The sequence below is a fragment of the Schistocerca americana genome, chromosome 2 (assembly GCF_021461395.2).
Source record: "Schistocerca americana isolate TAMUIC-IGC-003095 chromosome 2, iqSchAmer2.1, whole genome shotgun sequence".
Taxonomy (NCBI): domain Eukaryota; kingdom Metazoa; phylum Arthropoda; class Insecta; order Orthoptera; family Acrididae; genus Schistocerca; species Schistocerca americana.
Genome location: NC_060120.1, coordinates 37,969,437 through 38,113,615, shown reverse-complemented (window position 1 = coordinate 38,113,615; position 144,179 = coordinate 37,969,437). Strand labels below are relative to the sequence as shown.

At 44.1% G+C, this 144,179-nt stretch overlaps 1 protein-coding gene and 1 pseudogene across 1 annotated transcript; one reads left to right on the top strand and one right to left on the bottom strand.

The window, feature by feature from the left end:
* The first annotated feature begins 38,629 nt into the window (after positions 1 to 38,629).
* LOC124590259 (proline-rich protein 2-like) lies at positions 38,630 to 119,937 on the top strand. Its single transcript, XM_047131636.1, has 3 exons — positions 38,630 to 38,768; positions 118,207 to 118,628; positions 119,923 to 119,937. Exons 1-3 carry the CDS (start codon positions 38,630 to 38,632, stop codon positions 119,935 to 119,937), a joined length of 576 nt encoding a protein of 191 aa, XP_046987592.1.
* Positions 106,116 to 106,233, bottom strand: LOC124596869 (annotated as a pseudogene).
* Positions 119,938 to 144,179: the final 24,242 nt, after the last annotated feature.

The window sequence follows — 144,179 nt, the reverse complement described above, 5'->3', positions numbered from 1 at the left end:
GATTCTGGAACATACGTTGTGTTCGAACATTATGAATTACCTCTAAGTTAACGGCCGATGACACATAGTCACCAGAGGTTCAGAAACTATCGTTCTTGTGAAACACATCAAGCTCATTATTCGCACGCAGTAATGAGTGCTATCTACAGGGGATCTCAAATTGATTCCATTTTTCGAGGTTTCCAGAAGGTTTTTGACACGTTCCTCAGAAGAGACTTCTAAACGCATTGCGTGCCTATGGTTGTATCGGTTCAGTTGTGCGACTGGATTCGTGATCTCTTGTCAGAAAAGTCTCATTACGGTATTTAGTAATTGACGAAATGTCACCGAGTGAATCAGAAGTGATGTATGGCGTTCCTCTGCTGTTCCTAATCTGCGTCAACGATATAGAAGGCAACGATATGAAACTTCCTGGCAGATTAAAACTGTGTGCCCGACCGAGACTCGAACTCGAGACCTTTGCCTTTCGCGGGCAAGTGCTCCACCATCTGAGCTACCGAAGCACGACTCACGCCCGGTACTCACAGCCTTATTTCTGCCAGTATCTCGTCTCCTACCTTCCAAACATTACAGAAGCTCTCCTGCGAACCTTGCAGAACTAGCACTCCTGAAAGAAAGGATATAGCGGAGACATGGCTTAGCCACAGCCTGGGGGATGTTTGCAGAATGTAAAGTTTGGAATGTAAAGTTTGGAAGGTAGGAGACGAGATACTGGCAGAAGTAAGGCTGTGAGTACCGGGCGTGAGTCGTGCTTCGGTAGCTCAGATGGTAGAGCACTTGAACGCGAAAGGCAAAGGTCCCGAGTTCGAGTCTCTGTCGGGCACACAGTTTTAATCTGCCAGGAAGTTTCATATCAGCGCACACTCCGCTGCAGAGTGAAAATCTCATTCTGGAAACATCCCCCAGGCTGTGGCTAAGCCATGTCTCTGCTATATCCTTTCTTTCAGGAGTGCTAGTTCTGCAAGGTTCGCAGGAGAGCTTCTGTAAAGTTTGGAAGGTAGGAGACGAGATACTGGCAGAAGTAAGGATGTGAGTACCGGGCGTGAGTCGTGATTCGGTAGCTCAGATTGTAGGGCACTTGCCCGCGAAAGGCAAAGGTCCCGAGTTCGAGTCTTGGTCGGGCACACAGTTTTAATCTGCCAGGAAGTTTCATATCAGCGCACACTCCGCTGCCGAGTGAAAATCTCATTCTGGATATAGAAGGCAATCTGAGAAGCCCTCTTAGACTGTCTGCAGTTGATGCTCTCATTTAGAGTCTAGTAAAGTCATCTGAAGTTCACAGAAATTGCAAAATGTCTTAGGCACGCTATCTGCTTTGTGCGAAATGTGCCACGATAAATAACACAAATTTAAAGGCTGTCCGATTAAAAACCTGGGAACTGTAGTTACCATCAGCTTAATTTGGGATGATAACGTTCGTAATGTTGTGGGGAGGCAAAACAAAGGCGGCGTTTCATTGACAGAACACTCAGAAAATGCAACACAAAAATGTTCAAACGTGTGTGAAATCTTATGGGACTTAACTGCTAAGGTCATCAGTCCCTAAGCTTACACACTACTTAACCTAAATTATCATAAGGACAAACACACACTCCCATGCCCGAGGGAGGATTCGAACCTCCTCCTGGACCAGCAGCAGAAGATACAACAGTTCTATTAAAGAGACTGCCTACAATACGGTTGTCCTTGCTCTAATAGGCTGTTATTGTATGGTATGGTATTCTTACCAGATAGGACTGACAGAGCTCATCGAAACGGTCCAAAGCAGGGCAGGTACTTTTGTATTATGGGGAATTAGGATAGAGAATGTCACGGACATGATAGGCGAGTTGGTGTGACAATCACTAAAACAGAGGTGGTTTTCGTTGTGGCGAGACCTTTTCACGAAATTTCAGCCATCGGCTTTACACTCTGGACTTGAAAATATTTTATTGTCCCCAATCTACAAAGGGAGAAATGATCATGGTAATAAAATAAGAGAAATCAGAGCTCGTACAAAAAGATTTAAACCGAGTGAAGTGGCGCAGTGGTTAGCACACTGGACTCGTATTCGGGGAGGCGACGGTTCAAACCCGCGTCCGGCCATTCTGCTATGGTTTTCCGTAAATTTACCTAAATCCCTCCAGGCAAATTTGGGATGGTTTCTTTGAAAGAGCTCGGCCCATTTCCTTACCTGTCCTTGACGCAATACGTGCATGCACTCCGTCTCTAACGAACTCGATGTCGACGAGACGTTGAACTCAACCTTCCTTCCTTCCTTCTAGAAGGAGATAAGTGTTCACTTTCCCCACGCGCTGTTAGAAAGTGAACTGTAGAGAAATAGACAGGAGGTGGTTCAGAGAACACCCTGCCAGGCATTTAAATGTGAATTGCAGTGTAGTCATGTACACATAAATATGCCACTCTTTATAGGCTTCGGGTGTTGCTGGCATACTGGACGAATTAACTTTTTTGTTGCCATCAGAGTCTTTTGTAACGTTCCCATTTACATTTCTGGGCATTCACTAGGCCTATTATGACATCTATAGTTCTGTTAACACATTACTCAAAAGGAGATCTGTCACTAGAAAATTTGACTTAAAAATTGTTTCTACTAAATAATGTATTCGGTAACGGCCTTGCCGCGGTGATTACACCGCCTCCCGTGAGATCACCGAAGTTAAGCGCTGTCGGGCATGGTTGGCACTTGGATGGGTGACCTTCCAGGCCGCCATGCGCTGTTGCCATTTTTCGGGTTGCACTCAGCCTCGTGATGCCAATTGAGGAGCTACTCGACCAAATAGTAGCGGCTTCGGTCAAGAATACCATCTTACGACCGGGATAGTAGTGTGCTGACCCCACGACCCTCCTATCCGCATCCTCCACCGAGGATGACACGGCGGTCGGATGGTCCCGGTAGGTCACTCGTGGCCTGAAGACAGAGTGCTTTTAAGGGGGGGTAGGACGTCAAACAGGCCGCCTTGGAGCAGGAGAGGCACCACACGAGATTTTAATTTCCATTGCCTATACTTTTACAAATAAATTCATAAAACTTTGTCAGCATGACCAGGAAGGATTCAGGATTCACAGTCGTAGCAGTGTAAGTTCAAAAACATAACAAAATAATTTTTTTACATGTGAAATTTCATCATTTTTCACTTACTATTGGCTGCATTTGTTGCTGTAGGTACATTTTTCTTCACAAGTAAGTGAGATTCTTTGATGAATTTTGCACAGCATACAAACCGTACTTGCAGGTGTATGAAACTCTAGAATTTTCCAAATCTATTAAAAACTATGGTAAAAATAGAGATAATTAACTACAAAATTTGATTTTTTCTACACATAAAGCACAAAACGTAACAGCTCGTTCATTTTTTCATAAATTAAATAGTTTCTAGAGTTTCAGTCACCTGTAAGTATGGTTAGTATGCTGTGCAGAATGTATCGAACAGTCTCTCTTACTTATGAAGAAAAGTGTACCTATAGCAACAAATGCAGCCAATAGTAAGTGAAAAAATGATAAAATTTCACATGTAAAAAAATTTATTTTGTTATGTTTTTGAACTTCCGCTGCTATGAGTGTGAATCCTGATTCCTTCCTGCTCATGCTGACAAAGTTTTATGAATTTATTTGTAAAAGTATGGGTACTGGAAATTAAAATGTCCTGCGGTACTTCTCCTGCTCCAAGTCGGCCCGTTTGACGTCCTACCCCCCTTAAATATTCTGTTCACTTTAGGAGCTTGCAACGTTTCTATAGCCCGGAATTATATACTGGACGTTTTGCCTAGAGACCACTGCTGGCGTGCCTGTTACGTAACACCGCAGCGACAGTCGGATGTCCCGTGGAAGTCCACCAGGCCGTGTCGTGTTTCCAGGGCGCGGCTGTGTGCTCGCAGCACGCTTTCTCCTCCGGGTCCCCGTGCTGTCGCTACACGTAGTGCATTCGCTGCTCTTGAGAACACCACACTTTGGCATATACCAATAATCTGCGTCTCCGTGACTTCGTGCTAATGTATGATACGGACCACTGCAGATAATGGAAACGTTACCTCCCTCTCCTTTTTTTCCAGTTTCTTCAAACATATTCTTATTGTATCAAGTGAAACTTCGTACCAGCGGCTCCGCATTCCCATCCGGTATCCCCTTCACCTTGTCCCACAATTACTGATTGCCGATAACATTAAATGTAGAGAAAACGACTGGCTGCCAGTCACCTACGCCTGATCTCACTGTAAGACAGCAATTTTGTTGATAGAAGTCGTCAAGTTGCACCACGTCAGCTATCTGCTGTAATAATCAGTCGTTGCTACTTGCGCTTTTCGCGAAAAGAAGCTTATGTCTCCATCTATGCAGTTCGGAAACATCTACAATGATAGCTAGACAACAATATAATGAAGAAATGATCGCATGTGAATGAAGCTACTTCAACAGATGTGTTATCACACAAATAAACTTTTTTAGATTCATACCCAAACAGTGCAAATGCTTCAGCATCTAAATACATTGAAGCGCCAGAGAAACTGGTATAGGCATGCATACTCAAATGCAGAGGTAGGTAAACAGCAGAATTCGGCGCAGCGGTCGGCAACGCTATATAAGCCACAAGTGTCTGGCGTAGTAGTTAGATCGCCTACTGCTGCTACAATGGCAGGTTACAAATATTTAGGGGAGTTTGAACGTGGTATTCTAATCGGTGCACGAGAGATGGGACACGACATCTCCGCGTTAGTGATGAAATGGGGATTTTCCCGTACTACCATTTCACAAGTGTACAGTGAATGTCAGGAATCAAACAAAACATCAAATCTCCGACATCGCTGTGGCCGGAGAAAGATCCTGCAAGAACGGAACCAACGACGACTGAACAGAATTGTTGGTTGTGACAGAACTGCAACCCTTCCGCAAATTGCTGCAGATTTCAATGCTGGGTCATCAATAAGTGTCAGTATGCGAACCATTCAACGAAACATCATCGATATGGGTTTTCGGAGCCGAAGGCCCACTCGTGTACCCTTGATGATAGCAGAACACAAGCCTTTATGTCGTGCCTGGGCCCGTCAACATCGACATTGAACTGTTGATGACTGGAAACATGTTGCCTGGTCGAACGAGTCTCGTTTCAAATTGTATCGAGCGGATAGACGTGTACGGATACGGAGACAACCTCATAAATCCATGGACCCCGCATGTCAGCAGGGGACTGTTGAAGCTGGTGGAGGCTCTGTGATGGTGTGGTTCAAATGGCTCTGAGCACTATGGGACTTAACATCTGTGGTCATCAGTCCCCTAGAACTTAGAACTACTTAAACCTAACTAACCTAAGGACATCACACACATCCTTGCCCGAGGCGGGATTCGAACCTGCGACCGCAGCGGTCACGCGGTTCCAGACTGAAGCGCCTAGAACCGCACGGCCACACCGGCCGGCATAATGGTGTGGGGCGTGTGCAGTTGGAGTGATGCAGGACCCCTGATATGTCTAGATACGACTCTCACAGGTGACACGTACGTAAGCATCCTGTCTGATCACCTGCATCCATTCATGTCCCTTGTGCATTCCGACGGACTTGGACAATTTCAATAGTACAATGCTATTCTTCAAACGTCTAGATTTGCTACAGAGTGGCTCCAGAAACACTCTTCCGAGTTTAAACACTTCCGTGGGCCACCAAACTCCCCAGACACGAATATCATTGAGGATATCTGGGATGCCTTGCAACGTGATATTCAAAAGAGATCTCAACCCCCTCGTACTATTACGGATTTGCGGACAACTCTGCAGGATTCATGGTGTCAATTGCCTCCAGGACTATTACTTCAGACATTAGTCGAGTCCATGCCCCGTCGTGTTGCGACACTTCTTCATGCTCCTGGGGGCCCTACACGATATTAGGCAGGTGTACCAGTTTCTTTGGCTCTTCAGCGTATAAGACTGTTTTTTAATTCAAGTTTCCATTTTCTTGGCACTTACGATATACACGTTTGCTAATGTCTGGCGCGGTTGTTAGTTATTTGCAGACTTAAAGAAGAAGCGATAGAAAATAGGTACAGTTAGTATTAGTAGGGTTTACTGTCAAGTCGACGTCGAGGTCAGCAGAGACAGAGCATAGCGGGAGTTGCAGAAGAATGAGTCAAGAAATTGGCAAAGCAGAGCATCACAGGATTAAAAAAAACGAATTTTAGAAAACCACAGAAAGTTAAATCTGTATGGCTGAACGGGGACTTCAACCCTGCCCCTCCTGATTACGACTATCCTGCCTTAACAACTGCAACATCCACACTTGCTAGAAGCAATTTTGAGCAGAAATGTTCGATACGTGTTTGCCCTGTGACATTAATCTACAGAACTGAAACGAAGTAAACGCTTTCAAAGTATGGTAAAGGAAGATAAAAAAATCTCGTTAACACTTACTGTCATTAATATGAAATTTTATTTTTAAAAGTAAAAGAATTCCAAGATGATATATATATGCATATGAAACTGTTTGAAACAGGTCATAATTTTATATTGCATTATCTTCTTGACTATGGGAATTGAAGAGAGGATATGAAAGAGATCTAAGAATCACTTTCTTCAAAAATAAAAAAGGCGTTTTCAGTGCGTTTTGTTCTCGGTGCTCTGTTCCACGTCTCAAACTTGACCCAGGTGTCAGGTCATAGCCAAAAGTCTCATGCATGGTCTTTGTGCGAAGCTGTGCTTCCTTCTGGAGTTTCAAAATTTAAAAGGTGTGACAAGTGATTTTTGTTGACTACAGTTTTTGAGCCGTGTTGGGCTCATGTATGCGTTGGTTTATACCTTGGTTCCTATTCTGTGTTTGATTTTCCCGCGGTTATTGAGATTATGCTGTTGTTCGCTCTCTCTGTGAGAGGCAGCAGTGGTGTGTATCGATATTTGCACCTTGTACTATCTTTGGGCTGGTGCTAATAGTTTCCAGCTGTGCCGTGTGCGAGCGGTCGGCCGGTTGGCTTGGAGCAGCGAGGTAATCTCCGCAGGCCGTAGTTTGGCCGGGCCTGCTGGTGGTCTCTACGCAGTGACAGAGTGTGTGGGGCTGTCCCCATTGCTACGAGGTCTGCGGCTCACCGACCCTGGACACGAAAGTCGAATCTGGATTTAATTTACCAGCAAGTCAAGATTGTTCACACTGTGCCGTTTGGTTCTTGTTGTTGGCTGTTGGGACATTCCCACAAGCAGCAGCGTGTGTGTTCGAGTTGGCGAAGGTTTAGCCACCGTCCGGTGGAGTGTAACTGCATTTGGTTATTTGCAATTGAAGTGCTCCAGTGGAATTTTCTGCCTTGTGGCCGTTATCGTCCCAGTTACCTGCCCTGGCCGTTGACGTAAATTTAGGGAGTGTCCTTTCCTCACCGTGTTGTCGCTGTCCAGCACGTTGGGTAGTTCGACAGCTTAACGTATGCTTGGTTGTGGGCGTCTATGCCCTTTACGTTTGCATTGAACTCCCGGTTGTGTGCTGGTAGAGTAGAGCGCAAGTTAGTTTGTCGGTGGGTCCGTTGACTCTCTGTTGGTTGGGTTGTCGTCGGATCGAGAATGGTTGGGTTCAAAAATGGTTCAAATGGCTCTGAGCACTATGGGACTTAACATCTGTGGTCATCAGTCCCCTAGAACTTAGAACTACTTAAACCTAACTAACCTAAGAACATCACACACATCCATGCCCGAGGCAGGATTCGAACCTGCGACCGTAGCAGTTCCGGACTGATACCTTTTGTGCGGTGGCCGAGAGAGAATGGTTGGGCCGACTGCCTGTCTCACCTAAGTGAACGTTAGTATTTCAAGTGCTGGCCGACCCCCGAAACTTCTGAGCGCCCTTAGCTGCACTGCCATTTCTTATATTCTGTAGTGTGAATTTGTATGGCTCATAGCCGATGGTTTCGAATTAAAGTTGAATTGTTTTTAGTGGTGTTTTAAGTCATGGGCCGTCAGCCACTTTAAAATTAAGGTTCCTTGCTTTTCAAGTGTTATATTGTTTGGGCCTTCAGCCTGATTAATATATTGTTTAAAGATAAAGCCTTGGGCCTTCTGCCTAATAAAAATTATTTTAGTTGTGTTTTAAGTCATGGGCCTTCAACCATTTTAAAATTGAAGTTCCTTGCTTGTCAAGTGTCAGATTTTTTGGGGCCTACAGCCTAATTTAAGATAAGGCTTTGTTGTTTAAATTTATTTTACCTGGAGTTTTAAGTGATGGGGCCTTCAGCCGTTTTTAAATTAAGGATCTTTGTCTTTCGAGCATCAGTCTGTTTGGGGCCTTCAGCCTAATTGAAGATAAGGCCTTCTGCATTCTGTTTTTTTATTTAATTTTACCTTGAGTCTTAAATCATCAGCCTTCGGCCGTCTTTAAATTAAGGTTTTTGTTTTTCAAGTGTTAGATTTTTGGGCCTTCAGCTAAATTATATAACTTACTTAACATGAGGTCTTCTGCCTTCTAAATATGCTTTTTGGCGTCTGAATTTTGAGTTAATAGCTTTAAGCGTATTCTGCCGATAATTAAATCCAAGAATTTGTACTGTAATGTTCGGTCAAATTCATAAAGTTATGTGTGTTCGAGAGTAACTGACAGCCGCTCATTTTCGCCCCTTTCCACAGTTCCAACTACCTGTCCTGTCCTGCGGGTTGAGCGGGGCATTTCAGTTTTACTACTTCAAAACTTAATGCTGTTTTTCTGTACCTGTATCATCGCAACTAAAACGTAGTGCCTCAGTATTAATGGCACTTGAAACAAAAACTTTCTTCCCGCTACTTTGTCGAAAACTGACATTTTTGGGAGTATGGCTGCGTACGAAAATACAAGTTGATTCTTTCAAGAAGAAAATAACAACCAGCTACCGTTAACAACGTTATTTATTTACACAAATAGCGCCGCTGCCGGTTTAGAACTAACAGGTTCATCTCGAGCCGGCCGTTCACGTGTATATTACATTTATTTTCGTTTACATTAGGTATTGGAAAAAAACACTTTTTTCCAGGAATCAGCTTGTAAAAACTTTATTGGCACGTAGTAATAGTCGGTTTCCTGGTATGACACTTATCAAATTCTGAATAAAGTATATATTTTACGATTCGTCTAATTTTTTTGCGGTGATTCGGTGAGCAGCATAATAAATCTGTGGCCCCAGAATGCACTCTTAATAACTTGGATACAAATCAGATATGTGCAAAGAGAGGTAGATCGTTTTTTCGTTCTCCTGGTTTGGCACTTAGAAACTTTTCAGTTCCACTCTTCAGTCGGATTACTTCTATTTCTGCAGTAAACATCAACAAACCCCTGAAGAGCCAAATAACAAATAATAAATAAAAAGTATTCGTTTTTTATTGTAATCTTTTACGCCATTTGCTCTCATTGCTTCTCGTATCAGTCTTATTTTACTCGTCATCGGGAGTTCCTTACTGCTTGCGTATGAAAATTAGTTATTGAAATGATTTAAAAACTATTCGTTAATTTGCAACTATCTGTAATTTAATCTTGGCGCAGTTGCTGATCGTGAGAAAATGGGGGACGCGGGGGGCCGGGGGGAGGGGGGAGGGGGTAAGGGGTGAGAAACGGACGGCCGCAGTTCTTGTGTACTGATGTTGCGTGTTGGGTTGCATCCTGTTGATTGTGAAACTGCAATTTCGGTTTTAAATAATTGATACGACTGGTAATAATGAAAAAGAAGTACATTACTCATGATAGTCACGGTATCAACTCTTAGTCGGTTAATACCGATCAATAAATTTCACTGTCCGCATCTCGTGGTCGTGCGGTGGCGTTCTCGCTTCCCGCGCCCGGGTTCCCGGGTTCGATTCCCGGCGGGGTCAGGGATTTTCTCTGCCTCGTGATGACTGGGTGTTGTGTGATGTCCTTCGGTTAGTTAGGTTTAAGTGGTTCTAAGTTCTAGGGGACTGATGACCATAGATGTTAAGTCCCATAGTGCTCAGAGCCATTTGAACCATTTAGAGCCAATAAATTTCACTGTCACAATAAGCGCTCATGTTTCAGATCGCAGGCGGACTCTTAATGCGAAAACCATTTCAAAAACTGATGGCTGCTCAATGAGCAGATATACCTTTTGGGTACACTACGAAAAAGAGTAAAATAAACAAATTGTAACGAAGACGTTATTATGACTCTAATGAAAATGTAGACGAGCAGGAAATGTAGCCAGCGAAATGACTGAATGAAAGATAGTCCAAGAAAGTTCTTTTCTGGATGACAAGAAATAAAAAAAATCGACACGACGACTCAGCTGAAGATAACAGTGGAAAAGATGTTGAAGCAAAAAGACTGCGTACAGCTCTGGCGAACGTAATTAGCGGGAAAGTCTCTAAGATTACGGTACTTTATCTCGCAGTAGATGTCAATTGGTTGAGGATGGTGATCATGGTAATGGCCATAATAAATAACACGTATCAGACACTTATTGACAGATTAAGACTGTGCGGAGCCGGAACTAGGACCCTGAACCTAGACGTTTACTGACAGTGTGTATGTTGGGTTGTTGTGGGGGAGGAGACCAGACAGCGAGGTCATCGGTCTCATCGGATTAGGGAAGGACGGAGAAGGAAGTCGGCCATGCCCTTTCAAAGGAACCATCCCGGCATTTGCCTGGATCGATTTAGGGAAATCACGGAAAACCTAAATCAGGATGGCCAGACCCGGGATTGAACCGTCGCCCTCCTGAATTATTACCTGTAGTCTTACCGACTGAGCTACACCGCCCCTCACAGTTTCTATTCGACCAATATTTCTCTCGCAGTTGCATACGGAGCTAGTACTACTGGAAGAAAGAATGTCGAGGAGAAATAGCTTATCCATAAGCTATGGTTTGTTGGCAGAATGAATCTATTGCTTCTCTGACAGATTAAAGTTGCTGTGAAGTTTGGAAAATAAGAGAGAGGTACTAACCGATAGAATTGAGGCAGTTCAGTCGGTAGTAGTGTTACCAGTGGAAGGAAAGATTCTGCATCGAGTTTTAGAGGGCAGACAATTTTCATAATTCCGTAAGGTACAAAACAGCGTACAATCCGTTGCAGAAAGAAATATTCTCTCTAGTAACTTTTATCAGATTTTAGAAATCAAAAGAGGTAACATTTACACGAGAAGAGTAGTGTGATGTAGTACTGCACACAGCTAATACAAAAAACTTTTTAAACATTCTCATTATTATTATTATTATTATTATGACTTTCCGATGCTTTTATGTTTCCAGATTTACTAAAGAAAAGTTGACAACGACGGCGTCAAATTTTTCGCTTCGACTGTGATCTCCAAGTCCATGACCGGATGAGTAGCTAGGATTTTACAGTTCGGAACTTCAGACAACTGGGAGACCAGACGGCGCAATGTGCGTGTGAAACCGCTACTAGATTTTGTTACTACACCACAAAATTTCTTTAGGACGACTTGGAAGCTGTAGAGAAGAAAAAAGGCATATTTTCTTTTCAGTGTTATCGGGTCTGCATTACAACACGACAACGCCCAGTAACTGATTTCCCAGAATATCAAGAAGTTGTTTACAGCACGACAGACACACTTCTTCTCCAGCACACCTGCTGGTTCAACTCATTAAAAGTGATGGATTTGGGAAACGTAAACTTGGAAACAGAAATTAATGTTCTTACAAAACTATTCCGTTTGTTATTAAGTGTCGAAAGCGTGTGCACAAGTAATATTTTAGTTTCCTGCTATCTGATGTACAAAATGTGAAATGATGGTTCAAATGGATCTGAGCACTATGGGACTTAATATCTGAGGTCATCAGTCCCCTAGAACTTAGAACTACGTAAACTTAACTAACCTAAGGACATCACACACATCCATGCCCGAGGCAGGATTCGAACCTGCGACCGTAGCAGTCGCGCGGTTCCAGACTGAAGCGCCTAGAACCGATCAGCCACATGCCGGCTGTGAAATGATGTCCTTATGAAGAAATTTGGGAACCCTTGGAATCCCTAAATCTTGTTAACGGTTGGGGCTTTGCACTCTGCCCTTTCCAAGTGTGGATTTACAGTCACAACCACAACAAGCCGCGCGGCACACTCTCACAGCAGTTCCGTAATGCAAGTGAACGTAACCCTTTCTAGTGACGCATCTCCAGTCCCGCGACTGCTCGGCAGAGAATTTGCTTTCCGCTATGCTGGCGCGACTACAGACACGCCATTGAAAACAGCAGTTGCCGGCCGCGGTGGCCGAGCGATTCTAGGCGCTTCAGTCTAAAGCCGGCCGACCGCTACGGTCGCATGTTCGAATGCTGCCTCGGACATGGAAGTGTGTGATGTCCTTAGGTTAGTTAGGTTTAAGTAGTTCTAAGTTCTAGGGGACTGATGACCTCAGTTGTTACGTCCCATAGTGCTCAGAGCCATTTGAATGGTTTTTTGAAAACAGTTGCACTCGGTTGCATTAAACAACTGCTACGAGACAGGCGGACGACTGCGCCTCACGGCTTGCGTTGCCACAGTTGGCGGAATGTAGTCGCCCTTTTAGAGGTAGACGTCTCGTCGACTACGTGATTATTAGAGAAAGAGTACTGCAAGGCTAAGTCACATTAAGGCGCGCACCTCCTATGTTCCTCGCCAACGTGCGATGACCAGTCACAGACGGTATGTGGCAGCATTAGCAGTGGAGGGAATATAAAGAGTGTCGTGGAGATGCAGAAAACAGCGCAGTTGTTGTCGTAATGTGGAAACGGAGTCATTTATCTGACGTCCAAAAGGGCTTCATCATCGGCTTCTGAGCCAAGGGTGAAAGCATTTCAGAAACGGCTAAGTTTGTAAGCTGTACACATGCCGCCGTGGTCAATATATGTAGTGTGCGCCTAAATGGCGCCGAGGCAACTTTGTGACACCATGGGCCATAGACGTTGGGGATGAACGACGGCTTCGAAAATGTGTACAGGCGAGTAGATGTGCCGCTGTCGAGGAACTGGTCGCCCAGATGAACCAAGGTGCTACCAACAGTGTCTCGTTAATGACAGTTAACCGAACGTAGCTGCATATGGGACTCTGCAGCAGGCGCGTCTGGTTCATGCATCTGTACTGACTGCTGTTCACAGGCGACGAAGGCTGGAATTTTCACGCCAGTAGCGCAACTGGATGTCCACTGAGTGGCGAATTGCGGCTTTTTCAAATGAATGGCGATCGGAATGATGGCTGTAGGCGTCTACGGCGTCGGAAGATTCCAGGCCGGCGGAGGGAGCGTTATGATCTGGATAATGCTTTCATGGCATTCCCTGGGTGATCTCGACATTCTTGAAGGCACACTGGATCGACAGAAGTATCCATGTATCCTTGGGGACTGTATCCACCCTTAGATGAAATTGGTTTTTCCTCGGCACGATGGTATCTACCAGCAGGACAATGCAATGTGCCACACAGCTTGCAGTGCAGCCGCGCGGGATTAGCCGAGCGGTCTGAGGCGCTGCAGTCATGGACCGTGCGGCTGGTCCCGGCGGAGGCTCGAGTCCTCCCTCGGGCATGGGTGTGTGTGTTTGTCCTTCGGATAATTTAGGTTAAATAGTGTGTACGCTTAGGGACTGATGACCCTAGCAGTTAAGTCCCGTAAGATTTCACACACACACAGCTTGCAGTGCACGTGCTTGGTTCGCCGGATGTAAACGCAGTCTAGGGAACCAATTCGATCGAGCAGTTCGTGCCACGGATCCTCAACCGAGAAACCTGACGCAGCTGGACGCGGCGCCGCAGTCGGCATGCCTCCACACCAGTACCTTCCAGAGCCTCGCTGACTCTTTTCCTGCAAGTTCGCTCTGCAAAAGGTGGCCGTTCCGCCCTTACACAGGTGTTGATTTTAGTGTGAGTGGACAGTGTATTTCTGTACAATAAGGTTCAAATGGCTCTAACCCCTATGGGACTTAACATCTGAGGTCATCAGTCCTCTAGACTTAAAACTACTTAAGTCTAACTAAGCTAAGGACATCACACACATCCATGTAGCAGCAGTGCGGTTCCGGACTGAACCTCCTAGAACCGCTCGGTCATAGCGGCCGGCTTACAACAAGGAAGGAAGGAAGGAAGAAAGGTTGCTGTTTGATCTTCGAGGTTCAGTTGGAACACAAAACAGGTTTCGACAAATATTCGCCTGCAATTCGAGAGCAGTCTTTTCAAGAGAAATATGTTAGCAGTCACTATAATGGAATTAGGGGTTGACGAGATTGGGGGACTTGGACCTTTCTTCTTCGTAAGGAATCCGTAATCCGCTGGTTGTAGTCACATAGGTACAGGAGATGGAAACCGATATGTAAGACCAAAAAACACAATACCTCGTCATGCCTAATACTGTGTAGGGCCACTGTTGACATCAAAAACAGCTTCCAGTCATCATGGAATGCTCGAATACAGATCTTGTATACTCTTTAAGGGCATCTTATGCCGTTATTCCTGCGAAATATCGTAGTATCAAGTTAGTGTAACGACGATGGAGGCGGTTAGCGATCCCGCATCCTTCCCTCCAAAGTAGACCAGAAATTCGCAATAAAATTGAGATCTGGTGAGTATGGTGGCCATGGCAGATGTGACAATCCATCCTCGCGCTCACAAAACCTGACCTGGACGATGCGAGCCAACCTGTACTTTTGGAACACAGCATCACGATTGAGGAATTACCATTGTACTTATGGGATGGTCCTGATGAGACAAAATGGTCACGTAATCTTTGGCAGTTATGCAACCTTCCAGACCAATCGTGAGGCCCGTGGCATGCTACAATGCGGCTAACCAAATCATCACCAAACATCTGCTGTGTTTCACTCTGCCAGAAGTTGGAGATAGAGCGAAACAAAAGTCATCCGTCTAAATCACTTTTTCCACTGCTCCAAGGTCCAGGTTTTGGAGTGCCGTTACCACCTTTTTCTATTTGGACATTTGCAAACTTATGACTCGTTGCTGAATTCCAATTCTCCCTGCAATTCGTAGCTTAAAGAGCTCCCTTCGTGCTATTTTGCTGCTGAAACTGTTCGCGAACGCGACATTTAGTTCTGCAGTGACTTTTTCAGCTGTTCTCCTCTCATTTCGTAGCAATACTCTTTAATGACCGTCCGTCACAGCTGTTCAATACACACTTTCGTCCGCGTTGTGACACAGCGAATGATGTTTGTTTCCTATTTCCCTGCATGTTCTAATTCATTTAGATCTACTTTAATTTACTCACAGCTACACAAAACGCTGTTCTAAACCCAACTAAGATTTGCAACTTATTGAGGACATAGCATACGTGCAGGCCGGCCGGAGTGGCCGAGCGGTTGTAGGCGCTAAAGTCTGAAACCGCGCGACCGCTACGGTCGCAGGTTCGAATCCTGCCTCAGGCATTGATGTGTGTGATGTCCTTACGTTAGTTAGGCTTAAGTAGTTCTAAGTTCTAGGGGACTGATGACCTCAGCAGTGAAGTCCTATAGTGCTCAGAGCCATTTGAACCATTTTTAGCATACATGCAGCTCGTGGTCAAATACAACACCCCAACATGCAGGCTTTGCTAGTATGTGCATTTCTGTTCAAGCATGCGTTTCTAGCTGCGTTTCCGTATTTGTGACCGACCCCATTAGCCGTCAAATGCTGGCTGTGTGAATACTGCTGCTTTCTGTTGGCGCATGTGGCAGCTTATTTTTAGTGAAAGAAGTCAACATATTATCGTTGGTTTTGTTTCACATTCAGGATGCTTTCGTCATCCTCCATCGTATCTGCATGTCTGGCTTTTCCAATTTATTTATTTTCTATATCAGTAAACTCTTCCGGGCTAAGTTGCCGTGGTCGATCTGTAGAATTTCTTCTCCCTGACGTTTCGTTCTCAACTACGGAGAACATCTTCGGAGGTGAGTCGACTCACCTCCGAAGATGTTCTCCGTAGTTGAGAACGAAACGTCAGGGAGAAGAAATTCTACAGATCGACCACGGCAACTTAGCCCGGAAGAGTTTACTGATAAAGACGCCGGCCGTGAAAGCCTACATGGTATTTATTTTCTGTTTACTAGTAGTTCGCTACTCACATTCTTAATTTGAAACCCTCAAGACAAATTCGTTGTCTTTGTGGTATTATTTTTGTTTCTTCAGAATAAAATACATTTCCTCCTCATGAATTACTTTGGCGCCGTGATTCTTCTTTCTGTGGTCGTGCACCTCAACTTTGATTATTTACTTTCATATAAACACAGTATTGTTTGCGTTTTTCATTGGTTATATTTCAGTCAGTAGTCAATGTCTCTAGAATAATTTTTTTTTCATTAAATTTAACTGGTCCTTGCCAGAATGATATGTTAAATATCTTTGAAATTTGTGACAAATCAATTTCAGACCATGCCAAGGGTAAAATATCATCAGGAAGTTTAATGCAATGAAGTTTAATGTAATGCGCTCAATGAGTATTAATTTCCATAGTATGACTAACACTCGGAAATGTTAAACTCATTCGAATCTGACATTCCTGAAAGCTACAACCGGCCTTGCACACATCGTCCACAGATGAGAACGAAACTATGGGTTTCTCCAAAAAAATTCATTCGACCACAGTAAAATTGACAGCAATATTTTAATTGTGTGGTATCATTAAAAGATAGCAGTGCCATACCAAAGACGGCAACTCGCATCGATACCATAGAAGCTTACAATGTCTCACTGCAATCCGCACTGCCGAATGGGAGGCGCTGGCGGACCCACACCTTCACTGCCAACGCTGCAGCGCCACAACAGGGAGGCCGATGTAGAGCTGGGCAGAGGAGCAGTCCGTGACCTCCGATCAGGAACACAACATCCAACTAGTTAAGACACAAGGGTGACTCATGTCGTAGATGGATTGGTACTATTAAGACACTGAGAACTTTGATATTGTGGTCGTCAAGTGTTGCTCTATTATTCAAAGACAGTTGTAAATGTTCAGCATATTCCTGCGGCAATTGATTGTATAATTATGCAGATAATTTTACCATTCTGGTAATAAAGTTAACTAATATTCCATAATATCGTTCCGATCAACCATCTACTAGAGCAATCGAAGAACCCGCACTTATAAGCAGACGACTGTAGTTTCGTCAGGTCATAACAAATAGGCATCATTTTTTTCTGTTACGCAGCATTATCTGATACATGTACCTGTAGTGTTGTTTTTGCTCTGGTTTTGCTTTTATTCATTCATATTAAAATTGGGATCAAGCTACGGAACGACTTTTTAAAATGGAAGAACAATCCGTTTAGCAGCTAACAAGTTAGTTATAAGTAACTTTCTGGGAGATTAGAGCTGTGTGCTGGACCGAGACTCGAACTCGGGATCTGTGCCTTCCACGGACAAGTGCTCGACCAACTGATCTACTCTAGCACGACGCACGACGCGACCTCACAGCTGTATTTCCGCCAGTACCTCGTCTCCTACCTTCTAAACTTCACAGAAGCTCTCCTGCGAAACCTGCAGAACTAGCATCCTGGAAGAAAGGATATTGCGGAGGCATGGCTTTACCACGGCGTGGGGGATGTTTCCGTCCGGCATATAGCTTTAATCTGCCGGGAAGTTTCATATCAGCGCACATTCCGCTGCAGAGTGAAAGTATCATTCTAGTTATAAGTATTTAATACATTTTAAAGTAGAAGCTATGTGTATGAGACCACAAGGATAGAAGTTACATCTAACATAAATCTCGATTTTTTATTTTTTTGGAACACGCTTCTGATGTTATGTTTGAGGAGAATTCTGCTGATACTGGCAGATATCGGCCCAACATACGGCAAACGTCTAAACTTTTGCGGGTTTTCTTGTATCTCTTCAGGAACCGCGGGTGGGGAAACAGGGCGCCATATGTTGGGCCGATATCTGCCAGAATCAGCAGAATTCTCCTCAAACATAACATTGAAAGCGTGTTCCATCCGCCCGCCAAGATACCATTTGCTTGGCTAGGGAGTGTGACGTATGACCTGCGTCTACAGAAACAGGGCGTTTACCACGTACCATGTGAATGTGGTATGGCATACAACGGCCATACGACCAGGACCGTTGACACCACACTGAGACAGACAACCAAGTCAGCGATTGCCGCGTATTGTTTAGAACTCAATCATTCTGTGAAGTATTATGGTGCCAAGGTTTTTACACAAACATCGAGATACTAGGACAGCGTCATCAAAGAATCTATTGACATTAAGGTCGCGGAGAATCTCGTTAACCGGGACACCGGTTTCCAGCTGAGCTCGGCTTGGAACCCAGCACTCGATCTTCTCAAGACGCAACGTAGGTAACATCCAGACCCCCAAGGGACACAAGTATAAAGACGGAATTATAGATAACAGCCCAATACATGTAACAAAGGACGTACGTGAAGTGGTACATCAGACAACAGACACAATACCTGAGGACGTTCTTCCGAGTCTCGAGCGACAATTTGAACACAATCAGCCTGGAAATAACACTGCAGCCGCTCCTGGGGGCAAGAACGTCGGATGGAACGCCTAACACGGCAAACCACAGTAACAGAACGTCCTAATTCACAGGACACAAATGACGACACTCGGAAGATAAAACGTCTAGCACATTTGGATGCCGTTCAGAACTTAATTCAGCTGATTGGCAACGGATAATAACCACAAGCCAACAGCGGCGGCAAGAAGAAAACGCTACAGCGTTTGCTATTGGTCGACGCACACCGCGGACAGAGAACCAGAAACGGTGCGGACCGCAGAGGGAACGCTTAGCACAACGTAGGCATAAATACCGGACTCGTTCCACCATAGAATCACTTTCGGATAGCACCTGGAGAAAACTGCGTGCTAGTCACGCAGTTGAAATATCGTGCAGCAAAGACGCCAATAACCGGCAGAAACACGATTAATCAACATGACATCCCATATATGTTTCACACTTCGCAGTGATTGTATTTTGAATGATCTTGAGAAATATCTTTAGGGTATGGCTGATTAGGCTAACAGGTCTGCAATCTCCGTATTTTGTTGCATTGCTCTTCTTAGGCAAAGGGTGAAGTGCAACATCAGCCATTTGTTAGGAAATTTACATGCATTAAAAATCTGATTAAGTCTTTTCTTGGGAGAACTAAGGTACTGTTATCTTCTAATAGTCTTATCGTTTCAACTGGTGTTTGATCTGGACCGACTACTTTCCTATCTTTTGCGTTCCTATTGCTCTTCTGATTTCGGCAGCTGTGATGACAGGTACTGACAGACCCTCGTCAATTTTATTTTCTGTTTTATGTCTTTCATCTGCAAAATGATAGGTAATATAGTCCTCCTGCTGATCGTCCTGTGCTATTTACACTTCGTCATTTTCTATATTTGAGAAGGTTTTTTTTACGATATATACCAACTGTTTCCTTGATCTTCTTATGTACGCTGAGGTATTGGCTGCAATCGCTCCAACTCTTCACATTGTTGTTTCAGACAGTTATTTTTTGCTGTTCTTATCTCCTTTCTTATGACTTTCTGGGTGTCCCTATATTTGTCCGGGTTTCTTTCGTTTTTACATTTTCTTCTTTTTTCAGATAACGCCAAAATTTCGTCCGCCATGCAATTTCGCTCTCGTGTCTTCCCACTTCCTCCCCTACGCCGTGCATGCCTGTACACTCTCCCAGCTGTGGCTTGATTGTATCTGTAATTCTTTCCTTGACTCGTGATTACCTTCATCTTTAAGTCTATCGTATTCTATTTTCCGCTGTTGTGTATATCTCTTGTCATTTGTAATTTTTATTTTTATTTCTTTTACTGGTAGGACATGGTATGTGGAAACGTCGGCTCTCGGATAGGTGCGTACCCTCGTTACCGAAGTTCCAGAGCGCTCGTTAATCAGAGTGTAATCTATTCGATTCCGTACTGTACTGTCAGGGAGATCAGCTGGCGCTCTCCGTGCGTACAGACATCTAGATGGTAATTTCAGCCTAGTGTTTGCTACCTTCATCTTTTCCTCTTGACAAAATTGATAGCGCCGTTCGCCCCAATTATTTCGCATTCCTAGTCCATATGGACCGGCTAGTTCTTCGAATCTTCCTTCTCCAATTTTAGAATCGCCCGTTATTAAGTTTATGTCATGTTCTTTTACCAACCTCAACAGCTGTTTCAGTTCCTTATAGAACACCTAAATTTCATCTTCAGTTAAATCTGATGTGGGCGCGTATATTTGGATGATGTTGACATTAATTGGAATGACATCAAGTTTAAGTAAAGCCATCCGGTCTGAATGCGGGATGAAATTTATTACAGATCTGCACAATTTTTCTCTTGATTGCCTGAATAATACATTGTTCCTCAATGAACTTCACACATTGCAGCATATGGCCACCATGTCTCTGCTACTCTTACAAAGTCTACCTTCAGTCTCTCCATATCCTGTATAAGGTTAGCTAATTTCCCAGCCCCGTACAAACTCTCCACGTTCCAGGTACCAATTATTACTTTTTTGGAGATTCATCTTCCTTCTCTTAGCATCATTTAACGCAGTTCCCACGGAGACCCGGTAGGGCAACCATTTATACCTCCGGAAAATGTTGAGTTAAACGTGCTTATCATTTGGACTATGTGATTCTCTCGAGAATAAATGTGGTAGGTGGTTTCCCGCTGCCTTCCACCTCGTATGGTAAACAGCCGCTCTTAGCATAGACAGCAGACACTGTCGGGAAGCCGCTCTTCTGGAATCAGACGCTTCTCTTTGCGTTGGATTTGGTCCGCCCCGGGTGTTTCATTTCCTCCATACCACACATATCTGGGAGGCAGTCCCCGAGCTGCCACCTGCGGAGGCACCCGATGGAAGACTAGCAAGCCCCAAACGGGCTGTTATCTACACGCGCCATATTTCGACGTTTTAAAATGGAAAAATAATATAGGCCGTATGAATAAACTGAGTCTGCTGTCAAGTGAACAACCGATACAAGCACTGTCTTAAGTCATGAATCATCTGCATCCAGCGGCCCACGTTGTCTTCTGTGACCTGTCGATACATATCAGTGCACCGGAGGAATGGAAAGAAAATTAGGGTTTTACGTCGCGTTAGTATCAAGGTCGATAGGGACGGAGAACAAGCTCAAATCGTCTCAAAGATGGGAAAGGAAAAAAGTTGACAGCACTCTTTCAAAGGAAACATCCCGGCATTTGCCTGGAGCGGCTTAGAGAAATCACAGAAAACGTAAATGGTGGACACTAATTTGAACCGTCGTCCTCCCGAATGCGAATCCAGTGTGCTGACCGCTGTATGACCTCGTTCGGTAGCCGACCAGAAACAGGCTCGAATGTATTACTCACTGAACATTGAGTTGACGCATGAAGATTCCGTAACTCTTTATCTTGGTTGTCGGTCTACAGAGGGTGGAAAATATTTGTGTTTGTGCGTATTCTCATGAATCCAGGCTGCTGAACGTACGCTTTTGGCGGTTTTACACTAGGTAACAAAGGCGTTCTGAGTTTCTACTCAGATGTTTACAGAATATGGTTTACTTACTTTAGGCTTATCAGAACCCATGGTGAGCTACAACACTGTCTCTGCAAGCAGCAACATTGAAACAAACTACTAGTTTGATAGAACTTCCCGTCAGATTAAAACTGTGTGCCGAACCGACACTCGAACTCGGGACCTTTGCCTTTCTTGGGCAAGCGCTCTACCAACTGAGCTACCCAAGCACGACTCACGCCCCGTCTTCACAGCCTCGCTTCCGCAAGTTCCTCGTCTCCTGCCGTCCAAACTTCACAGAAGCTCTCCTGCGAAACTTGCAGAACTAGCACTCCTGGAAGAAAGGATAATGCGGAGACGTGGCTTTGCTACAGCCAGGGAATGCTTCCATACTGAAATATTCACTCTGCAGCGGAGTGTGCGCTGTTATGAAATTTTCCGGTACATTGAAACTGTGTTCCGGACCGAGACTCTAACTCTGGACCTTTTACCTTTCGCGGGCAATTGCTCTACCGAAAGGCAAAGGTCGCGAGTCCAAGTCTCAGTCCGGCACACAGTTTTAACCTGCCAGGAAGTCTGATATCAGCGCACACTCCGCTGCAGGGTGAAAATTTCATTCTACTAATTTGATGCTTCAATGTTAATATTAATCCGAAACACAATGATTTAATTTCGCGGGTGCACCTTAGTAATCATCTTGCATACAGACCCTGAATCGCCTTACAGGATGAATCACCCATGGACTCGAAACAAGAGAAATCGCACTTCTTACTAGATAAGAAATCTGGTTTGATACTGTGTCTGGTAGCAGTGAAGGGAAACCGTTTGTCATGAAACATAACAGCGACCACGCAGCTCGCTGGCTGTTGCTGTCACAGGAGAACGATAATTCTAGGTCACGTATCGACATTTGAACAAAGAGCGTGCGCAGTCGGCGTTTGTTGGCCTATAAGCACGCAATTACAATCGTGCGTTTTTCTTTGTTTTATTTTCTGCCATAGGCGTGATAAACAGTTTTTGCTATGGCATTCTGGCGGTTTTATTAGACAGTTATCGTTTTTCAGAGTGACAACCGCTCGTGTGTCAGGCAGATAACCTGTTGCGGAAGCCGAGTGATAGTTGTTTGACAGTCCTTTGCCTCCGGCTAAACAACTAGTCGCTGTCCGTTAGCGCTCTCAAAGCTCCCAACGACGAAGCGTTCTCACTCGTGGTGAGCTTCTGCCAGGGAGATGGTGAAAGCTCTTTGTTCTCCGTAGACTGCTGGCCTATAGGAACTCATGATTTACACGAACACACCGCGTCACTCTAAGTTAAGATCTCAACGAAACTGAGCTCCTTATTGACAACATTTTCAGGCCATTGGGAAAACTATACGATTGTGGAAACATTACTGCTGCTTTTGTATCGCTAGACAGAAAAAATTGTCATTATGATCCCATACTGTTGTATTTAAGCCAGTTTTTGGAATGGTAGATTTACCTAACGAGTTGTTATTAGTAATATTTTAATTACTACGAGAGATATACGCGTCCACGATCAGAGGCGATGTTATCAATATGTCCTACCTATTAAAGATGCAACTCTGCCTCTATGGAGCCTCTGTAACTATAAAACTTTGCTACAATGACAGCACTGTTCCACTACTCCATTATGAAGGACGTCTCAATGAGGATCTGCCGATGGCTGACAACTGACACTGTCAAAAGCCTGCATACATTACAGCTTCCTGCACCACCCTGTGTAATGTGAGCTGATTTGCAACCTTAAGATTAGGTGTTCTCGACATAAGACTAACAATCGTTATTGATAATCCCTAACTTTAAGCTCACGGGAGAGGTCGGTGGTGGCGAATGTAGAGTATACCTACAGCTGCAGCATGTTTGCGACGTGTTACTGTTGTCGAGAACAGACAAAATGGCGCAGATGGCTCATTAAAATTTGTGATAGGTTTGTGTAACAAGTGTTTGGTAAAGTAATGGCTTCAACGTAGGTATTCCTTTTAGACTTCATTTTGTATCAAAATGGCTTGTGATTTTTTTTAGTTTCTCTGAATACGTAAATTGTAAGGGTCGGCAGAGAAAAGTGATAACCCCCAAGAGCATGTTGTAAGTTTATTTAAATTCAAAGGTAGGAACATGCATACATTGAGACAAAGCAATTTGTATGTTTGACACTGTTTCATAGGGGAACATTAGGGAACTAATTCTTACCAGCATGTGATGCATACGAAAACAACAGATTACATGATCCCTTTGTCGACCTTAGCCAGAGCACGTTTGTTGTTACAGTGTATGACTTCATCTTCATTGTTTAACGTACATTCGAATACAGCACAATTCCTTCGTTTGTCAATGAACGCATTGCTCTTTGTTGTCAGAAGCATGTCTTTTATGGGTTGTCCCGAGATATACACAGATACACGTGGTAGATTCCTAACCACGAACGGAGAAACTCAGTGTTCCTAGAGAGACAGAGGTGTCAAGTGAGCGCAACTTCTTCCTCTGTACGTTAGTCTCTACTTTCGGCAACACTTCAACATTAGTTGTCAAGGCTTGACAGTTGGTAATAGGTATGTCATATGTAGAGTGTGAGACAAAAAGAAGTACGGCAGCCAGGTGATGTAAGGGCACGCACGTACACATAATAGACGAGTACGCAAACGATTGCAGTTGCAGTTGTCTGTGAGAGTTAGAGAGGTCACCAGAGTGCATTGTTGTTGTTGTTCAAATAAAATGGTTCAAATGGCTCTGAGCACTATGGGACTCAACATCTTAGGTCATAAGTCCCCTAGAACTTAGAACTACTTAAACCTCACTACCCTAAGGACATCACACAACACCCATGCCCGAGGCAGGATTCGAACCTGCGACCGTAGCAGTCCTGCGGTTCCGGACTGCAGCGCCAGAACCGCTAGACCACCGCGGCCGGCTGTTGTTGTTCGCGTTTTGTGTTGTTACCAGGTACGATGTGCACTGAACAGCCAAAACATTCTGACCTCTGTCCATCGCGACATTGGATTACATCTGGTGGCGTTCCAGCCATGTCACGCGATAGCCAAAGTATCACCCAAGATCTAACAAGTGTGAGACTCGTTCTGATCTGTCTTCTTACCACAGTTGCGCAAGGAAGCTCTGTGAGAGTTTTAGGAATTTGGTGTCGAACCTACATCCTGCAAAGGTAGGAAGATTTCATCTCACACATGGAGAGTTCAGAAGAGTGCAGCAGTACAGACAGTGATGTAACCAGACAATGAACTCAGTGTCGGTTCCACTACACTCCCTGTAAAGTAAACATTATCATTAAGAGAAATTAGCGTATGGGTTCAGGCGTAACTATATGTTAGTAAAAATTGAGAATCTTAGATTTTCCTTTTTAAGGTTTGTTTTTACTCTAAGTATGACTTCATGACATAGCAATGTCAGAAAAATTACGTACATGTTCGTAAAACATTGATACTGGGTTTTTCACAACTGAAGCGAAATTCCTAACTATTCTAAGCTTCTTTAATGGTAAAATGGTTGATGGCCATATCTGGGGGGCGATAAAAATACCAACAAATGAAATACAATTGGGGCCAGAGACATCAATCACGCTAAAATGCACAATGAAAATACTTAAAAGAGGAAGGGGGAGGAATTACACAAATAAAACAATTCATAACTACACAGTGTCTGATCAATCCTTTTCGTTGGATATGACATCTCGCATTTCTGCTTCAATTGGGCCCGACGATCATGAATATGTGTAACTACAGGTCATGGTTGAATATACAAAAAAAAGAAAAGATGGAGATGACCGCAATTCTGATTGTCAATTGAATAACACTTGCTGGCGTGGCGCAAGCACGCATGTTTTTACTTTTGTTGGTAGCGCCAGTGGCGCCTGCCGGCGTGAGCTATGAACCTGAGAATCTATTCTAAATCTCTCTCGAGTCTTAACCATCAGTTGGATACATTTCCTACGTTTTTAGTGAAGCCGAATCTCTTAGTTACTCCCTAGCTAAGTTAACTGGCATGGTACAAGCTATTTGGCTCCAATAGTGCATACATCATCACCCTGAAATCACTCGAAAGCACTAACTGTCTCCTAATAGGATGCTTTGTTAAGACGAGCCTGTGAACAGGTGTTCATATAATGATTCTCACAATCACCTCAGTGCAGCACTCTGTCTGCAACTTGCCTCATCAATGCTGGTGGCCAGACATTTTCTTTCTGGCCAATGAGGGTGTTCATACTTGTTACAACTCCACCCACTAGAGTTTTTGTAGGGTATCACAGGAGTTTTTTCGTAGGGCAGAATTTAACTTCTGCTACTTAATACTGAGATAAACAGCTTTTTATTTCATGTGATTTTTAACACAGGCGGCTACAATGAGTCACCAATGTATTCAGTTGGGTTTCTGCGGACGTTTCATCTGGGCTCTTCCGCCGTGTTCCTGTAGAAAGGCTTTCTGGAGGGTCATCGTTAAAACTGGGGACAACGGCTGTTTTGCTGATGACGGACAAAGTGGTGGCAGCATCTCATTGTGTCCGCTAGGTATCCCATGGCGAGAGATTTTTAGCTGAGTGCGATGATATGCCATCGTAAAATCATCCTTTTCCTTTTTGTCTCATAACTGAGGTCAGCGAAATTACTTGCGTGCAGTTACTAGTGTGAGTTTTTTATATTATTACTTGAAAATACAGCTCTTCGGTTGCACAGGTAAAAAAATTTAAACTTTACCTAGGTTTCAACTGCTCTAAGGCAGCCTTCATCAGAAGCAAAAAATTTTTACATTACCTATAACAGAGTTTTGGAATAATATAAAAATTATTAAAGTAAACATATGTAATAAAATTACATCATAGCTAACTGCTACGGTACAGTAGACAAAGAAAGCATACTTACATAGAGTAAATAGTTATGAAATGGTTTAGAGCAACAGTGCTTACGTTAAAGATAAAAATATATTTGTACATTATAAAATTTTCCTAGGAATGCATAACTTGATTAAGGGTCGCGTGTGCGGCCGGCACTGTAAGCAGCATCAGACTGACAGGCGCTCGCGCCGTCGATGTTAGCAAGTCGGCACCTTGTATCGCGCCATCCAGTATTGAATGCTTGTAATTTACAGTGACAACAGCTGTCAGAAGCATTGGAACATGAGTGCACGTAATGTGCTGATTACATTATTTCAGATAGTATGTAACAGATCGAAAGTTGAACAAAATATTATACTGTAAAACAGGGAGAGAGAGAACAATATTTAAGTCTACAGTACGGGAAGCATAATAGCAATATTCCGCGTTAAGTGATTTTAAGCAAGGGCTTTATACCATCAAAGAAATTTTTATCACATAATTGAAATTGCTCATTGAGGATTAAATGGTCGTTACGGGAAAAATGTTTGAAAATTTCCAACTGTTCAAGAATATCAAGTCTGAAGCCTTTCTTTTCCGTATGTATGATACTAATATCATGAACATCTTTTGGTTTGTGTCCTGTGATAAGAAGGTGGTCAGCGAATGACCAATTATGTACGTTCGTACCTTTTTTCCCTAATAGATGCTCTTTATATCTAATCGAAAAAGCTCGTCCAGCCTGTCCTATATAATAAGCTGAGCAAGTGTCACAGGTGATTTTATAAATGCCTGAGTTTTGCAGAGGCGACCGTCTTGGTTTTAAATTATGGATAAGATTATTTTTGAGAGAGTTGTTGGTAGAGAAAACTATGTTGCAGCCATATTTGAGTGTTAGTGGTTTATATTCACGAGATGCTGGCTTATTTATTGTGTCTGCATAGTAATAAAATTCGTTCTATTTCACATAACTATGACGGAATTGTTTCACGAATACAGTGTAAGGAGTGTTATTTGTTTGACACCTTACAAAGAGAAGATATGGGTCGCAAATGGGGAAATCCATTGAGATAAGCGACTTTGACGAAAGGCAGATTTTTATTACCCAAAGCCTGTGGACGAGTATCGCGAAAATGGCGAAGCTGGTCGAGTGTTCACATGCTACTGTCCTGAACATCTACAGGAGGAGGGAGAAGGAAAGTGAAACTACCACTCAGCACTAAATGGTTGGACATCCATGACTCTTCACAGAACATGGGGTTTGGGGGCTTGTCTGCTCTGTAAATTTGGACAGATGGTGATCTGTGGCAACTCTGCCATAAGAGCAAAGTGCTGGTGTATGCACAACTGTTTTGGAACACACCGTTTGTTGTACAGCGTTGGACATGGAGCTCTGCAGCAGACCACCTAATAACGTCGTCAGTTACGATAGCAGTGGACTCGGGACCATCGGGATTCGACCGTTGAGGAATGGAAACATGTTGGCTCTTTGAGTGAATCACATTTTTGCTACACGAGGTAGATGTTCGTCTCCACAAACGCCGTCATCAAGGTGAACAGCTGCTCGAAACGTACAGTGTGCCATGGATGCTCGCCAGTGGGAGCTGTATTATGCTATGGGGGACATTCTCCTATGCTTGCAAGGAACCTGTGGTAGTAATGAAGGACAAGCTGACAGCTGCAAACCATCTGCATCCCTTCATGCTTGATGCCTTTCCCGAAGGCGGTGTCGTCTTTCAGCGGTATAACTGTCCGTGCCTCGAAACCAGAACCGTCTTAACAGTGGTTTCAGGAGCATTGTAGTGTCTCAGCAACCCAATTCGCCGTCTGAGTGGCTAATCGGCTCTATCACTGCCTACGGAATTGAGCGGCTCGTTATTTGGGCGAATTACATGACCTATAGGTAGACATCTAATGCCACATACCTCTATATACTTATAAGAAACTATCGGATCCCTGACACGCAGAGTCAGTGATGTATCTCATTCCAGTCACAGACAAACAAGCTGTTAAGCAGGTAGTCATAATGTTTTGGCTCATCAGTGAATAAGGGCAATGAACAGCGTCAGATTTTGATTGGTGAATGGCGAAGTACGCAGGCACACCACAAACTCGTGTGTGAGAGTCTTATAAGCATCTGACAGAGTTCGAATGTGGCGTCATTGTGGGTCTCCATTTGGTGGGCTGGTCGAATCATCCAATATCCAGATCTGTGGGGCACTTGGATACGAGATTGTCCTCATATTCGACTACATGTGAACGTAATTGCGGTCATACTCGTCATAAAGGTTCCGGTCGAACACGCGTGACCAGCCCAGTGCAACAAGAGCACTGTAGCTCTTTCACATCTATGCCTGCCATCTGAGAACAACTTACGAACTCACTGAAACATTTTGTGTCATCCCGCAGCATTGGTTGGTGCTTTTTCTTAACTGCTGCTACATTTTTATGTACGACTGCCTAAGTTCTTAATGCCTGTAGTTTACATATCTTACCCGCTGTGCTTGACACCGAGGACTGACGTTACTAATAGTGTAACCTCCCCGCATGTAATTTGAAAGTCCCCGCAAGAAATTAGAAAGTCGATGATAATAAAAGAATCTGCCTGATGTTGTCTTCCCACAAAAGTGAATAATAAAAATGAGCCAAGCGTAACCTCCTTACAAAATTAAAGAATAATAATGGCCCAAGTGTAACCTCCCCACAGGACTTTGATAAATGCAAATTGACCAAAAAACCCACACAATAATATTAATTAAATAATGAACCGTGAACTGAATGTAACATCTCAACACAAATAATTAAACCTGATAAACTTTATAAGGGCAGCTGCGCTGACCTTCGGCCCTGTGAAATAATTAAATCTGATAAATTCTTACCTCAGTAACACTGCGTCTATATCTGCTCTTATTTTTCGGCACAGCTCCGTGCAATGCTGGCGTATATTTAATTTTGATTCTTGGAGGAAATGCATAGGAAATATTCTTTAAATTGAAATGAATGCTTTTTCTTCAACAGAGTGAAAAAATTCTTTAAATTGAAATGATTACTTTTATTTAAAAGATTTACTTTATAAAAAAATTATTATTGGGGCATTTTTTGAATAAATTAATTACAATTAACATACGTTATTAGCTGAGCGCAATGTGCTTCATTACCTTCTACAATAATATACATATCGTCCACCACATTCCTGACCAGACTCGTGGGCAGAGCACACCGCGGACGCATGCCGACTCGCCACACACGATTGTATCCGACTTCTACTACAGACAGAGTGCAACTCGCAACTGATCTTGCCGACTCGCTACACACAACTCCCGACTGACTACTACTGCAGACAGAGTGCAACACGCAACTGAACACTCGCGCGGTCAAGCGCAGACTAGCAACGATAAATAACTCACTGGTCAGAGAGTCTGTCATGCCTCGCCATCGCTGGTAATGAATACATATGAAACGTACGCGTTTCAATAGGTTATTCCCGTCCTAAACTGCCGTGCACATCATTGTTCATCCCTGGTATTTGAGGTCTGACCTTTTTGTCAATCATATTCTGCAGCATTTATAATTTTCAGTAACAAAACATAAACGAATTGAGAAATAGGAAATTATAATAACTGTTTTTTAGGAAGAGAAATAATGAAGGATGCGATGGAATACAGAATAAAGATTAGGCACCGGCGTCCAGAGGTGAAAGCCTCGGAATGTTCAGTCCGCATTTAATTTTCACATGTTACTTGGTGTATCCCATATGTTCAAATGGTTCAAATGGCTCTGAGCACTATGGGACTTAACATCTATGGTCATCAGTCCCCTAGAACTTAGAACTACTTAAACCTAACTAACCTAAGGACATCACACAACACCCAGCCATCACGAGGCAGAGAAAACCCCTGACCCCGCTGGGAATCGAACCCGGGAACCCGTGCGTGGTATCCCATATGTTGCGAGCTAACTGTGTTGGTGTGTTTAGTTGCAATTGTGCAATGTTAATCGAATTGTTTTTCTAGTTATCAGTATCTAAATTTAATATATACCTCTACGTACAACGAAACATCTTTCTAGTTTGGTGACTGCATCCCTGAAACCACTCGGGATGAGAGCAACATAACATGATGCATGTACCTGCGATGAACAGTGGGTGGCAGGCAGGCACCCCAAAAGAACAGACGTTGACAAATACAAAATTTAAGTGGGAGTGAGACAAATATACAAACATGCAGGCTAAAGCTACCATACAACTGATTTCGTAGTCTGGGAAACCTCCCGGGAGGTTAAAACTGTGTTCCGGACCGAGACTTGTTATTAGACTTTCATATCAGCGCACACTCCGCTGCAGAGTGAAAATCTGATTCTGGAAATATCCCCCAGGCTGTGGCTAAATGTCTCCACAATATCCTTTCTTCCAGGAGTGCTGGTTCTGCAAGGTTCGCAGAAAAGCATTTGTGAAGATTGGAAGGTAGGAAACGAAGTGCTGGTAGAATTGAAGTTGTGAGGAGGATAGGTTGTGAGTCGTGTTTGAGTAGCTCAGATGGTTGAGTACTTGCCTACGAAAGTCAAAGGTCCGAGGTTCGAGTCTCCGTCTGCCACACAGTTTCAATCTCCGAGGAAGTTTGATGCCCGAGTATGTTTGCTACCAAAATTTTGGGGAACTATTTAAAGCTGCTGAGGAAGGCAGCTGATAACCTACTTTTGAGTCGAAGTCTTTTAAATGAAGAAGAAGATATTCACATTTTTCGTGCTCCCATGCGAGCATTTTTTCCGCAGGTATGTTTACTGAGGTGTCTCATTTCGGTGTGCGTGGCTCTCTCTTGCTGTGCGTCCACGGCATGCTGCGGGCTGGGCACTTATATGGTGAGCTAATTTTGGCGTTCACAAATAGGCATTCTACGTCATTTGTGCCTTCATTTCGATTTATTAAGCCTGCGCTGCATGCCTGGCCCATCGCAGTTGGTTTGTATGCTACGTTAATTTGGCAGTAAGTGTTTACTTGTTGAATGGTTCAAATGGCTCTGAGCACTATGGGACTTAACATCTGTGGTCATCAGTCCCCTAGAACTTAGAACTACTTAAACCTAACTAACCTAAGGACATCACACACATCCATGCCCGAGGCAGGATTCGAACCTGCGACCGTAACGGTCACGCGGTTCCAGACGGTAGCGCCTAGAACCGCACGGCCACACAGGCCGGCTTACTTGTTGATACAGCCATACTTTTCCGTTACGTCCAGCTTACCCAGTGTGTTGCTGATTGGCTCAAAGAGACTTTTCACGCCTCACCCACACGGGAACTCGCATGCTGCTTCATAAATTTGTAGGATTTTTTACGTGAATGGTTCGATTACTTGTACTCAGTCAAGGATTGAGATGATATACACGTTTACATTGACCCTTCCTTGTTATTTAAATTTATGCAATATCTTTCTTAGTTCCCCCTTTTTTTTGTAGTGTCTGGAGAGGAGATTTACAACCAGAAAACCAGGTTACGTGTACGATTTCATCCAAAGAAAGAATTTGTCAAGTACAACTGGAGCGGATGTATTCATTATGAAAAACACGTATCTATATGAATGGTTGGCATGACGTCAAGGTCATCAGATGTGTCCCCGATAGCTCATGTGTGCGACCAGCTCGGACGTCAATTCCGTTGCAGTGCCAGTATCCACGATATCAAGAAGTAGTTACAACAGTTGTACGCTAGCTTGCAACACAATAACAAAGTGCCTAATTATTTTTCCGCATAGTACATTCTGTAACCATAATGTCACTGTGATGTAATATCTGTTGTGTACACCTTTTATTAATTTATTAATGTAGTCATATAATTACCTGTCAAATAATTAATTCAAATGAACTGTTTAAAAAGGTAATACTGTAATTAGATGTAAAACGCTGGTCTAACCAGGGACGTTTGCTACTTCATAATCACAGGACACGGTTAAAGTGAGGAGTACTGTCTCTGGGCGTGTAAGTGCGTTGGCGGGGAAAAGTAGGGGGCGGAGAATGTTGCTAACGATTAGTCGTCAAGTCCAGACGCGGCGCGCTGGATCTGCAAGGTTTTTAATATACGACCAAGCATATTATGTAGTTGCAATGGGCACAGTACATTGACATCACGAGGAATTACCATTCGAGAAGGATACTGTGGGGCTCAAACTTGTCATATGGAGCAACGGTAAAGAAGAGCCTGTTGCGAAACATTGTTGACGAATAAATGATTTATTCTTCGATAAACGAAATATTATGAAATTTCCAGATGTAACTCGCTATAATAAATAAGTATTTATGAATATTTGCATTTCTAAAATTGGTAACAGTTAACATTACAGTGAGTAATGCAAAGCTATTCATTACGCGAACTGTTTTGCAAACAATTAACTTTTACATGCATGTGTTCAGTACAAATTATTTTGCTGGTTTCCTGATTAACTTTGAATTGTGGTATTAACTGTGTTTTCACATCTGAGCTCGAGTCAATGTTTTTGGTTCCGTTCTCACCTGATTACAATTCAATCATTAGTTCGTAATTACAGTTTATAAACAATTAATATCAAACAGTAATTTTTGCTCCCTCAGTGAGCTGGCGATTGTTCGTAAGTAGTTTGAAATCTAAAATTATAACAGCTTCAGTTTATTTACTCGTAATTTCACTAACTATTTCTTACTTTTTTCCTTCTTTTGTCAAAATTTCTTTCTACCATTATCGCGCAATAGGAATCGCTTAATAACGATTTGGTCATAACGGTATCAGTACTTATCAGGATTTTCATTATTCTGCGGAATAAATGCCTTTCCAAAACGACGGGGAGCATTAGGTGCACGTGTCATATAAAAAAACTTAACTAAACGGAAGAGTGGGTCCGTTATAAGCGTACTTCAGGAGAGTACATAAAACCGAGTGAGTGCATGCATCCAGACCAAAGGGGGTGCAGCGTCATCATAGTGGTTAGTGAGATTATACTGGCAAGTTTTCTGTAAATCTAATTCGAACCTGTAATCACTGAAATAACATCACATACCTTCTGGGAGCTTCACTTTTTCTGAAAGGCAGCGTTTCCAAAAAGTGAAGCTATCAGACTGTCATTCCCAGAAAAATATCTGTCTATCGCATAGCATGGTGTGTCCCGCTGAAGATAGGGTTCAGCAGTATTGAGACTGGATCATGATTGAATATAAGAACTCGATTTTCAAAGATGAATTGTTTTTAGGTTTGTAGATAATCCTCGAACCACGTTATTCTGGAGCTACGACAGTAGCCTTTACAAACATACGAGTCATGGAAAGAACTGAGTGGTGAAGAGATACTGATGTAAGGAGGCAGACTGGACGCATGTAGAAGTTTCACATTTTCATTAGAAGGAAAAATCAGAAGCATGACTGCATGACAGTTCAGATGCTGTTCGTGGTCGATAATACCAGGCTACATCGAGCTGCACTAGCAGGTGAGTGTGTCGTCGGCGAAGACATTTACTGCAACAGTGAGCTTAGATGTTTCCAGATTTTCCCGTAGGGCACTTCTGAGAAGCCCTTGGGAAGCGAACTGAAGCCCAGTCGTGGTGCAGATCTGTGGGTGTACAACTCTCTCACAACGACTGCCAGTGAAATTCTTGAACCACCTCACAGAGAACGTGCTACGCCGAAGTCACTCATATCCCCCATCAATTTTGTTGTTGTTATTGTTGTGAAAAGACTGTCTAGATTTATTTTGTCTTATTTGGGAACTTTTCTAATTACATTATTTGGCTGCTATTCTGTGCTTAACATCTGCAGATAGTTTTATTTTGTTCTGTAATAATTCCCACTTCTTTTCCATAAAAGATTATGTCGTATATTGATTATTCTCGACTTTTGAACTTCAGTGTACGTATTCGCCCAAGCTAAGACGAAAGCTCGTGACTGTAAGGTCACTAGTGTGTTTAAGACTGGTCTACTAACTTACGTAGTTAGAATAAGCCCTGATTTACTGAAGAGTTTTATTTGAATGTTTATGATTTAGTAATCAATTTTGTATCGCTATCTGATTTCGAAATTAAGCAAGAAGTAGGCCACACTTACAACGAACCACCCAGCAAATAATTATCAGGCATAGCTTGTATGACTGAACCTCAAACACTATGAAAATCACTAGCAAAATTCTTACAGAGTGTAGACGTGGGCAGCTTGTAGCCAAATACAGTCACTGGGATGGTTCCCGTTTAAAGTAATAACAGTATCTTAATCCGTAAATAGTGTAGCGCTGAAAATACCTCACCAAAGCAACTGAATGTAGTTCAGCGACAAAATCTATATGTACTATTCCAGAGAGCTGAAGGTTCCACTATCAAGTTCTGCAGATATTATTGCGTGGATATACAAATCTACAGACCATAAAATCTGCAGTAACAAATCTACATTCTGGCACCAGCGACTAAACCTTTGACAGCATGAAAATTATGAATGCAAAAGGACGGCATATTTATTACTAATAATATGGGAGAGTCGTATGTAAGTGAGCTCTTTCATTATTTATGACATAGATAATCACTGAATAGACAAAGGGGGATGTTGTGTTCAGGATGGCGTCACACAAAATGTGCATCAAGGTAACGTATGAAAGTAAAAAAAAAAACACAATTAAGGACATTAAAACTGAGTAACAGCACTACCGCACTGATTGTATTAACTTCTAATTAATGAAACGATACTGAGAATCCAGAATGAGATTTTCACTCTGCAGCGGAGTGTGCGCTGATATGAAACTTCCTGGAAGATTAAAACTGTGTGTCAGACCGAGACTTGAACTCGGGACCTTCGCCTTTCGCGGGCAAGTGATCTACCAACTGAGCTACCCACGCCCCCTCCTCACAGATTTACTTCTGCCAGTACCTCTTCTCCTACCTTCCAAACTTTACAGAAGCTCTCCTGCGAACCTTGCAGAACTAGCACTTCTGAAAGAAAGGATATTGCAGAAACATGGCTTAGCCACGCCCGCGAAACGCAAAGGTCCCGAGTCCGAGTCTCGGTCTCGCACACTGTTTTAGTCTGCCAGGAAGTTTCATATCAGAGCACACTCCGCTGCAGTGAAAATCTCAATCTGGAAACATCCCCCCGACTGTGCCTAGGCCATGCCTCCGCAATATCCTTTCTTTCAGGAGTGCTAGTTCTGCAAGGTTCGCAGGAGAGCTTCTGTAAAGTTTGGAAGTTTGGAAGGTAGGAGAAGAGGTGCCGGCCGGAGCGGCCGAGCGGTTCTAGGCGCTTCAGTCTGGAGCCGCGCTTTCTCTACAGTCGCACGTTCGAATCCTGCCTCGGGCATGGATGTGTGTGATGTCCTTAGGTTAGTTAGGTTTAAGTAGTTCTAAGTTCTAGGGAATTGATGATCTCAGAAGTTAAGTCCCATAGTGCTCAGAGCCATTTGAACCATTTTTTAGGAGAAGATCTACTGGCAGAAGTAAAGCTGTGAGGACGGGGCGTGAATGGTGCTTGGGTAGCTCAGACGGTAGAGCACTTGCCTGCGAAAGGCAAAGGTCCCGAGTTCGAGTCTCGGTCTGGCATACAGGTTTAATGGGCTAGGAAGTTTCAATGCTGAGAATGTCACGCACCTGTTGTCAAATGCGCAATGTACTTACAACGGGACTAAATTATGCTATAATCAAGTGCTTAAAGCTTCTGTGCTGTATTGTGGTAAATATATCATACATTTGCCTACTGGTGCGCAACGTTCTCAGTACTATTTCATGAGACAGTGAAATGTTGATCAATGATTCCACAACAGATAACCAAACTGTAAATATAAACCAAGTGGAACCCACAATACACGTGAAACATGGGAGGAAGGAAGCCTGGGTTTAACATCCCGTCGACGTCGAGGTCATTAGAGACGGAGCACAAGCTCTGACTGTGTTAAGGATGAGGAAGGAAATCGGTTGTGCCCTTTGAAAGGAACTATCCCGGGATTGCCTGGAGCCACGAAACATGAATCCAATTTCTAGCAACTACGGAGACACATTTTTTCTACACAGGGGCCAAAAGTGCATGAGAAAACTATAAAATTAAGAGCTCACTGCAGCGGACTGGGTAACTACGTCACCATTCTGTGATCAGCTTCCACATTGCGAAAGGTAAACGTTGTCTGAATCTCTGTAATATCTCGCTCCTACTATCATCAGAGAAAATGGTATCGTCAGGAGTGCCCCAGGGAAGTATGATAGAGCAGATGTTATTCTCGACACACATAAATTGTCTGAAGGTCAGGGTGAGCAGCAATCAGTGGCTCTGTGCTGATGATGCTGTATTGTAGGTTAAGGTATCGTCGTTGAGTGACTGTAGGAGGATGCAACACGACTTAAAACAAAATTCCTGGATTATGTGATGAATGGTAGTTGTTTCTAAATGAAGAAAAATGAAAGTCAATGTGGATGAGTAGGAAATTAGGAAAAACAATCCAGTCATGTTAGATTACAGTATTAGTAGCATGCTGCTTGCTATAGTCAGGTCGATTGAATACTCGTATTTAGGCGTAACGTTGCAAAGCGATACGAGATGGAACGAGCACGTCAGGAGTGTAGCAGAGAAGGTGAATGACCGAGTTCGGTTTATTGGGAGAGTTTTAGAAATATGTGATTCATCTGCAACGGAAACGCGTATAGAACCTTTGTGCGACTCATTCTAGAAAATTGTTCGCGTGTTTGGGGCTCCCAGCAGGTCGTGTTGAAGGAAGACATCGAAGCAGTTCAGAGGTCAGCTGCTAGATTTATTACCGTTAGGTTCTATCAATACGCACGTGGATGCAACGAGAAGTCACGTGGGGTCCGCAGCTCGTGGTCTTGTGGCACCGGCACGATAGCTCAGCGTGTTCGGTCAGAGGGTATCTTGGCAGAACACTTACAAGATGCGACAAACCCACTAAACAGACAGCCTATATTACACTTGTCCGTCCTCTGCTGGAATATTGCTGCGCGGTGTGGGATCCTTACCAGGTAGGATTGACGGAGGACATCGTAAAAGTGCAAATAAGGGCAGCCCGTTTCGTGTTATTGTGCAATAGGGGTGAGAGTGTCATTGATATGATACGCGAGTTGGGGTGGCAGTCACTGAAACAAAGGCGGTTTTCTTTGCGGCGAGATCTGTTTACGAAATTTCAGTCACCAACTTTCTCTTCCGAATGCGAAGATATTTCGTTGACACCCACCTAGGTGGGGAGAAATGATTATCATAATAAAATGATGACCACGCAGTTGAGTGCCCCACGAACCAAACATCATCATCACAATTGATGTGGGAAACTCTCGCAGGAAGGTACGTTGTTTTCGAGGAACATTATTGACTAAATGCAGAGAACCGGCATTTGCTGAACGATTCTGCAGCTAGCAAGGTACATTTCAAGTAAAGCCAACGAACGTAAGAGAAGTTAGGGCTCGTACAGAGGCATGTAAGCAGCTATTTTTCCCTTGCTCTGTTTGCAAGTGGAACAGGAAAGCAAATGACTATTAGTGGACAAGGTACCCTCCACCACACTCCATACCGTGGCTTGTGGAATATGCATGTAGACGTAGAAATATCAGATTCCGTTCGCAGTTCACCACCGGTTCAGCACGCGGAATTACAGCAATGTAATAAATGCGCGAAATCGAATGTCATACGAGTGAAATGTGCTAAACGTTGCCTATGAACAACCACTGCAGCTGCCGTCTTGAAACTATTTCAAACTCATCGCCTCGACGTCTAGAACAAATGTGTGATTTTTAAAGTCTCTCTGCTGCACCGCCCGGCTTAACCGCCTACTGCTGTCATCGGCTGAAACCGTGCGGAACTCGCCAGAGTTGAAGCACGCTACCACAGCACTGCCTCACAGAGAGATAACTCGACGATTGGCATCACCTATCGACACAGATTACAGAAATCTTCTCGAAAAAAATTTTCAAATACTATCTCACGATCCAAAGGAAGCAAACTGTGCCTCATCTGCAGGCTTTCGTGGCCGTTGTCATTGAAGTTAAAATCTTCCGGGTTATTAGGCCACGTCATGTTTCTTCTAAAATGTTCGACGTTTCGCCCCCTCTGCTGGGATCTTCCTGAGGATCTTTTGGTGTCCACTACTAGTAGAATACTGTCAGAGACGCTCTGCATCAGAGCGGGAATATTAGCCAAAGACTATGGCTCACCAATGGTAGCCATATGAATTTTAACCACTACTATCACTAACTCCATCACGAACGCCAGAAAACTCCCCCTTTATAAGTGGACGCGACACTCGTCTCTCACAGTGTTGTAGCAGTAGTGGACACTACAAGATCCTGAGGAAGATCCCAGCAGAGGGGTCGAACATTTTAGAAGAAACATGACGCGGCCTAATAACCCAGAAGATTTTAACTTCTGTGAATAAAATTGATAGCACCATTTAATATGTGTCTCTGAAGACGAGGGATTAATTCGACCGCACTCATTTTCGTCTCCAGATGGTTAGCCCACGAGCCCAGGTTTCTCGGCGAGCACGAAGAGTGAGTCAGCAGCGTTACCTGCTTAAAGAGCCGCCCGTTACCGGGCCGAGCCCGCGCACACTGGCTGCTGTCGGCAGCGGCCATCAGCTGGTGGCAGGTGCGGCAGGTGCCTGCTGGCCTACTTTCGCGTGGGCAGCCCCTGTCGACGCTTCAGCACAGGTCGAGTACTGGCGACAGTGGCTACCTCACATCGCGAGAAAGGAGGCAAGGCAGACTTAGGGTCGTTGCACACTTAGGCCGGTATTACACTATCAAATTTCTTTGTCAAATATCTTTGTCATAAAACTTTGTCAAAGATATTTAATAGTGTAATAGGAACTTTGTCAAATTTCGTCCAATATTTGATTGGAACATTATGGAGTAAGGGGAGTAGCTTACAATTGGTTCGCCTCCTACTTTAAGAACAGAAAGCAGAAGGTAATCCTCCGCAATATTGAGAGTGGTAATGATGTTCAGTCCCAATGGGGCACTGTTAAATGGGGCGTTCCCCAAGGGTCGGTGCTGGGGCCACTGCTGTTTCTTATTTATGTAAATGATATGCCTTCTAGTGTTACAGGTGATTCAAAAATATTTCTGTTTGCTGATGACACCACCTTGGTAGTGAAGGATCTTGTGTGTAATATTGAAACATTATCAAATAATGTAGTTCATGATATAAGTTCGTGGCTTGTGGAAAATAATTTGATGCTAAATTACAGTAAGACTCAGTTTTTACAGTTTCTAACCCACAATTCAACAAGAACTGACATTTTAATCAGACAGAATGGGCATGTTATAAGCGAGACGGAACAGTTCAAGTTCCTAGGCGTACGGATAGATAGTAAGCTGTTGTGGAAAGCCCATGTTCAGGATCTTGTTCAGAAACTAAATGCCACTTTATTTACCATTAGAACAGTATCTGAAATAAGTGACATTTCAACACGAAAAGTAGTATACTTCGCATATTTTCATACGCTTATGTCATATGGTATTATTTTTTGGGGTAATTCTTCTGATTCAAAAAGGGTATTTTTGGCTCAAAAACGGGCTGTTCGAGCTATGTATGGTGTAAGTTCGAAAACCTCTTGTCGACCCCTATTCAATAGTCTGGGAATTTTGACATTGCCCTCACAGTATGTATTTTCTTTAATGTCGTTTGTTGTTAGCAATATTAGCTTATTCCCAAGAGTTAGCAGCTTTCACTCAGTTAATACTAGGCAGAAATCAAATCTGCATGTGGAATGCACTTCCTTGACTCTTGTGCAGAAAGCAGTGCAGTATTCTGCTGCATCCATTTTCAATAAGCTACCACAAGAACTCAAAAATCTTAGCAGTAGCCCAAACACTTTTAAGTCTAAACTGAAGAGTTTCCTCATGGCTCACTCCTATTCTGTCGAGGAGCTCCTGGAAGAGCTAAAAAATTAAGCAAATTCCAGTGTTACATTCTTGATTTTCTTTATTTAAACTAACGACTTGTCGCCTGAATATGTTTCTTATTTTTCATTTTATCTGTTTCTACAATCGTGTTATAATTTCATGTATTGACTCGTTCCATGACCATGGAGACTTCTCCTAAATGTGGTCCCACGGAACAATAAATAAATAAATAAAAAAATAAAAAATCAAATCTAGGGCCTCGCTGTCGATTTGATGAAATAAATCGCTTGTCTTCTGCTCACTGCAATGTGACATGTTACCACATGGAGCGCTAGCATCGCTGCAGCGTTCTGTCGTCTGTAGTGTTTTTATAAACATCGCCGCTAAATACAATTGGTGTGTGCCGACAACTGCAAAATTAATAGAGATGTATGAAGCTGATGAGGTGCTTTACAACGTGAGGCACCCTGAATACAAAAACAGATTAAGAAGATTGGAGACCTGACATGACCTAACCTAACCTAACCTAACCCTCTTCTGTAGCAAGGAATCGGAGTGTTACAGTGAGCCTGTCTTATGAAGATGTAGCAGTTATTAAGTGAATATTGTGCTATGTGATATGAGGATACACTTCACTGAGCACATACAGAAGTTTAAGCTCATCCATTCTTAAGTAATTGATGTACGACTTGACGTCTTCCACTGTAAGCTCACGTAACAAGTTTTGTTGAATGCTTTTATCGTGTCGTCGTAAAACCCACGGCTTCACCCATATTAGATTGGTTTTTCGTTCCATAGATCCGTGCTGAGGAGATCCTCGTGGATGTGGAACATGTCAAATTTTTGTAAGCTGAAATAACAATACTTATAATATGAATAAATACAATACAACATTTGTTTCTATTAAAAATTTCGTCAATGGAGTAGAAGGAGTTGGCCACCAGTAAGTCTTTCAGGCTCCTTTTAAACTGATCTTCATTTGTAACTAAATTTTTTATGTTTGCTGGCAAATTATTGAACATGAGTGCTCCTGAGTAGTGGACCCCTTTTTGAACTAAGATAAGTCCTTGTGCAGATCATTTTTGTACCTGGTATTGTATGTATGAACTGAGTTGTTTGTTGGAAAAAGAGATATATTACTTAGGACAAATTTCATTAAGGATTAAATATACTGAGAGGCAGTAGTTAGTATACCCAGTTCTTTGAAGAGGTTTCTGCAGGACGTCCGTGAATTTACTCCACAAATAAAACGTATTACACGCTTTTGGACTCTGAAAACTTTTGTTTGACTGGAAGATTTACCCCAAAATATTATACCATATGACGTTATGGACTGAAAGTAGGCAAAGTATGCTAGCTTTTTCATTTCTATGTTGCCTGTGTCTGCTAACACTCGCATTGCAAAAACAGATTTGTTAAGGCGTTTCTGAAGTTCTGTGGTGTGCTCCTCCCAACTGGATTTATTATCAAGTTGTAACCCCAGGAATTTAAGACTGTCAACCTCATATGTATGGCTCCTTTTTCTCCCCCACTCCTTTTCCGCATGCGCACACAATTCAATTGCGGTACGTGCAACTGCTGCGGTTAATAACAAGCTGTTGTCAGCCATCTTGAACTTTGACGAAAAATTTGATGACAGTGTAATACCCCTTCTAGCGCTACGTCAAAGATCTTTGTCAAATATATTTGACGGAATACTTGATCACATCTCTGATCAAATCCTTGACAAAGAAATTTGATAGTGGAATACCGGCCTTATGCTGATGATCCGCGCTCCGCGTTCCGCGCGCGTCGTGGTTCACACAGTCGGGCGGCTGCGCGCGGTTGTGTGCAGTCGAGTGGACGCGGTCTTCCCTGCACTGTGCTGGATCTCATCTGTGGTGTAACACATCGTTCTGCTTGATCGCATGTATAGAGATGAGCTCGCTGCAAGTAACAGTCACTTCAGCCTATATGATATACAAAAAGAGAAATTCCACGTTGCATCCTATGGTGGAACAAAGATGTACGAAAGGAGCGTTCGTCACACTGTATTCCGAATTGCGCAAAGACGAAGGCAAATTTAATAATATTTTCGCATGTCTATTCGTTGCTTTGACGAGCTTCTTGGTAGAATACAAGACAACCTAACACTTGAAAATCTCAAAAAGATACTTATTATCCCGACAGAACGAGTAGCAGTAACCTTAAGGTAAGAATATGAATATGTATACGGATGACGATTAACTTTAATAATATATTTAATCATTCAAAGCTTTGCTACAACTATGTATTACATTCGTTTGGCAACAGACATTATTACATATGTAGTGTATTACTACTGAATTCCTATAATTTTTGTAACATATTCCAAGATGACGATGACGTTGATTGGGCTGGAGAGGGGTCGAGAGTCGCAACTTGTGTCTGTACGGACGGATGCTCGTGGTACTGCATCGATTGGTTAGGATGCTGTTGGGATATTGAAGGTGGGGCGCAGGTAAAAGAGGTCGGTGGATAGTGGAAAGAGCTGATGGGAGCTGGGGAGTGTATGTTTAAATTAGCCTGATTTGTTTGCTTAATCGACATAAGCAGTTGAAGTACCCGAGTACGAAATAATAGCTTCTGATCAACATTTAATGTCTTCGCAGAGGGCAACAGCGAAACAAAGAATGCTCGGTCGTCGTCTTCCTCCTTTTCCTTACCATCTTTTAATAATGTAAGTAAATTATCTTCAAGTGTTGTGTTCTTGATAGGCCTCTTCCTCTGGAAGGATTGTTTTTCGGTGTTGACATTCAGTTCATCTACATCTACTTCTACATCTACATTTATACTCCGCAAGCCACCCAACGGTGTGTGGCGGAGGGCACTTTATGTGCCACTGTCATTAGATCCCTTTCCTGTTCCAGTCGCGTATGGTTCGCGAGAAGAACGACTGTCTGAAAGCCTCCGTGCGTGCTCGAATCTCTCTAATTTTACATTCCTGGCGAGCAAGCTACAACGCGATGCAGAGCGCCTCTCTTGCAGAGTCTGCCACTTGAGTTTATTAAACATCTCCGTAACGCTATCACGGTTACCAAATAACCCTGTGACGAAACGCGCCGCTCTTCTTTGGATCTTCTCTATCTCCTCCGTCAAACCGATCTGGTACGGATCCCACACTGATGAGCAATACTCAAGTATAGGTCGAACGAGTGTTTTGTAAGCCACCTCCTTTGTTGATGGACTACATTTTCTAAGCACTCTCCCAATGAATCTCAACCTGGTACCCACCCCACCAACAATTAATTTTGTATGATCATTCCACTTCAAATCGTTCCGCACGCATACTCCCAGATATTTTACAGAAGTAACTGCTACCAGTGTTTGTTCCGCTATCATATAATCATACAATAAAGGATCCTTCTTTCTATGTATTCGCAATACATTACATTTGTCTATGTTAAGGGTCAGTTGCCACTCCCTGCACCAAGTGCCTATCCGCTGCAGATCTTCCTGCATTTCGCTACAATTTTCTAATGCTGAAACTTCTCTGTATACTACAGCATCATCCGCGAAAAGCCGCATGGAACTTCCGACACTATCTACTAGGTCATTTATATATATTGTGAAAAGCAATGGTCCCATAACACTCCCCTGTGGCACGCCAGAGGTTACTTTAACGTCTGTAGACGTCACTCCATTGATAACAACATGCTGTGTTCTGTTTGCTAAAAACTCTTCAATCCAGCCACACAGCTGGTCTGATATTCCGTAGGCTCTTACTTTGTTTATCAGGCGACAGTGCGGAACTGTATCGAACGCCTTCCGGAAGTCAAGAAAAATAGCATCTACCTGGGAACCTGTATCTAATATTTTCTGGGTCTCATGAACAAATAAAGCGAGTTGGGTCTCACACGATCGCTGTTTCCGGAATCCATGTTGATTCCTACATAGTAGATTCTGGGTTTCCAAAAACGACATGATACTCGAGCAAAAAACATGTTCTAAAATTCTACAACAGATCGACGTCAGAGATATAGGTCTATAGTTTTGCGCATCTGCTCGACGACCCTTCTTGAAGACTGGGACTATTTGTGCTCTTTTCCAATTATTTGGAACCCTCCGTTCCTCTAGAGACTTGCGGTACACGGCTGTTAGAAGGGGGGCAAGTTCTTTCGCGTACTCTGTGTAGAATCGAATTGGTATCCCGTCAGGTCCAGTGGACTTTCCTCTATTGAGTGATTTGAGTTGCTTTTCTATTCCTTGGACACTTATTTCGATGTCAGCCATTTTTTCGTTTGTGCGAGGATTTAGAGAAGGAACTGCAGTGCGGTCTTCCTCTGTGAAACAGCTTTGGAAAAAGGTGTTTAATATTTCAGCTTTACGCGTGTCATCCTCTGTTTCAATGCCATCATCATCCCGTAGTGTCTGGATATGCTGTTTCGAGCCACTTACTGATTTAACGTAAGACCAGAACTTCCTAGGATTTTCTGTCAAGTCGGTACATAGAATTTTACTTTCGAATTCACTGAACGCTTCACGCATAGCCCTCCTTACGCTAACTTTGACATCGTTTAACTTCTGTTTGTCTGAGAGGTTTTGGCTGCGTTTAAACTTGGAGGGGGCTCTCTTTGCTTTCGCAGTAGTTTCCTAACTTTGTTGTTGTACCACGGTGGGTTTTTCCCGTCCCTCACAGTTTTACTCGGCACGTACCTGTCTAAAACGCGTTTTACGATTGCCTTGAACTTTTTCCATAAACACTCAACATTGTCAGTGTCGGAACAGAAATTTTCGTTTTGATCTGTTAGGTAGTCTGAAATCTGCCTTCTATTACTCTTGCTAAACAGATAAACCTTCCTCCCTTTTTTTATATTCCTATTAACTTCCATATTCAGGGATGCTGCAACGGCCTTATGATCACTGATTCCCTGTTCTGTACATACAGAGTCGAAATGTTCGGGTCTGTTTGTTATCAGTAGGTCCACGATGTTATCTCCACGAGTCGGTTCTCTGTTTAATTGCTCGAGGTAATTTTCGGATAGTGCACTCAGTATAATGTCACTCGATGCTCTGTCCCTATCACCCGTCCTATACATCTGGGTGTCCCAGTCTATATCTGGTAAATTGAAATCTCCACCTAATACTATAACATGCTGAGAAAATTTATGTGAAATGTATTCCAAATTTTCTCTCAGTTTTTCTGCCACTAATGCTGCTGAGTCGGGAGGTCGGTAAAAGGAGCCAATTATTAACCTAGTTCGGTTGTTGAGTGTAACCTCCACCCATAATAATTCACAGGAACTATCCACTTCTACTTCACTACAGGATAAACTACTACTAACAGCGACGAACACTCCACCATCGGTTGCATGCAATCTATCCTTTCTAAACACCGTCTGTACCTCTGTAAAAATTTCGGCAGAATTTATCTCTGGCTTAAGCCAGCTTTCTGTACCTATAACGATTTCAGATTCGGTGCTTTCTATCAGCGCTTGAAGTTCTGGTACTTTACCAACGCAGTTGGAGATCATCGGTTTGTTCTTCAGAGGGTTCGTCTCGACTGTTTTCTACGAGTGCATTGTTGTTACACAGATTATCTTGCACGACCGATACTGAGTCAACGTTACTCTCTGTTGGTGCATCTCGGAGTCGGTCAAGAAAGTGTAACTGCTCATGGTAGATGTTATTTTGGTCTCTCAGTTGCTGCTAATCCATACCTCGTTTGATTTATTCTAGTGAGGCTTTTAGAATAGGGATCCTGTGCGGTTTTCCATCTCGTCTGGACCTTGTCAACTGAAATAACAAGGCCGATAAGTCTTTCATTACTGAGGACGCGTACATATATTAGTTTAAGAAGAAATACATCTAAGGTTTTATGTCAGCGAAGCCGACATAATATCTAGAATTAAGTCTACTTTCCTCTGTGAATGGACATAAGTATCAAATATATGCTTTACACGTTACAGGTATCTTGGAAGCGGAAACACGTTTACAGGTCTGCATTACTCTTATTTAATGGGTGCATCAACAATTGGACAGATTACGAGGCAGGTGAGCGCCACTATTTGAACTACGTTAAGAGAAGAATGCATGCCTGAGCCCTCAACAGACGAATGAAACGAAATTAGCTATGGTTTCCAAAATGTCGCCAATTTTCCTCATTGCATCGGAGCCCTGGATGGAAAACATATTCGTCTAGTAAAGCCTATTAAAAGTGGATCACTTTTCTTCAATTACAAGAACTATGTCTCCATTATTCTTATGGCCATCTGCGACACTAACTATTGTTTCACGTTCATTGATGTCGGAGGATACGGAAGGAACTGTGATTCAAATATATTTAAAAACAGCGTCTTTTGAGGGAAAATGGAAAATTAAAATTAGCGTGACCCCCACCAAAGCCACAGACAGGTAGACACGACTCTTCAGTGCCATATGTTCTTGTGGCAGACGAAGGCATGTGTTAAGGCCGTATGCGCGAAAAAACATGACTCACAAAAAGATTTTCAATTACCGACTTACCGGAGCCCCAAGGTTTATTGAATATACTTTCGGAATATTAAGCCACAAGTGGACGGTTTTTCTTTATCTAGCAGTATCTATTGTCAAAACGTGCTGCATTTTGCATAATTTTGTTAGAGTAAGCGGCTTCGAAGATGTGGCAGGAACTACACCTGTCAGTAAATCGGGTAATACTGTACGAGATAAATTTGCGGAATATTTTGTCGGTAGAGGAGCTGTGGCCTCGCTGGAATCAAAAATTCACTGAACACAGGCCACTTATCTCAATGACAGAAATTTGCGGTTGTGTACAATTTTTCTACATAATCAGTGCTTGCACTGTGCATAAATTGAACTTGTGAATTTCTATAATTCTATAATTGTAAATCATTGTATTTTGTATAGAACTACAATAAAAACGCAAGAGAAATATGCGTCAACTTACCACACTTTTTCTGATCTGCCTCGATCAAACCTTGAAAGCCGAGTATTATATTTGCACAGACGTCTAAACTGTGTGGTGCCCCATTCGAATACGTGAGTACCAGCCGCGCGCGGAACGCGGAGCGCGGACCATCCGCGTAAGTCTGCAACAGGCCGTCAGTAGTCGCACGCTGTGGAAATAATTTACTTACAAGGGAACCTCCCCATCGCACCCCCCTCAGATTTAGTTATAAGTTGGCACAGTGGATAGGCCTTGAAAAACTGAACACAGATCAATTGAGAAAACAGGAAGAAGGTGTGTGGAACTGTGAAAAAATAAGCAAAATATACAAACTGAGTAGTTCATGGGAAGATATGCAACATCAAGGACACTTGGGATGCAGGAGCGCTGTGGTTTCGTGGTAACGTGAGCAGCTGCGGAACGAAAGGTCTTTGGTTCAAATCTACCATCGAGTGAGAAGTTTAATTTTTTATTTTCAGTTCATGTGACAAATTCTTATGTTTTCATCACTTTTTTGGGAGTGATTATCACATCCACAAGGAAACCTAAATCGGGCAAGGTAGAAGAATCTTTCTACCCATTCGCCAAGTGTACAAGTTAGGTGGATCGACAACATATTCCTATCATGTGACGCACATGCCGTCACCAGTGTCGTATAGAATATATCAGACGTGTTTTCCTGTGGAGGAATCGGTTGACCTATGACCTTGCGATCAAATGTTTTCGGTTCCCATTGGAGAGGCACGTCTTTTCGTCTATTAATAGCACGGTTTTGCGATACGGTCGCAAAACACAGACTCTAAACTTATTACTGTGAACAGAGACGTCAATGAACGAACGGACAGATAATAACTATGCAAAAATAAAGAAAGTAAAATTTTCACTCGAGGGAAGACTTGAACCGAAAACCTCTAGTTCTGCAGCTGCTCACGCTACCACGGGACCACGGCACTCCTGCGCTGAGGTTGTCATGATGTTGCTTATCTTGCACATGGACTACTCAGTTTGTACATTTTGCTTATTTTTTCACAGTTCCACACAACTTCTTCCTGTTTTCTCAATTGATCTGTGTTCAGTTTATCAAGGCCTATCCACTGTGCCAACTTATAACTAAATCTGAGGGGGGTGCGATGGGGAGGTTCCCTTGTTAGCATATCACAGTTTGGATTCCAGAAACGTTGCTCGGCTGAGAATATTATTTGCACAATCGCTCATCAAATAGCACAAGCTTCTTTTGGTATTTTTTGTGATGTCTTCAATGTCTTCGGAGGTGCAGATGATGACACACCCTTAGAAAAACTCAAGTTTTTATGGAACTGATAGCTTTACACACAATCATACTTGACAAAGAGAGTGAAAAAGGTTGTGTTGAATAATTCAGAGAACGTCGAAACAGTAGAAATTTTTAGCGACTGGGGTAAAATCGCAAAGGGTGTCCCACACGTTTCAGTCTGTGTCCACTCCTATTCCTTATATCTTTGAATGAGCTTGCACGTTACATTCCACAAGCATAACTAGTACCTTTTCCAGACGATAAATGAATCCAAGTAGATGGAAACCAGCAGAAGAGCTAGTAAATGATATTTTCCAAAGAATTATTAAGTGGTTCTCTGAAAATCGAGCCTCCGTTAATTTTCAAGAAACACACTGCATTCAGTTCTGTGAAACAAATAGCGTCATACCAACAGTTGGCGTAGGACATGAGCAGGATTCAGTGATATGGTTATAATGTTCCAAATCTTTAGGTTTACATACTGATGAAAACTTGAACTGTAAAAAGCACATTAGTGAGCTTGCCAAACAACTAAGTTCAGCTACTTTTGCTCTTCGTATAGTTGCTGATCTTGGAAACAAGCGTATCCGCCACCTGAGACATTCTACTTATTTCGCCTAAACAATGTTGCGCGGAGTAATTTTGGTTGCCCAAAAGCGGGGACTAAAATTGTTGTGTCGGTTACTATTGTGGGAATAAGCACAGAGACAAACAAGGAAGGAGAGAAGCTGAGCCGGCCCGGGTGGCCGAGCGGTTCTAGGCGCTACAGTCTGGAACCGCACTACCACTACGGTCGCAGGTTTGAATCCTGGTCCTCAGGTTAGTTAGGTTTAAGTATTTCTAAGTTCTAGGGGACTCATGATCTCAGAAGTTAAGTCCCATAGTGTTCAGAGCCATTTGAACCATTTTTTTGAGAAAAGCTGCGATGGCCAGTGGCAAGAATCCAAAATGATGTGTACATGAAACTTTAAGATTAACTGATCACTTTATTTCTAAAAAGAAAAGAAACTTAACTTGGTTCTTACGCTTCATGTGCCTCCTATGTACAAGTACTTTACTCTCTATTACTACTCGCACAACGCAGGCTAAGTAACGTGCTTCTATTACTACTGATGCTCTCGAATACTGCGACCGAACTCGGGCCAACCACCGATGGGCGGCTGGTTAAATCAGCATTGACCATAGACTTACGAAATAAAAACTAGTCCGCGCATTGGCGCTAGTGTCGCGTCCCCACATTGAACGTGATAGAAGCCGCCATTTGCAGGGAAACAGTGCGTAAACAGGATTCGTTCGTGTGCTGCTTTTAATTGTAACAGTATAATGGAAGCAAAGACGAAGACGGAAACAATGTTACATTTCACAGGTCAGTCATTTCTGGTTGTTTGTTACTTTCTATTACGTGTATAAAGTATTTTCATGGAGATATAATACATAACGAGCGTTTGTTTTTGTTTAGGTATCACCTTACAAACTATTTTCTAAATCGGAAATGGATAGTTGCTACTCGGAGAGAGAACTTCCAACCGACAGCAAATCATTTGCTGTGCTCTCTTCATTTTGAAGAGAATTGTTACATGGAAAATTATGTAAATAGACGTCAACTGAAGGACGATGCTATACCGACAGTATTTGGATTTGCAACTCATTTGAGAAAGGTATAGTGTTCTGGAAATCGTGCATTATAGGGCTAGGTTAAATAGTGTGGAAATACTGTCAGTGTGTATAATTTTGAACGTTCCTTTTCCAGATTACCAAGGCAATCAAATATATATTAAGTATGAATCAGAGGCAGGTCGAATCATTGCGTTTATATACTTAACATGTGTTGTCAGGTGGTGATTACACTTCCCAAATGGTCAAATATTTGATCAAATGTTGCAAACTCAACCACTTTTAGAGGTGCTATCAGTATTAAAAACTAATGTGCGAATGAAATTCCTACCGTATTTAAAGTGATATGGGTTATTACAATTAATCATACCAAAATTCGAGTGTAGACAATACTGTGATAAACAAAAGTAAGCGTGCAAAATGTACACAGTAGTTGGCAAAAAGCAAAGAAGACCTGACAGGAAAATTACGTGAATTAAATAATAATCGTACTGTCTGCTACTTTAAAAGTTTCATGTGATTATGTAATGCACAGTGGAATGTCAGGTCTTAAATGGCTACACAGGATAATTGAAATGGCCTGGGAGTCGGGACAGGTTCCATCAGACTGGACAAAAGCAGTAATCACACCAATCTTTAAACATGGAAACAGAAAAGATTGTAACAACTACAGAGGTATCTCTTTAATCAGCGTTGTGGGTAAAATCTTCTCAGGTATTGTTGAAAGGAAAGTGCGATTATTAGTTCAGGAGCAATTGGATGAAAATCAGTGTGGGTTTAGGCCTCTTAGAGGTTGTCAGGACCAGATCTTTAGCTTACGACAAATAATGGAGAAGTGTTATGAGTGGAACAGGGAATTGTATCTATGCTTTATAGATCTAGAAAAGGCATATGACCGGGTTCCTAGGAGGAAGTTATTGTCTGTTCTACGAGATTATGGAGTATGAGGCAAACTTTTGCAAGCAATTAAAGGTCTTTACATGGATAGTCAGGCAGCAGTTAGAGTTGACGGTAAACTAAGTTCATGGTTCAGAGTAGTTTCAGGGGTAAGACAAGGCTGCAACCTGTCTCCACTGTTGTTCATATTATTTATGGATCATATGTTGAAAACAATAGACTGGCGGGGTGAGATTAAGATATGTGAACACAAAATAAGCAGTCTTGCATATGCGGATGGCTTAGTTGTGATGGCAGATTCGATTGAAAGTTTGCAGAGTAATATTTCAGAGCTAGATCAGAAATGTAAGGACTATGGTATGAAGATTAGCATCTCCAAAACGAAAGTAATGTCAGTGGGAAAGAAATATAAATGGATTGAGTGCCAAATAGGAGGAACAAAGTTAGAACTGGTGGACGGTTTCAAGTACTTAGGATACATATTCTCACAGGATGGCAACATAGTGAAAGAACTGGAAGCGAGGTGTAGCAAGGCTAATGCAGTGAGCGCTCAGCTACGATCTACTCTCTTCTGCAAGAAGGAAGTCAGTACCAAGACTAAGTTATCTGTGCACCGTTCAGTCTTTCGACCAACTTTGTTGTATGGGAGCGAAAGCTGGGTGGATTCAGGTTACCTTATCAATAAGGTTGAGGTTACGGATATGAAAGTAGCTAGGATGATTGCAGGTACTAGTAGATGGGAACAATGGCAGGAGGGTGTCCACAATGAGGAAATCAAAGAAAAACTGGGAATCAACTCTGTAGATGTAGCAGTCAGGGCGAACAGGCTTAGATGGTGGGGTCATGTTACACGCATGGGAGAAGCAAGGTTACCCAAGAGACTCATGGGTTCAGCAGTAGAGGGTAGGAGGAGTCGGGGCAGACCAAGGAGAAGGTACCTGGATTCGGTTAAGAATGATTTTGAAGTAATAGGTTTAACATCAGAAGAGGCACCAATGTTAGCACTGAATAGGGGACCATGGAGGAACCTTATAAGGGGGGCTATGCTCCAGACTGAACGCTGAAAGGCATAATCAGTCTTAAATGATGATGATGATGATGTAATGCAAATAACTCGATGTAAACTCCCTCCACCTTGTCAGGAAAGAGCCTTACATTCTTAAATTTCGCGTCTCTATGCACACGTATTTCGCAAATTAGGAAACTTCATTCATTTAAGTATGCTTATAAAATAGACTCGAATACTCAGTACTTTTTTAAACAAACATGTGTTTAATTTGTGCTTCAATTTGCTCTTGTTGCGTCCCATATACGTCAAATCACAACCCCGGTACTAGGATTCATCTCTGCAAATGGCGGCGATCAGCTGCTTCAATTGGGGGACAGTTGCCTCGCTTCTCCGCTACGGCGTGGTAGGGGCTTGGCATTGACAGGGGGAGCTGAACTCTGCCTTGCTGGAGGTGGGGCGCAGCCCGCTTCTTCCATTGGCGCGCCTATTTGACGCGGTTTCGCCGCGCTGCTCTGGTGGTGTGCAGTCGATGCTTTAGGACTGCACAGAAATACTGTGTGATGTTCAGCCACGGACGTCACGTGGGCACCACTTCAAGGAGAGAGGCATTTTAACTGCACCGTCGCAATACATATTTTCGCTAGTGAAATTCGTCATAAATAATCCATCACAATTTGAGGAGCAGAGTGATGGACATATCTACAACACTAGAGGGAAAAGTGACCTTTATTACCCACTGTAAACCTGTCAGCGGCTCAGAGAGGAGTTCCGTATGAAGCATAACATTTTTTGATCATCATATAAGATAAATAAGATAAAATGTCTGACAGACAGCGAAGCAAATTTTAAACCTAATTTATAATTATTTCTCTTGGGTAACTAATTATATTCCATTGACGAATTTCTTCTAAAAATCTGGTAGCCAGAGAAAACTTATTATTAAGTGTAGTTGCATGACTACCAATTTACCGACAATGTTATCACTAACCATGTATACATAGTCAGTAAGCTGACTCGATAAAAGAATCGTTCAATGATCTATGGAACATGTAAGTAACCAACTAACCTACCTGAAACAGACTTATTGTTTCTTGATTTTCTTTTCTTTTCTCCACTTTTCTCGCTCACCGTTATGGGTGAGCTGTAACTTGGCGGTCCTATGGATTTTAAGTACCCTCCAAAAATGAAAATACAACATAGGCTTTCACGGCTGGTGCTTACTTCCGTTAAATCTTAGAAAATTGGAGGCAGTGGTCGATATATAAAACTATTCATAAGGTTTAGTTGCCATTTGCGGGAGATGTCTTGCTGATTCATCTTTGAAGATCAAAATGGCTCTGAGCACTATGGGACTCAACTGCTGAGGTCATTAGTCCCCTAGAACTTAGAACTAGTTAAACCTAACTAACCTAAGGACATCACAAACATCCATGCCCGAGGCAGGATTCGAACCTGCGACCGCAGCGGTCTTGCGGTTCCAGACTGCAGCGCCTTTAACCGCACGGCCACTTCGGCCGGCTCATCTTTGAAGATGTCCCGTACTTATGGGAACGAAATGTCAGTGAATAGTTTTATATGTCCACCATGATGTCAGAGCTCGTAAATTTTAACTGAAGTGTCTAATGCATTATGTGATCACAGCCTATAATGGATGTCCCACGCCCTGTTTATGCGGCGTATTTACAAATTATGTTCTGAATGAAAAACTGCAGTGTGACTGTAGGAAAGTAGGAAGTAATGTCGCAAATGTCGACGGAGTGCACCATGTATCTTGTTTACGTTCGATCACGGTACCTCCTGTTGATAACAGTAATGTCCTTTTTAACTCGTTGGGTCAAGTTTGCATTCACTACTTCTCAGCCCCTTCTAGCGTTTTGTATTCCAGCAGCGTTCGCTGTGCGTTAACAGTAACACACAGCAGTACTATGGACAGTGCTACTGACGAAGAGTTGGCCGACAAGCAACTCGTATATGGGTTCACTGAATGACATGGAAGAGCGACACAACGACACCATGATGAGCTGCCCCTGCACTGACGGCAACCACGTCGCAGTACTTTGACCCCTAAAAGATTTTGTGCCTTGTAGGTACGTTCTGGTTATTGTATATTAGAGGCTACTTCACAGCCATGATAGTATTTTCACAGAAGACAGTGTGAATGCAGTCAGAAGCCAAAAAATAAAAACCATTATCACATTATTATTTTGTAAAGAGCAGCCGGAGACTGTGGAGCCCATATACCAAAGTACTCGGACGGCGCTCCTGGGCAAGTCAGGCAGATCAGGTTGTTCGACAAACCATCCACTTTACACTCATGGACTTTTCGGCCAGGTATAAGGTGAGCTGGTATTTCAGCAGAGGGAATCCCAGTTGGGAAAATTAGGGGTAGGGTATCCAGTTCCGCCATTCGCCTTGCAATGAACCAAAACCTACGAGAACGAAGGGAATGGGAGCTGGTACAACGTGTCTGAAAGAAATACACACATCTAAAAAAGTTTTGCATCACCTCGGTTCCAAGAGTTCCGGGACCTGTACAGAAAATTGGAATAGAGGTGACCATAAACATCACTTCCGCCCTTTTTATTGCTCGTGAAATCCATACATTGCATGCTGTACCACCATGTAGCGAGGTGGTGGTCCAGATTGCTGTACACACCGGTACCTCTAATACCCAGTAGAGCGTCCTCTTGCGCGGCTGCATGCTTGTGTTCGTCGTGGCAAACTATTCACAAGTTCATCAAGGCACTGTTGGTCCAGATTGTCCCACTCCTCAAAGGCGATTCGGCGTAGATCCCTCAAAGTGGTTGGTGGGTCACGTCATTCATAAGCAGCCTTTTCAATCTAACCCAGGCATGTTCGACAGGGTTCATGTCCAGAGAACAGGCTGACCACTCTAGTCGAGCGATGTTATCCTGAAGGAAGCCATTCACAAGTTGTGCACGATGGGGGCGCGAATTGTCGTCCATGAAGATGAATGCCTCGCCAATATGCTGTCGCTTTGGTTGCACTATCGGTCAGAGGATGACATTCATGTATCGTACAGCTCTTACGGCGCCCTCCATGACCACCAGCGGCGTACGTCGGCCCCGCATAATGTCACCCCAAAACAGCAGGGAACCTCCATCTTGCTGCACTCGCTGAGCAGTGTGTCTAAGGCGTTCAGCCTGACTGGGTTGCCCTCGAAACACGTCGCCGACGATTGTTTGGTTGAAGGCAAATGCAACATTCATCGGTGAAGAGAACGTGATGCCAACTCTGAGCGGTCCATTCGGCATGTTATTTGTCCCATCTGTACCACGCTGCATGGTCTTGTGGTTGCAAAAAAGGACCTCGCCATGGACATCGGGAGTGAAGTCGTGCACCATGCAGCCTATTGTGCACAGTTTGAGTCGTAACTCGACGTCCTGTGGCTGCATGAAAAGCATTATTCAACAACGTGGTGTTGCTGTCAGGATTCCTCCGAGCCATAATCCGTGGGTAGCGGTCATCCATTGCAGTAGTAGCCCTTGTGCGGCCTGAGCGAGGCATGTCATCGACAGTTCCTGTCTCTCTGTATCTCCTCCATGTCTGAACAACATCGTTTTGGTTCACTCCGAGACGCCTGGACACTTTCCTTTTTGAGAGCACTTCCTGGCACAAAGTAACAATGTGGACGCGTCGAAAAAAAAAAAAATGGTCCAAATGGCTCTGAGCACTATGGGACTTAACATCTGAGGTCATCAGTCCCCTAGAACTTAGAAATACTTAAACCTAACTAACCTAAGGACATCACACACAACCATGCACGAGGCAGGATTCGAACCTGCGACCGTAGTGGTCGCGCGGTTCCAGACTGAAGCGCCTAAACCGCTCGACCACACCGGCCGGCGGATGCGATCGAACTGAGGTATTGACCGTCTAGGCATGGCTGAACTACAGACAACGCGAGCCGCACACCTCTTTCCTGGTGGAAGGAGTGGAACTGATCGGCTGTCGGACCCCCTCCGTCTATTGAGGGCTGCTCATGCATGGTTTGTTTACATCTTTGGGCAGATTTTGTGACGTCTCCTAACAGTCGAAGCGACTGTGTCTGTAATACAATATCCACAGTCAACGTCTATCTTCAGGAGTTCTGGGAACCGGGGTGATTCAAAACTTCTTTTGATTTGTGTATTTATAGCCAACTCGCGAATGATGAAACGAGCAGGAGGAGTCAGCTGCGAGATTTCACTACACTACCCTAGCACATTATTCAGTCTACACAGTGAAGTACATGAGAAACAGATTAAAACAAAAAAGCATGATGCCTCAGAGGAACGCACAATAATTCGAAGTAAATGTGGAATTTTGAGAACATTCTAAATACTTTCTCATACACTTGCTGGTAATACTTGGGCAAGCGTATTACATGGTGTATGAAAAAGGACTTTACAACTTTGAAAATTGGAACAAATTATTTATACTAGTTACAGACTTGGCGTCATCTTGAAGGAAAATAGATCATGTTTTGACTACAAGGTAAGTTAGTACAGAATTGCGCCATCACAAACGCTAGCTGCAGTTGCAGCAAAGATGGGTGTCCTTGCCGATCCCGAGCGTTCTCGCTGTTTGTTTTGATTTGAAAAGTCAAAATCTGATGCAACTGTGCAACCTAATTTCCGTACGGAGTGTAGTAAAGATGCCCCAGTAGGCCTACTGTTTATGATTGGCGTAGGCCTACGTGTTTATGGAAAGTGGATGTTTGATACGACGCAACAAATGCTCATTTCGTCCCCTGGCGTATGAGGTTGTCGTACAGTACGTGACACAGACCTTTTTGAACAATCCTACGACATCGACCCAACTTGCTTTTAGAGAGCTAGGTGTCCAACAACTGACTGTCTGGCGCGGGTTAAGAGTACTGTTGCATCTCAGACATCTCGATTTCCTAAACGTTCGGTTTCGAGGTAAGTGGGTGGGCCGAGTTCCACAACTGCATGGACCCACATTCACCGGACTTGACACCTCTTGAATTTTTCGTTTGGGTTCATCAAGATTACCGTGCTTGTTTCACCATTGCATGGCTTTCTACCAGACCTCAGAGCTATTGTCTACCTCACAACTCAACAAGTCGCTCCTGACATGCTGCACCGAGTTTGGCAAGATCGCATGCATGTCGCATAACCTGCGGAAAGCACACTGAACCTGTTTAGGTATAAGGTAAAAAGGTGTGATGTATTTTGCTATAAAATGACTCCAAAACTATGTCTCTAAGTTAAATTAATAAATCAGGATATGTTTCCAGTGTTGCAAAGTACTTTCTGATACACACCACACTCATATAAACATAACAAATATCAACGCACTTTCTTAGTGCAGATAGTATAGAATGTGATTTACAACACGAAACCTGCTGTGGAATGAATTAATGACTCACTCGCTCCTATTATTGACAACAGCTACACACATGTAGCCGCACATTTCATACACGTACTAATGCTTCGGCAGTGCAGTGAACTGTACTCTTATTTAGTACAGACTTGAAAGCACCGTACTACTTCAGTTTGTGAGTAACGTCCTTCACTCTAATACTGCTCGTTGTTACTTGAAAGGAATTACGTGACCTTGATTTTAAATACTGTCAGTTACAACATGTAAAATTATATTACTGGTAAGTGGTAGCATTCAACCACTTTAATCGCACTTGACGCAATGCAGCACCGTGTTTCGATAGAAAAGGCTCTCAGAATGTTAATACGTAGTACTTATGGTTAAAACTCTGACATATGTGTCGTGTGTTAACAACCTGATGATTACAACTGCAACCTCACCTTCAGACAGTGTACAATATTAAATAAAAATTATTAACAATAACAACTGTTATCAGTAATCTCAAAGCACGGCAGCAACAGATGCATTAATGATACTAGTCAAATAATGTAGCCGAGTACTGAATTCGACAGCAATGAAATAACAAGTAATGCGAACATGGACAGCTTGTTTCTACTTGAAGAACTGCGGCATTTCGTCGAATCGAGCAGCTATTCCTGCATACCACACTACTGGCCATTAAAATTGCTACACCAAGAAGAAATGCAGACGATAAACGGGTATTCATTGGACAAATATATTATACTAGAACTGACATGTGATTACATTTTCACGCAGTTTGGGTGCATAGATCCTGAGAAATCAGTACCCAGAACAACCACCTCTGGCCGTAATAACGGCCTTGATACACCTGGGCATTGAGTCAAACAGAGCTTGGATGGCGTGTACAGGTACAGCTACCCATGCAGCTTCAACACGATACCACAGTTCATCAAGAGTAGTGACTGGCGTATTGTAGTTGCTCGGCCACCATTGACCAGACGTTTTCAGCTGGTGAGGGATCTTGATAATGTGCTGTCCAGGGCACTCTCACCTGAAATATCGTCAATCTAACACATCTGAGGTGTGGGTATTGGGCTGTTTGTTTTTCACTATCCGACAGTGGCCTCTCGGATACCTCTTGGTTTCGTATACAAACCTTATGGATGTTTGTTTTCCAGGAACTTACTCAGGCCCTCTTTCATATCTAGTCAAGAAGTTTAGAAGCGCTGATCGCGGTACTCGATTCTCAGGGACCCTGTACCGCTCTTCAGTATTAATTACTTAAACTAAAGTTCACTTCAGTTTTGTTTACCCTCCTTCATACTACAGATCCACAGACAGTAGTGTTTTTGGAAAAATAGTTGTAGGTACCAAAAACATTTGCCTTTGATAAATTTTTATTTCACCTAGTAGTGTAATATAAATTGATGGAATGATAACAACAAATCAGATGCGTAGTTCATATCATTGCTTCCCTCCTTGAACCATGGATCTTACCGAAATGGGGTGGCCTGCGTGTCTCAATGATACACATAGCCCCACTGTAGCGAAGACATACACCCACAAGTTTAAATTGCAATTGTTTATACTTGGTGAAGAGACTGAAAGAATGTATGGTAAGATAAAGGAAGCTATTCAGATAGTTAAGGGAGGCGAATTGTGAAGGGTGACTGGAATTCTGTAGTATGAGAATGATGGGATGGGAAAGTAGCAGAATGAAAGAGAAATTCACCTGGTAAACTTTCACACAGAACAGAGTTTAATCATCGCTAGCGCTTGGTTTAGGAAGAATGAAAGAAGGTTGTATACGTGGAAGAGACATTCAGATACCGGAAGTTTCAAATTGACTGTATAATGGTAACATGGGGATTTCTACACCAGATTTTAAACTGTAAGACTTATCAGAAGCAAATGTGGGCTCTGCCGATTATTTCCTGGCTATGAACTGGAGAGTAAAACTGAAGAAATTACATAACGGTAGGATACTAAGGAGATGTGACCTGCATAAACAGGATGACAAAAAATGAAAATACAATACACAGGAACACCACGACGAATCTTCTGCCATGTACAATGAGCCATCGGTGATCACTGGATCCCCACTACTAGAATACTCAGAATATAACCCTAAACAACCTCCGAAACTTTATTTATAGAGTTGGGGTTCTCGTTATATACGAATTTTGACACCTGAGTGGGAGCAGTATTACAGTTCCTGTATTCATGCGCTGCCAAGGGCCTTGCCGCAGTGGTAACACCTGTTCCAATCAGATCTCCGCAGTTAAGCGCTGTCGGGGTTGGTTAGCAGTTGGTTGGGTCACCGTCCAGGTCTGCCGACTGTTGTTGGAAAGCGGGAAGCACTTGGCCCCTGTGACACCAACTGAGGAGCTACTTGACTGCGAAGTAGCGGCACTGGTCACGAAAACTGACAACGGCCGCGAGAACGGTGTGATGGCCACGCGCCCTTCCCTATCCGCATCCGGCGACGCTTATGGGCTGAGGATGACACGGCGTTTGGTCGGTACCGTTCGGCCTTCAAGGCCTGTTCAGACTACTTGTTTCTCAAATCGTTGCCCATAGCTAAGACCATTCTCAGATATTATGTTAATCCAGTTCATAAATCTCATTTTTCGTTGTACTGTCAAAGAGAACACTATGCGTTCATAAACGTGACTAGACACAGCAGCTACCCGACGTATTCTTTGCCATTGCGACTCTATGCTACACAGTGGCAGCTAGCTTTCTTGCTTTCAGCAGGCGTAGTCGTATTTCTGTTGTATATCATGTATGAAATACCCGCTATTTGAATATGCGAGGCACTTCCAGTATAGTTGTTTTCTTGTTGGAGTGCGGTTGACCAGAAATCCGGGGCTATGAAACATGTCAGCTCGTTCCACGAGGTTATGCTGCTCAATCTAGTCGGCTGTGTGATGCCAGCAATCGTAATTCCTACCGTTCGCACCGGACATGAAACTGCTTTGCAGCTGTGATTTAGTAATAATGATGTTAAGAATTTCTGATATACAAAGCAAATACATACATAAAATATTTATGAAACACTGCGAATTCGTGCCAAATTGATCTACATTATATACATTTGTTATATTTCCAGATAATCACACCATCGTCCACAGCGTTCGTCTGAAACAATATTGTGTTGCCATGACTGTAAATGTTCCCACATGTTCTCTGAATAACATCGTCTGAAAACGTTTATCCGCGAAAGAAACGTTTTCAATCTGAACACAAGTGAGGACCGTCTTATATGAGATATGATTTGTACGATGCTTGCAGAAAAATCTGGATAATGTTTCACGTGATCTGTTTAGCCTAAAGAGACGAGCTGGTGGGATCATTTTCTTCGATGTTTTGGACGATTTCATCAGCGACTACGGATGGCCTACTCACTACTTATTATTTTTCATTTTGAGTACCAGATCTTTCATCTTGAATTCCACATAACAAATCATTCTACATCTACATATAAATATATACTCCGCTAGCTACCAAGCGGTGTGTGGCGGAGGGCACAATTAGCGCCAAAGTCATGTTAACCCGGCTCTGTTCCACCCGCGGATCGCACGAGGGAAAAACGACTGTCTGAACGCCTCAGTACAAGCTGTAATTGTCCTTATCTTTGAGTGGTAATCGTTGCGCGGTTTTAAAGTTGGTGGTAATAATATATGCTCTACATCCTCTGCGAAGATCGGATTTCGGAATTTAGTGAGCAGCCCCTTCCGCTTAGCGCGTCGTCTATCTGCAAGTGTATCCCATTTCAAACTTTCAATGAGATTATTGCATAATCTTAATGTCTCCAGTAGCAACGAAACATATCTGGCGGTTGATTGCCCCTCAGCTTACAGGAATCTCATCACAACATTAATTCGCATTATCGAGATTTCGAATTAACATTACCGTTCTGAACTTACTTGAGGGTTACTTATCTCTGAACATTGTATTATTGCGGGAGGACCACAGTGTACAGATAGATAATATGATGTTTCTATGGCTTTACTCGTCTCTGGAGAGGTTGCTGGCGGTAAATGTGGGCTCCTCTGGACAGCCTGCGTCGCGTATCTCTCTGTTGCCACAGTCAGGGGACGGCTCTGCTCTGTTTCAGTTGCTGCCATCTCCCGACAGCTTCACTTTCTTGTTAAGCGGAACAATAAGAGATCGTGGCAAGGAATCCCCACCCAATTAAATCGTTCCGCTAGCCGTCTACTGGTCTGTGTGGTAGAAACTTGAACAGTCCTTAGTCGATCTAAATGCTGGTTCAGAAGAAACCGATCACCCATCGACAACCTGATCCTTGTGAAGATGGCGACGGAAAGCCATCAGGATTTCGTACAGGTTGCCTATACTAAATGAGCTGAAGAAGAGGTGTCTTCAGACAAAACACAGAGAAATCTCCAGAAAACGGCGCAGCATTTCACCAAGATTGCTATTACTGCTTAGCTGCATAAAATCTCCGTTGTCACCGTATAGTCACAGAACTGGTGGTTTGGACATCAAGCGTAATACCGTTGAATCCTATCATTGCCCTTTCTCCACGTGGGAGCAAGGTTGGGCAATATACGAGACTCTGAAACAGTACCCTGTTACGATCCAATCAATTACAGCATGGTGTGGAAATTTGGGGAGAAATCATGGGAAATAGTTCTAGATACTTTTAATTTTTTTTCTTTAGTCGGAAGTATTGTGGCTGGTTTGATACAGCCCATCACGAATATCTCTCCTGTGTCAAACTTTTTATCTCAGTCTAGCTCTTGCAACTTACGTCCTCAGTTATTTCCTGGGTATATCTCTTCCAATAGAGTTTTTACTCTCTACAGCTCCCTCTATTGCCATGGAAGTCATTCACTCATGTGTTAACAGATGTCCTACCACCCTGTCCCTTCTTCTTGTCAGTGTTTACTACATATTCCTTTCTTCCCCGATTCTCCGGAGAACCACCTGATTCCTTACCTTATCAGCCCACCATATTTTCAATACTCTTCTGTAGCACCACATTTCAAATGCTCCGATTATCTCCCATTCCTGTTTTCCAGCAGTCCGTGTTTCACTATCATACAATTCTGAACTCCGAATTTTCATTCTCAGGAAGTTATTCGTCAAATTAAGGCCTATGTTTGATGATAGTAGACTTCTTTTGGCCAGGAATACCCTTTTTGCCAGTTCTAGTCTGCTTTTAATGTCCTCCTTCTTCCATCTGTCATGGGTTATTTTGCTGCCTAGGTAGCAGAATCCCTTAACTTCGTCTACTTCGTGATCCCAAGTCTCTCTCGCTGTTTCCATTTCTGCTACTTCCCTTTAGTTTATTACTTCATCAATTTTCCCTCAATCTTTTTACGGTACTCATTAGACTGTTCATTCCAGTCAGCAAATCCTGTATTTTTTCTTCGATTTCATGAAGGATATCAACGTCTTCAGCGAATCTGACGTTGATATTCTTTCGCCTCGAATTTCAAGCCCACTCATTACCTTTCTTTTATTTCCGTCATTGCTTCTTCGATATGTAGATTGAACAGTATCGACGAAAGATTACAGCCCTGTCTTTCACCCTTTTTAGTCCGAGCACTTATTTCTTGGTCTTCCTGTCTTATTGTTTGCTCTTGGTCCTTGCACATATTGCATTTTAACCATCTATTTCCGTAGCTTACACCAATTTTTCTCAGAATTTCGAACATTTTGCACAATTTTACATAGTCGAACGCTTTTTCCAGTACGACAAATCCTATGAAAGTGTTTGGTTTTTGGTCAGTCTCGCTTCCATTATCAGTTACAACGTCATAAATATCTGTATGATGCCTTTACCTTTCCTAAAGTCAAACTGATGTACATTCTACACACCAACGTGAACTGTCGTTTTGTTGCCACTTCCATCAATGATTTTAGGAATCCCTATGGAATGCTATCTTTCCCTTCTACTTCATTTGATCCACTGCTTTATTTGATCGACAGATTTTTTAAATTCTGATTCTAATATTGGATCCCCTATCTCTTACCTATCGACTCCCGTTTCTTCTTCTAACACGTCGTCAGACAAGTCCTCATCCCGTTCACAGAGGCCTTCAGTTTACTCTTTCCGCCCGTCTGATCTCTTCTCTGCATTTAACAATAAAATTCCCATTGCACTATTAATGTTAGCACCCTTGCTTTTAATTTCACTGAAGTATTTGGACTTTTCTATATGCTGAATCACTTATTTCGGTAGTCATTTCTCTTTAGATTTCTTCACGTTTCCCTGAGGCATGTCACCTTGTCTTCCCTGCACTATTTGTTTATTTCGTTCTTAAGTGACTTGTATTTCTGTATTCCCATGAATTTTTTTATGCCGTACCTGATTTCGGAATCTATGCTTCACCATGATATGCTCTACATGGAATCTTCCTGCATCTACATCTACATGGATACTCTGCAAATCACATTGAAGTGCATGCAGAGGCTTCATCGAACCACCTTCACAATAATTCTCTATCTGCCGGCGTTTTCCAAGTATACCTCCTCCTCTTGTGACTCTTGAACTGTTAGTTATTACTAGCTGAAATTTGTTGTACAACTTAGTCTTTCGCCTTTCCCATTCCTACTACCAAGCCGATATTCTACTTCAACCTTTTCTTCCACTCCTTCCGCTACAACCGGCTTCCAGTAACGCATAACTATTAGATTTTCATTTCGCTTCAATACATTTTCTCCTTCTCTTCATATTCTCCTTGCGTCGTCGGCATGTATACCTGAACTACTACTGTCGGTGTTCGTTTGCTGTATGTTCTGATGAGAACAACGCCATCTCTCTAATTTTCACAGTAACAGGCTCTCTGCCATAACTGCCTATTCATAACGGGTCTTACCCCCGTCATGCCATTTCTGTTCCGGCGTAAAGTCAAGTGCTGGCAAGCCAGGTGTGAACGTTAGAGCAGAGGGGGCCGTGAGACGACGTCAGCCAATTAGACACTGACCGACCGCTCTCCAGGACGACAATACAACGGCAGCGCACTTTACACGAAGGAGAGATAAGCACTGTGCCCCCTAGTCATGGCCCAGTTCTGCGAGTTCTGCCTGTATAGCAGCAAGTTCAAGAATAGCACCAAGACTAGTTCAAATGGTTCAGATGGCTCTGAGCACTATGGGACTCAACATCTTAGGTCATAAGTCCCCTAGAACTTAGAACTACTTAAACCTAACTAACCTAAGAACATCACACACACCCATGCCCGAGGCAGGATTCGAACCTGTGACCGTAGCAGTCCCGCGGTTCCGGACTGCAGCGCCTAGAACCGCAAGACCACCGCGGCAGGCACCAAGACTAGTCATTACGCTTCTACTATGTAGCATTGTCTATACTGACGAGCTTTCTTGTTTAGTCTGTCGCCCTTTGCCTGCGACACATATGTATTTCACGAAGTATTATAGTCAATTCCTTTTGTAATAAACTTCATTAACACGATTTGCTCGAATTGTTGTCTAGCGATCCGAGAAGCAGGTTTCTTAGGCACCCCATATTTGACGAGTAGGTAGGATAGCTGCTGTTGATGTTACTCTATACTCACCCGACCAGAAATCAATGTCTTCTTTCCATTTCACTTCCCTGACCTCCACTACATCTACACTCCTGGAAACTGAAATAAGAACACCGTGAATTCATTGTCCCAGGAAGGGGAAACTTTATTGACACATTCCTGGGGTCAGATACATCACATGATCACACTGACAGAACCACAGGCACATAGACACAGGCAACAGAGCATGCACAATGTCGGCACTAGTACAGTGTATATCCACCTTTCGCAGCAATGCAGGCTGCTATTCTCCCATGGAGACGATCGTAGAGATGCTGGATGTAGTCCTGTGGAACGGCTTGCCATGCCATTTCCACCTGGCGCCTCAATTGGACGAGCGTTCGTGCTGGACGTGCAGACCGCGTGAGACGACGCTTCATCCAGTCCCAAACATGCTCAATGGGGGACAGATCCGGAGATCTTGTTGGCCAGGGTAGTTGACTTACACCTTCTAGAGCACGTTGGGTGGCACGGGATACATGCGGACGTGCATTGTCCTGTTGGAACAGCAAGTTCCCTTGCCGGTCTAGGAATGGTAGAACGATGGGTTCGATGACGGTTTGGATGTACCGTGCACTATTCAGTGTCCCCTCGACGATCACCAGTGGTGTACGGCCAGTGTAGGAGATCGCTCCCCACACCATGATGCCGGGTGTTGGCCCTGTGTGCCTCGGTCGTATGCAGTCCTGATTGTGGCGCTCACCTGCACGGCGCCAAACACGCATACGACCATCATTGGCACCAAGGCAGAAGCGACTCTCATCGCTGAAGACGACACGTCTCCATTCGTCCCTCCATTCACGCCTGTCGCGACACCACTGGCGGCGGGCTGCACGATGTTGGGGCGTGAGCGGAAAACGGCCTAACGGTGTGCGGGACCGTAGCCCAGCTTCATGGAGACGGTTGCGAACGGTCCTCGCCGATACCCCAGGAGCAACAGTGTCCCTAATTTGCTGGGAAGTGGCGGTGCGGTCCCCTACGGCACTGCGTAGGATCCTACGGTCTTGGCGTGCATCCGTGCGTCGCTGCGGTCCGGTCCCAGGTCGACGGGCACGTGCACCTTCCGCCGACCACTGGCGACAACATCGATGTACTGTGGAGACCTCACGCCCCACGTGTTGAGCAATTCGGCGGTACATCCACCCGGCCTCCCGCATGCCCACTATACGCCCTCGCTTAAAGTCCGTCAACTGCACATACGGTTCACGTCCACGCTGTCGCGGCATGCTACCAGTGTTAAAGACTGTGATGGAGCTCCGTATGCCACGGCAAACTGGCTGACACTGACGGCGGCGGTGCACAAATGCTGCGCAGCTAGCGCCATTCGACGGCCAACATCGCGGTTCCTGGTGTGTCCGCTGTGCCGTGCGTGTGATCATTGCTTGTACAGCCCTCTCGCAGTGTCCGGAGCAAGTATGGTGGGTCTGACACACTGGTGTCAATGTGTTCTTTTTTCCATTTCCAGGAGTGTAGATTGAGACTTAGCGTTTCCTGTTTCAGATCGACATGCTCATGGCGTAGGGAGAGTGGAGGAAGAACGCAGTTTGTTCTTGTACGGTGGATGCGGCAAGATATCCCAGTAGGCACCAACCATCTTGGCAGTTATTTATCAACCTCCTCAACAAATTACATGAAAAGGGCGGTACAACACCTAGTCAAAATAACAGAAGGAAACAACTGACGACAGAAGAGGGGGAAATTAATGTTATTGCTGCTGATACAGTTCATCAGCGCGTTAGCTCCCGTGCAATCGCATGAGTCAGGCGAGTGTCGTACGCATTCTCCCTCGACATAGCTCCCATCCCTATCACATCTCTCTCCATCAATGGCTGCAAGGGACCGATTACGAGAATTGTTTTTACCTTCTGTACATGGGCATTAAGACAGAATATTCCAGGTATATCATGTATGTTGTTCAGTGATGAAGCCACAATAATCATGGTCAAGCAAACATGCACTAATAGTCTGTTTACAATGCCCGTTTGGTTCGTAAGGCGGAGCGTCAGCGTCCATGGAGTGTAAACGCGTGGTATGGGGTAGTGAACCATCAACTCATAGGCCCGTTTTTTATTGACGGAACACTGAATGCGCTCAAGTATCGCTGCCACCTAATAGACCATCTTCCACGGATGCTAAAAGACGTTCCTCTGCAAATTAGGAGGGACCTGTAGTACCAACGTGATAGCTGTCCAGCTCATACTGCGCGAAGCACTGCAGCATGTCTTCACGATTTGTTTCCACATGGTTGCATTGAACGCAGAGGAACTATATCTTGGTCAGTCCGTACCCCGGATTTGACGCCTGTAAACTTTTTTCTTTGGAGAAAGCTGAAAGACGCTGTCTACAAAAAGGTGTTCAAATGTGTGTGACATCTTATGGGACTTAACTGCTAAGGTCATCAGTCCCTAAGCTTACACACTGCTTAACCTAAATTATCCTAAGGACAAACACACACACCCATGCCCGAGGGAGGACTCGGACCTCCGCCGGGACCAGCGCTGTCTACAAGGATATACCAACTACACCCAATAATTTGCAACGGCGTATTACTGCAGGCTGCTCTGGCATCTCCGCTGAAGTGCAGCAGTCGTTCCATACCAGACTGGAAGCTTGTGTTGCCGCTGCCTATGGTTATTTTGAACACAACCTGTGATGGCCAATTGCCTCGTTACTGGTCAGAATTCGCATAACTAGCGTATGTATTTCTGTTGTTCTTTAGTGCGTGCTACCATAGATATTGTACAAGTGTCGGCGTGGGAACTCTTCAGCATACCATCTCTCGTAAGCGATTCACACTTGAATCCTGCAACAAACACCAGTGACATTGTAATTTATTCTACTTCCATTTTGTTAGTATCAATTGGCATTGTCCGGTTTAAAAAAGCGTATGTCTGCACAAAAAGTACATTTCCTAAGTATTTTTGCAATGTGTTGATTGGCTAACAATATGAGCCCCTGACTGCCAATACATTTTGTGAAAATCCCACATCAGTAACACTTCCTTTCCCACGATATTTGCGGTGCAAGTTTTAGGTGATTGAAAAGAAACAAGGGAAGCTCTATGCCACGACTATTCTGTGAAACTATCCCAGGCTGTTGCGTTTACGTATCTGGAAAATGTATGATTAACGTTGATTACATTTTCTTGATGGAAATTAACTATTGCTGGCGGTTCAAATAAAATAATTAACTGAAGTGAAATGATTTAGTCTCATTAAATAGTGCCCGCTCAACCGGTTCGAACGGAGTGTCTCGGGACAGTTTACACGTATTATTGCAGGTGCTATTAATTCTCGCGAATTTACTGCTCTTATATTAACTAAATTAAGTATCCTCGTGGTGTGGTGCTGGTAGTTTCCTATTTCGTCTGATTCGGCATAAAACTCTGCGTCTGAAAGTGGTTTTGTATATTACAACAGACAGCTGATGCGTCCCCAGTATTAGTGACAGTATTTCCGATTTTATGAGTGATGATGATGTTTGGTTTGTGGGGCGCTCAACTGGGCGGTCATCAGCGCCCGTACAAAGTCCCAATTTTTACACAGTCCATTTTATTTTCACAATCCAAACTAGTCACTCTCACAAATGATGATGATGATGACGAAATGATGAGGACAACACAAACACCCAGGCTCCGGGCAGAGAAAATCCCCAACCCGAATGGGAATCGAACCCGGGACCCCGTTATCCAGAGGCAGCAACGCTATACCCTAGACCACGAGCTGCGGACGATTTTAAGACTGACCACCATTTCGGCGGTGTGGTCGGTGGCAGTGACTGATGTTTCACGCTATGGCAGTGGCTGTGTCTTACCTACTGCTCAAAAAATGGTTCAAATGGCTCTGAGCACTATGGGAGTCAACTTCTGAGGTCATTAGTCCCCTAGAACTTAGATATAGTTAAACCTAACTAACCTTAAGGACATGACACACATCAATGCCCGAGGCAGGATTCGAACCTGCGACTGTAGCGACCTACTGCTCACCGCGAGTTGTGTATGCCTCCTGTAGGGCGTCCCTCGCTAACACCTGACAGTCTCGTGTGTTTACCTCGCCTCTGCCGTCTCCCAGCCCGCCACGTCTCTCTGGCTGCAACTTGGCAGTGTTTCCGCGTCACGCAAAGACTTCATGTTTCCATAGCCCTGGACTCTTTTTTTGTGTGGAATGCCCTTGTCTCAGAAGTAGCTAGGCTTGGCTAGCGGATGCTGTGTTAATTGCTACGTGTTAAACTCACAGTACAGATGGTGTGCTGTTGCAATATAATGCAGAGGACTGGACGTTGTGGACACCTGAACCACTTTGCCACTTACTCCCAGAACCAAGCCCACTTCACCTTCACCCGCCTCGACACCCAAGTTTAAGCCTCTTCCCTTCCATGTTTCCCCCCCCCCCCCCCCCCCTCTCTTCACGCCATGTAGCGGCACGAGTATCGCATCCTCTTCCAGAACATTCGCTCCTTCCGCTTCAACAAATACCTACTCATGCACACCCTCTCCCACCACCAGGTCGACACCTTCCTCTTGAGTGAAACCTTTCTCCAGCCCCAACATTCTACCCGCACCTCCCCCTATATCCTCCACCGCACTGACGCTCCTGGTCCTCATGCGCAGGGTGGAGTTGCGATTGGCCACCTTAAGCATATCCCCGTCTGGCCACAACCTCTCCTCAGTGACCCCACAGAACACCTTATCCTCAGCGTCTTCTTCCCCTCCCTCACCATTACCTGTGCCACCATCTATGTCCACTCCACTGCTACTCTTCCCTATGACTTCATCTCGCACATTGACCGCACCTTTTCCACCTATGTGATTGCCGACCTCAACATCCATAGCCGCTCTCCTGCCGCCCTTTGGTGGTGGCATCAGTTCCTCTCTACAATCCAAGGCGACCTTATTCCTCTTCCCCAGCACACTCGACCCGAAAGTGACACCACCCCCAATGTTGTCATTGCCTCCGCCAACCTCTTTGGGCGTATCGCCGTTGCTGTCCTTGACACCACAGGTAGCCATCACCTCCTTGTCCTTCTCACCATAACATCTGCTCACTGCCCCCCTCCAGTTCCCCACCCTGCACCCCCTCCCAAGGTCGTCCATGACTACCACCGTGCCAACTGGGATGCCTACCAAGAATCCATCACCACCCTGGTCGAAAGCCACCCTCTTACCTATCGCCATCCTGACGACATCATCCATGCCTCATTCTTCCTTCAGAAGGTAATTACTGACACTGTGGAGGCCCATGACCCTACTGAAACCATTCACCCTCACCGTCCCACTCTCCCTCCATAGGCTGGCCTCCTCCTCCGTGAATCCCACCGCCTCTATCGCTCCTTTCTGCACACTCATGACAGCTACGCCCTGCCTATCAATTTTGTCCATCTGGTCGCTTCCTTCCTCATGCGCCGCCCTTTATATGTCACTCTCCTCAGCACCAACTCCCATATCTTTTATCCCACTGCTGGCGTCCCACAGGGCTCTCCCCTCTCCTCTATCTCTTGTATGCAGCTGATACATCTAAGCCACCCCCACCTGTCCGCCTTCTCCAGTTATGCTGATGACACTGCCTTCCTGTCTCTCTATCCTACCCTTCAAAGGTCCCAACACACCCTCCAAACCCACCTTAAACAGTTTACCACTTGGTGTAACCAGTGGTTCCTCTGTCTCAACCCCTCCAAAACCCAGGCAATCATCATAGGCTGGACCACCCGCTCCTTCCATGATTTCTACCTCATCCTTTATGGTCGTCACATCCAACTCACCCCCACCCTGAGATACCTTGGCCTCACCCTCAACTGTCACCTCACCTGGACCCCTCACCTCCAGATCATTCAGCAGAAAGCCCATTCCCACCTCTGCCTTCTGAAACTCCTGTTTGGTTGGACATGGGGATTGCATCCTTCCATCATCCTCCACATCTACAAATCCCTCATCTGTCCTATCCACTGTTATGACAGTGTTACCTGGATCTCCCTACCCACCCGCTTTTACAAGGCCCTCCAAAATCCTTGATCGCCATGTGCTCTGCCTTGCCTTCTGTATCTGCCTTCCTTCCCCCCACGGCTCCTGTATGAACTCATCCCCTTCCCCCACCTCCTCCTGTTCCTCCGCATCCTTTACGTTGTCCACAGGCTTGATCCCCCCCACCCCCTGGTTTCCTCCTTCCTCTCCACCGCCTGCCCATTGCTGCGCCTCTATCACTGTTTCCCTCCCTCCACTTCCACACCCTCCATCTTCTTCATCAGGGCAATTTACAGCACCTCCCCCTCCGAGATGATTAACTTTGCCGTGACATAGACCTTTCCTTCCAACTATAGTCTGTCCTTGTTCCCCAGCTCCCCAGGGCCACCTTTTTTCCTCTCCTCTCCTTCTCCCTAGAGCGGATTTTCCTCCTCCTCCCCCCTCCCCCTCAGCCCCTGCCCCCATACATGCCTCTTTCCCAACCACGTCCCTCCCTACCTGGCCCTCTCTGGCGTGCCCCCTGCCCATTTCCCCCCTGTCTTCCCCTCCCTCCTTTCTTCCCTTCTCCCTCATCTCGTTGCGCCTCGCAGATCCTCTGTTTTTATCATCGTCAGTGTGCCACGTCAGTGTTGCGTTTAGTGCTGTTTCTCCTGTGTGTCAAGAAGTGTGATTTTAATTGTGTGCTGGTTGTGTACTTAGTGTTACTGTCAGTGTTCGTAATGTTCTACGCCATCCATAGATAGTTTTATGCTCCGGTCATACTGCGCCTTGTGTTCTTTTAACTGTCCCAGTGTGTGGTTTTTTGTGTGTGCTACTTTTTTACGGTTTTTATCTCCATTTTACAGTCGCCCCTTTTTTGTCTATTGTCTTCCAAGATGTTCCCTCGTTTCTGTATCTATGTTCACCATGTTTTCTCCTTTGTTATTTTTAAATGTCTTCTATTGTTTGTTCTATATCTTTCGGCTGAAGAGCAGCGCATATGCTGCTGCCAGCCCACCCCGATGGGGAAATGAAATACAAGAAAGAAAAAAAAACGCTGTGGCACTGCCGCCTTGTACTCCACCGTGGAGACTGGCCAGTGGTTTGCTAAAACTACTGATTAATGACTAGTGCCAAAAGGTGCTCCTCCTTCGAAGACCTCTTTTTTTCTTTTTTTCTCTTGCTCTTGCGCTAAGAAGGACATTATCGTTTCTGCAATGGTTGTTCAGCTCGAATAAACATTTTTTTTAAACCTGTAGTGCCGAACGGTACACTGTAAAATTCTTACAGCAAATCCTCGATAAAAATAGTCATAACTGGTTAACTTCTGTTTTCGACGCGCATATTATATACAGATTTTATAATTAATGTGCACTTGACACAAGGGCAAGTTCAGGAACCGATCGGTAGCGTAGAACAAAATAAAATTATGTATTCCAAGCGAATATCGTATCTTAAACAACGTTGTCCTTCTTGGAATTCACTGGTCTTTGCTTTCCAAATGGAAATCGGTAAGCGATCTTTTAAAATGAATGTTTCTCTGAGTCACGTGCTTGTGGTTTGTTAGTGCTCCGACCACCGTTGCCTGCACGAGAACTTCTTGGACACAGGCATAAAATGTCGCTTTTCTATTGCAGCAGCACATTAATGGATGATCAATGAATTCTGATTCCACGTGGAGGCAATAGAGGAAATCTCACCAACTGTGGAAATTAGTTTTTCTGTAACGTTACTTTATCCGTGATGGATGTTGTTGAACTCCGTGGCTGTTTTTCAAGATTCTTGAGAGACTGCATCAGCTGTAACGCTGCACTCTTAGTGTGATATCAATATTATACTTCATATAAACGATAAATAGTTTAGACAAGAAGAGAATAGAAGCTTTCGAAATGTGGTGCTACAGAAGAATGCTGAAGATTAGATGGGTAGATCACATAACTAATGAGGAAGCATTGAATAGAATTGGAGAGAAGAGAAATTTGTGGCACAACTTGACTAGAAGAAGGGATTGGATGGTAGGGCATATTCTGAGGCATCAAGGGATCACCTATTTAGTTTTGGAGGGCAGTGTGCAGGGTAAAAATCGTAGAGGGAGACCAAGAGATGAATATACTAAACAGAATCAGAAGGATGTAGGTTGCAGTAGGTACTGGGAGATGAAGCAGCTTGTACAGGATAGAGTAGCATGGAGAGCTGCATCAAACCAGTCTCTGGACTGAAGACCACAACAACAACAACAACATCAATCAGACAGAATTAACTAAGCCAAGCCACTTAAGCCAAAATTAAGGAAAATCGGAATACTTATAGCATGTGTGTATCGAAAGTGAATTGGGGATGATAGTAATACATTAATAGTATAGTGATGTTTTTCCCTGTTTTCTGCTGGTTGATACCAAACGGTATTAATAAATTGCAAATTTCAATCAAAATTAAATATTTGTGGGAAGAATATATATCTTCCTCATTCCAGAGTGGTCCTCTAAGATGTTGCTATCAAAATCCACTTAGAATGTTTCTATCGGGTATAGAGTTTTCAAATACGGCCCAAGAAGAGCAGTCGCTCATTGTTTACCTGGTCTCCCAACAACACTTGCTTCTGCAGTTCGCAGTCAGCCAATGAGCCACATGGAGACGTCTGTATACTTTAGGCACTGTGGCTGTCGAACTTTACATTAGCGTTGAAACCTGAGAAGCTTAAGGCTAGGCACCGTTTTTCGAGGAGCAATCATTTCAAGCTTCTTACTGCTCGCTATTCGTGATATCTCGTTTCGATAGAATAGCCATGACAGCGCGAAAGTATGGTTGGCACTCAGCCACGAGGTCATTCACGTCACCGCTCAGGTAGCGCCAATTGTTCTACTGCCGTTGTATCACTGACGATATCTCTGTTGATCACCTCATTATCGTGTGACCTTTTTTTTCTTGTGATTTGTATTTTATGATTAGCTGATTAATGACTGCCATATTTCCTCTGTGATCACAATGAACAACAATTCATTGCAATTTCATTTGTCAAGTAGGTTCTTTGTGTTTGTAATTGGAGACTAGAATATATCTGAGTGCAATTCTTATTTGAGTATTGTTGTAATCCCCATACCTGCCGTTCAATTCTGGTAGTTACAGTAATCGAGTGAACCGTGATTAAGCGAAGTGTAGAGTTATTCACGCCAAATGAAAGCTAATGCGCTGGTTACTATCAGAACAGGAATACCATCCATCAGGGAGGTTCCCACTTTGCAGGACCTGATAGCAACTACAGCAGGTTTAGGATCTTCATACAGCCACAAATACTTTAATAAAGGTTTTATTTTATCGTCATTGCTTGTTTCTGGCAACCACACCCATCTCCAGATGGTTGCAATTGTGTCTGACTTAGCCAGTGTCCTCAACAACATGTCATATGCTCCTGCAGTACATGAGAAGGTTTGGTAGTTAGTGCCATTATCTACGATGAATTGATAAGTTACGAGTGTTACAAACAACCATTGTACCAGTGCATACAGTTTGAAAACACGGAAAGTGGATCAAGTATGTCCGCACCCATGGGCTCCACTGACGGTGTAATAACTACAACTGTAGCCAACTGAAGATAAAGTGTCGTCATTTGAAGATAAACTATTGTCTGAAACCGGTAATAGCGATGAAATAAAAGCCTTCTAAAAATTTTGTGTCTGGTTTCTGTGTCGTCTAGCATGGTCAGTTTTTACCAGACATGTATCTATACTGTCTGGAGAGGATTCCTGCATTTTGATCTCTGTTGTAAACTGTGCGGGGTGAGCAAAATAAACTTTCCCAGAATGTATTTGCAACAAGACTGACACGAGATTGAGCCTTTTAACGAACATTACAGAATATGTTGAATTCGATGCAGTGTTGAGCTCGATTTACCAGACTGTGAGACACGCGTAGCAGCTCTGCCTGACGGATAGCAGCGGAAACGTTTTCAGAGTTCTACTGCAGAATTATCTGAGTACATGTGACCCTTCAATTTGCCTCACAGATAAAAATCGCAAGGCGATAGACGAGGTGCTCGAGTTGCTCAATAGATCGCACTGCCTCTGCTGATTGTCCTCTTTCGAACACTTCATGCACTAGTGATAAAGTTGTCAGGGCAGTGTGTGCTGTTGCCATGTCTTGGTGAAAATATCCATACAGCTGTTCACGTTCTGTGAACTGGTCCACATACAGATTAAACAGTTTCTACATATAGAAAATATAAACATAAATATTTTATTGACTGCTTTTGTTTTGCCCACACTTCATTACACTTGAAACATCTGAACAAAATATTCCCAGTATGCAATCACAACTTTTATTATTCTGCATCCGTATGTATAATTCGCAAGCCACTGTAAAGTGCATGGTGCAGAGTACGCCGTACCAACATTATCGATTTTCTTTACTATTGCATTCACATACTGAGCGAAGGAAGGATGGCTAAACACCAGGGCGGGCCAGAAATTCTGCACGCGTGCGGTGCTCCTGCACATGTGCAACTTCCGGGACACAGCGTGCACGCCGCAGCCGTCAAGTGTTCATGTAGTGCATGTTTCTACCCACAGATGTCGCTTTATCCACTTGCTGGGATACTCTGTACCGGCGCATTCTAGTGCTCTTTCCACAGCTTGCAAGCCAACCATGGGAAGGTATTTTGCATATTAAACATTTAAAATACTGTCACAGCCTACTCATTGAGACGTCTACTTTTATGTTAACAGTTTAACCCAGTAGGACAAGTAATACAGTTAACAACCGTGGGTTTTTATTAAGGCAGCTTGACTGACGGCACGTAAATACGCGTAATGTTCTTGATCTAGTATTTAAGAGGAGGAGGAGGATATTAGTGTTTAACGTCCCGTCGACAACGAGGTCATTAGAGACGGAGCGCAAGCTCGGGTGAGTGAAGGATGGGGAAGGAAATCGGCCGTGCCAAGGAACCATCCCGGCATTTGCCTGAAGCGATTAGGGAAATCACGGAAAACCTAAATCAGGATGGCCGGAGACGGGATTGAACCGTCGTCCTCCCGAATGCGAGTCCAGTGTGCTAACCACTGCGCCACCTCGCTCGGTGTATTTAAGAAAGAGAGCATTTAGCGACTTGCAACGAACCTTGTTCATGATTTCAAACAACATTAAACTAATGCAAGATTTCCTATAACAAATTCTCGGTGCCCTCAGTTACACCCACATAATTTCTGTCTCACTGACCTCTGAACAGAATGATAACCGCAGACCTCTCGCTGATCATCTGTTATTTCAATATCATTACTGCTATATCTTTCATCAGTTCCGTCTGAAATCTACATAATAACCGACAATTAGATGAATGTAATGTTTTGTCGACTTCAGCTAAGCGTAGCCCTTCACACATTAAAAAAAAACCCTAAATGTAAGTATACATTGGAGGAATCGGTATAATGACCAATTTACCTGATAATAATGTAACATGGAGCAGAATGAGGCAATAATGCACAATTAGTAAACAATAATTTTTAATTATGAAAGGAATAGATCGAAACACGTTTGTCGCTGGTTATGAGAAACAATATAGTTAATATCGGGCACAAAAGCACGGCTCATTGACAAACGCAAGCAGTTGCGAAGATTTTCATCACTTATGCTTGATCTAATTTGCATGACGTTTGCTAACGTTACTGATTTTGCACAAAGCGCCTCTCGATGCAGAATGCAGTGAATTCCATACAACGTCTCATCTGCGAGCCCTAGCTTTTTGCGCATCCGTTCTATGAGTCCTCTCTGATGGCCTTGCATTGATGGTGCTCCATCTGTGGTCACTGAGACTAACCGATTCCAGTCCATACCGACACCATCAATCACTTGCTCGACAGCTTGGAGTAAGTCCGCACTTGTAGTAGTCCCTTTCGAAGGTACTAAGTCCAAAACGTCCTCTGTTACACAAAGTGCGTTATCGACACCTCGTATGTATATCACAAACTTGGCTGTATCTGTAAAATCTGTTGCTTCATCGAGCGCAACAGAGAAAGCAACAAAGTATTTAGCCTTATTTATTAGCTGCCTGTGCACATCGCCGGCCATAGCACTGATACGTCTTGTCACTGTTTGTTTGGATAAACTGATTTTTTGAAACCTGCTAACGTTCGTGGGACACACAAGTTCTGCAGCATCAATCAGACACCCTTTCACAAACTCCCCTTCGGAAAAGGGTTTTACAGATTGTGCAGTTCTTAATGCGATTTTAAAACTTGCTCGCATTGAAGATTTAGTGTGGTTGTCGTTCTGGAAAATTGAAAACAATACATTGTACAGCGTACAGTAAAATAGACATAAATGTAACACAAAAAACTAAGAGTTCAAGAAGTATCAGTTACTTTGACGTACAGTAAAATCGAGTTGATGTGTCTCACCCATTCTCTTAAAGACATTTAATTTTGCTTGCCGTTCTTCACTGTTGAATACACTACACTCGTCTTTGTGATATGTATTGCAGTGTCTTTCAATTGGAATCTTATGCTGGCCGCCTATTATTCGGTGGCACAGCAAACACTGTGAGTTTTCGCCAGTGGCTACAAAAAAGAATTGCAGTTCCCAGTCATTTTTAAACGACTGACAACATACGAGGTGCATTCAAGTTCTAAGGCCTCCGACTTTTTTTTTAATTAACTACTCACCCGAAATCGATGAAACTGGCGTTACTTCTTGGTGTAACCGCCCTGCAGACGTACACATTTTTCACAACGCTGACACCATGATACCATGGGAGCGGCGAAGGCTTCTTTAGGAGTCTGTTTTGACCACTGGAAAATCGCTGAGGCAAGAGCAGCACGGCTGGTGAATGTGCGACCACGGAGTCTTTCATTGTTGGAAAAAGCCAAAAGTCACTAGGAGCCAGGTCAGGTGAGTAGGGAACATGAGGAATCACTTCAAAGTGGTTATCACGAAGAAACTGTTGCGTAACGTTAGCTCGATGTGCGGGTGCGTTGTCTTGGTGAAACGGCACACGTGCAGCCCTTCCCGGACGTTTTTGTTGCAGTGCAGGAAGGAATTTGTTCTTCAAAACATTTTCGTAGGATGCACCTGTTACCGTAGTGCCCTTTGGAACGCAATGGATAAGGATTACGCCCTCGCTGTCCCAGAACATCGACACCATCATTTTTTCAGCACTGGCGGCTACCCGAAATTTTTTTGGTGGCGGTGAATCTGTGTGCTTCCATTGAGCTGACTGGCGCTTTGTTTCTGGATTGAAAACTGGCATCCACGTCTCATCCATTGTCACAACCAACGAAAAGAAAGTCCCATTCATGCTGTCGTTGTGCGTCAACATTGCTTGGCAACATGCAACACGGGCAGCCATGTGGTCGTCCGTCAGCATTCGTGGCACCCACCTGGATGACACTTTTCGCATTTTCAGGTCGTCATGCAGGATTGTGTGCACAGAACCCACAGAAATGCCAACTCTGGAGGCGATCTGTTCAACAGTCATTCGGCGATCCCCCAAAACAATTCTCTCCACTTTCTCGATCATGTCGTCAGACCGGCTTGTGCGAGCCCGAGGTTGTTTCGGTTTGTTGTCACACGATGTTCTGCCTTCATTAAACTGTCGCACCCACGAACACACTTTCGACACATCCATAACTCCATCACCACATGTCTCCTTCAACTGTCGATGAATTTCAATTGGTTTCACACCACGCAAGTTCAGAAAACAAATGATTGTACGCTGTTCAAGTAAGGAAAACGTCGCCATTTTAAGTATTTAAAACAGTTCTCATTCTCGCCGCTGGAGGTAAAATTCCATCTGCCGTACGGTGCTTCCATCTCTGGGACGTATTGACAATGAACGCGGCCTCATTTTAAAACAATGCGCATGTTTCTATCTCTTTCCAGTCCGGAGAAAAAAAAATCGGAGGCCTTAGAACTTGAATGCACCCCGTAGATCTCCCGTCCTTTGCTTCTTCACAGTACCTGCCATTCCTCAGTACTTCTCCGTTAAAGTAACGGTCACCAGGGGTAAACGAGACTGGGTATGATGCGCTCTTGCTTGTACCACATAAACAGGGAAGTGGAGTCGCCGCCGTTCATTTAGGACACATGTCTAATAACAGATGTCGCTGTCGCACACGGGCGCACATGTTCAGCACTTCCGCACGTCTGCACACTATGCAGCGTTTGGCGGCCCTGCTATACTCTGTACGCCATATAATTTCTCTTACTCTTATTATCTCTACATGGGATGTTCGCTGGTACGCTGGTGGCACAAGTACTTGGTTCAAATGACTCTAAGCACTATCGGACTTAACATCTGAGGTCATCAGTCCCCTAGACTTAGAAACTACTTAAACCTAACTAACCTAAGGACACCACACACATCCATGCCCGAGGCAGTATTCGAACCTGCGACCGTAGCAGCAGCGCGATTCCGGACTGAAGCGCCTAGAACCGCTCAGCCACAGCCGCCGCCGGCAGCACAGTACTCTCAGTCTTCTTCGAATACAGGTTCTCTAAACTTTCCTAACAAGTTTTCACAAGAACTACCTCGTCTTTCTTCCAGATATTCCCATATACGTGCCCCGAGCAATTGCGTTACACTTTCGTATACGCTATACCGACCTTTTACCATATCCGCAGCGTTTCTGTTCGACGCCTGTTGTCACATCGACGTGATAAGGGCTGTACTGTGTTCCATTAGTCAAATATTCCTCGAGCCACTGGCATAGCTGCGAAGGTACTCCGTGCAATAATATCTTGTTACAGAATCGAATGCCTCGCGAAAATCTAAGACGTCTGAGCGTCCCTGCTCACTTGTACCTATTTTTATCAACGTGTCGTAAATCAGTAAAGCAAGTTGGATTGCGGAGCGACGAATTCCGAAGGTGGAGCTACTTAATCTCAGACGTGCAATCTGGGATGCGTTCCGGCTGGTTTTGTCTAGATACTTGCCTTTTGGACTGAAAACTGATGTGCTTGCAGAATGTTAGCTTTTTGGGATTCCTAGCAATAAAGTGCTAGGAATCCCAACGTTTCCATTACACAGGTTTTTCAATACTTACTTCGAATACTGAACAGCACTATACAACATAACTGAACAGCACTATATAACATACGACTGGAGGAAGAATACATTTTTAATACACTCCTGGAAATGGAAAAAAGAACACATTGACACCCGTGTGTCAGACCCACCATACTTGCTCCGAACACTGCGAGAGGGCTGTACAAGCAATGATCACACGCACGGCACAGCGGACACACCAGGAACCGCGGTGTTGGCCGTCGAATAGCGCTAGCTGCGCAGCATTTGTGCACCGCCGCCGTCAGTGTCAGCCAGTTTGCCGTGGCATACGGAGCTCCATCGCAGTCTTTAACACTGGTAGCATGCCGCGAAAGTGGACGTGAACCGTATGTGCAGTTGACGGACTTTGAGCGAGGGCGTATAGTGGGCATGCGGGAGGCCGGGTGGACGTACCGCCGAATTGCTCAACACGTGGGGCGTGAGCCGGCCGAAGTGGCCGTGCGGTTAAAGGCGCTGCAGTCTGGAACCGCAAGACCGCTACGGTCGCAGGTTCGAATCCTGCCTCGGGCATGGATGTTTGTGATGTCCTTAGGTTAGTTAGGTTTAACTAGTTCTAAGTTCTAGGGGACTAATGACCTCAGCAGTTGAGTCCCATAGTGCTCAGAGCCATTTGAACCATTTGGGGCGTGAGGTCTCCACAGTACATCGATGTTGTCGCCAGTGGTCGGCGGAAGGTGCACGTGCCCGTCGACCTGGGACCGGACCGCAGCGACGCACGGATGCACGCCAAGACCGTAGGATCCTACGCAGTGCCGTAGGGGACCGCACCGCCACTTCCCAGCAAATTAGGGACACTGTTGCTCCTGGGGTATCGGCGAGGACCATTCGCAACCGTCTCCATGAAGCTGGACTACGGTCCCGCACACCGTTAGGCCGTCTTCCGCTCACGCCCCAACATCGTGCAGCCCGCCTCCAGTGGTGTCGCGACAGGCGTGAATGGAGGGACGAATGAAGACGTGTCGTCTTCAGGGATGAGAGTCGCTTCTGCCTTGGTGCCAATGATGGTCGTATGCGTGTTTGGCGCCGTGCAGGTGAGCGCCACAATCAGGACTGCATACGACCGAGGCACACAGGGCCAACACCCGGCATCATGGTGTGGGGAGCGATCTCCTACACTGGCCGTACACCACTGCTGATCGTCGAGGGGACACTGAATAGTGCACGGCACATCCAAACCGTCATCGAACCCATCGTTCTACCAATCCTAGACCGGCAAGGGAACTTGCTGTTCCAACAGGAGAATGCACGTCCGCATGTATCCCGTGCCACCCAACGTGCTCTAGAAGGTGTAAGTCAACTACCCTGGCCAGCAAGATCTCCGGATCTGTCCCCCATTGAGCATGTTTGGGACTGGATGAAGCGTCGTCTCACGCGGTCTGCACGTCCAGCACGAACGCTGGTCCAACTGAGGCGCCAGGTGGAAATGGCATGGCAAGCCGTTCCACAGGACTACATCCAGCATCTCTACGATCGTCTCCATGGGAGAATAGCAGCCTGCATTGCTGCGAAAGGTGTATATACACTGTACTAGTGCCGACATTGTGCATGCTCTGTTGCCTGTGTCTATGTGCCTGTGGTTCTGTCAGTGTGATCATGTGATGTATCTGACCCCAGGAATGTGTCAATAAAGTTTCCCCTTCCTGGGACAATGAATTCACGGTGTTATTATTTCAATTTCCAGGAGTGTACATTGTTCATTTTATGTCCGCTACAAGGCGCATTATTTCAACGGTTAACTTTCGAATAATTTGAGATACATATTCGATTTCGAGTTACGAGCTATTAAGACTTAAAATTACAATACTAGGGCTAATATAATGTCAAGATTGTTACATCAGAAACACACCTCCAGCAGCAAACATCGCTTCTCTTTAGCCTGAAGTGAAAAGCCGTACGCGACACTATCTGCTATTTGTTCCGGTACCACCACACAGCCGGCCGGTGTGGCCGTGCGGTTAAAGGCGCTTCAGTCTGGAACCGCGTGACCGCTACGGTCGCAGGTTCGAATCCTGCCTCGGGCATGGATGTGTGTGTTGTCCTTAGGTTAGTTAGGTTTAATTAGTTCTAAGTTCTAGGCGACTGATGACCTCAGAAGTTAAGTCGCATAGTGCTCAGAGCCATTTGAACCATTTGAACCACCACACAGCGGGCCTCCATCACAGGTTCAAAAATGGTTCAAATGGCTCTGAGCACTATGGGACTTAACTGCTGAGGTCATTAGTCCCCTAGAACTTAGAACTAGTTAAACCTAACTAACCTAAGGACATCACAAACATCCATGCCCGAGGCAGGATTCGAACCTGCGACCGTAGCGGTCTTGCGGTTCGAGACTGCAGCGCCTTTAACCGCACGGCCACTTCGGCCGGCCCCTCCATCACAGGGTTTATATCATCAAAGATACTGCCGACCACATCTGCATTTATGCAAATGTGCACCATACTTGCTCGGAAGTTTTTTGCCACTTGAGGTCCGGGTGAAAGCAATGACAAGTAGATCAAAATCGGTAAACCTGTTACTCTTTGTTTCTTTCCGCTTCAGCGACAGTGAAGGTCGCTTCACAGGAGTTTTTATTCCGCTGTTCTGCCATACGCTCACGCTACAGCTTTGTGTTTAGAAATAAGCTCCGCAATAGAGATTGAAATAGTATCTCGTATTAGTTTCTAATATTTGTAACAGCAAGAATTTACGAGCGGCATTTCGAATGCTGAGGCAATGTGGTGATATCGTAAAATATAACTTCCTTCTGGCTCACGTTGTTCTTGAATGTTCAGTTTACGACTCCATTCCGAGTAATATGCCACAATGTTTTACTTGTACAGTGATGATGCGTTTGGCGTACGCCGAAGACTTTCAGTGAGGAACATTAAAATAGTGGAAAGTGTGTGCTGAAGCACAAACCGTGTTGCGTACGATTTCTTAGACACTGAGGTGGCCAGTATTAAAACAGTTAGTTACATCCTTGTGTATAAGTAATCCTTTATTGTGTTTGGGGACCAATCTCGGCTGTAGCCATGAAACTGCACGCATGAACTTGTGGTTCAGAACACACTAAATGAACCACGATTACTGAGAGGCAAATTGATACAAGTTCAGAGTGGCCGTACTGTGGATTCGCTACAGTCAGTGGAAACCAAAAGTTCGTAGAGAGTTGTTGACGCCATTCAGATAGCGATGGTGCTTAGGCGCCGTTCACAGAAGACGGGAGAGTCTCTTTTAACTCCCCGGCGGTTGACACTGGCTGTGTAGCGGCTAGTAGGCAGCGCAACGGCGTTACTCCGGCAGGAACTTCCTGGATGAGGACAGCATCCGACATCGAACAAAGCTGCCCTCCCGGCATCTGTCAATGCTATTTCGGGTCAGTGCGGGCCGTTGGTGCGTCGGAACTACAAGAGACACGTCTTCTTCCTACAGGGTGTCCAGAAAAGGACTCCCTGATTTCAAAATTTAATATCTCGAAAACAAAGATCGATAGAGGAATGCAGTAAACGGTATGTTTATTGTGAAAGCTGTAAGAAGTTTATACAGCAGTTTGAAATAATAGTTACAAAAGCTGCTAACAGATGGCGCTGTACGCTGTACAGCATACATAAGTGAAATAATCGTATGAAAACAATCTTTACAAACAATCACAACACAATGTTTTCAAAATGTTCACCATTGGCACTACAGAGGTGGCGCAAACGAAGAATGAAATTTGCCATCACATTTCGTAGTGTCTCAACCGAAATGGATTCACATGCCACAGAGACCGCCGATTCAAGCTCGTCCAGCGTGGCGGGATGCTTCGGGTAGACCATGTCTTTCACTGTGCCCCACAAAAAAAAGTCACAGGGAGTCAAATCCGGCGAATATGGAGGCCAATCCATGCCTGCACCAGTAAATTTGGGATATTCCAAAGCAATGACTCGATTCCTGAAGTATTCCTCAAGAAAGCGAAACACTTGTTCGGTCCGATGTGGTCGGGCTCCATCTTTCATAGGTCGATCCTCTAACGCTTGCTGTGTGGCGACAAATTGTTCCAAAATTGCAACGTAACGTGCACCTGTGACCGTTTCTCGAATGAAAAAAGGACCAATAATGCCTCTGCTGCATACTGCAGCCCACACAGTAGCTTTAGGAGAATACACGGGTTTCGCTTCACACCAATATGGCTTTTCGGAACCCCAAAATCGCCAGTTCTGCTTATTCACGTATCCATTCAGGTGGAAGTGTGCTTCATCTGTAAACCAGATGCAGCCAACATCAAATCCTTCACTATCAATCATTGTGAGCATCTGATTAGCAAAGGCAACCCTTTCTTACACAGCTCGTACCGGTATGGCCTGATGCGTTTGAATTTTGAATGGAAACAGTATTTTCTGCGTGCTAGAACGCTTCAAACCAGTCTCAGATGCAATTTTACGGATGGATATCATTGGATTTCGCTGAATAATTCCAGAAACTGTGGCGATATTTTCAGGCGTAACTGCGGTTTGCTTGTTGCCAACATGCCCCACTAGATCATCGGTTACGCTGCCTGTTCGTTGAAATTTTGCGAAGAGCGTACGAATGGTTTTCGCATCGGGTCCTTTTGGAACATTAAATCGTGCTTGGAAACTTCACCTTGTTGCCGTAGGACTCTCTTCTAACCTGTGGTACTCCAGCACCAGAAAAACGCGTTGTTCAATGGAGTACAAGGTTTTAATCTCTTCCTTCGGTACGCTAACCTCCTTTCACGTTTCAGTAGTGAAACTGATCGCTCTGGGCTTCAGATCACTATTTATACTAGGCATTACGTATGGCGATTACAGCGCCATCTGTTAGCAGCTTTTGTAACTATTATTTCAAACTGCTGTATAAACTTCTTACAGCTTTCACAATAAACATACCGTTTACTGCATTCCTCTATCGGTCTTTGTTTTCGAGATATTTAATTTTGAAATCAGGGAGTCCTTTTCTGGACACCCTGTAGCAACTCATTGCTCATTGGCGCCTCGTCATACTTCTTTGCTGTGCAGCATCTCTGCGGTGGTCGATACTTCTAGCTAATCACTGAGGTCCAGTGTGGGCTGTAATTATCGTATGGCAGCGGAAGTTGGTAGATATTCTAATACGGTGCTGTTGTACAGATTTACACTGGTAGTTCTAACAACCCCACCACGTCAAAGGTCAAAAATTAATTATGATTGTAGTGTTGCTCTCGCTGCTAAATATTGCATTTTCGGGCAACAACAAAGTTATATCATGTCGCAGGTGTCATTAGAGCACAGTTAATAAAGTCATTTCTTGAAATAATGGATAAACTAGGCACTCATCTTTTCGTGTTTCCCACGCTGGTCTCGTTGTGAACTCATGGCTCAATCGTCGAAAATCTAGGTAGTGATGATTCCCAATTTCGGATGCAAAGAGGCCTTGGTTTCTGCGATATTCCAAAGTACTATAGATGTGTTTCATAAACCATTCTTGAAGATTAAACTTTTGCACGTTAGGACAATGATGATGTAAAAAAGTAATCGGCACTCCGAATTTAAGTTACACTTCTTTTTTTATTGCTTTTGTTGCAGTATCACGTAACTCGTTCCAAAACATCACTTCACAATATAAAACATACTTGAAAATATCTTCGCCGGCCGAAGTGGCCGTGCGGTTAAAGGCGCTGCAGTCTGGAACCGCAAGACCGCTACGGTCGCAGGTTCGAATCCTGCCTCGGGCATGGATGTTTGTGATGTCCTTAGGTTAGTTAGGTTTAACTAGTTCTAGGTTCTAGGGGACTAATGACCTCAGCAGTTGAGTCCCATAGTGCTCAGAGCCATTTGAACCATGTTTTGAAAATACCTTCCTCCCTGTTAAAGTTCACATTTCATAAACTGACTACAATTTGCGCCTTTTTAACATGACGACCAAAGCTTGATTCTCTAATAACCGCTTACGCGCCCAAAAATCAGAGTTACAAGTACGTCAATGATCACAGTGACAAAAGAAAGAATACACATAAGAATAATATCATTGCAATATATACATATCGATGTATCGAAGTACCTCTACATTAATGAAATCAGATCTGAATGTTGTCACAGAAATATGTCAACTATTTTACAGAAACACAGTAGAATATTGTTGGTATCGAGAGGTTGAGGTGAGGTCCCGTATTGGTTACGTAATTCAAGTACCATTGAAACGTCCCCTTAGAAAAATTATAAATGTCTCTGCTTAAACTGACACAATATTTTTAGCGCAACGCAATCTGACTTTCAAAAATCCCTACAAAAGAATGGCCCTCACTAACAATAACCTATACCTTTCATGAATTACTTACCTCACAAAAATCTTCGTTACTCGAACTACTGCAATACAGCGAGCGCCAATACTGCCAGCTAAATAAAAGATTCTAACTACTGAAGGCACTAACTACTGATAGGCATAGTTAGAAAATGAAAGATTTTGATAGAGAACAAACAATGTATTTACCTTAATAGTGTTCAAAAGCCATTATATATATCAGTTCATGATATCCAGTATTACAAATTTACTGTCTCTGATGGACATAAGTCCAGATCATCCGCTCTCAAAACTCCGCTATCTCTCTCCCAACATCCACCACTGCTGGCGGCTCACCTCCAACTGCGCAACGCTACGCGCTGTTAACAGCCAACTGCCCACTACAGTAGAGAATATTTCAACAATGCCAACCAGCCACAGACTGCACACAGCACAGCTAGTGGTTTTCATACAGAGTGCTACGTGGCGTTACCAATATAAAAACCTAAACAGCCTACTTACACCATTACATAGTCCACATGCGACCGTACTAGGCCACGATAAACGTTCATGTACGTGTAGAAGTCCGCACCCGAAGTTACACCTGCGGCTGCTCTTAGACTTTAATGTTTTTCTCACCTTTTACTACTAATTGATTTGTATGTGCTGTCTATAGTAGTGGTGTACAGACCTAGATATTTCGTAATAGGCTTCATCTAATAACTATGCTCCCAGCCTCATAGGCGGTGTCAGTGCATCCGATGTAGGGCTGCACCTTGCGCGATTCCCTTACTCGTCGTCCTCGGGTCCATGCTGTTACTACCTCTTTTCATACAAAGTTCTCTGTGAATAAGGGGACAAATGAGGTTTTCAGTGAAATTAAGAGAGATATTGTGTCACTCCGAAAGTCATCTTAGCTAGTAACGAAAGCCCTACTGCATCACATGTATCGTCAATATCAGTATAAACCGCCATCAGGACACTCTTTCCTGAGACAAAGCTTGATATCTGTAAAAAGTTAGTAATTCATAGGTGCCGTTGCCCCTGCGAAAGCCCAGTTGTCGTGTCTGTAACAGGCTGTTATGATACTACCACCATTCTGTCCTATGTTTTGTCATCCTCTCTCACATCTTCAAGGAAAATGACTGTAGTGTGATAGAGCTCTATGACGTCAACTCATTTCGGAATCTTCCAGGCTTAAAAGTCTGAACAACTTCCGCTATCTTCAGTTCAGGAACGTAAGACCTACTTGAGCACGAATTGTTTAAAATATTGCTCTAGTCAGTTTCTCCTCGTACCGTCAAATTATACTGCACACAGCACGGCGTAATTGACGTTGTCAGGACCAGATGCCATACTTATGCGAACTGACAATACCCGATTTACTCCCACTATTGTTACAGTTGCGTCCAAGAAATGGTGTACGCCTCCAGCAGTTAAATTGACAGAAAGGTCCACAGAGTCAGTTGTAAGACGCGTAAAAACAATTTTAACTGAGTAATAGGAAAAGTCAAGCGGCTGGACATCTGCAACTGAATCCTTCTTATACGTGCACATGTGAGATTGTCATATATTGGTGATGTCATGACTTGTACGTTGTTACGCGAAAGGTTGTTGGGAGCCATCAAGGGCACCACAAGATAGGAACCGAGAGACACAGTGCAGAAGTCAGGCAAAAGTGGTAGCGTTTAGGTTACCGGAGCTAAATAGTAACGCTAGAGGCCTGCAGATTGCAGACACTGTGCAGCTGTCCCAGAGGAGAAGTTTCACATCAGAGGATTAACTGGTAACTCCATCCACAGCCTAGACGCTGTTGTAAACGTCACAGTGGAAGATGGCCACGAAAAGGCACGTCTTAGCAGAGGTAGCAAGCTTGACACTTGCTCCTGACAACTGCAACGTCAGTGGGTTTACACTGATTAGAGAACTACTCGTACTACAGTAGTCCCCACTAACGAATAGGACTGACAGTGAGGCAAAGTGATGTAAAACACTATTGTTGCTGACCGTAATAGGAGTGGCAGTGACGTTAGCTTTCAGCTGAACGCTATTGCTACCAAACTTGGAGTTTATTAATGCAAAGTCCAGACGCATCCCTACCCACCGACTACGAAAAGGGGAGAAAACTAAATACAGTTGTCTAGAGGTACCCTGGACATGCACAGTGACTCCTCGCTCTAGCCGAAGCTTGTTAAGTGCCGGCGTAGTGTTGGGTCGACCATAGGAAGGAGGAAATAGTGCGCCGCCAGGATTCTTTGAAAACTCATGTTTTTGTATTCAGGGGAATTCTCAGTCAGATCTTTTGAGCGGCGACCCGTGTCTCTCGTGGCCAACCTTGTCTGTTTTTTGTCACTTAGAGTGCTACTCGCAAATTTGTACTTAACATGCTGCTAGTGTTCGCTGCTTCTGTTAGTTCTCACCCCGTGTATTCAGACACTGACTTCTGTTGTGCAGCCAATTGCCTCATTTGCTGCTTCTGATATTTAGAATTATCCTTCAGCTTAGTAGTTAGTCTGACCGCTAATAAATAGCGTTAAACATACCCTTGAATTCAGTTATTTTTATGTATGGTCCAAGTTTCATCGAGCTATGTTACTTGGCAATGACACATCATGAGGAAGTTGTGGTGTCACCGCCAGACACCACACTTGCTGGGTGGTAGCCTTTAAATCGGCCGCGGTCCGTTAGTATACGTCGGACCCGCGTGTCGCCACTGTCAGTGATTGCAGACCGAGCGCCGCCACACGGCAGGTCTAGAGAGACTTCCTAGCACTCGCCCCAGTTGTACAGCCGACTTTGCTAGCGATGGTTCACTGACAAATTACGCTCTCATTTGCCGAGACGATAGTTAGCATAGCCTTCAGCTACGTCATTTGCTACGACCTAGCAAGGCGCCATTATCATTTGCTATTTATCTTGTGATGCATGTACCGTCAGACCGATGTTCACCAATTATGGATTAAAGTTAAGTATTCCAGCAGCTACGTACCTTTTTTGCTAGTATAATTACTTTACCTGTTCCAGACCTCACGCCAGCCTGCGTGAGCTTAAACGCGTGCCTTTCGGCTACCCGTCATTGTGGATTGGCTGTCTTGCCAATCCACAACAAAAGATATTTTCGTCCTTAAATTTTGCTCACCAGTGTACTTTATGCAGTTGCACTAAATTGCTTAATGTGTTTATTTCCAAGCTTGTGATACATATTTTAATGTGAACTTTCTGTAGTATACATAGTTCCGCGTAGTCAGCGCGTACACAACTTTCCCACTAGAGCGCGCCCCGCTAAGCACAACAGCGCAGGCGCAGCGCTCGTCCGTCTCCGCACTACGAGATGGCGCTGTCTTAGAGACGGACCAAATTCTGCTTCCGCCGATCCACGTATTAATATGTAACGCAGCCAATGAGATTGCTGCTAACGTAGAACCTTTTCTCCTCGCGGATCACACTCGCGCAGTGATATATGAATGCGCGAGGTATTATGATGAGTGTACGGACTTCCGATTAGTCAGTCTGCATCAGTCTGCTCTAGTCTGCATTAGTCTGTACCAGTCTATAGTCAAGTTTCAGTCTGCGCCTAATAAGATTATCATATTCCTGTACATAGCCATGAAGGGAAGTGTATAGACACTTTGTCAAGTATCAGAGGTATGTGAGAATAAGATTAACGTACCAAGACCAAAGGAACTTCAGATTGTCAATTGTAAATAGCATCCAGAACCAAGTTAAGTTATTTTTATGCTTGTTATTATTTTAATAAATGTGTGTGAAAATTAATCAAGTTCTGTTTAAAGTTGGTCACCATCAATCTGCTACTCTAAGCGTGCAAGTGGCATTTCTATCGTCTGACCTAACGGCAGAAGATAAACACGCCACGATAAGACCACGAGACATATTGCTGACACTCGCCTACCTCGTTAGAGTGACAAGTCAAATAATCTGATGGTGTGTGTACTGAAAGTCTTACAATACGCACACCACACTTTTGTTGCATGATGTTTTCTTTTCATGTTGTTGCAGTTTTAAGTGCCAGCACTATATATTTGACTTTTCAGATGATATTAGTTCAGTTAGCATGGCTTTCAGAGTGTTCACAATGTGGAAGAAATCAGTTCAGGGGAACAAATGTTGGCACTAAACTCCGGTCAACATACAGCGCTGTTAGCTTGGGTTCTCTCTCCTACCGTATCGTATTGAGGGCCTAATGACCAGTTTAACTACTGCAGTATACCACCGAGCTCTCGGTGTGCTCGGACAACCGGCATTCACTTACGCTGAGTGAGTCTATAAATTTTCCTGCGGTGGTACTTCCGCAGAGATCGAAGTGGTAGCGACAGTGCCAAGGACTCGCGCTCTGATATCTACGGAAAGCAAATTTGGGTCCATATTTATTGTGGAGCAGACGTTTCGATAGCGAAAATGACAAGATCGATTATGTCCCATGGTTTCACGTTGTTCAGATTATTGTATATTAGACTGATTTTCCGCAAATAGAAACTTTTCTTCGTTGTATCAGATATTCACGCAAATCTATAGCAGAAAAAAATGTGGCAAGACTGAAATGAATATTCAGGTATTTCGTACACAAAGTGCTCCGTAGTTCCAACGCATTTTTTTTTCCAAACAGCACTTTTAAGCTGTGTACAAATCACTTCTTATTGGACCGAATTTCTGGCATTCAGTGGTCGCATCGGTCACATCCAAGTGGGCCTAATATACTGCTTACTGACCACTGAAGTCACTGCTGATCCTCATATCACATCGGAAGGTGATAATCGGACAGTTTCGTGAATGAGGCCCTACTATCCTCCTTGATGGTACGCTACCAAAAGATAGCAAAAGACCTCGGCATGACCCATAAAGTAGGAACAACATATTGTCACAGCATACTAGAAACCTCTCTCTTGCCTACAAGCATTCAAAAAATCAAAAAGAATTCCGGATAAAATTACACAAAAATTTGTCCAAGCAATACTCTTGCCAAATATTTACGCTTGCGATGTAATTCCACAGGCAGATATTGTGAAAACTCCAGACGAGTCGAGTTAACCACGAATACTTGCATAATATATGTTGCAAGGTGTCTGTCACATTTACAACTTAAACAGTATTGATTTTGACTCGAGTGTCCTTAAGTCGCAGACTCACTGGAAAGTTATATTATGTACCAATCGATCTATCTTTAAACGCATGCCTGCTTTAACAGAATACCATGAGGAAACTCTTCGAGGTCCCGCTTTCGGCGAACCTCTTAGGGACGAGCGCGATGCATGGTTTAGTGGAGAACGTATGATTTGAAGACACGAAGCGTGGTGTAGCTAAGTATAACTTACGTAAAATTTCAGCCACATTGCGTCGTACATTGACAGACGTCTTGCTGTAAATGTGTGCCTGTTTTCTGGCTCGTACTGCATGGCTAGCGGAGGTGGTAGTTACGTTATTTACAGAATTTTAGTGAACACTTTACTGTTGAGACGATACGTCCGTGGCTTTGTGAGATGGGTAACATTCCACCTACGTTACAGAATCATGTTTACATTAATCCGTTTCAATAGTAGGACTTTTCAATTAATCACATTCCAGTTGCGTGAGCTTCTTTCAAAACTTCCTAATACATAGAGGTTTTCTTTTGTTCAAATATTTCTCGTTCATTGAACCACGAGATTTACGCACAGACGTTGTGTGCATCATGATGCTTTAAATGCAGTTACATATTTCTCTATCCAAAGATTCTAAAGCTTAGGCCGGCCGGAGTGGCCGAGCGGTTAAAGGCGCTACAGTCTGGAACCGCACGACCGCTACGGTCGCAGGTTCGAATCCTGCCTCGGGCATGGATGTGTGTGATGTCCTTAGGTTAGTTAGGTTTAAGTAGTTCTAAGTTCTAGGGGCCTTATGACCACAGCAGTTGAGTCCCATGGTGCTCAGAGCCATTCTAAAGCTTATTCGTGATCTCTTGCCATTACCTTAAACTTATGTTACCTTTCGCCAGAGTTGCATTTAGTGATCGGCGCTAAACCAATTCTTATCATTTTCTATCTGCCTGTAGCATGATACAATTTTTTTTTAACTTTTATTAGAGGCAAAGATTATACAGTATTTAGGTACGTGCAGTTGGGTCCTTAGGATTAAGGGGCGGAATCGATTGAGTTAGGGTTATCAGTGCAATATTAATACTTTTATTGAAAATGTAAATAAAAAGCGTCATACAGGTTCAGATATGGCTTAGGTTCCCTTTTGAAGGAGCTGAGGTGTAGCCTTAACTGTCAAAGCATGCACCTTGGTACATGAGCTTCTGTCCACATCCGGACAAACAAGGCACAAGACAAGACAATACCACAGAAACTAACCTGAAACAGTTCAGAATCAGTAACGGGAAATAAGCATGGCTTATTCTCTGAATAACATAAGCTACATGTGGTGCACAAGACCAGTGTAACAGTATAATTAACCATAATACATGAAAATCCCATCTAACTCTGACTGCCTAATTGATAACATACAATCAGTACAAAATCAGTATCCTATACAGCAATCATAATACACTGTGCACAACCACCTCATATCATATGTTATTAACACAGGTGGTTATCAGATAATACCAGATTTAGCAGCACCAGGTTAAAGACCCTGTTAAATATATAATGCTGCTTGGCGCAGTTAGCTATACAGGGTGTTACAAAAAGATACGGCCAAACTTTCAGGAAACATTCCTCACACACAAAGAAAAAAAATATATTATGTGGACATGTGACCGGAAACGCTTACTTTCCATGTTAGAGCTCATTTTATTACTTCTCTTCAAATCAAATTAATCATGGAATAGAAACACACAGCAACGGAACGTACCAGCGTGATTTCAAACACTTTGTTACAGGAAATGTTCAAAATGTCCTCCGTTTGCGAGGATACATGCATCCACCCTCCGTCGCATGGAATCCCTGATGCGCTGATGCAGCCCTGGAGAATGGCGTATTGTATCACAGCCGTCCACAGTACGGGCACGAAGAGTCTCTACATTTGGTATCGGGGTTGCGTAGACAAGAGCTTTCAAATGCCACCATAAATGAAAGTCAAGAGGGTTGAGGTCAGGAGAGCGTGGAGGCCATGGAAGGAGCTCCATCGTGCATGATCCACATGTTGTGTCGTACTTGTAAAGGCACATGTTCTAGCAGCACAGATAGAGTATCCCGTATGAAATCATGATAACGTGCTCCATTGAGCGTAAGTGGAAGAACATGGGGCCCAATCAAGACATCACGAACAATGCCTGCCCAAACGTTCACAGAAAATCTGTGTTGATGACGTGATTGCACAATTGCGTGCGGATTCTCGTCAGCCCACACATGTTGATTGTGAAAATTTACAATTTGATCACGTTGGAATGAAGCCTCATCCTAAAAAGAACATTTGCACTGAAATGAGGATTGACACATTGTTGGATGAACCATTCCCAGAAGTGTACCCATGGAGGCCAATCAGCTGCTGATAGTGCCTGCACACGCTGTACATGGTACGGAAACAACTGGTTCTCCCGTAGCGCTCTCCATACAGTGATGTGGTCAGCGTTACCTTGTACAGCAGCAACTTCTCTGACGCTGACATTGGGGTTATCGTCAACTGCACGAAGAATTGCCTCGTCCATTGCAGGTGTCCTCGTCGTTCTAGGTCTTCCCCAGTCGCGAGTCATAGGCTGGAATGTTCCGTGCTCCCTAAGACGTCGATCAATTGCTTCGAACCTCTTCCTGTCGGGACATCTTCGTTCTGTAAGTCTGTCTCGATACAAGCGTTCCGCGCCACGGCTATTGCCCCGTGCTAATCCATACATCAAATGGGCATCTGCCAACTCCGCATTTGTAAACATTGCACTGACTGCAAAACCACGTTCGTGATGAACACTAACCTGTTGATGCTACGCACTGATGTGCTTGATGCTAGTACTGTAGAGCAATGAGTCGCATGTCAACACAAGCACAGAAGTCAACATTACCTTCCTTCAATTGGGCCAACTGGCGGTGAATCAAGGAAGTACACTACATGCTGACGAAACTAAAATGAGCTCTAACATGGAAATTAAGCGTTTCCGGACACATGTCTACATGACATCTTCTCTTTATTTGTGTGTAAGGAATGTTTCCTGAAAGTTTGGCCGTACCTTTTTGTAACACCCTGTATACGCATCGTGGAAATAGCACAACTCCAACTGCTTGATGTGCAAGGAACACCGACACTCTACAACCAAAATCCATGAGCCACAGGTTGCAGAGCCTCAAGTCTGCTGAGCTCAACCAGCCCACAATAACTGCTGTGAATGCGGGCGACCGCACACAAATACGCCCTTTCTCAGCTTACGGCCAAACTTCTACCGGGGTCGACCAGCACCGTCAACACTCATGGCTCCCCCGTCATCAGGGTTTCGTGACTAGTTTGATGCGGCCCACCGTGAATTTCAATCCTGCGCCAACTTCTTCATTTCAGAGTAGCACTTCCATCCTATGTCCTCCATTATTTGCTGGATGTATTACAAGTTGTGGCTCCTCCCACAGCTTTTCCCTCTATAGTTCGCTCTAGTACCATGGAAGCTGTTTCCAGACGCCTTAATTCTTGTCCTGTCATCCTGAACCTTTTCTTGTTTGTGTTTACCACATCTTTCTTCCACACCAATTCTGCGGCGAATGTCCTCACTCCTTATCGTTTCATTTCACTTGATATTCAACATTGTTCCGTAGCACCACGTCTCAAAAGCTTGTATTCTCTAATGCTCGGGTGTTCCCTTTGCCCATGATTCACTACCACATAATGCTGTGCTCCGAACGTATGGTCTGAGAAATTCCGTCCTCAAATTAAGGCCCGCATTTGGTGCGCGTGGATTCTCTTGAGCAAGTCTATGCTAGACTGCTTCTTATGCCATCCTTGCTTCGTCCATCATCGGTTATTTTGCTGTCAAGGTAGCCAAATTCGTTGAGCATTTTGTGACCACCAATTTCGATTTTAAGTTTCTCGCTTCTCTCATTTCTGTTACTTCTCATTAATTTTGTCCTTTACCGGCTTACTCTGTCCATGTTCTGTACTCATAAGACTGTTCGTCTCTCTTAACAGATCCTGTAATTCTTCTTCACTTTCATTGATGTTCTCTCACCCTTAATTTTATTTCCAATCTTGAACCCTTTCTAATTTTCTGTATTGCTTCTTTTATCTATAGGTAGAACAGTAGTGCTGAAAGACAGCACCCTGTGTTAACGCCCTTTTTCAATCCGATCATTTCGTTCTTAGTCTTCCAGTCTTATCGTCCCTTCTTGGTTCTTGTAGATAATGTATATCATCCATCTTTGCCTAGAGTTTAATCCTATTGTTCTCAGAATTTCAAACATCTTGCACTATAATTCATGTTGTCGAACGTTTCTTCTGTATCGACGAATCCAATGAGACTCTTGCTTCCATTATCAAGCGCAATGTCAGAATTGCCTACCTGGTACCTTTACCTTTCGTGAAGCCAAACTTATCGTAATCTAACGGATCTTCAACGTTCTTTTCCATTCTTCTTTATACTATTCTTGTCACGAGATGTTAAGCTGATTGTGCGATAGTATTCGCACCTATCTGACGCTGCTATCTTCAGAATAATATGGATGATATTTTTCCCTAAATCTGATCATACGTCGCTAGTATCACAGATTCTACACACCTGCCGGAATAGTCGTTTGGTTTTTATTTCTCCCAACGATTTTATAAATTCCGCCGGATTATTATCTATCCCTTCTGCTTAATTTTTATCTTACAAGTCTGTGCGTCTCGCCCCATCGGAGGTTTGAGTCCTCCCTTGGGCACGGGTGTGTGTGTTGTCGATAGCGTAAGTTAGTTTAAGTTAGATTAAGTAGTGTATAGGCTTAGGTACCGATGACCTCAGCAGTTTGATCGCATAAGACCTTCCCACAAATTTACAAAATTTTCTTATAAGTGTCCCAGTGCTATTTTAAATTCGGGCTCTAATACTGGATCCGTTATGTCTTCCCTATCGTTTCCACTTTCTTCTTCTCTATCATCAGACAAGTACTGCGCTAATAAAAAATTGTTAAGGCTTTCGTGGCCACTTGTTGACAAACTGCCTATTGGCTTCTACCTCGGGTTCTTCGGCCGACGATCATCTAATGATTTTACTGACGTTTCGCCAGCACGAGTGGCCGGCATTGTCAAATCTTCACCCTCCATTGCCGGTGGTGAATGGAGGGTGATGCTTTGACAATGTCAGCCATTCGTGCTGGCGAAACGTCAGTAAAATCATTAGATGAACGTCGGCCGAAGAACCCGAGGTAGAAGCCAATAGGCAGTTAGTCAAGTAGGCTACTGCACTCTTAATGTCACCACCTGTGCTTTTAATTTCATCAAAGATTATTTTGAGTATTCTGAATGTTGCTTCATGTTATTTTCCGTACCGCATTATCCTCATCATTAACGAACTCTAAACGGATCTTATCAATCCTTAGTACTGCAGTCTCTCATTTCCTTCCGCCCTGATTCTTACGTAAGATTCTCTTAAACTTCAGTCCATTCTGCAAAATTACTAAATTATGACCTCAGTCTATATCTGGTCCTGTGTACGCCTTAAAGTCCATATACACCCCATAGGGGGAAAAAATACGCCACGAAAGAATTATACTAATAGGACGGGAAACGGTAGATGTGACGTACATGTACGAACAAACAAATGATTTCAATTTCAGAAAAACTGGATAATTTATTTAACAAAAAGAGCTTCACGAATTGAGCAATTTAATAACGTGTTGGTCCACCTCTTTCCCTTACGCAAGCAGTTATGCGGCTTGGCATTGAATGAAACAGTTGTTGGACGTCTTCCTGAGGGGTACCGTGCCAAATTCTGTCCAGTTGGCGCGTTGCACCGTCCAAAATTCCTAGGTGGTTGGAGGCTTCTGCCCATAATGCTCCAGACTTCCTCAGTTGGGGAGACATCCGACGATCTTGCTGATTAAGGTAGGTACTTTCCGTCTATGTAACTAATTTGAAGGCAGTTTGTTTATCGCCATACGCGTTTCGCTTCTTTTATTTGTGGAGATGCTTCAGAAATAAAAGAAGCGAAACGTGTATGGCAAGAAAGCATCTTCTCAAATAGAAGAAGCAAGACGCGTATGGCAATAAAGAAACTGCCTTCAGTTACTTACGTAGACGGAACACATCTCCACAAATCTGAGAAACTGTTTAAGAGAGTGTCAAAGAATAAGAACATGCATAGAATGTGGTTGTACCTCGCTCCAAGAGATCCAAATGATAAAGTAGCCTACTTCACTACATGATACTTCAACGATTTGGTTCATAAAAACAAAATTAAAAAAAAAAGTATTTTCGAGAACGTGTGGCGAGTTGAGCTATAGAAGTTCGTTGTAGTTTATAACATGCATCTGATGAATCAAAATGTTTCATAAATTGTGGTATACTCAAAAATATTGTGGTGGGAATCTTTCGTCTCTGTCTACTGTTGTGAAGGATTCACTCATAGATAAATACACTCCTGGAAATGGAAAAAAGAACACATTGACACCGGTGTGTCAGACCCACCATACTTGCTCCGGACACTGCGAGAGGGCTGTACAAGCAATGATCACACGCACGGCACAGCGGACACACCAGGAACCGCGGTGTTGGCCGTCGAATGGCGCTAGCTGCGCAGCATTTGTGCACCGCCGCCGTCAGTGTCAGCCAGTTTGAGGTGGCATACGGAGCTCCATCGCAGTCTTTAACACTGGTAGCATGCCGCGACAGCGTGGACGTGAACCGTATGTGCAGTTGACGGACTTTGAGCGAGGGTGTATAGTGGGCATGCGGGAGGCCGGGTGGACGTACCGCCGAATTGCTCAACAGGTGGGGCGTGAAGTCTCCACAGTACATCGATGTTGTCGTCAGTGGTCGGCGGAAGGTGCACGTGCCCGTCGACCTGGGACCGGACCGCAGCGACGCACGGATGCACGCCAAGACCGTAGGATCCTACGCAGTGCCGTAGGGGACCGCACCGCCACTTCCCAGCAAATTAGGGACACTGTTGCTCCTGGGGTATCGGCGAGGACCATTCGCAACCGTCTCCATGAAGCTGGGCTACGGTCCCGCACACCGTTAGGCCGTCTTCCGCTCACGCCCCAACATCGTGCAGCCCGCCTCCAGTGGTGTCGCGACAGGCGTGAATGGAGGGACGAATGGAGACGTGTCGTCTTCAGCGATGAGAGTCGCTTCTGCCTTGGTGCCAATGATGGTCGTATGCGTGTTTGGCGCCGTGCAGGTGAGCGCCACAATCAGGACTGCATACGACCGAGGCACACAGGGCCAACACCCGGCATCATGGTGTGGGGAGCGATCTCCTACACTGGCCGTACACCACTGGTGATCGTCGAGGGGACACTGAATAGTGCACGGTACATCCATACCGTCATCGAACCCATCGTTCTACCATTCCTAGACCGGCAAGGGAACTTGCTGTTCCAACAGGACAATGCACGTCCGCATGTATCCCGTGCCACCCAACGTGCTCTAGAAGGTGTAAGTCAACTACCCTGGCCAGCAAGATCTCCGGATCTGTCCCCCATTGAGCATGTTTGGGACTGGATGAAGCGTCGTCTCACGCGGTCTGCACGTCCAGCACGAACGCTGGTCCAACTGAGGCGCCAGGTGGAAATGGCATGGCAAGCCGTTCCACAGGACTACATCCAGCATCCCTACGATCGTCTCCATGGGAGAATAGCAGCCTGCATTGCTGCGAAAGGTGGATATACACTGTACTAGTGCCGACATTGTGCATGCTCTGTTGCCTGTGTCTATGTGCCTGTGGTTCTGTCAGTGTGATCATGTGATGTATCTGACCCCAGGAATGTGTCAATAAAGTTTCCCCTTCCTGGGACAATGAATTCACGGTGTTCTTATTTCAATTTCCAGGAGTGTACTTGTGACAAGTTAAAGTATAATGACAATTGCTGCTAGTTTCATTCGCAGTAATTTAAGTCGTGCTCTTAGATTCCTGTCTGACCACACACTCGGAAATCGTTACGTATTCAGAACAAAATGGTGAATTATTTGTGACAAGAAAAAGTATAAATGCCACTGTCAGTTGTTTTACGCACAGCAATTTCATCTTTCATTTCTTAAACGTGTGGAAGTCACGAAATCGACGATACTCGTTACTGAGAAAGCACTCTTAAGTGTTAATAACATCGAACATATCAGAAAAACGCTTAACTTTGACGATTAATTAAGTCTCGGAATGTGTTACGAACACGAAGAGGAGAAAAAATACGTTGATTTACACTAGTGTGCGAACCTACTACCTATCCCACTACAACTCGATTGTTTGCATCGCTTTATTCCACATAATTCAAATCGAGACAGAGACACAGGCTGACTTCGTTGTCGAATGTTGGGGGTGTAAACAGTAAATGCGTGAGATTTTGCAAGGTTTCCTCTATCAGGCTTCACAAAATGCCTATGCATTGTTACTTAAAAGTTTTAAACGAGTTTCGATGGTTAAAAAGTAAACCATTTGTGGCAAAAAGTTTGTAAAGTCATTAGTAATTTCAACTAGCACTCATGTGATATACAAAGAAGAGCCGACCTTCTGAAATTTAATCATTTTTTAAACTCTTAATTACGTAAAAATAACAGGTATTTTGTGAGAATATTGACCGAAACTGTTTTTTATGTTATAATCATTCACAGTAAAAACAATATAAACCATATTTCTAACAAAGAAATATAGTCTATTAATAACTCACTTTCTACCCGGATGCGTCCTGGTGATTCTTCAGTAACACAGTCACTAAATACGAAGTTAACACCGCTCACTATGCTTGAAATAACAAATGCTAGATGTAAATAACCTACACTAAATCGAACGAGAGGGCCATACCGAAATCGATAACCTCTCGTTACAGTTGTCGAAAAATCGATAGTAAGACCGATCGGTAACAGGTCTCAGAAGCTCAACTGAATAGGAACTTCGGATAAAGAACGGAAAATGACGTCACTAGTGAGGCTAACCTACTGCACCAATCGCTATGAACGGTACGGAACCGGGCCAGGGTTCACTCAAGTACGTAGCTCTAGTTTCCATCTGGTAGAGGACAGTGATGGACATGACTAAACAGAAAGAAGTATAGTATATGGTTTTAGTAGTGTGTATGATGCTTGAATGTGGTCTAAAGTAAATATGTAGATCATTGTTCTACTGATGAACGCTGTATGAACTAGTGTGAGAAAGTTTTAAGGCAGTGTGGATGAAGATGACAGGGAATTTTGTATCATAACATGTTAAGTAAGTTTATGGTAAAAGGAAAGCTAATTCGAGTGAAAAGGAAAATAGTTAATAACATAAGGTATAAACAAAATATTAGAAATTTAAAAATTTATTTCGGGAAAAAGTACAGTTCGGAAGTGTGTTATTAGTTGATTGGTTAGTCATGAAAAGCGGTGACTAACGCGGAAGAATAATGTTTTTCTACTCGCCTTAAAGAAAACTGACCAGTCAGAACGGAGTATTCTTCGCGCGTCTTTTCCGCTGGAGATAGAGAATGCTTACAGCAGTCTAAGTAGTCAGATCCCAGCCTTTTAATGGAACGGTCGTGCGTAGCATGAGCTCCGCAGGAAGCTTTAATTTGCGGGTTTTAGTTGTGCTACATGCCTCAAAGGTGCTTTAAGTGAAGGCATATTTATTCCGGTGCGTTTTTTTTTTTTTAGAAAGTACGGATTTTTTAAGTATTTTTGTGTTTGAGAAAAGACGGTAATTCCGCGTGGCATATTGAGCAGATGGATGACGAAAAATTTCAGTGCATTAGACATCAATAAAGTATAGCGAGCATTTTCATTTAAGAACAACCCGTGCTTAGTAGCTGTTCAGGTTTCGGGAAATACGTTACCACAAAGGGTTTGTGCATGACTGTGTTAAGATTAGAACATGCTTGGCAGTGAACATGTATACCGTAAGATTCAGAATATACCGAAGCTCTGCCAGTATTTCCGCCTTTCATTCAAAATTAAGGCCTTTTCCAGATTCTTAGAATAGTTACGTTGTATGGAGCCTGGTGCGAGCTGCATGCAGTACGGTAGGTTTCTGCTCGGCTTCCCTACCGGTGATCTGCAGCAATGAGTTCCAAGGTAGTTGCGGGTAATGGACGAACGTAACCGCACAGGCGCAAGGATAATGATGACACAAGCAAAACTTATGACGATATCCTTTCACCCTGAATTTTAATCCCACTTGAACCTTCCTTTCCTTCCGTCATTCCTTCTTCGATACGTAGATTGAACGGTAGGGCGATAGACTTCATTCCTCTCTTGCAGCGTCCTTAATCCGAGCACTTCGTTGTTTGTCTTTCAGTCTCTTTGTTCCCTTATGGTTCATAGCGTTTCTACATCTACAACTACATCCATACTCCGCAAGCCACCTGACGGTGTGTGGTGGAGGGTACCTTGAGTACCTGTATCCGTTCCCCCTTCTATTCCAGTCTCGTATTGTTCGTGGAAAGAAGGATTGTCGGTATGCCTCTGTGTGGGCTCTAATCTCTCTGATTTTATCCTCATGGTCTCTTCGCGAGATATACGTAGGAGGGAGCAATATACTGCTTCACTTCTCGGTGAAGGTATGTTCTCGAAACTTCAACAAAAGAGCGTACCGGGCTACTGAGCGTCTCTCCTGCAGAGTCTTCCACTGGAGTTTATCTATCATCTCCGTAACGCTTTCGCGATTACTAAATGATACTGTAACGAAGCGCGCTGCTCTCCGTTGGATCCTCTCTCTCTCTTCTATCAACCCTATCTGGTATGGATCCCACACTGCTGAGCAGTATTCAAGCAGTGGGCGAACAAGCGTACTGTAACCTACTTCCTTTGTTTTCGGATTGCATTTCCTTAGGATTCTTCCAATGAATCTCAGTCTGCCATCTGCTTTACGGACGATCAACTTTATAAGATCATTCCATTTTAAATCACTCCTAAAGCGTACTCCCAGATAATTTATGGAATTAACTGCTTCCAGTCAATTCGCTGCAGATCCTCCTGCATTTCAGTACAATTTTCCATTGTTACAACCTCTCGATATGCCACAGCATCATCCGCAAAAAGCCTCATTGAACTTCCAATGTCATCCACAAGGTTATTTATGTATATTGTGAATAGCAACGGTCCTACGACACTCCCCTGGGGCACACCTGAAATCACTCTTACTTCGAAAGACTCCTCTCCATTGAGAATGACATGCTGCGTTCTGTTACCTAGGAACTCTTCAATCCAATCACACAATTGCTCTGATAGCCCATATGCTCTTACCTTGTTGATTAAACGACTGTGGGGAACTGTATGGAACGCGTTGCGGAAGTCAAGAAACACGGCATCTACCTGGGAACCCGTGTCTATGGCCCTCTGAGTCTCGTGGACGAGCTGGGTTTCACACGATCGTCTTTTTCGAAACCCATGCTGATTCCTGCAGAGTAGGTTTCTAGTCTCCGTGTTGTACGATAAGTTATTTTACTGGCCTTTGACAAGTTAGGAGAGAGTGTTGTGACCTGCCTATTAGCTATAAAGAAGTTTGATTGCTTAGCTAGATGTTTAGACAAGATTTTAACAGCAGTGATATCAGGAGGGTGCAAGTCGACTTATTTATACAGTGCAATAAGATGTACTGCACGAGCTTCCTTTGTCACAGAATTTTTAAAGCTACGTTGGCCATATGATTTCTCGTTCATGAGTTGTTGCACTCAAGATAGTCCCGCTGTTGAATATTATACTCAAGATAGGCAGTCTCACTTACGCTGCCGGTTGAATTAGAGAAGCCGTATGTTCTTTTCGTCGTTCTCGAATGGGAGGACACTAAGCCAAAGAAAGACATACGGCAGTGAGAGAGGGCAGACTGAGGCGGGTGGCAGCCCTCGTGCCGTGAGGCCGTCGCCGAACGCGACCAGACTGGCCGGACGCGGGCCGACCTCGCCGGCGGCGTCCCAAGGCCAGCCGGGCCTCGCCATGAGAGGGACGATGATCTCACCCGCGAGATCCCCGTAGCCACAGCCAGAGCCAACCGCCCGCGTGGCCGCGAGACGGCAGGTGGCTGCATACCAATCGAAGAAAGAGGCCGCCGCGCCGCCAGCCCTCTAAACAGCGTATCGATGACATTCAAAGGAGCGACAGCTAGAAAAATTCACCGAATTAAAACTAGGAAGCGTGGCAAAGTTCAGCACTAACGACTAATGAGGGCTATTGAGAGATGATCTGCACAATGGATAACTGTAACTAGTCACGAGTACACTACTGGCCATTAAAATTGCTACACCGCGAAGATGACGTGCTACAGACGCGAAATTCAACCGACAGGAAGAAGATGCTGTGAAATGCAAATGATTAGCTTTTCACAGCATTCACACAAGGTTGGCGCCGGTGGCGACACCTACAACGTACTGACATCAGGAAAGTTTCCAACCGATTTCTCATACACAGACAGCAGTCGTCCGTAGCTCGTGGTCGTGCGGTAGCGTTCTCGCTTCCCGCGCCCGGGTTCCCGGGTTCGATTCCCGGCGGGGCAGCGATTTTCTCTGCCTTGTGATGACTGGGTGTTGTGTGATGTCCTTAGGTTAGTTAGGTTTAAGTAGTTCTAAGTTCTAGGGGACTGATGACCATAGATGTTAAGTCCCATAGTGCTCAGAGCCATTTTAAACAGCAGTTGACCGGCGTTCCCTGGTGAAACGTTGTTGTGATGCCTCGTGTAAGGAAATGCGTACCATCACGTTTCCGACTTTGATAAAGGTCGGACTGTAGCCTATCGCGATTGTGGATTATCGTATCGCGACATTGCTGCTCGTCGAGATCCAATGACTGTTAGCAGAATATGGAATCGGTGGATTCATGAGGGTAATACGGAACGCCGTGGTGGATCCTAACGGCCTCGTATCACTAGCAGTCCAGATGACAGGTATCTTATCCGCATGGCTGTAACGGATCGTGCAGCCACGTCTCGATCACTGAGTCAACAGATGGGGACTTTTGCAAGACAACAACCATCTGCACGAACAGTTCGACGACGTTTGCAGCAGCATGGACTATCAGCTCGGAGACCGTGGCTGCGATTACCCTTGACGCTGCATCACAGACAGGAGCGCCTGTGATGGTGTACTCGACGACGAACCTGGGTGCACGAATGGCAAAACGTCATTTTTTCGGATGAATCCAATTTCTCTTTACAGTATCATGATGGTGGCATCCGTGTTTGGCGACATCGCGGTGAACCCACACTGGAAGCGTGTATTCGTCATCGCCATACTGGCGTATCACCCGGCGTGACGATATGGGGTGCCATTGGTTACACGTCTCGGTCACCTCTTGTTCGCATTGACGGCACTTTGAACAGTGGACGTTACATTTCAGATGTGTTACGACCCGTGGCTCTACCTTTCATTCGATCCCTGCGAAACCCTACATTTCAGCAGGATAATGCACGACCGCATGTTGCAGGTCCTGTGCGGGCCTTTCTGGATACAGATAATGTTCGACTGCTGCTCTGGCCAGCACATTCTCCAGACCTCACACCCATTGAAAATGTCTGGTCAATGGTGGCCGAGCAACTGGCTCGTCACAATACCCCAGTCACTACTCTTGATGAACTGTGGTATCGTGTTGAAGCTGCATGGGCAGCTGTACCTGTACACGCCATCCAAGCTCTGTTTGACTCAATGCCCAGGCGTATCAAGGCCCTTATTACGGCCAGAGGTGGTTGTTTTCTGAGTACTGATTTCTGAGGATCTATGCACCCAAACTGCATGAAAATGTAATCACATGTTGGTTCTAGTATAATATATTTGTCCAATGAATACCCGTTTATCATCTGCATTTCTTTTTGGTGTAGCAATTTTAATGGCCAGTAGTGAATTACTGTTGCGCTTAGCTCAAATAGTGCAAATCTTTCAGATGTTATAGAAAGTCATAGCAGGTCTCGACATATGCGATAGTACAACAGTCTGAGTGAATCGAACAGGGTAGAGCGAACGGCCGTTTTGTCATTACGCGATGTACTGGACTCGTAGTGGTGATACCGCTAACACCTACAGGGTGATTATAATTCAACTTTCGCTCCTTGAGGCAGCGTAACTGTTTACCACATGGGTATGCAACTTTACAGGAATGGTATTCAGACTTTGCTTTGTCAGCAGTGTTCGTGTGATGACTTACCGTTAGGCGCCGATACTCGTGCAGCGACGCACGGTTGCAACAGAAGCGTCACCGTGCATTACAGTTGCGGACACTCAACACTCGTTGCACAATGTGAGCAGGGCTTTACTAGTAGAGCTATTTTATCAAAACAACAGCAGGAGTGCCGCTGCTCTCCGCGAGTACCGACGGTTTAAAGGAATATGGAGGGACGTCCTCTTTAGCGCTGGCCCTGAAGAACATAATTCGGGAGTTTGAATTAACACCACTTAATCTGGGAATTTCTTTTGGGAGAGGCTGACGGCCAATAGCACAAATTTTTGAAGACGTTACTGTTGCTTTGGCTGAGAATGCGGGACCCAATGTCCTACCTTCAAGCAGAGCACGAGCTGTGTCGCTACAACTGAACACCTCATCTGAGCGTCATCTGGCAGCAGTAGCAGAGTCTCGAGTGTCGCTGCAGGATGCAGTGAATGCAAATAGTCGGCACATTCAGCAACGTTCGGACGTGGAACGTATTAATGGTAAGCCACACTCTCATGTCGCAATTAAAATCTGTTTCTTCAATGGTTTATTCGTTATTTCTCTTCCATGTCTCCTTACAAATGTTTCCACAAATGGTTCAAATGGCTCTGAGCACTATGGGACTTAACATCTATGGTCATCAGTCCCCTAGAACTTAGAACTACTTAAACCTAACTAACCTAAGGACAGCACACAACACCCAGCCATCACGAGGCAGAGAAAATCCCTGACCCCGCCGGGAATCGAACCCGGGAACCTGGGCGTGGGAAGCGAGAACGCTACCGCACGACCGCGAGATGCGGGCAATGTTTCCACAAATTTTCGTTGTCCTACGATCACTTTTTCTTCATGGGGCGCCTTTCAAGTAGCGTAAGTTTTAATTATAACCACCACTCCGTCTGCAGACCACAAGTGGCCCACGGGGACCATCCGACCGCCGTGTCATCCTTAGGGAAGGATGCGGATAGGAGGGGCGTGGGGTCAGCACACCGCTCTCCCGGTCGTTATGATGGTATTCTCAATTGAGTAGCTCCTCAATTGGCATCACGAGGCTGAGTGCACCCCGAAAAATGGCAACAGCACATGGCGGCCTGGATGGTCACCGATCCAAGTGCCGACCACGCCCGACAGCGCTTAACTTCGGTGATCTCACGGGAACCGGTGTATCCACTGCGGCAAGGCCGTTGCCTTTAATTATAACCACCCTGTTCATTATCTAAAGTAGGTTATTCTCTGCATCTGGCTGTAATACGGTCATCAATGCGCTGTCCATAAATTTCGACTAACACTTCGCTTTCAAGCGAGCATTTTGTAATGTGTGTGAACATTTTCAAGCGCACAGTTCGACAATATTACGCTGACAGCGATGGACAGAATTACACCACACCCGCTTAGGCTGATAGTATGATGCCCGTGGGATATCTTTAATAAGATTTCGTCCTTTCTTCTTTTTGAGTCATCTGCTTTCTGATAAGTTTGATCCAACCTCCCAGGAATTCCCGTACAGTTACAACCTCTTTGTCTCAGAGCAGCAGCCGGCCGCGGTGGTCGAGCGGTTCTAGGCGCTTCAGTCCGGAGCCACGCGACCGCTACGGCCGCAGGTTCGAATCCTGCCTCGGGCATGGATGTGTGTGATCCCCTTAGGTTAGTTAGGTTTAAGTAGTTCTAAAGAAGAATTAAATGATCTGCTGAACGGAATGAACAGTCTAATGAGTACACAGTATGGTTTGAGAGTAAATCGGAGAAAGACGAAGGAAATGACAAGTAGTAGAAATGAGAACAGCGAGAAACTTAACATCAGAATTGATGGTCACGGAGCAAGGAGGACATCAAAAGCAGACTCGCTATGGCAAAAAAGGCATTCTGGCCAAGAGAAGTCTACTAATATCAAATACCGGCCTTAATTTGAGGAAGAAATTTCTGAGGATGTACGTCTGGAGTACAGCATTGTATGGTAGTGAAACATGGACTGTGGGAAAACCGGAACAGAAGAGAATCGAAGCATTTGAGATGTGGTGCTATAGACGAATGTTGAAAATTAGGTGGACTGATAAGGTAAGGAATGAGGAGGTTCTACGCAGAATCGGAGAGAAAAAGAATATGTGGAAAACACTGATAAGGAGAAGGGACAGGATGATAGGACATCTGCTAAGACATGAGGGAATGACTTCCATGGTACTAGAGGGAGCCGTAGAGGGCAAAAACTGTAGAGGAAGACAGAGATTGGAATACGTTAAGCAAATAATTGAGGACGTAGGTTGCAAGTGCTACTCTGAGATGAAGAGGTTAGCACAGGAGAGGAATTCGTGGCGGACCGCATCAAACCAGTCAGTAGACTGATAACAAAAAAAAAAAAAAGTTCTAAATTCTAGGGGACTGATGAACTCAGATGTTAAGTCCCATTGTGCTTAGAGCCATTTGAACCATTTGATCTGAGTAGCACTTGCGCAACACGTACTTATTTGCTGGATTTATTCCTACCTCTGCCTCCCCTACAGTTTTTACACCCTACAGTTCTCTCTAGTCCAATGGAAGACAGTCCTTGATACTTAAACAAACGCCCTATAATCCTGTTCCATCTTCTTATCTGTTATTTCTAATGCCCTTTCCTAGTCGATTCTGCGGATAAACTCACCTACCTTTATCAGACTGTCTAATTTTCAGCATTCTTCTATAGCACAGCATCTCATACGCGTCGACTCTCTTCGTTTCCTGTTCTCCCAGAGTTCTTGATACACTACCGAATAATATCGTGCTTCAAACGCACATGCAAAAAAATTTCTTCCTCAGATTAAGGCCAGCTTTTCGTTCTAGAAGGCTAGCTTTGGTCAGAAATGCCCTCTTCACTTCTGCTATTCTGCTTCATATATCATCTTTGTTTTCTCCATTAAGTGCTATTTTGCATCCAGGGTAGTGTAACTGCTTACCTTCGTCTATATCGTGTGCACCAGTTTTAACGTTGAACTTATTCCTAACGCCATTTTTCCTGCTCCTCATGTCTCTTGTCTTACTTCGGTTTACTCTCAAGCTGTAGAGTGTACTCATTAGGCTATTCGTTCCATTCAACAGGTCTTGTAATTCTGCCTCACTGCAACTGAGAATTGCCATGCGATTAGCGAATCTTATCGTTGATATTCTTTCATGCTGAATTTTAATCCAACTCTTGAAACTTTCTTCTATTTCCGTCATTCCTTCTTCGATGTGTGTTCAACAGCGGAGTTGAGGGACTGCACGTTCCTAGCGAATGCACTTTTGGGCCCGAGTATTCGTACGTGGACTTCCATTCTTATCCCCCCCTCCCCCCCCCCCCCCGGTTATCTTACATATCGTATGATACCTACATTTCCCTAAAGGACATTCCTATTTCTCTCAGAATTCCCAACATCTTGCAGCATTTTACACTGTCAGACGCTTTTTCTAGATCGTCAAATCCTATGACCGTGTCTTGATTGTTCTTACGTCGTTAAGTTCGACGTCAGGACTGCCTCTCTAGTACCCTCACCTTTCCTAACTCCAAACTGATAGTCACTAACAAATCCTCAAGTTTCTTTTCCATTCTTCCGTATATTATTGTTGTTAGCTACTTGCGCGCGTAATCTGTTAAGCTAATTGTGAGATTGTTCTTTCATTTATATGTTCTTGCTATTTTCAGGATTTTATGGATATTATTTTTGCGGACATCTGATCGTATATCTTCAGTCCCATAGATTCTACACCCCATCGTGAATATTCTTTTGTTTGACCCTTCCTTCATTTTAGAAGTTCCCAAGAAATATTATCTATCTTGTCTGCCTTCTTTGATCCCAAATCATCCAGAGCTGCGTTAAACACTATTACTGTATCCCCTATATCTTCGATCTCGACTCTTTCCGTTATCAGCTCTCTCTTCTGCGTTCTGTAGTGCAATTTACGTTGCACTCCTAATGCTGACATATTTGCTTTTGTGAATTTTAAAATTTTTCAGGCGAAGTGGATGTTGAAACAAATTTCAGGCTTGCAGCCGATCGTCTTTTAATACACCCCACAGTATTTCAACTGGGCAAATACCGGTCATCTCACCTGTAGGTGACTGGCCCAGGTGCAATATCGTGGGGTATATTAGACGGCGCGGCTGCAATCAAAGAATTTGTTTGAACACCTTTGCTTTTAGTTTTGCGAAGGTTCTTTCAGCTCTTGTATACGCTGAATCAGTGCTTCACATGACAATTATTTTTCGATTTCTAATCATTCGTTCTGCAGTCACTTTTCTTTGGCTTCCCATTAGTTCCTATTTATTTCGCTGCTAAGTGATTTGCATAACTGTATTCCGGTCTTTATCTGATCTTCTGCACTTCCTTCTTCCGATGGTGAATCGGAGTTCCTTCCGTCACTCAAATTTTCTTCTCAGTTACCTTCCTTGTACCTGTGTTTGCGAGTCCAACTTCTTTGATTAGTCTGATTTGATCCATTATAAATGGTTTTTGATTAGCCTTTTTGGAGATACGGAAGTTCATTCCTCGTCAACTAAAATGCCTATTGTGGTGTTTATCATCACAGAACTTATAGCCTTATCGACTTGTAAACACGACTATCATCCCATATTACTTCAGTGTCTCACTTCTTGTACAGTGATTCTTGAGTATAAGTCTATTAAGCTTCAGCTTACTATTCATTATTACTAAATTGTGATCCTAGTTTATATCTGCTTTGGGGTTTTCCCTACAATATGATATAGGATTTGAGACTTCTGGCCAAGATATAATCGAGCTGGAATCGTCCTGTCTCCCCATGCCTTTTCAAAGTGTGCCTCCTTCTCTCCTAATTTTGAACTGTATTCGCTATTACTACCTGAAATTTACTTACACAAACGCAAACACCACTCGCCCGTTAGGCCTATCACGACTGAGCGACTGCTATTTGCAAATCAGTGCGAGGAGCGATCTATGTTCGAGGGAAAAGTGATCAGCGTGTCGGAAATCCCTCCAGCCGTTATCGCCAGTAGATGAATCGTGATCACGCCACTGCTTCTTTATTCAGTCAATGACTCATTTGTTCTCGCGAAGCTGAGTGGACTGTGTTTACAGACCTTCCTGCCTCAGAAAAATTCGAGGAGGTACCGGGAATCGAAAGCGGATCCTTCCACACCTGAGGCAGCGACACTAATCGGTTCTTTTCCCTCTCCGTTGTCTATCTGTTTCTTCGTCATTCTTCGTTATCAGTTCTGTGTGGATGTCGCATGACACCTCTTTTATCCTGTCGATGAAATCTTCACTCAGTTTTCTTATTACAGATGGTGTGTCCAGTGGCCCGATAGACTGCGCTAAGCTACCGCGCTGCTACTTCCCTTATACCTTTTTCTGCTGCTGTTGGAATTACGCTATATTCATCTGATCAGATTTCCTTACCTTCTTTCAATTCCATTTCATTAGCTCTCACTATATCGGGACCGATCGTTTTCAATTTTTTGGCATCCCTATCACGTTCAGATTTCTAACAATTCATGCTCCGACTCACACGCTGTTATCTTTTCTATAGGTATTCAATCTTTTTCTCATAATTACCTCCCCCTTCGGACTTCCATCCGGTAGGTCCAAATGAGAGACTACACCGCAATCTATGTCAATAGGGACATCATCATGACACTTTTTAAATTACGAGATACACATTATGTGTCTTTAATGCGTGGTTTCCGTTGCTTTCAACACTCTCATGCCGTTGATGATTGATGATTCTTCCCCATTTTAGTGGCAGTTTCCCACACTAAGGAGTTTGAACTGAAACTTGGTCTGCTCCTCCTCCCTAGTTGACAATTTTTATTCAGATTCTGAGCAGCGTCTCCGATCGAGCCCGGACCCTTACACGAGCTCATTTTAAATACAGATGAAAGCGTGTGAGTATACGACGACAGTTGGGTGTGTCCAACGCTGTACGAACTTTCCTGGTCAAGATCTAAACATAGCACACCCAGAGGTGGTGCAGTCACCATCTTTCGAAATTTGAAAAAAAGGGAGGAAGATTGGGTTTAATGTCCTGTCGACAATGAAGACGGAGCGGAAGCCCGGACTGTGTAAAGGATAGGAAGGAAATCGGCCGTGCATTTGCTTGGAGCGATTTAGGGAAACAATAGAAAACAAAAATCTGGATGATGGGATGCGGGTTTGAATCGTCGTCCTCCCGAATACGAGTCCTGTGCGCTAACCACTGCGTTAGACTTTGAGAAACGCCGAATCATTGGCAGGAATCACATGGGGGCATCACGCTGACAGCAGACAGTTTCTTTACTGTAAAACAAGTGCATTTGAAACAGCGAGCAAGCGCGCGAGTTTGTACGGGTGCGTAATCTGACTAAAATGTACGTTATCGGTATGAATTCGTTATGGAAACCAAGATGCAATGAGATCATCACGACGACATCATATAGTTGCACATGGTGCACGTGGTCCAAAGGATAATGTTCCTGTAACACCTCCAACTGCTGATGAACCTGCAGTGGCTCAAAAACTACAACAAATCGCATCAAATTCTAACAGCGACTGGAAGCATTTCATACCTACCGGAACCATCTAGAGTGTTTACTCGTGTTTTTGCTAAACTGTGTGAGACTGATGCAGTATCCAACACACGGGTCAGGAGCAAGTCACGTTTCTTAACCACCATCGAGGTTTCTGGACCTTACCACTTCGAGAAAGGCGAATTTTGCGTATGAATAATAATAAAAAAAACAAAAGAGACGAATAGTTCGGGCTGCAAAAGTGCTGACCTCATCAAAATACGCCATTTCGACCTCAGAAAAACAACACATGGTCGTGTCAAGAGAATCGGGAAGCGCTTTGAAGTCGGAGGTGGGTTTTATGAAAATCAACTTATCCCTTATTCATTCGCCTTTGCTTGACACTTCCTCTAAGTATTCTAACATATGTAGTCTTAATATTTACAAATACTACGCTAGTACACACATGTTATATGGGATGTGTTGTTGGAATTAGTTTATACTACCACCTCCTAAAATATTTACCACTCCTCCTGAAAGACGTTGCTGAGTTTAAGATATGCGTGCGAAAATTTAGGAGTTACGAAGCTATCAGATGTAATTGCGTATGAATAGTCATTTAATGTTAAGTTGCATAACAGGCGTGTACAGTGTATATGAACGCTGTAGTCAGTAATACTCGGTAGAGATGGAAACAGGACGGCAGTACACGCAACTGGTCTCACAGACCCTTGCAGTTTCTACGTTTCTGAATTTACATTTAGATGTATATTATGGAGGGAAGCGCTATTAAAGTAATATCATTAAAAATCAGTTTAGTAAATCTATTTAAGGGATAAATTTAATATTTTGGTCAAAAATATTTACACAAATGGAGATACATAAAATTTAATTGTTATCGAAATAATGCATGCGTTCAATCAGATATTTTGTCGATACAGTCTTGGCACACAGTAACAGAATGTTAAAGGCAAATGTATTTCTTGCAGTTCTTACAAATATATCTTGTTTTTTCTGTTTTTGCTTCTGCAGTCCACACACCGTCCTCGTGAAGTCACTTCAGAAATTTTCACATTGCAAAGCTCTCCCATCTTTCAGTTATCTTCCCTGGCAATATTTTTGACATTACTCTTTGCTGAAGATGATCATGCAGAAGTGCAAAAGAAAGCTGCCTCAAAAACTCTCTTCTTCTCAGTTGTTATTTCCGATTTGAGTTCATGATGCTATAAAAACAACCACTGGTCATCTTCTTGTGTTTCTAGCTACATTATATGTTGCACTCATTCCGTCTATAACGTCAGGTCCACCATTAGTAAGGTTATAGAAAGTGATAATTTCTGGTTTTTCATCATTCCCTGTATTTTCGTCAATATTTCCATTGTGGTGCGTCGTTGACAGTAGTAACATCACTCTATTTCGTTTCGGCACAAAGGAGACTAAGGTGCAATTTTTCTAAAACCCAGAATTTCCTTGTCGGTTTTTAGAGTTAATAAATCCCCTTGGAACTTGTCTCTTGTTCTTTCTCAGGGTACCAACGATGGTCGCCTTCTTTGTAATCAATGTGTTTGCAAGTTCGTAACTTGTAAAATAATTGTCGCAAGTTATGTTGCGGCCTGTATTCAGGATAGGTTGGCAAAGTCTCTGAACAAGTTCAAATGGTCTGTTGTCCTGTCTGTAAGGGCCTTCAGGCTGTTGCCCAACATACACCTCCATGTTGAATTTGTAAAACATTCTGGCATCCACTGCTGCAAAAATCTTTACTCCATACTTTTTTGGCTTATTTGGCATGTACTGTCGGAATCTGCATCTTCCACGGAATGGCTCTAGTTTTTCATCAACTGTCACGTATTCAGAAACTGTATAAGCCTTCTGAAAGTTTTCAACAATTAGACTGAACACCTATCTTATCGCCGCCATGTGATCTGTTTTCTCCCTTTCCATTCTCGTTAGTGTTATATCCTAGCCAGTAATGCCACCCGAGCCCGCTGCCAAAAGGTTGGCAGCATCAAAGTCCGGACGCCATCCGCATAAGCAGCGCCAGCGAGACAGGAAATCGCCGCAAGTCTGCGCGCGCCACCGCTGGCTTCTGGCTTCTTAAGCGCTGGAGTCGCGAGCGCTAGGACAGTTCTGTATTCGCCGCTCAGTTGTATACTCGCCACCGAATTGTGTACTTGCTAGTCAGTTGTGTGTTCATCGCGGCAGAGTTGTTGTTTGTCGTCAGCCGACGCTGACCTAGCCGCTCCGACTCGAACTAGACAGATTTCTGTAGACACGGAGTTCACTACTGTGTTTCTGTATCTTCGTTAATAAAGATAAGTACCGACTTTTATTTAATCAGAGTGTTTGGGTTTTCATCTTTCTGTTCACTGTTCCAGCGGACCGGTCGGCCCGCTATTAAAAGTGTGGCGGTGACTTCGTAAGCCGTTTCTACAGCGAATTGTTTGTCGCTACGAATGCCGCCACAAAACTGGCGACGAGGACTGCCGAACTCGTGTGCAGGGCTGGTTCAACTTGTTTCTGGTTATACTAATTACAGCGACAAAATTTTGGGGGCTGGTTTAATTTGTGTTCACTATGTCTGCCGAATTACAACAGTTGATCTTGTTAAAGAGTCAGCAAATACAAAGTCTGGTGGAAGCAATCGCCAAACAAGCGGCTAATCCTCCAACACAAAAGGAACAAGCACAGGCAGCACCACCTTTCCGTGCTTTTGATGCATCAAGAGAAGAATGGCGAGAATATTTCGCGCAGTTGCAGGCACACATGACAGTCTACAAAATCACAGGTACTGAGCGGCAGCTTTATTTAATTTCCACTGCAGGCGTGGAAGTCTATCGACTACTTTGTAAGGTGTTCCCGGAATCCCAGCCAGAAGCTTTAGACTATGACGTTGTTGTTAACAAGCTTGCTGAGTATTTCGAGTCGCGAGTTCATGTGGCAGCAGCCAGATTCAAGTTCTTCAGATTAAAGAAACTGCCACATCAATCTAATAAACAGTGGTTAACAGATTTACGGGGCCTCACCCGTCAGTGCCGATTTAATTGTGTGTGTGGAGCTTCCTACAGTGATGTCATGCTACGAGACGCTATTACTCAAAACATTGCAGATTCTCGTATTCGTGCTGCTATCTTAAAGTTGCCTGACCCGTCATTAGAGACTGTGATGAACATCATTGAAGCCCAAGATACTTTTGACTATGCTGAGTGTGAGTTAGATCAGCCATGTATTTCTCAAATTGCCTGTGCTAAGCAAGTTCTGTCACGCCCGCGGCCCCACCGGCAGAGTCAGACTGTAAACACTAGCCGGCCGCGTCATGTTAAACACATTCGTCAGCCGCGTGTGCAAAATGTTAGAGTTAAGTCTTGCCCTAAGTTTGTTGTTGCTCATCCTCGTGAACGTTGCCCGTTAAGAAACGCGGTTTGTCACTTTTGTCAAAGGAAAGGACACATCCAGACTGTTTGTTTGCGTAAACGCAAGAACAATTCTAGTGCTGCCCAGCCCATGGATATTCATGTTCTTCAAAGCCAGCCCGCCCAGAAGGTCGCGTTTAAAGACTCTTCCACGGTTCGTGTGGGTAATAAACTTGTTCGCAATAAGCCACCCACCCAGCCCTCTGCTATGCGACCCAAGCGTAATTCAAACGCTGTAAAAAGTAATGTACAGACTGCAAGTGAAGCGGAGTTTTTGTTCCACCCGCCCAACCCACGAGTTGTCGTAAGCAGCGAACACGCGCTAAACGCGCTGATTTTGTGTCTTCCGCCTCCACTGCACCGATCCAGAGACAGTGTAATAAACTATTTGTGAAGCTACGCATCCAGGAGAAGACCTTCAATTTTCAATTAGACACTGGTGCGTCTGTGACTGTCATAAATAGTGCTACGTATGCGGCTATCGGCCGCCCTAAACTTTCAGCGGCAAAACATTCTTTGGCTACTTATAGTGGAGAACAAATTCCTGTGTTAGGTGTATGTAGCGTGCCAGCCACATTCCGTGGCAATACCAAAACAGTTTCATTCACAGTGCTCCGCGCTACAGACAGTGTAAACATTTTCAGATTAGACTGTTTTGACTTGTTTGGCCTGTCTATCCAAGACAATGTGTTGCAAATTAATTCTGTTGTTGTTCCTCAAGACAGCATAACCGAGTTGTGTAAACGATACAGTGACATATTTAAAGACGAACTAGGTTGTGCTGCGAACTTTGCCGCTCATATTACGTTAAAAGATAATGCTCAGCCTCGATTTTGTCGTGCTCGTCCAGTGCCTCACGCCCTCCGGGCACCTGTAGAAGATGAACTTCGTCGTTGGCAAAACAACGGTGTTATTCAACCCGTTTCAGCGAGCCAGTGGGCTTCTCCCTTAGTTATTATAAAGAAACCGTCTGGCAAGTTACGTTTGTGTGCTGATTTTAAGTCGACAGTTAATCCTCAGACTGTCATTGATTCTTTTCCTTTGCCTAGACCGGACGAGCTGATGGATAAGTTAGGGGAAGCTCGTTTCTTATCCAAAATTGATCTCCGTGAAGCATATTTGCAATTGCCCCTCGACGAGCAATCACAACAGCAATTTGTCATAAACACGTCGTTGGGGTTGTTCCGTTTTCTGCGTTTGCCTTTTGGTTGTGCGTCAGCTCCAGCTGTTTTTCAGCGTTTTTTGTCACAACTTCTGGCTAATGTGCCATCGTGTTGCAACTATTTAGACGATATTGTTGTGTCCGGTCGGACGCCTGCTGAACATTTCCGTAATTTGGAGTGTTTGTTTAAAGTGTTGTCTCAGGCAGGCCTACGTTGCAACATCGATAAATGTTCATTTTTCCTTACGGAGATGGAGTATCTGGGACATGTTATTAATGCTCAAGGCATTCATCCCTCCCAGTCACATTTAGCAGCTATTCGTGATTTGCCCGCCCCTCGCAATCTGCATGAATTGCAAGCAGTTCTTGGAAAATTGACATATTATATTAGGTTTATACCTAATGCATCACAGATTGCTGCACCGTTGCATCGTCTCCGCCGTAAGAATGTTCCGTTTGTGTGGTCAGCTGATTGCTAATCAGCCTTTCAGCAGCTCAAAGAGGCTTTATTGAACGATCGTTGTCTGGTCCATTACGACCCTAACAAGCCTCTGGTGTTAGCTTGTGATGCCTCTTCTTTCGGCCTCGGTGCTGTGTTGTCTCACCGAGTCGGTAACACCGAACGTCCTATTGCGTTCGCATCTAAATTGCTAAACACAGCTCAGTGTAATTATAGCCAATTGGACAAGGAAGCGTTGGCTATTGTGTTCGGTGTCACAAAATTCCATCACTACCTCGATGGTAGACCACTCTATTTAGTAACAGATCACAAGCCCCTGACGTCACTGTTTCATCCGTCTAAACCAGTTCCTCAGCGGACAGCTCAGAGACTACAACCTTGGGCTCTTTTGTTATCACAATACCAGTATGAGATACTGTATCGCCCTACAGCTCAGCATGCAAACGCTGACGCGCTTTCTAGATTGCCGATTGCTGCGGATGATGTCTTCGATTCCTCTGAAGACTCTTGCCATCAGATTGACGTCGATGAGCATCAATCCCTCCGGGATTTTCCGATTGATTGTCGTCAGGCGGCACGTGAGACAGCTACGGATCCTCATCTGAGTTTCCTATTACGTTTTGTTCAACGTGGTTGGCCGTCCAAGGCAAAGGACATATCGGATCCTGTGGTTCGTCGCTATTATCCGCAACGTCATCTGTTGTCTGTTTCGCACAGAGTTTTGCTGTTACGCACCGAGAATGACCAGCTTCGTGTAGTGGTTCCCCAAGTGCTCCAACCCAAGGTCCTCGACTTGTTGCATCAAGGTCATTGGGGAGTGGTCCGCACCAAGCAGCTTGCCCGCCGTCATTGTACATGGATCGGCATTGATAAGCAGATTACGCAGATGTCTACAGATTGTTAGACGTGTGCCGAACAGCAAGCTGCTCCGCCTCAACGCTATTTTGAGTGGGCACGCCCTGCCGGTCCCTGGCAGCGAGTACATATTGATTTCGCTGGTCCATATTGGAATTCTCGTTGGCTCATCGTGATAGATGCATTTAGTAATTTTCCGTTTGTTGTGCCCATGCAGTCTACAACGTCTGCACAAACTATACAGGCGTTGACTTCAATTTTTTGTATTGAGGGTCTTCCAGAAGTTTTAGTGTCTGACAATGGTCCACAATTTACCTCAGCTGAATTTGAAAGTTTTTGTTCTGCCAATGGCATTCGCCATGTTCTTACTCCGCCGTTCCACCCTCAATCGAACGGTGCAGCGGAACGTTTTGTACGTACATTCAAGGATCATATGGACCGCCTTCGTGCTACGCACTCTCGTCAGCAGGCCCTCATCACGTTCCTGTCGTCGTACCGAACCACGCCACGCGACGGCCCTTCGCCTGCGGAGCTTCTCCACGGCCGTCGTCATCGCACCCTACTACGGTTGTTGCACCCCCCGGATCGTCCCGCCGCTTCTGAGCATCGCACGCGTTTTCAGCGCAACGACGCCGTTTTTTTCAGAGTTTATCACGGTCGCCGTCGTTGGGAACGTGGTACCGTGATAAGTGTCCAGGGTCGCGGTTTTTATACTGTTCAAGGTGCTACTGGGGTGCACAGGAGGCATCAGAACCAGATGCGCCGCGCTGGCCGCCCGGATTCTGCCGCTCGTTCTTTGTCCACAGATTTGGTCCGCGGCGGGTTCCAGCCGCGCCTTCCGACTTCACTGCCGCCCCCAGGGCAGCAACAGCAGCAGCAGCCGTCGCCGCTACCACGCCGACAGCTCGTCCCGTTGATGCCTCCCACGCAGCTTCATCCGGGAGCGCCCCAGGTGGTCGCTCCGGCGCCTGCGGCCCCTCTTCAGTCGCCACCGCCTTCGGAGCTGATGGACGTCGACCCCTCAGCCGGGCCGCCTTCCCAAGCGGTGGCTGTGCAGCCTGTCCTGCAGCCGCTTTCCTTGGGCACCCCCAAGGAGTCTGACACCGCAGCGCCTTGTCCGGCGCCCACTGAGCAGCCGTCGACGCAGCGTCAGGAGACGCTGCCTCTCTCCGTGGGTCCCGACGCCCCGTCGCGTCCAGTACCAGAAGCTGCGCCCGTGGTCACAGGCGTGCACCCTGACCTCGGTTTTCAGTCGGTGTTTCCCGAGGCCCCGCGCAGCCAATGCTGGGGTGCGGACCGGGGACTGCCACCGACAACAGTCTTCGCCCCGGTCTCTTCTGCTCCGCCTGCGGCCAGACCCCTCCCCCGCCGTCGACGCTCGCCACGTCATTATTCAACGACGATGCGGCGATTTGGGGGGGAGGAGTGTTATATCCTAGCCAGTAATGCCACCCGAGCCCGCTGCCAAAAGGTTGGCAGCATCAAAGTCCGGACGCCGTCCGCATAAGCAGCGCCAGCGAGACAGGAAATCGCCGCAAGTCTGCGCGCGCCACCGCTGGCTTCTGGCTTCTTAAGCGCTGGAGTCGCGAGCGCTAGGACAGTGCTGTATTCGCCGCTCAGTTGTATACTCGCCACCGAATTGTGTACTTGCTAGTCAGTTGTGTGTTCATCGCGGCAGAGTTGTTGTTTGTCGTCAGCCGACGCTGACCTAGCCGCTCCGACTCGAACTAGACAGATTTCTGTAGACACGGAGTTCACTACTGTGTTTCTGTATCTTCGTTAATAAAGATAAGTACCGACTTTTATTTAATCAGAGTGTTTGGGTTTTCATCTTTCTGTTCACTGTTCCAGCGGACCGGTCGGCCCGCTATTAAAAGTGTGGCGGTGACTTCGTAAGCCGTTTCTACAGCGAATTGTTTGTCGCTACGAACGCCGCCACAGTTAGTTTATTGTTGAATCTGAGGCATCGAAGGAGAAAACGAAATCTGTTTATGTCCATTGTGAGGTGAAATATTTAAACTCTTGTGCCATCTGTTCGCCACAAATCTTGTAGACTTAGTCGATGGGCACGCATTACACCAGCGTAGTACAATAATCCCAATAAGGCCTTTATTTGAGCTTTATTAGTTTGTTGTGCATCTCTTTCCTTGAAAAGTTTCCCTGGATACTTTGAATGTACCTATTAGTGCAGTCAACGAGTATGTGCAAGGGCGTACCCAGGATGTGAACTGGGGAGGGGGGGGGGGGGGGGCAGGTCATACTAGTCTCTAGTCTCAGGAAACAAGGACTCGAGACAACATACAGCACTTCTTATTAAATAAAACAGTAAACTAGTGAAAAACTGCTTTTAATGAACATTTTAAATACAAGAATGCACTTGTACAATCCGAGAAAACATGCAGCATTTCTTATTAAATAAAACAGTAAACTAGTGAAAAACTGCGAATATCTTCCCTCCCTCCCCCCTGCCCCTCACTGGGTACGCCCATGAGTATGTGTACATGTTTTCATAAAAAAAACAGTTCCCAGCACTGTAGAGGATTTGTGGCACTTTTCGCAGCGCCTTCCACACCTGGTAAATGAGTTATGATGTTATGACAACGTGTGCGGGAGTTCTTTGGCGCAGCACGTGAGTTCCATACTGTTGCGTCTTTACCGACAAACACATCACTGTCAGCACCACAATCAGTGTCTTCTGATTCATCACTCGACGTTTTTTCTACGGTGCCGGAATCACTTTGCCACTCTGGGCCCTGGATTTCTTCAAAGTCGATTTCTCCATCTTCTGAATCACCGGCGTCGCTTTCAGCCGTTACTTCTTCACTCAAGTTCCTAATTCTCTCCTCCTTTGCCTCGTAACAATAAGCCATGATGCAGTTACAACACTTACAACACACTAAAATAAGGTACAAAACACGAAAAAATCTGTTCTACCACTAAACTAAGCAGTTACCGCAAATACGCGCGCGCGTGAATAACCTTGGCGGAGCTAACAATAAACTGACACCAGTGCACGCGGCTGGCCTGTGAGACCGTAGACCTCTTTGTTGTGAGCTAACCGGAAGTGCTATTTTTGAAATACCAAATACACCATACCAAACAACTCCTATTACACACACTTAAAGGTACTGAGAAGATAGCTTCTTGGAAACAACTCTCAGACATTGCATTAATGTGAAAATCTTCTCCTAGATCTGACAGACCACCTGCGTGTACTGACGGCTTAATTGGAATATCTTCCATTTGTTTAGTATTTTCCTATAGTTGTAAGGCTATGTATAATTTGTGTTCCCTGCATTTTCTGTAACGTTGTTACTGAGCTGTGCCTGTACGCCTCCCATAATCGGTACCATAGAGACCTGTCACAGGTGCACTGCCGCACTTGTTAGCTCTGGCCGAAGCGGGAGTCTAGTGTGATCAGCCGGTGTACGCTCCGTCACAAGTCTGCCTACGAACGAGAGAAGGAACACATGGTCTGCTGCAGTGCCTCGGGTGGCAACCGGCCTGTGTACCGGGGTTGTGGTCGCGACGGCTGAGCTATGAGCGCAGTCCTCAGCTGAGCGCGTAGATTTGAGTGCCGGGTGTTCATTTGTCTGCCGGCTCTCGGTGCTGTGTGTGGAGGGCGGCACCTGCGTGGGTGTCGCGGAGTAACCGGCAACCAGTGCAGCCTGTCAGCCTGTCATTACCTCTATACTGCGCACCGAATACGACGCCCGGATGGGCGCTGTAGAGCAAGAAGTTTAAGCTGGCTGCTTCCCATTTTCTCTCTGCTGTGTGTGGAGTATGGCACCCGGGTACATGCTATGCCTATCACGTCCCACTTAGCAACAACGTGAAAGTGACGTGATCAAATGGTTCAAATGGCTCTGAGCACTATGCGACTTAACTTCTGAGGTCATCAGTCGCCTAGAACTTAGAACTAATTAAACCTAACTAACCTAAGGACATCACACACATCCATGCCCGAGGCAGGATTCGAACCTGCGACGGTAGCGGTCGCTCGGTTCCAGACTGTAGCGCCTAGAGCCGCACAGCCACTCCGGCCGGATGAGGTGATCACATTAACCTGGTGCTCAGCTGAGCCTGCAATATGTCGATCATATCTGTGAGCGACGTTGTTTGGTCTCAGTCATTGTGGTTCGTACGGCGTCGTCTTTTTCTGGTGTCCCTTCTCATGTTTCTGTCCATCCTTGAGTTGCGTTGGTATTCCATCCGTGCATGGGCCAGTGTCCTCGTTAAATTGTATAGACGAGAGCTTTCGTTTTTTGTAAAAGTGAGGCCCTGTTTTACACTGTTAGCTTCAATCTAGTTCATCCTTGTTTCTAGATATTAGTGGTGAGTTTTAGCTTGTCGTTTGTCTACGTATGTCCGTAACCATGTGTTTTAAGTGATGCAAGGAAATGTCATATTTTATTGAGATATTAAATTATGAAGCCTTCTGCCGTTCCAATACCTTTACATTTTAATTTGGCTGGCAGTTCTGAGGTTGTCTGTCAGATGCTTCGATGTATGTTATTGATTATAGGGTACCAGTATTTGATTCAGTAAAGTTCAGTGCACCGGTTGCGCCAACAATGTGTAAACAGTTCGATGTGTGTCAAGATAATTGTTGTGCATGTGATGGATGTTCTTTGTGCAGAGGTTTTGCGTTATCATTTACTTTCAAGAAATTACTAGTTGTGTGTTGATCTCTTTCACGGTTCACAACGAAAAGATATCACTAGATACGAAGCTGCTGTTTTTATAAATTTAAATAATTGTCACAACATGCTTTGTTCTAATACTGGCCATAAGCACTCAGTAAAGTGTTCGTTAATGGTATACGCGGTCTGTGAGAAAAAAATATTTTTTTTATTTTTTTCAAACAACTATACTTTCCCCTTTAACGCAGTTCCCTTAGGCAGCTATTCACTGGCGAAGTCGTCTCAGTCTTGATAGCAGAATTCCAATACCTTTAACATGTCGGTCACGTTCTTTCGAATATTCTCCAGAGTCCCAAAATGACGTCCCTTTAAGACATCTTTCAATTTCGGAAACTTGGGTCTGGTGAACAGGGGGACTTTGGAACAAAAGGAATCCTTCTGAGGTAAAAAATTCGATGGAAGTCGCCGTGTGACGTCGTGCGTTGTTACGATGCAGCATCCACTTGTCTGTAATGTCAGGTCTCATTCGATTCGCCATTTTCCTGAGCCTTTAAAGGACATCTTCGTAAAACACTTGGTTTACTGTTTGCTCTGGAGGAACAATCTTACATGAGCACGCACCCGATGTCGACGATCTTAGAAGCTGTACTGTGCGAGTTTCATCTTCAACGCGTTCTCGGCCTTCTAAAAATGATTTGTCCCAACGAGAAACTTGTGATCGCGATAAGAAATGTTCCCCATATGCCTGTTTCAACTTTTCGAGTGCCACGCTCGCGTAGTTTAACACAAAACTTGTTGGCAAAACGTAGCTCTAAGTTGCGCTATTTTCATAACACACACAAGTACACAACTTCAGTGATGACGCTCTCAAAAATCACATGATGGCCGTACGGAGCTGAAACTCGGACAGCATCTGGGAGGTGTGAACACACCGGTCCACACAAGGAGTACAACACAGTGCTGCTAGATCGCTCTCAGTGTCGTCTGTCTCATTCCTTTTCTGAGACACCTCTTGTGTATGCCTCAGTTTTGTTATTCGTTTTTAAATAATGAGTACAACAGATTACGTCTATATATTTTGCTACTTGCTGTAAGATCAAAGGTTATTTTTCCTATGTCAGAATGTGATTAAATATATTTAATTACCAAACTGTTGTGATCGGGCAGGCTGAAATCGCTCTTATAGTCTTGTTTGACGCTCAGATTTTCTTTCCATTCATAAACCATGTATTGCCATTTGTCCTGTAAAACCACCAGCACCTTCCACTCCTCCAACCCTGCACTCCCATTCTTGCGGGTCATATGTAGTATACAACTTCAATGAAATCAAATGGGTTCAAATGGCTCTGAGCACTATGGGACTTAACTTCTGAAGTCATCAGTCCCCTAGAACTCAGAACTACTTAAACCTAACTAACCTAAGGACATCACACACATCCATGCCTGAGGCAGGATTCGAACCTGCGACCGTACGGTGGCGCGGTTCCAGACTGTAGCGCCTAGAACCGCTCGGCCACTTCGGCCGGCCTCAATGAAATCAAAAGAAATGTTTCGCACCCAATGTCGAGAAATAATAGAGTGAAACACGAATGTGAAAAGCTAGCGCTAGTGCACTGAGTGGAAAAATGTAGAAGTTAATATCTAGTTTCAAGCACAATCAGTTTAGCAGGATTTTTTTTTTTTTTTTTATTGGGGGACATAGTGGACAAATGCCGTGTGTGTCAGAGCTATAACGCTAGCTGGCACTTGCTATCTGTGAAATGAAAATAAAAATAATGTCACGATTCAGTGGTTCAGATTCATGCTGCGTAGGGGACAATGTAAACTTCGGTAGTTAGCCACTCGGCAATGGCACTTATCGCGTTAGTTCATGCTTTTAAGTTCTGTTCAGCCAGTTGCGTAAAAATGAAATCACAGTTAAAGACACTACTCCACTTTGTCATCATGACTGTACCACAGGACTGCTCCCAACGAGCAGTCTGTTCCAAACAAGCGCTGCTTGCGTCACGTGAATACTCGCCAAATACACTCACCCTCAGACTAAAACTAATCATAAATGCTAAATTTAATACTTCTTAATGAAATACCTTTTTCTTGTTAACTCGCAATATATTAATCAGTTCAAAATATTCAGTTGAGCAAAATTTACTGTGAAAAGGTGATAATTTCCTTTCTGTAGCAACGACGGTAGTGCCGCATGGCAATGGCAGTCGCATTTATAGTTTTTCAATTTCAGAGTTTGAGGTTCTATCTAAAAATTGTTTAAGGGTTAGCAGATTTAGTTATACTGCAGTTGATTTTATCATCTTGTGAGCTTTGCGCTCACGTTTCTTGTACAAACATAATTGACGGCCATCTCGCAAAGGCGGGTATAGAAAAGTTGGTCTCTAAGTTTAATGTAATTCGTGTTCGTCCACAATTTAGTGCCAAACGTGTAACACTGACTTCACTGATTAAATAAGTAGCAAGGCTCCTCAGATTCCAAATTTCTATAGCCTGACACCTAGAAAATATTAAGTTTGCCTCTACAATTAGTAAGGGCTAACAGTGCAACGGCCTTGCCGCAGTGGTAACACCGATTCCCGTCAGATGACCGAAGTTATACGCTGTCGGGATGGCCTAGCACTTGGATGTGTGACCATCCGGTCTGTCGAGCGCTGTTGGCAAGCGGGGTGCACTCAGCACTTGTGAGGCAAACTGTGGAGCTACTTGATTGAGGAGTAGCGGCTCCGGTCTTTTAAACTGACATACGGCCGGGAGAGCGGTGTGCTGACCACATGCCCCTCCATATCTGCATCCAGTGGCGCCTGTGAGTTGAGGGTCACGCAGGTACCGTTGGGCCTTCCAAGGCGTGGCAACAGTTGTATTCAGCGTAATTTCATCCTAAAAACCGCAAAGTTTACTTACATCATAGCGACACCAATGAAGCATTCAGCAGCTATCTTGAGACACAAAAGCTGAAAATCTCCTTCGCAATGGTCACTCGGTGTCGACTGCTACCTACGAATTACGTGTTTCAGCTAAACCATCAGTGTGCAGTAGACTTCAGAATTGCCTTTTGGAGGAAACTGGGTGGGCTGTGTCGACCCACGCAGCACAGAATTGTCTCTATACGATCAGTTTGGCCTCAAGGCGTAAGTTAGGATGAACGGAACAACCCCTTGCCCCCTCTCCCAACCTTCAGAACCGTGGTGCACGAAGAAAGTGGTCAGCTCAACACATGAAATGGACCGGGGATTAATGGTATCTTGTTTTCTTCATCAACGGCTGCAAGTTTCGCCAGACGTCTGATGATCGTCGCAGAAGAGTATGGAGGCGGGGGTGAATTTTGCACGTCTTGGACATTTACTCCCACTATTTAATCAGAGAAGGGTTACTCATGTTTTGAGCTGGAACAGTGTACAGAAGTCGGGTGTCTCTCATCGCCGTCTCGAAGTACATCTGAGGCCTGTACAACATCGGGACAGGATCCTCAAACCCAATGTCCAACATTACAGCCGATATTTCGGCGGTAGGTTGTCTTTCAAGACGACAATGCCTGGGCACAAGAAAATGTTCAAATGTGTGTGAAATCTTATGGGACTTAACTGCTAAAGTCATCATTCCCTAAGGTTACACACTACTGAACCTAAATTATCCTAAGAACAAACACGCACACCCATTCCCGAGGGAGGACTCGAACCTCCGCCGGGCTCAGCCGCACAGTCCATGACTGCAGCGCCTAAGACCGCTCGGCTAATCCTGCGCGGCTGCCTGGGCACGCTGCAGCCACCTTGTGGACACGTTCCCTCAGGAGGAGGCAATAAAACCGAATGGAATGGCCGGCAATATAAGGTGACATGAATCCTTATGAATGTGCTAGGGACCAGCTGAACCTCTAATGAATGAACGCAGGAACCCTCCTCACACGTGGTTGACCTCAGAAGGGTCACTGATGAGTTGTGGGACAGGAACGTCTGACCACCTTGAGCGCAACATCTCAAGATAGTTACAAGGACGTTACGTCGTGCGTTGTGGAGAAAAAGATTACTGAATGTCACCCATCAGTTGATTTTGAATTCATAGATATGCACTTACGAACAGACCGCCTATTCTGGCTATGTTTTGCTTTTGTTTCACCGTAAAGCTATTTTTTAGTTTTGTTAAGGGTTATTCTTTTATTCCCTGCGTACCTTGAACACAGGGTGATGTTTTCCACTGTGTACAAACTCTACGGATTGATCGATGAGAGGATATGGAATAAAAAGGGCCCAATAGACTTCGGTAATGCATGATTTCCGTGCTGGAGACCATTTATTCAATCATACTTTGTTACAGAGACTGCGGTCTGATACGCATTTTACTATGCAGCCCAGGTACAGTATCCATGGTTTCCTCCTAGAGGATGGTACTGTTTTCAGTACGCCATGCCCTTGAGCCCTCTCCTGTCATAGTAATTAGTAATGCTGTGTCCGATTTACATCTCTTGCTGACTAAGCTTGTAGTGGATGTGATATAGCGTTGTACACAATGATTCAGTATTCGAATCGAGAGCTTTCTGACATGGCGTTTACTTACGGAAAGGCAAATGGCAACGGGCGGCGGGCAACAGGAGACCTATCCCCGCCAACATCAGCCATAGCATTCAATGTTTGGAACAGTGTTTCGCCGTTTGTCTGACGTAGGAAATCATGAAGGACGTATCCGAAATGTTCAGACAACAGACTTGGAGCAAAATGTGACTAACAGTGTGGAAGGCTCGCCAGTAGAGGGAAAGCCAGACGACCGTGTGGAACGTTCTCCATGACAACTGTTACTAGCCTTATCGCTTACAGCGTGTACAGGGCTTACTAGCGACAGACGTTCCACATCGGGAGCAGTTTTGTCACTGGTCTCTTCACCAGGCAACCACGATTCAGGGATGTGTCATATGTGGTATGGTATGCAGAATGCCCATGGTATGGTGACAGCGAATTTTCGAGTGACTTTGTTTCCCACGCTGGAAGAAGTGCCATTAATTATACGAAGGGTTTTGTAGCTGCTATACGACGATACTCCAGCCCACTCCGGCGTCAACGTACGGACGCTTCTCAGTCGCGTCTTCCCTGCTCGATGGGCTGGACGAGAGGTATAGTTACAGTTCACCAGATCTTAAACCATGTGATTTCTGATTATGGGGCCATCTCAAAGGTCTCCTGCGAGCAGAGCCCATTCCAGACGTGGAGAAACTGGAGCAGCGTATCCAAGATGCCTTTGACGCTATTCGGATGCAGTCTGGCCATTGTGAGCGTGTGAGACAGAACATGCTAAGGCTCGTACACGCATGTGTTGAGGCAGGTGGAAACCATTTTCAACACATACTGTGACCGTGGCTGCGTGGTACAGGGCGTATTAGACGGCAGTCTCTACAACAAAGTATGATTATCACAGGTTGAAGACACCGCTACACTTGTAAGGTTGTTTTATTTAGAACACGACCGGTTTCGGGCTCTTACACGCCTATCTTCAGGTGTTGTACTGGAAACAGCAGGAGGCGGGAGATTTTAATTTTTACACGCAACAATACACATAAGGCAACGGCCTTGCCGAAGTGGCTACATCGGTTCCCGTGCGATCACCGAAGTTAAGCGCTGCCGGGCGTGGTCGGCACTTGGATCGGTGACCATCCAGGCCGCCATGTGCTGTTGCCATTTTTCGGGGTGCACTCAGCCTCGTGATGCCAATTGAGGAGCTACTCGACCGAATAGTAGCGGCTTCGGTCAAGAATACCATCATAACGACCGGGAGAGGGGTGTGCTGACCACACACCCCTCCTATCCGCATCCTCCACTGAGGATGACACGGCGGTCGGATGGTCCCGGTAGGCCACTCGTGGCCTGAAGACGGAGTGCTTTCTTTTTTAACAATACACATAAATGATGAATTCCATAAAAAAATTTAAAAACCACCGGTCGGGCTGGATGCTGTAAAACGCGAGTCAATGCCAAAGTGACACCAGACAGTACTACAAACGACTGCCTGGCTAAAGAAATATGCAGAGAATACCAGGACACTTTCACTTGGTGCTGCGACCCGAGCGCCGCGGTGGACGACTACAAGACACGGTGTGCTACCAGCGAGCGCAGTGCGTTGAGTAGCATACGTGAAGGAGGAAACAAACTGGTAAGCCAGAGTGGCAAAAGTAATGCCACCTGTTGACGGGAAGAAACAAAGCGGGACCACCAGCCCGGCCGTTCACAGTTCCAACTAGTCATTTACAGTTAAAATGAGAAATGAAAGAAACGTTATATAAAAAGTTACATAAAAAACGTCAAATACGCATTATGCGTCGTAAAGGAACATGTGAACAGGGAAGTACGGAACTGTAATAAAACTGAGTGGAAGCTGGTGACATAAAATTTATGTATAAACCGTAAAACGCAATGAAACTTTTCGCTTTACACAAAGGGCAAGCAAGTTTTTAATTCAGTGGGAATATATGTGGTGACCCCCTCACCCCCTGGTTGCTCCTCTCCTCTCCTCTCCCATCCCCGCCCCCTGCCACGCCTTCACTGTTGTGTCCCCCCTACCCTCCATCTCTACACCCTTTATCTCTACACCCTTCATCTCCTTTCCCAAGGTGGATTCCATCAACTCCCCCTCTCGGATGATGCCCTCTCTCCCTCCATTTATCCCTCCTATCAACTCTGATCCTCACTCCCCCTCCTTTCCTCTGTCCTTTTCTCGGGCTCCCTCTCCCCCCCCCTTCCCCCCTCTTTTTTCCCCATCTCCCCCTCTCTGCCCCCTTCTCACCTCTGAGTCCTTTTGCATTTCCCTCCTCTGCCTCTTCTCATTCCCTCTCGCATCTGCCCTGCCCCTACCCCCCCCTTTATGAGTCCTCTCCCTCTTTGGTTCCCCCTCCTTTTCGTTTTCTCCTCTCCTCCCTCCTTGTTTTTCCCCCTCCTCCAGGTCCCCCACCCCCCCATCTGCCTTTGGCTCGGGAGTGCCATATTTGTGCCGCCATTTTCGTGCAGTGTTTTACAGTGTGTGTTTTTCCAGAGAGTGTTCTGTGTTGTGTCTTTTGGGAAGTGGAACGAACAGCCATCATACTGTCGCTGGGTGTGATTTTTTATCTCTTGCGAACAGAAACCAGACTGTCGCCATGTTTTTTAATTGTGTGTTACTTGTCTGATTCCTGTGTATTTTATCAACATTGCCAACCCTTTTTGCTTTCTGTTTTAACTTTCCGCATTTTTACGCCATTTTACACTTTAAGTCACCATTTTATCGCCAGTTTTTCCTTGTTTCTTTCTTCTTCCTTTTTTTTAAAAAAAGTCTGTAGGCTGTAGAGCAGAGTACTAAGCTGCTGCCAGAGTGCCCCCTTCGAGGGGAATTGAAAATCAATAAAGAAAAAAAAATGTGGCGCCGTGGAACGACACGCCACAGTTATCAGTCACAAGAACACACACACATATGCCATATGTGACACCATGTGTTTGCTGACATAAGTTCATTAGACCTTTTTTGTTCCGTATCCTATCATCGAACAGCTCCTAGAGTTTTTCCACCGTAGAAAAAATCACCCTGTATAAGTCAACACAGGTAATCATCACATTGCCATTTTACACTAAATGTCCGAAGACAGGAGTTGTAGAAGCTCAGAAATAAAACACCCTAATACGTGTTCTCAAATATAATATCAGCAACACAATCGAGAAACGCGTTGTAGTGACACCTCCTGTATTACAAGTGCTGTCAAAATGTCTTCCGCGTAAAAGTAAGCCACTGTGGAATAGCATCAGAAAAGTATCACACTTCTCCAGTTTCAAAAATGAGCCAACATACGATCTCCTAAATCAATAGCAGCTCTTCCTTTACTTCTGACTGAGGCTTTATAAATTACCATCGTCCAATGTCTTCGACACAAATAAATTCGTTCTTCTTTTCCAGATTTTCCTTTCTTTTTCTGTTCTTCTTTTCTTCTCACCGTAAGTTTCTGTCTGTTTTATCTTTATAATGAGTAATATAGTTTCAACGGCTTTCCGGGCAGGAAGGAGCACCTGGTCCCCGGCACGAATCCGCCCGGCTGATTTGTGTCGTTGTCCGCTGAACCGGCCAGTCTGTGGATGGTTTTTAGGCGGTTTTCCATCTGCCTCGGCGAATGCGGCGTGGTTTCCCTTATTCCTCCTCAGTTACACTGTGTGGGAGATTGCTGCGCAAACAAGTTCTCCACGTACGCGTACACCACCATTACTCTACCACGCAAACATAGGGGTTACACTCGTCTGGTGTGAGACATTCCCTGGAGGGGGGGGGGGGGGGGGGGGGTCCACCGGGGGTCGAACCACACACTACCCCTGGGTTCGGTGTGGGGCAGCAGGGGGGTGAAGTGGACTGCGATAGTCGTCGTGGGGTTGTGGACCACTGCGGCTGCGGTGGGGACTGAGCCTCTCCGTCGTTTCTAGGTGCCCGGTTAACATACAATACAATATAGTTCTAGTACTACGACTGACCCGTTCGTACAGTATAAGGCTCAGTGTATCAGCTTGCCAGCAGGGAGGGAGCCAGACCCGGATTCAATCCGTGGAGTTGATTAACGACTGTGGGTTGGCCCACCGACCAGCCTCTGGTTTTCGGAAGGCTTCTCACGCTCATTTAGGCAAATGCTGGGCTGGCCCCCAAATTATGCCTCAGAGAGACCAAGATACACAAAGAGTTAAATGCGATACCACACAGTGCAAAGTTCACACGATTAACAGACAGGAAGCACACACGACTGCCGGCCCGTACCTTTGTAAAATCCTGAAAAAGTGGGCCCCATACTGGACAGGATAAAGGCTACGGACATCCGGCCGTGGTGGCCGAGCGGTTCTAAGCGCTACATTCTGGAACCGCGCGACCGCTACGGTCGCAGGTTCGAATCCTGCATCGGGCATGGATGTGTGTGATGTCCTTAGGTTAGTTAGGTTTAAGTAGTTGCAAGTTCTAGGGGACTGATGGCCTTAGAGGTTAAGTCCCGTAGTGCTCAGAGCCATTTGAACCATTTTTAACCAAAGGCTATGGACAAGAGACAGTATTTGTAATATTCTTCGGCTACGTTTCGTCGTGCGTGGCCTTCAACTATTGTTTAAATTTTTTACAGCACTTCCCTCAATAAAATATGAAGCATTTGATCAGTGTTAGGAAGGGATTTTATGCTGACACTTGTGAACAGTCGAATAAGTGAATGAAAGAAAAAAAAACCATGTACCTGAGTTCGAGATGTCGAACAATGATTCACGTTCTACGTATTATATTGCTGTGAAGTCATGTCTGTGGTCTCTTAGCAATAAGGGCATCCTCCAAGTAAGCAACCAGTCAGTTGAAGTAGTCGCTGTAATTGAGTTCCATTAATGCTACTCATTTACCATCAAAGGGAACAAGAAGTACGACATCTTAAAGATTTGAACCAAGTGCTAGCCTTGGCCAGGTGACAGAGAACACTGGAAATTTATGCAAAGGTTTCGGCAATGAGGATCAGGTTGTTGTAGTAGTTAGAGCAGGGAAGAGCCTGGATGAGGAGGACAATTACAGTATTGGGAGTAACCTGTATGAAAGAGGAGTAGCAGCTACACACACGAAAGTGAGTCTTGTGGCTGTCCTGCAGCGCCATGACCAACTCCTGGCTAACATTGCTGTGAGCCTAGTCGGCCCCAAGTTGAGCAGGATGCTGCTGGCTGAAACGAAATCTCCTATGAACGCAGTTCCTGTTGCTACAGTTGGCAGACATGGCCTACACCTGAAGAGGAGCGGGAAAGATAGGTTGTCTGAGCTTCTTGTAGATAATATACAGGAGGCCGCCATCACACAAAGCAAGATCCCTGTGGTTACTGGTGTCAGAGGGGTACCTCGCTTAGGCTGTTTTGAAGGAAGCCAAAGTAACACAAGAGATCCACAAAATGCTTAAGTATGCACAGAAAAGAAAGGTTAGGTTATTTCAGCAAAAGTTAGACAATAGAATAATAAGATAAGAGAGCTTCTTGTCTTATGGAAAATTTAAAGAGTTCTGGAAAGATAGTTTGTGCCAATCTAAGCACCACATAACTACAGGGATAAGTAAGTTGTATATAAAAGATTATATTCTATCAGATTACTCATGCAGAACTAACAACACGAGAAAAGGAGGAGTTGTTACAGATAGAACACAGTTCAAAAATATTGAGACAAGTAGATCTTGTAGTGATCAACACACAGAAGTGTGTGCATGTGAATTAATACTGAAAAATAGTTCACTTTTAATTGTAACTGTATATCGATCAGCACCAGGAAATTTTTAACTGTTTATGAGGAATCTGGATTCCTTACTGTGCAATATGTCAGACAGCAGCAACCATTTAACAGTCTGTGGTGAATTCAATGTGGGTTTTGTAATTCTCATTGTAAAAATCATCTGGAATCTTTATTTGGATCCTACAATTTGATTTCGTAGTTAACTTTCCAGCACAGGTGGATGAAGACAGTAGGACCGTTAATGACGTTTTCTTTGGTGAAGCTCGAAGCAAGAAGATAACTGTTTACCCAGAAATAAATGCTCTCTCTCATCATGATGCACATTTAGTTAGGATAAATAACGTAGTGTCTTACAGTATGGATACTCGTTACTGGAAATCAAAATAATTAATTATGCTAGGTTCAGATGGTTCAAAATGGTTCAAATGGCGCTGAGCACTATGGGACTTAACATCTGAGGTCATCAGTCCTCTAGAACGTAGAAATACTTAAATCAAACTAACCTAAGGACATCACACACAGCCATGTCCGATTCTGGATTCGAACCTGCGACCGTAGCCGTCGCGCGGTTTCAGACTGAAGCACCTAGAACCGCTCGTCCACTCCGGCCAATGATGCCACGAAAAATGTTTTTAAGATCCGTTTACAAGAGATGACCTGGGATGAAATATCATTATTTGAAAATAGATTTCCCTCGTAAGTTAATCAGAAAATACACTAAATAGACGCGTAAAAAACCATGGCTCACTAGAGGGATTAAAGTATCTTGTCAAAGGAAATGGGAAATGTACCTTTTTACAAGAACAAGTAAGAACCCTGCAGTAGATTCATTACCCAAAGTACTAATTATTACTAAGAAAGTTTATTAAAAATTAAAGGAACATACACATAATGTCAGACATCTGTAATTCCGACAATAGACTTCAGGCTGTATGGAATGTAGTAAAACGAAAGCTAAGACAACCAGCCACAGAACACGATTTATCACTGATGAACTGACTGGGAGGGCTATAAATGATGAGTCACAGGTAGCAAATAAATTTAATATTAGTAGGAAGCATAGCGACAAACAGTTCAATAGAAAAATCACAACTTTATGTTGAAAAGGTAACTCTCATAAAATTCAGTTACACGAATGTACCACCTACTTCTCCTTCCGAAATTAAGAAAATTATACATTCTCCCAAAAATAAAAGCTCATCGGCTTTGATGGTTTTTCCAATAGCGTACTAAAGATTTGTTCCCACATAAAAGCGCACTCTTATCTGAAATCAGTTACTCAGAGCATTTTCCAGAGAGACTGAAGCCCTCTTAAACAAATGTGATAAGACAGATGTCAATAACTACCGACCTGTTTCACTGCTGACATCGTTTTCAAAAATTTTTGAGAAGGTGATGTATTCTAAAATAGTATCTCATACTCAGCAAATTATAATTATATGGAGAATGCCATTTTCATGCTCATTCAACAGATTTTACAAGCATTAAATAATAAAATAGTGTCGGTTGGTATTTTCTGTGACCCATCTAAGGCCTTTGATTGTGTGAATCACAGTAGTCTCCTAGATAAACAGAAGTGTTGTGGGATTGCTGGTGTAATCAACCAATGGATAATGTCATATCTAACAAAAAGAATGCAGAAGATTGTATTTAGTAATTCAACCAATATAGTCCGGGAACATAATTCTGGCTGGGGAGAAAGCGCATAGGGGGCCTCCCCAAGGCTCAATATTATGTCCACTATTGTTCGTCATATACATAAACGATCTTCTATCTAATAATACAACAAGCAGAATTATTTCCTTTTGCAGATGACACTAGTATTGTAAACAGTCCAGGCATATATAGAGAAACAGAAGGAATGGTAAACAAACTTCTTAAAAGTATCATTGACTGTGAAACGTCCTCTTAGAAAAATTATAAATGACTGTGCTGACAAACTTCTTACGTTATTTGATTTTTCAAACAGATTAGCAAAACTGAACGTACTCAGACATGTCTCTCTTTACTTATTCTGATCATCACTAAACTGACACACAATATTTTTAGTGCAACGCAATCTGACTTTCAATAATCCCTACTAAAGAGTGGCCCTGACTAAGAATAACCTACACCTTTCATGAATTACTTACCTCTCAAAAATCTTCGTTCTAGAACTATTGCAATATATCGAGCGCCAATACTGGCAGCTAAATAAAAGATTCTAACTACTGAAGTCACTAAATACTGATAGGCATACTTAGCAATTGAAAGATTTTGATAGAGAACAAACAATGTATTTACCTTAATAATATATATATAAGCAGTTCATGAAATCCAGTCTTACAAATTTTCTCTTTCTGATGGATGGATACACGTTCAGATCATCCGCTCTCAAAACTCCACCATCTCTCCCCCCACATCCACCACTGCTGGCGGCTCACCTCCAACTGCGCAACGCTACGTGCTGTTCATATCCAACTGCCCAACACTACAATAGCAAATATTCCAACAATGCCAACCAGCCACAGACTGCACACAGCACAGCCAGTGATTTTCATGCAGAGCGCTACGTGGCGCTACCAACATAAAAGCCTAAACAGCCTACTTACAACTGGTATTTTGCGAATGGTCTCGCCGTCAGTTTTGAAAAGATACAACTTATTCAGTTCTGCACATCTAGGGGTACAACATCAATGATTAGTATTTAACATTAAGTGTCAATATCGATGAGAATTTAGACTGAAAAAAAATCACTGTTTGGAACTCCTAAACAACTTATTTCAGGCACGTTTGCATTTACAATTATTACAAATCTTTGAGAGAGACAAATCATTAGGTTGACATATTTTGCATATTTTCATTCAATGTCATATGGAATAATGTTACAGGGTAACTCGCCTTTAAGAAATAAAGTCTTCGTAGCTCAAAAACATGCTATAGGAATAATATGCGTTGCTCAATCGCGATCATATTGTAGACATCTGTTTAAGGAGTTTGGCTTTCTGACTACTGCTTCACAGTATATTTATTTCCATACGCAATATGTTGTAAATAATCCACCACAGCTCAAAGGGAACATTAACGTAAATAATTTCAATACCAGAAGGAAAAATGACATTCATTACTCCACATTAAGGTTCTCTTTAGCACAAAAAGAGGTGCCCATTGCTGCAAAAAGTTTTTGGGTCACTTACCAAGTAATATAAAATGTCTGAAAGTAAAGAAAAATTCGAAAACGAACTGACAAAATATTTCCTCGTCGACTCCTTCTATTCAGTAGAAGAATTTCTATTATTTTAACGTGTAGAAGGTAGCAGGTAGGAATTACAAGTCATATCTGTAAATCTTTTTTCTTTAAAATAACGAAAAAAAAGCTTAGACATGTTCTGCATGTAACCATACGTACAAATCAATTTTCGATGTGAATGTAAAGTGACTCGTTCCATGTCATTACGATCTATCGTGCAAAATAATCCAGGTAAACCTATCTGCCACTGGAGGCCAGTGCACGTTAGCTAACGAGTGCCTTGTTTTTACACTGTCCCGTCATTTCTCTTCAAATTAAGATTCTTTCTCGCCTCGTGGTTTCTGATCTTATATTTTCACGTAATAATTAGTTACTGCAGCTTCAGCTTAAGGAGAAAGCTTGCTTTTGGAGACCGCGGCCATTTCCCTTAATTGTGTTCTTTTGTCTGGTCATTTTGTTCATCAAGTACGATTAAAGTCTTGGCCACGAGTGAAATTAATTTCATTTCATTTTGTCCGTTGTCAAATATCAAGACACATGTTTTTAATTAATTAATTTTTAATCGAAAGTCTTACAAACGCCTGATTTATCGTATACCGTCCTGCGTCTTCAATAGCTGTAAAATTGAGCTTGTTATACCTAAACATTTTAAGCTCCTCGTCTCTTTGGGCCATTTAATATTGCAGAATTCTAACAGATCTCGAATAAAGTTTTGTAAATTTTAGACTTTTGTATCATACTCGCAAAACTGCAACGAACATTGTGTACTTTGGGTGACCTGTTATGGTACACTTGGTCCACGTCCGTGTCCGCAGAAAAACACATGATTTACGGGTCCACCTTGATGCAGAAAACTTCATTTCTTACACTTGTTTCAGCGAGGTTCGCCATAGAGATCTTTTTAATTCTGAAAAGACAGTAAAAAAAACGTTGAAATTCCCTCTCGATGTAGTTTGCTAGCGATTATAAACCCTTGCATTTTAATACTTTTTATTGTTCTTTTCTCAAAATCATCAAATTGTTACGTGACGTGTTTTATAATACATTAAGCCATCTTGTCGTGTGACATTCAGTAAACTAAATTTTAGTTAAATTGCATTCCATTGTTGTCATATCATAGAAATGCTACTTGTGAGCTAACTGACGCAAAAAGACCACAGTCACAAAAGTCCCCATATTAGATATTTTGTAAACAAAAAATACTGCGCAATATTTCCGATATACGTGAATGAAATGTAGAGAAACGCGTCAGGAAGAAAAATAGGTTGACGTTACTTTATTATCCTATATTTTCAGAACTGAAAAGTCCGCCCCGGTAGCTGAGTGGTCAGCGTGACAGACTGTCAATACTAAGGGCCCGGGTTCGATTCCCGGCTGGGTCGGAAATTTTCTCCGCTCAGGGACTGGGTGTTGTGTTGTCCTAATCATCATCATTTCATCCCCATCGACGCGCAGGTTGCCGAAGTGGCGTCAAATCGAAAGACCTGCACCAGGCGAACGGTCTACCCGACGGGAGGCCCTAGCCACACGACATTTCCATTTCCAGAACTGAAAAACCACTGATGACGATAAGCATCCCTGACAGTAGTTTGTAATAAATAATATCTTGCTTCAAAGGAGAATCCATTAATACCACACTCAGATGAACTATTTCGTCTCAGACTTCGTCTACGTTGGCAAGTCTACACGGCCGTCAGTTAGGAAACCTCTTTATTCGTAGTTCCACGTAGTATCATGTACCAACATCTTTGCTGAGCTGATACTGAAGAAGGAATTGCAACACGTTTCCAGTTTAGGACAGTGCAGCTATTTCCTGTTCCCAGGCGCCAGTACTCGAAACGCACTGCTAGCCGCCGTCTTGATCAGATGTTTCCCAGAGCGTGACAAAACTTGTGCCTTGTTGCTACAGGAGCAAAGCCTCCATTTCGTCAGTTGTTGCTGCACGTGTTCCACCGTACCAGGCTCGGGATAGGTTGGTGTTCGCTGTTTGCTCAGACCTCCATAACATGGATATCTGTTTAATATGTGATAATTAGCCTTTGATGTTCTGTACGCATTTATTATCTCTTAGAATGTAGTACGAGGTGTACGACTGCACAGTTTAACAACCAACGTTTTTTCGCAAATTTATAAAAAAACTCATTTCATTTGGACGCTAAATACGTTTTTAACTAAAGGTGCAGTGATAGAATACAGCGTGTAAGTTAAAAGGGCTGCATGTAATGAAAACTTGTACGTATTTCTGCTCACTGGAAATGCTTCACATAAATTGCGGCAAACGCGTATGCGAAACAGAAACTGGTTTTGTTTTGTTTCACACAGACGCAGCATCAAAAGCATTAATATAATACATTGAAGAGACAAAGAAACTGGTACACCTGCATAATATCATGTAGGGCCCCTGTAAGCACGCGGAAGTGCCGTAACACGACGTGACATGGACTCGACTAATTTCTGAAGTAGTGCTGGAGGCAACTGACTCCATGAATCCTGCAGGGCTGACCATAAATCCGTAAGAGTACGAGGGGGTGGAGGTCTCTTCTGAGCAGCACGTTCCAAGGCATCTCAGAGATGCATAACAGTGTTCATGTCTAGAGAATCTGGTGGGCAGTGGAAGTGTTTAAACTCAGAACAGTGTTCCTGGAGCCATTCTGTAGTAATTCTGGAGATGTGGGATGTCGTATTGTCCTCATGGAATCGCCCAAGTCCGTCGGAATTCACAGTGCACATGAATGGATGCAGGTGATCAGACAGGATGTTTATGTACGTGTCACCTGTCAAAGTCGTATCTAGATACATCAGGGGCCCCATATCACTGCAACTGCACACACCCCACTCCATTACAGAGCCTCCACCAACTTGAACCCTCCCCCTCTGACATGCAGGGTCCTTCGATTCGTGTTATCTCCATACCCGTACACAACCATCCCCTCGATAAAATCTGAAACGAGATTCATCCGAACTGGCAACATGTTTCCAGTCATCAACAGTCCGATGTCGGTGTTGACGGGCCTAGGTGAGGCGTAAAGCTTTGTGTCGTGCAGTCATCAAGAGTACACGAGTGGGCCTTCGGCTCCGAAAGTCCATATCGATTATGATTCGTTGAATGGTTCGCACGCTGACACTTTTTGATGGCCCAGCACTAAAATCTGCAGCAATTTCAGCAATTTACGAAAGGGTTGCCCTTCTGTCACCTTGAACTATTCTCTTCAGTCGTCGTTGGTCCCGTCCTTGAATGATCTTTTTCCGGCCGCAGCGATCTCGGAGATTTGATGTTTTACCAGATTTATGATATTCACAATATACTCGCGAAATGGTCGTACAGGAAAATCTCCACTACATCGTTACCTCGGAGATGCTGTGTCTCATCGCTCGTGCACTGACTATAACACCACGTTCAAACTCATTTAAATCTTGATAATCTGCTATTGCAGAAACAGTAACCGACCTAACAACTGCGCCAGACACTTGTTGTCTTATATAGGCGTTGGTGACCGCAGCGCCGTATTCTGCCTGTTAATCTCTATATTCGCATGTCTATACCAGGTTCTTTGGCGCTTAAGTGTATTTCTATCAACTGAGGATTAGTTGGACTACATTTGAAATAGGTACTGCGAAATTTTCGGAACACATTGCTCAAACATAGAAGAAGTAAGTATGGGTTCAGAAACGCTCTACTTTCTACAACTCTTGAGAGTACGTTACTAACGGGAATCCCATAGGAACAGAATGTACCAGTATATCACATGAAATTTGTTCTTATATTAAAGTTTCAAAATGCCATCCGCTAAGATTCATACGTGCATGATCCCGTCATTGTAGCGAATCCCTTTATCCCTGGAGTACTGCTTGTGGTTTTGTAGCTTGTTATGACATTTGCGCAGAGACACTTTTCCTCTTGCACCGAAATTGGATACACAAGAGTTTTCCACCGCTCTCACAAATTAAGATCTAGTGGATTTACGTGCGACGAACGATGAAATTGGGAAATTGGTCCGTTCCTTCCCATTCCATCCTTCTGCCATTTTTGTAGATTTCTTATGCTGAAAGTCAACTGCCAATGCCCGCACTAAGTCTCGATTTTCTGTAAGCCTTCGCTACAATTTCTGCCATTACGACATCCGTAAGAACATCATCTCCACGAAATATCTACAATCGTCTGGCGGTGTTCACCAGAACACGTATGTTTATAAAGAATAGTGATGGCCCAATACCACTGCCATCGGCGAAAGCCGAACTTGGTTTCTTCGATCACGAGACTGTGTTGGCAATAGTCATGTTCTTCTTCAACCTTGATTATTCAGAGAGACCACGCTGTAGTGTAGGAGTTGGGTAGAGTGGGATGCGAGCTGAGGGTTGTGCAGGTGGTAGCTCAGATTTATAAGTAATATTTCATTCTGGAATTTATTGAACACAACATATTCTCCTTGACGGTAAGTAATACAACTAAACTTAATCTGAGGTCCAATTACAGTTCTTGGAGGCGGGGCATGAAACTGAAGGACAAGGATACAAAACTGCTTCAGAAGAATACGACAGAATTTAAATTACACTTCATCATAGTAAGGAAAATGGGCCAACAACAACAGTAGTTCACAATATATGATCACTGGGCACAGACACCAAAATGGTCAATGGAAATAGCTACCACAGATAACCACTTGGAACAAGGAAAAAAAAAATCAGTAGCAACTCTTTGACTTAATTAGGGTCTACTGACATTAGTGCTCAACTAAATCTAGATCTAAGAGCACTTTCATCACCAGCGATGGAACTGTCAACTAGTACGCCATTCGCAAATGTCACAGTTACAATTATCTGCAGATAGCACATATAAATCAACCACGCTCGCGGCGTAATAACAACATAATTTTCTGAACAATGACACATACAAAATCAGTCACACTCACAGACTAAAATTAATAAGATCACTGCAGCTTTTGCTTAGAGAAAACACCACATGCCTAGAGTGCGCACAGAATAACCTCAACACGCCGTGCTGAACACACAGACCTACCGCGTGAAACATTAATGACAATTTATCATAGAGAATGCGCGGCCTGTAATCTTAACTGCACACGATGTTGTAGCTGACCAAAATACTGCTGTCAGTCACTAAAGCACCTCGATAATTTTGTTCTTGTATTGTGAAAGCCCGTGGCTGCGTCTCCACTGGAGTCGCCATCTTCTCGCGCAGGGAAAGACACCAGTCGCCGCACTGGGTTGCTTGTGTTCATACAGTGCTCACGTTCCACTCTGACTTTTAGTTCCATACTTGGCTCCTGGGTGCATCAGCTTTGCAGAAGGCTTCCAGTTCTTGGCTGTCCACAGACAAACAGCCTTTGCTCTCCCTGTCCCCACAGCTGCAACTGCGGCTATGCTATCCCTTCGGTCTGCTATAGTGACTGAATGAGTTGTGACAATGCCAGAATTTTGGCCTGGCACGTTACTCCTTCTGGTGTTCATCTGTCTCTAAAAATTGAAGAACACCTTCGAGGACTTCGCCTTGATAGTAACGAAGCTGTCGGCGCAGGTCGTAACTCTGTCAACCAAGTCAAACATTCTACAGTGACGATATCAAGAAACTGCTGTCTGGTTGGGAGACACGTGGTCGTCGCCAGGATGACTATGAATGAAATAAATATGTAGACATGACGAATAATGACGTAGAGTGATAACAACGTTTGTTTCATTTAAAAATCTTAAATAGCTTTCACATAAGAAATTCAGAGATATTACTTTTCAGCATTTCCGTGCACATCGCCTGCCATTATCTGCACAAGTATTGGGTAAGTGGCCGTGGTATACATTTCCACAAAGTTAGTTTCGTTTCCAAATTAGGAGAGAGTACTGTAAAATGCCAGGTACCGACGACGTATTCGAATTCTGCAAGGACTCGTCATGTTCTCTGTGAACGAATAGTCACCGTCCCAGACCCTGAAGGACACACTTTAACCACTTTAATTTGGAACTCACTTCAAAGAAAATGAAATACAAATGCTTGTGTCGGGGCAATCACTTTCTTTTCTCACGGCATCGGGCTTTCTTACCCATTAATTGCTACAGCAGATAATGATTGCGCTGTCATTCCGTAGGCATCGCTATAAATTCTTTACTCCTTTGCTACATATGTCAAGCAGAAATGAAAATAATTTAATTCTCTGTTTTATGTTTACCTGTGCTCACAATTTTACTGTATTTCAGTATCACTAACTCGTTCCGCTTGGACTCTTAGCCTTTAACAATGTCTTTGTACTTAAGGGGAAATACTAGATTGTGTCTGTAATGCCAGTGATATAATTTAAACATTTCTACAGTAGTGTGTCATGTTATCTTAATTACGAACTAGAAATAGTCAAAATTAATGAGAAGGATAGTTTTTATTTCAAAAAGATTTAATTTATTTTTTACAGGCGTTAGATCTCTACAACATAGTCAGTGCTAAGTGTTATCAAAGTCTAATGCATACGGCACGTTCCTAAATAAAAGCGTATACAGTGTCTTAAAATATATTTTTTTAAAACAGTGACGTACTTTTACATAACACTGTGACGTACTATGTTCTTTAAGACAAGTGTCTCTGTGTTAAGTTGAACGCAGTTTCAAGCTCATTTAAACGCGGTCACATATGTAGTTTCCAGTGCTAAAGTTAAAACGTACGTCTCTATCTGCATACATACTCGGCAGAATACAGTGATGTGCATAGTAGTCGACAGAAGGTACTTACCATGGTATCACTCTTACGGATATCTTCCCATTCTAGTCATTGGGAGCAGGAAGAACGACTTCCTGAATACCTCTGTGCTTGGTGTAATTAGTCTGACCTTGTCTTCACGATGCCTGCAGGATTAGTACGGGGGGGTCTTCACTTAGTATTGATCCTTGAAACTTTTAAGTAGACATGAAAGGGATAACTTTCTTCAGCATTTCCGTGACGCTCTCCCATGAATGAAAGAAACCTGTAACCATTCGTACTGATCTTCTTTGTGTAGGTTGAATACCCGTACTACGCCTAATTGGCAAGGCTCCCACACACGTGATTTGTAAGCAATTTGCTTTGTAAAACAACTGCATTTCTCCATTAACCTGCCAACGAACAGCAGTGCGCAACATGCCGTACCTACAACTGAGACTATGTGATCATTCCATTTCGCATTCAATGCCACTGATGTCGTACTCATAGGTTACTATTTTTCAGTGTTTTGTATAGAGCACAAACTTACATTTCTGTATATTTAAAACAAGTTGCCATACTTGAACTACTTATAAATCTTATAATTATCTACCTGGATATTTGTTCAGCTTTTTCAGATATTAACAGTATTTCATTATAGATAACTTTATAATTTTCAAAAAGTCTAAAGTTACTATTACTGTTTTCTGCCATATCATTAATACGCTTATTAACAACAGTCCCAGCACACTTCCATGTGGCACGCCTCAAGATATTTCGACTTCTGTTGACGACTCTCATGGACATAACATGCTGCGTCGTCTCTGCCAAAAAATACTCGATCAAAAAGTTTCTCTGTTACTCTATATAATAGCAACGCAATTAATAATCGTTCTACCAAGTAAAATGCTTTTCTAGAGCCAAGAAATACACTCTCCACTCACATTGATGGGACCACTGTGGCCTGGATAACCAGCATTTGGAGCACGGACCGCTTTGAGACGGGCAGAAAGATAGTCAGTGAGGTTCTGGAAGGTATCAAGATTGATGTGGAGCCACGCCGACTCGAAGTTTCGCTGTTGAGAATCCATGGTGCTAACAGCCCGAGCGAAATGGTCCCGCCGATTCACGATTGGACTTACACTACTGGCCATTAAAATTGCTACACGAAGAGGAGCTGCAGATGATAAACGGGTATTCATTGGAAAAATATATTATACTTGAACTGACATGAGATTACATTTTCACGCAATCTGGGTGCATAGATCCTGAGAACTCAGTACCCAGAACAACCACCTCTGGCCGTAATAACGGCCTTGATAAACCTGGGAATTGAGTCAAACAGAGCTTGGATGGAGTGTACAGATATAGCTCCCCATGCAGATTCAACACGATACCACAGTTCATCAGGAGTAGTGACTGGCGTTCGTGACTAGGCAGTTGCTCGGCCACCATTGACCAGACGTTTTCATTTGCTGAGAGATCTGGAGAATGTGCTGGCCAGGGCAACAGTCGAACGGTTTCTGTATCCAGAAAGGCCCGTACAGGACCTGCAACTTGCGGTCGTGCATTATCGTGCTGAAATGTAGGGTTCGCAGGGATCGAATGAAAGGTAGAGCCACGGGTCGTAATACATCTGAAATGTAACGTCCCCTGTTCAAAGTGCCGCCAGTGCGAACAAGAGGTGACCGAGACGTGTAACCAATGGCACCCCATACCATGACGCCAGTATGGCGATGACGAATACACGCTTCCAATGTGCGTTCACCGCCATGTCGCCAAACACTGATGCGACCATCATGATGCTGTAAACAGAACCTGGATTCATCCGAAAAAATGACGTTTTGCCATTCGTGCACCCAAGTTCGTCGTTGAGTACACCATAGCAGGCTCTCCTGTCTGTGATGGAGCGTCAAGGGTAACCGCAGCCACGGTCTCCGAGCTGATAGTCCATGCTGCTGCAAAAACGTCGTCGAACTGTTCTTGCAGATGGTTGTTGTCTTCTTG

Excerpts from the sequence above, each read along its gene's own strand:
- LOC124590259 (XM_047131636.1), top strand. The coding sequence starts at position 38,630 with ATGGTTAGCCCACGAGCCCAGGTTTCTCGGCGAGCACGAAGAGTGAGT. Across the intron at positions 38,769-118,206 it reads CGGCCATCAGCTGGTGGCAG|ATTTGGTCCGCGGCGGGTTC; the intron begins GTGCGGCAGGTG and ends CTTTGTCCACAG.